Genomic DNA, 121,284 nt, shown 5'->3' with positions numbered 1-121,284 from the left:
AGCAGCACTGGGGATGGCAGTGGAATTCTTCCCAGGAGCTGAGTGTAAATGGAGAAAGGGTAACTATGGTGGAAGGCAACTGAAGAGGAAGATGACAATGGATGTGTGTGAAATCTGGGAGGTGGGGGAGCAATTAGCATGGTGGTTGTAATACTGTGCTTTTGTGGTTTTTGGTTAGTTCAGCAGTACACCCCTGGGAACAGGGTAAGAAAAACTAAGATGCAGAGTTGTTGAGTAACAGTGGAATTTGGAAACCCTTCCAGTCTTTTCCTTTCCCACTGGAACCAGAATAGCCCACTGACAACAGCACTTCCTTCAGGCACTGGGTGATCCCAGATCTAATTCTTTTTGAGGACAAAATGCAAGACCACAAGGTTTTGGGCTTCCTATCCTTCTTCCCTGATATATGAAGATACAAAACCCAAGCAGATCTGCCAGAAGAGAGTAGTAGCACAGTCCAGCCAGCTTCCTACCAAAGGGTGAGGGTGCAGCTGAGCATGACCTCCCCCCTTCCTCAGACAGCCCCAGACAATGTGTTTTACCCTCCATGTCTGTGACTTACACTATCTGGTCGATTTTACTGACTAATTTTATGAACTTGGGAATCTGGGCTTTGCATGTAAAGATGTTTTTAATGTTAGCCTTTGATTGAGACAGAGAAGAGGAAACAGTTTTTCTCAGGGGAGATGCTGCTGCAGATTTATGTGCTTCCTATGAAAGTCCTCCCTGGGTGTTCCCTGGCATCCAGATTTTTCAAGTATGAGTTGGCAGTACTCATATTTCTCTGGTCATTTCTTAGTTTGTCTGCTTCATTGGCTGCCTATGAGAAATGACATTAGGGCCTGAGAACCTCTGTAAATTAAACATTTGTTCTGATACAGTATTTTATTACTAGTGCAGCAAGAACATAGAGCTTCATCTTTGTTTCCCAGTGCAGTTACGCAATTCTAATTTTAAAAATTTTCAGCTTGATTTTTTCACTTGAAAGAAGAATCACCAACAGGATGAACATAAATATATAGAAAAACTCCTTAAATGTTGCATTAATGAGCAGCAAATGTACAATAGTAAAGGAACACACAATAAGAGATTGTTCATAGATTTTTATCAAGAATACTGTTTTCTCCTAACGTTTCAGCTCTTAATACACATGACCTCAAATAACTTTTCCTCCAAAAGGCAAATAAAAAACCATTATACTATTTTTCCACTAATTTGTTAAATACATACATGCCTTCTTAGAAAATTTTTACAGAAATTCAGTTGGAAGGAACCTCTGGAGTGTGTCAAGTTCAATGGTCTGCTCAAAGCTGGGGTAACTTCCACTTAAGAGCAAACTACTCAGGACCTTGCCCAGTCAGCTTATGAACTCTCCAAAGAGAGATGCTGGACAACATGTCAGTACTGAACCGCTTTGGTGTTGAAGTCCTGAAGTCCAATGGGAATTTCCTTTGGTGTGACTCATGACCTTTGTTTCTTGTCCTTTCCCTGTGCACCTGTACAAAGTGTTTGGTTCTAGGTACTTCCTCCAGCTAGCAGAAAACAGCAGTTGCTTCATGCTTTCCTCATGTAGCATGTACTGCAGCCCTCTGACCATCTGAGTGGTCTTCAGTGGAACTTCTTCTCTTTGTTAATATCTTTCATGCCCTGAGGGTCCCAGATACTATGGATGTAGTCCAGACATGTGAGTCCTGAGGAGATGAATGTAATTGTCTTGGTAGCTGACCAGGTCTTTTACTTCAAGTGCTTGGGGTGGGCAATAGTGAATGCAGGTTTGAAGAATTGTCTATCTAGACCTTTCCTAGCTTTAGGCTGGAGGGTAGTGAGGGTTGGTGTCATTCTGAAAGCAAGTTATTCTTCATGGCTCTTTGCATTTCTGTCTTGTAGGAGCTATGTGCCAGCACACAGAATAGTATTTATCCATTTGTTGGTCCTGTTTTAAATTCTTAGAGCTAATTGGCATGGGCTGCATCACTACCCTTTCTCCACTGAAGGCCCTGGCATAAGTCCTGGAAAACAGGAGAGCTGTATTCATTCTCCCTGTGTGAGGGGAATTAATCCACCACACTGCAACTTGAGAAGGACTCGTGAACACAGGAGGCTTCTTGCTGTCAAAATGCAACGGAAAGGCTTTTGAATACAGAGGGGCAGGAGGGCTTGGAGGGAGCTTCACTGGCAGGGGTCTTGTGGGACAGGCAAAGGAATGTCTCATCTGAAGCTCTGCTGGGGCCTGGGCATGGGGCAGAGTCAGGATACAGGGCTGGGAATGCATCAGCTCAAATTTGGACCTTGCAGTGAGTGAATGAGCAGAAGGGGATGTGGGGGTCTCAGTGCCACATCCCTAACAAGTGGGATCCCTTCTGAGTCTGTGCCTGGTTCCCTTCCTGTGATTTACTGATGGGTGATGGCTCAGGGTGTTGTTCAGTGTCATGGGGTGCTCTGAGCCAAATTGCATATAAATATTTGGTATAAAATGACAGCAACTTCAAACTCACTGGTGGAAGGTGAAAATTTCCAAGATAATTAGCATAGCAATCAGGTCAGTAGCTCTGCTACCTGTCTGCCTGGAGATTTAACCTGTGGCATTCAGGACCCTCAGACTTTTTTGCAAAGACATAAATGCTAAAAAGAGGGGTGGAGAGCTAAACAAATCCTAAAAAGATGAGTAGGGAAAGGATCTGCATCTAAGTGGTTCATATTATGCTAAAGTGAAACCAGGGTTGATGCTGTCACTGGAAAGGGAGTTTTGTGAAACACAATTAAAGATTATGAACTTCATTTACTAACAAGGCAGAATAAAAGCAAAATAATGATTCTGATATAGGAGTCTGTAGCATAAGAATGTGTCAAAGCAGGCTATGTTGAAGATGAGATATATTATTTTTTGTATCTGTCTGTATTTCAGATTCTGCATTTGTTCCACTCTGAGTTGCCCTTGTGCTCATGAGCTCGTGAGGTGTTTAAAAGCCAGTCAGTCCACTCACAAGATATTCAGCAGCAAAATACAGCTGAGTACAAAATACCTTCAGGCAAGTCGCAGAATTTAATCCTAGATGTCAAGGTATATCATCAAGTTGCATAACACAAAACTGTTTTAAACTCTACTGTCTTAGTATCATTAGTTAAATAGAAACCTAACTACACAGTTTGTCATCCTCTAGTTTGAGCTATAGTGCTGTATCTGGTTTAGGTATCATTTTCTTAATGCAAAATTGCCCATTTACATTAGACTAATTTCTAGTTCAGTGTTTCAGGTGGCTGGGTAAATTATTAATTCCAAAGAGAGAGGCTTCAAGTACAGTTTCCTTTAGACATTTGTCCATTTTCACAGCTTGAGAGACTCTCCAGGGTTGTGCAAGAGAACAATCTTTTGTTCTTTGTATCTTGGACGGGTGTGCTGACTGGAGCTCTGAGATGCATCCAGCTGCAGCTGCCTCAAATGGGAAATAAATTGGGCATCTGAGAAGGTTTTTTTAGGCTGCTTGTCTGAATCCCACAACTCTGTTATTTTGCTGTGCAGTTCCCTTACAGCAACTCAAATGGCTGCAATTCTAGTGTTTTTTAGAAAAAAAAAATTAAAAAGAGTAAAAATAAGGTAATTCTGCAGAAAACATGAGTTACTTTGAATTATTCTGATTGTCAGGCAGCTGGTAAATGGTTTAGAGTACATTAGCAGTTACAAGGCCTAGGTCTGCTGGAGACAGACTACACAAAACCTGACAGACATCAGTGAAGTTGAAATTGCAGAATGAAATTGCTAAATGAAGACTTTGAAGTGTATGAATTCAGCAAGTAAAGAGTTAATGTGCCCTGGTTTTTGTTTTGGTTTGGTTTTTTGCTAGTGAATGGCTGAGGCCCCCTGGTGCCTTATTTATTAGCAGAGCTTGGAACAGTGAAGCTTTGCAGTAACTGAGGTTTCCCTTTGTCCTTGTGTTTAATTATAGGGGTTCAAGAGGAGTTAAGGCGAAGGAAAAAATGTTTTCTTCCAGTATATAGATCCTGCATTTCTTCAGTGCTCTCATGCCCTTTCTTTTTCTTGCATGTAGAGAATAGCTCTACAGTAGCTCTCAAATGAGAGGTAAAAGACCACATACCAAGCTCTACAACACACAGGAAGAGTTTAATTTTTTTTTCAGGCTTGATTTTATAATCTTTGTTGCTTGCTCGGTGGGACAATGGTGGTGGTATTTACTCTCTAAACTCCACTTTGCATCTCTCTGTTTCCCCCTTACTTCTAGAAAGGACATTGTGCATAACTTCAACCCTGGCTCACACTTCCTTGTTTGCAGTTAGGTGCTCTGTACTTCATTGCTTCTGTTTATGCAAGAATCCACATCAAAGACTTCATCTTTCCCCAGTTAAAAGATCTTACAGAGATCAAAAGTAAGACTTGAAAAGCCAAATCCCCCTGGAAAATAACTTACCAAAAATGTCAGCAAAAACTGTAAGAGCAAATGTTCAGGCAATTTTGAATGTTTTTGATTAAAGCAGGTATGGTTTACAGCTCGTGTAACTTTACACCATCTAGTGGCAGAAGGTCAAAAATAATCTGATTACAATCATGTGTTGATCCATTCTCTGAAGTTTATTCAAATATTTACGGTGTGCAATACATTTCATCTTCTTACTGGAGATCTTCCTCTGATCACAGATTAAAATTGAATTTGTAGTGTTTCATAAACTCAAGAAATTCAAAGTCAGCATCTTGTGAAATCATCTATAAATAGTTTGCAACCATCAGAAGGGTATTTATCACTTGAAATAATTTTCCAATGAAAATGATGACTCAGTACCTTGTTTAGGAGTAGTCTGATGCATAGAATTCAGTAATGCCTTTGAAACCAATTTGGTTTTAGGTGTGCATGTGTTTTTTGTTTGGGTTGTGAGTAAGGGTTTTTTGTCTGCTCTGATTTAAAAGCATAAACTATTTGAATGCAGTTCTTAAGAGCAACTTTGCAAGGAAATTACTGCTTAGTATTTGCAACACGTGTTTTGGCTAATATTTACTTAAAACTTCACACATTCAGCTGTTCTGAGGTTATTGGAGAGTGCAATGTCTACAAATGCAAGAGACAATTCAATGTTTGGTTTGGATGTTTTTCATATAAACAAACATTTGTTCAGGCTTAATGCCTTTCAGTCATTTTTTTGTAAATAAGGTATTTTGTTTTGTTTTTAATTCTTCTTGCTTGTATACTGCAAACAGGATGTTGAGTAACTACTTTTGTGATGGCTATCAGCAAGAGGAATGAATTGTGGAGGCTCTTGGCTGGTAGTATGGATTCCTTGTGTTGCTCTCTTCTCAGCCAAATAAAGCCAAATTTAAAAATAAAGAATAAATCTAAATCTCTACCTTAATTATACAATTATTATATATTTTTACTAGGTACTTAAACTGAAAAGACTACTATGTACTAATTTTTTTCTCCTGAAGTCTGTAAAGCCTACCAGTCAGGAATGAATATTTGTCAAAAGAAGGTAAAATTGAAGAATATTAAATTTGAAGCTAATCGACTTCTCTAAAATGTCTGTTTCTCTCAGACACAGAAAGCTGACTGAGTTTTCATCTTGCTCCCTAGAACTGTCTCCCAACACAAATAGATGTCACCTGTTAGCAATCTATTTCAATTCCTTTAGTTAAAATTCAGACAATCATTCGCTTGTCAATAACTAAGTGAAAAACAAAGTGTTTTGAAACCCAAAGGTCTTAAATTGGCATCTAATACAAGAGCTGCTGAGAAGAAAAAACCAACCAAACAAACCAAACCAAAACACAAAAAAACCAAAAAAAAACCACCAAAACCCCACAACTTTCTCGAAGAAAAGACCAACTGTAAAATTACAGCATCCAAATAGGAAAGTGGAGTTTAGGCACTGTAAACTCCAGTACAAAGTCCAAGCTTGGAGAGGGGCTGAAATCTGAAACTTCACAGCTGGGTCTCATTCTCTTTTATGAAGAAACCCCTTATACTTTACTGGAGCTTTAGGCTATGCACAGAAAATTTGAGATATGTACCTCTGTCTTGAAGTACATCTGTTAAAACAGGCAGGCTGTACACATAAAAGCATAAGAAATGAGAGATCTTGCATCAAAAGTCACTTATGAAAAAAACCTGTAGGTGTAGTGCTGCTTTATCCAGTGTCTCTAATGAACCACATGGAAAGATGAGATCCATGTAACTAATGAATTAAATTTAAAACCTTTCTTTGGTATAGCTTGAGCAAATCTTCAGTAAAAAGCCCTTAAGATACAGCTGCATTCCTTGATATGGGAAACACAATGCATTATCTTAAATCCTGCTATTAATCAGCCTCATTACTACAAAGAAAAAACAACTGTAGCATCAAGTAGCAAAGAGCCCAATGCTGATGCCATGCTCCCTTACTTTTTCCTCAGAGGCAGCCATGAAAGCCCACTCCCAGGCAGTCCTGGTGGCATCAGCCAGCAGCCACTTCAACACTGCACCCAGAATTGCTGCCAGCACTTTCATTTAGCCTTAGTGCCTTCTTAGGAAATAAGCATCAGCATTTACACAGCCCAAAGAGCTGCAGGTTCTCATCCACCCAGCAACCATCAGCTCTCTCTAGCCCAACATCAGCAAGCTATTTCCCCAGACCCTTCCTCCCTCCACAATCTCATTGTCAGCTGCCTGGTTTTGCACAGCTCCAGCAAATTGTCTTTGATGCTAGTTTGATTGAGGAAAATTGGTGAAGGGCTGATCTGAGACATAAAGGAAATTGCAGACATCCCTATTGTTTGGATAAGTCTTGTTACTGGGAAGCTGGGATTGATTAGAGCAAACTGCTGGAGGGAAACTGTAAGGCATAGGTGTGAAATAGAAGTAAGGTATTTCAACTGTGAATTAGAAGCAGCTGCTCTGAATTTAAAAGAGTATTTAGCACCTACTGAATGGGGGTTGTCACTGGGAAGGTGGGGGGTTTAATGCCTCTTGGTGTGAGAGGTCAGGAGTCACCAAGTTGGTTCAAGTTTTGTGGCATTTGCTGAGGGCTGGCATAGGAGCCTGTCTGCTTTCTCTGCTTTGCTTTGTGGGTGTATGTTCTGCTTGAATAGTGTGCAGACTGCAAGCTGTGCATGGCAGAGCTTTTACAGGCCTGAGAAGAAATAACTGGTATTTTCAGAAATAATTAATGTTTTAGTTTTTGAGTAAGTCAAATGTGGAAGGGAGTGCTGAGCATCCCACGTTCAAAGCATGAACCCGAAGCTTTGTGTTCAAACCTTTTTCTGTTGTCAGGTTTTTGATGGAAAGATAATACAATGCTTGCTTGGTTATTTTGCTTTAAAACTGGGCAGATAATAGTTTCTCACCTCGTGTTTTTGCTGCCATGATCAACTATAGACCATGAGTATACAAAGGTTTACAGAACCAGGGCAGATGCAGCCTTGGTCTAAGATGGGGACATCAGTGAGGACAAAAGCTCCATAGGTCTGGCCACGTTTGCTGTTCCAGGCAGTGTAGGTAGCCACAGCTCTGCTGCTTACTCAGTAAATCTGTCTGTTCTTCACATGACACTGCAAGATCGTTACCCCTGGGTGTGAGGATACCTTAGGTGGAAGTGTGAGGCTAGATTCATGGAGATGAAGGAGGAGCAGATGATGGAAATTTTGAGCCTTTCTGCATTTTGAAGCAAGCAGAACTCTTCACAACACTTCTCCAAAGCGAAGATTAAAAACCTCTCTTTGTTAGCACATCTTTGAGGAGCTCTTTCTGATTTACATGAAAGCTGCTAAACAATAATTGTCCCTTATTTCACAATCCCCAAGCAGGCTGTGATCCTTAAATGAAGGATGAAGAAAAATTGCTAAGCTGCAAAATCAGATGAAACAAAATGTCAAGAGCTTTTTTGCAAAGAAATCCCTGCTTTCCTTCCAAGGAATGTTGAGGTTAGAGCTCTGTCCTACTGAATACTTTCATCACATTTTTTAGCTGGTAGAAGAGTTAAACTTCTTTTGCACTTTCAGTTTCAAGGTCTGCTAACTAGCAAACAAAAAGCAGAGAGAGTGAATTTTAGTCAGAGAAGAAATATTTAAGGCCAGTACTTGCATGCCTCATCCCAGTAGCAAATGTGAGAGCTCTGCAGCTCTGTATTCACACTGACACATCAGGGGACAAGAACCTGATCTACTGTTTTATCCTACTGTGGCACTTGGTTTTTATGTGGTTTTCTTAATCTCTTTATTTTGGGGAGGGACACTTTCAAGCACCCCCTATTCTCTGGTTTCTCAGGGCACGCCTGGCATCAGGGTTAGGCAGGGGATTCTTAACTCTCCAAAAATATGTAATGGTTAAAACTTCACAGTGTCTATAGCTTTATGTTTCTTATACGAAGACTGGGAAGTAGAGGTAGGACTGCTTTTGAGAGTAGTGTGTTAGGCAAGGAACCCTTCTTCTTTAACTGAAGGTTCACCAGTGGTTCACTAGTGGTTCACTAGTGTCTGCTTTGGCTTTCTGAAGCTGGGTGATGCTGGTTTTGCAGCCAGTACTGAAGCTCCCTGTTCATGAGGGCAGACTGTGCTTGCCTGGGAAGCTGGTGGCTGCAGCTGGACTTGTTCTAAAAGAACCAGAGTCACTTTGAAAAGCTGGATCCATGTTGCAGATCAACAGCTGCTGAGGCAGTACTTAACCCCCTCTGCTCAAACACAGATTTAGCCCCATGTGGAGTGGAAGGAGCACTGATGGTTTGGCCAGAGCATGGCAGGGCAGGCAGCCAAGTTGCAAAAAAAACCAAAGGTGACAGTGAGGATGGATGCTGTGGTGACCCTGTGAAACAGCCCTATCAGCAAGAAAGCAATAACAAGAAGATGCTGCCTGAGCAATGCCTGGACACAGCATGAGCAATGACATTTCTGAAACCCTAAGATAAAGGTCAGGAGGCTGAGAACCTACCAGGTTGTAGGAATGTGTCCCCCGAAGTCTGGGTGGGAGCAGTAAGTACCACTAGGTGGTAGTGTAACACAGCATGACTGTATTTTTGAGTCTTTGGCTTTTTGTTGTTGTTTTTTTGTTTTTCCCCTCAGCTGTGAGCTTGTCAAACCTGCAGCAGGGGCAGTCAGGGTGGGCTTGGGGCAGGGAGTGGCTGGGCAGGGTTCGGGCCTGCAGAATTTCTCCTGTGTCACCTATAAAATAATGTAACTCAAAATTCCCTGCAAAACCTGCGGTGGATGGGGATGTGAACAGTCACACCAGGAAGCACAAAAGGTTTAGAAAGTAAATGTTTGTAGAAAAGGGAAGAAAAAAGGTGAGAGGGCAGCTCTGGGTTGGGAAACCTTTTCTTTCCATTTAAAATAAAAGAGCAGAAGAGAAACAGGCTGTAATCTGGCCACAAACATGGTGAGGTGCACCCTTTGGGGTACACCTTTGGGGTGGCACCAAGGCAAAGAGACTTTCTGGGTTACTAGAAAACACCTATTCCAGGGAAGCTGCTATCATTTTATTATGTTATCTTAGAGCTCTTTGCTGCTGTATTACTATTGAGATGACTGCATTAAGGAATCTCAGCCCTGTGCAATCTTTAGTTTATGGATCCCTGGGCAGTACTGTGCTTCACAGCAAATCTCCCAAAAATCTGCACTGAAACAGAGTTAATTTCTATTAGGAACATATATTGCAGTAGTTGCTCTCATTTTTCTCTAACAAAGGCATTTTCAATGCCAATGTTAAGGTTCAGTTTCAGAGGCTTACACAGTGCAGGCAGAGAACCCCAGTTCTGCTCTGAACTGGCAACAGCCAGCAGTAATGTTTGGTCTAGTCAGCTCATTAAATACTTCCCCTTGGCAACAAAGTAGCCCCTTGTGAAAATACTAATTCCAGTAAAACACACAACAAACCCCAACAGGTTGATTTTTGTCCTAACACAATCTCAAATCTGTCAGTCAGATCATGTGCCTGCCATGACCCATTTGGACCAGCTCCTGTGCCAGGCAGTCAGGTTGTAGGTTACCAACATGTTTTGGTCAAGCAGAGTACCAGGTTACTGACCACACCACAGACAGTGGAGCCATTGGGATGGGCTGTAGAAGAAGGTCCAGATCTGTGGCTCAACAGACTCTGAATCTTTGCAAAAAATTTTTGCAAAGATTAAATATTTGCCATATGCAAAACCTCCTATCTCTTAATTGTTCCAGTTTTGAAAAAATAAATTAAAATCCAAGATCTTTCTTAGGAGAGGAATTGTGGCACCTATTCCAGACTCAATGCCATGCTTATCAGGAAGCTGCCATGGGCTTGTCATTAGATTCCCAGGGCTTGTCAACTTGCCCAAGATTTTTAGCCACTTTCCACCACCAGGCAGGGATCATAAGGCTATTGAAGTAGGGAGGCCAACTGCATGGGAATGTGGTTCCAAAAAAAAAAAAAAATTTAAAACATCTTCTGGAGGATCATCACTGGTTCTTGAGCCAAAGGCTGAACAACACAGAGAGCTGGCCTGGTGTTTTTCCACTCCAGAGTTTCAGGGAGAAGTTCTAATTTCTGAATGTAACACTCTATCCCTGATTTAAGGGATCTTTTACATTGAGTACTTCTGGGCATTATAGCATGATTTATTAATTAATAAACTGACCCCTTTGTAGAGAGAATTTTTAAATGGTTTATATTAAAGCTAAAAAATAATTAGAATAGTTAGTAGCACCTTACAAAATTATTATGGAAGGGTAAACTACAATAACAGGGCCAATTAAATATCTGAAAATAAGGGATGGTAAAAAAAAAGAAAATCTGAGCTAATTCTGTCCCAACATTTATGGGATATTCAATTCTATTCTTCATGAAAAAGGGCCTTTATATATGGCACTTTGAAACAGCAATATTATGAATAAGTCTGCATTTCTAGGCCAAATACTGCACAGAGTTCAGGGGGCTCAACAGACTGTTTAGCAGGTATTCCTAGCATGAGAAATTACTGCCACATTAGTCTGGGAGCTTAGCACTTAGGGAGATCTTCTAAACCAGGGAGTCAAGTGTCTGGTGGTGCAGGCAGCCTTGTCCTATATCCCTTTATCAGATCAATCAAGCTGCTTCTAAAAAGTGATCAGGCTGCTTGCAGCCACTGTGTCTGCCTGAAGTCTGTTCCAGAGCATTACTTTATTGTTGGGTAGAAATAATCATCTAACTCCAGTCTAATTTTTTGTTTGGTTGGCTCACAGCCCTGGGCTCCTGTGCTAACACTATCCCATTGCTTAAGCTGCTCTTTCCCTTTCTTTGTGTTTCTTTGCAGTGTTTTTACAAAAAGCAATCATATGTCCTCACAAACTTGTTAGATGAAACAAGACTGGCTGTTTTAGTCTCCTCTTCTCTTCATGCCTTCCAAGGTGAATTCAAGAAAGAATTTCTTCACGGAGAGGGTGATTAGGCTATGGAATGGACTGCCCGGTGAGGTGGTAGATTCTCCGTCCCTGGAGACATTTAAAAAAAGACTGGATGTGGCACTCTGTGCCATGGTCTAGCAACTGCTCCGGTGGGTGAAGGGTTGGACTAGATGATCTCTGAGGTCCCTTCCAACCCGGCTAATTCTATGATTCTATGATTCTATGATTTCTCCTGAAGGTGGGGGGCCGTGATGCTCTGCTTTGTTCTGGAGGAGCCTCATCCAGGCAGTGCCTCATACTGTGTCATTCATGCACAGGGCTTTCCTGGGAGATTGCTGCAGTGCTGGCAAGCTTATGGCATCCAGTCCTGTCATCCATCAACCCAGGCATGCCTAGCCCAGCTCAGCTTATTGTCCTATGTTATTGCATCCTTTCCCCTGAGGGTGCAAGCTAGAGGCAAAAATAAACAAATTAAAATTAAAAGAGTTAATTTTAATTTTAGGGACTAAGGGGGAAATTCAACTCCAGACATCTTCTCCTAGACAGGCCACGTCAGACAATGCTTTGAGCAGCATGGCTGTAGACTCTGTAATTTCTGAATTGGTCAAACCATAATAAGAGGGTGTTTTTTCCTTTATTAAATGTCTCCATAATCCCTGTTCTATAAATACAGTCACAAAATACTAGGTGTAGCCAGTGCTATATGTTTGATAGAACTTGGAGTTCTTCCAGTTTGGGTAGATAATGTCTGATGCCAATGCTTTCCCAGGTAATTCTGAGGTATGTGGATTGGGTAAGCAGTAACAAACATAACAAAGGGTCTGAGATTCATACCCAGTGCAGAATGAAACTTGCATTATGGAATCTTTCTAAATTAGGACACTTTAGACTTACTTATATTATTTAAAGGAGAAGGTCAGGTCTGAATTGTTTCCAAACCTTCTCTAAACAGTGGCTTTCCTGGAACTGGGAAAATGCTTTTCTGCATTTGCTGGATTTCAAATTAGTGATAAAAGGGAAGCAGAGTGAAACTCTCACCTGGAAACAGTGATTGGAAGGACACCATAGGTCCCTCTGTTGGGGGTGTTCTAAGGTTATACACAGTTTCTGCTTCTCTGAACTTAATTCTTGTTTTGCCTGTTCCATTTAGTATTTATTGATTTCTTTTAAGTAATTGCTCACTTAACAGTATTACATGATGAGAATATAGGAAAGACTTCCAAGGCACATTTGGACAAAACAAAAAGCAAATAGTCTAATATTTAAAATACACATTTTACCTTCAAATAACTTTGAAACAGAAAGTGTTGTCAGGACTTGCTCTTCGCTTTTTTTCAGAATTTGTGGAAAATACCAAACTATATCATTTAGGCTGACAATTCTGTTTCCTGAACTGGAAATAATGAAGCTGTGGCAGATGTTTGTAAAATATCTTCTGCAAGCTCGTTATGATAAGTGCAATAATTAGCTCTCCTGGGGATGTACTTCCCAGCAGCCTTCACAAGTGACTTGTGCTGACTGCAGTGGGAGCTCCATGCAGGGAACTAGGTCCCTTTATATAATAGTGAGAAAGAAAAGTGCTGCCACCTTTACTTAAAGAAGGGAACTTGAATCTGTAGATATAACTGGCTATTTTTATGTTATCCATTTCACTCACTGCCATTGAATTCTACCTACTCCTAATGTTTCCCTTGGTGTTTGATTTCCTTCAGGCATCATAGCCCATGTTTTTCCTTTTAGGCACATCATCCCCACTGATGGCTGTTTCACCCCAGAGGTATGAAAACAGAACTGGTTCCTCCAGCTCTGAGAGAGTCCTCTTGTTTCCTGAAGTCATCCCAGTAAAAGGCATCAGTTCAGAGTTTTCTCCCCCTTTTGCCTGCTCCTGCTATGCTGCAGCTGCAATAGTTTCTGCAGATCTAATCCTGGCATATGTTGGTGTGAGAGAGCTGGCTGCTGCTTTGTTTTTTGTTTAAGCCTTAGCTGTTAAGCTTGCACAGTGCAGTTTGTGAGCCTGAAATTTTGTGCATTGTAAAAGCTACAGATGAGTCACAGAGTCAAAGATTCATGGGAATATTTCCAGTAACTTCAATGGGCTTTGGCTCAATCCTCCAGCACCCTTGACTGAAACAGATGGTGTGTCTGCAGGAAATCAGGCAGCCTGATGGACATCATTTGTGGCTGTATGATGTCAGTAACACTGATTTACACCAGTTGTTAGTGAAACAATGCTTGACATGCCTGCAAAGCCTCTCCTGAGAGCTGCCATACCAAGTCCAGTCCTGTCTCCCCTTTATTCCATCATTTCCTCCCTGATGGCAGGGGCTGTAAGTGGAAAAGCACCAACAGGTAGATGTGAGGTAACCCATTTCTAGTACTATCTGAGAACTGGGATTGATTTAGTTCCTAAATCATGGGCCTTTTTGACCTTTTCACATTTTAGCATTTATTGTTCACACAGTCAACTTGGAAGGGGTGAAATACTGTACAGAAACTGGCTACCTGTCATTCCTACAGGCACAAATGGAAATAATAACATTGATCTCAGAGGCAGTACAGTAAAAGTCTGTTTGCCAACAACACTGCATTTCTGAAGTCATCCTGCAGAAGCAGGCAGCAGCCTAAAGTGTATACTTTGGGCTTTAACAGTTGTGGAAACATTACCAGCTATTTCCTGTCTGTGTAGAAATAAGATTTCTGTGATTCAGGTCTCATCCTAAGAGATGGCAGAAGGTAAATAAGAGCAATCTCTTTTGTACCTCTGAAGCATGAAGGAAAGGCAGATCCTATACAGACTTGTATCTCTAGGCAGCCAACAGGTAATGATTGCCAGCTGATTGGTTGATTACCTTTGAAGACGCTTGCCATGATCACTTCCATTTTTCTGTCTTAATCTAGTAGTTTCTTTTACAGTCAAGGAAAGGGTGGTAAATTTCAGCTCCTCTCAGCCTGAATAGTTGAGAGCTCCCCTTGTTCTGGCTTTGTCTGCTGGTTGGTTGTTTGGAGCTACTGCCTGACATGATAGCAAATTCTCAGGAAGAAAAACTCAGAACTTCTTTATTGCTGCCACCTGGCAAGGACTAGAAAGCTTTTTCTATTCTGTGTTCTAAACTGCCATATCTCAGATAATTTATTGAGCCTGTAATTTTCAGTAAGAATGAAACTGGAGAATTTTCAGTCCAAAAAGTACAACCAGCTCTTTGTCAAGATATGGAAGATGAGTGAAAATGTCAGTCTTGATATCTAAGTTTTTAAGAATAAATTTAAGCATCAAACTAAAATGGTCATGGTACTGAGAACTGAAAAGCAAGTTCTAGTTCAACAGAATGTTCATTGTAATCAATAGCTTTCACATGCTTTCTTCTTTTCTTCTAGCAACCACTTGCATGAGGAACTTTCAGTGCTCACATTCCGTTAGATTCATGTTTTAATTTCCCTCCTGGGGCAAAGAATGGGGAAGAAGCCTTCTTGTCTAGAGTATAAACTTAATCTTCAAATCAACAAAGACTTTATGACTCATGAATTTTCTCTGATGATCTGGTCAGCCACTGCCAAGAGCTTCCTCCCCTCTGTTTACAGCTTGCTCCACTGCAGCTCAGAGTGTGGGATTGTTAATGTTGCAGCCCTCTGTCATGCTGATGATAAAGAAAGAGGGAAGAGTATTTGTACATCTCTAATAAACTGTGAGATGTGACCAAGAAATTCAGGATTTAAGTCATTCAATCTTCAGGAAGAGAAGCTTTCAGAGATTCTGATGTACCTGTAAAACTTGTGAGAAATCAGGTAACTTCTACCTTGTACTCTCCTGATTATTAATAGATTGCTTATTGGTTTTAGGGAGGAAAAAAATGGGTTTTATTAGCTTTGGATGATTTTTTCTAATTTGAACTACTTATGATTGAGGTTTGTAACAAATATCACATAATCATTTAATTAGTTTTCTTAGGGAAAACAAAGAAATTGAACAGAACAGATTGGTTTTGAACAATACAAACAACATGTCTGCCTGCGTGTATACTATTCATATATATATATACTATACAATTCATATTCATATAATGAATAGTATAGATATATTCAGATATATCCATAGAAACATGGAACACCAGGCTGGAAGTGACCTTAAGGATCATCTGGTCCAACCTTGCTTGACAAAAGCACAGTCTAGACAAGGTGACCCAGCACCTTGCTACCAAATGAGAAAACTTCCTTCTTGGGTAGTGTTGTGTTTTGCCAACTATTGAAGCTTTAGGATTTCTCATACATTGCTTCAAACCTGGTTTATTGCTGCTGATCTAAAAAAAAAAATTACATTTCCTATGATAATAATCTGAAACCTCAACTTTAAAAGTGCTCTGTGTGCGAATCTACATGCAGATAGTCACGAAATGTCAGTGGTGATATACACAGCTACAGGGCAAACAGAGAAAGAAGAGAGTTATATTTTGTGAACTCACACTGTTTCATTTCAGAAATGGTTTAGGGGGGGTTTCTTCAGAAACATGCTCTTATCTCAAGCCACAGTTTGCTTAGAGTGAGTGGTAGCAGTTGGCTATACATATATCCCCTGTTCCTACATTAGAATGTAAAACCATTTCTTCTCCTTCCTCTTGGGGCTGAGAACAAGCTGGCTCGTGGATAATCCAACTCTGCAGTCCCATTAGTAGAGATAAAGAATGACAAAAAATAGGGCTGTTATCCACTTCTTGCTGTTCAGTGTCACAGAGTGACACAGCAGTTAATGCCCTGATGTGCACTCCACAGAAACATTATGGCCAGAAGAAAATTCCCCAGTAAACTCTGCTGAGCTGCTGGGGGCTTGATGAATGCCAGCAGAGCAGAACCTTGGCAGCCCTTGAGGGGAGCTCTGCTGCAGCATCCCTCTCTGCTGAGACACTACACTGCTCATCCTTTCTGTTGCTGTCTTTTCACTGCATTTGTCAAAGGACATCAGTATCCAACTTGTCCCAGCTATCCAACAGCAAGGAGAGTTGAGCCAAGTTCTGTATGAAAAGTCACCAAAAAATTACTTTTTGTCCTAGCTGAGCAGTAATTCACCCAACATCTCAGCTGTAATGAAGACACGTGGAAGCTCCACCTGCCACATCATTAAGGTGGATAAAATCTTGTGCTCACTCTTTCCTCCTTGTTTACTTTTTTCTTCATACAGTATAACAGTGATCTCCAGGACAGACTGCACCATTACAAGCTTGCACCTCTGGAGCAGGTGTATGTTTACTGTGTTTACTGATTCATTCAAATGGAGTCTATAATTGTCTTTTTTTTTTTTTTTTTTTTTTTTTTTTTTTTTTTTAACTCCTATACTACGTATTTTATTCCTCCTTGTTAGGGGATGTATTAAAATGTTTGCTGCAGTGAAGGTGTAATCACAGAAATCTGCACTTCAAAGTAGCTTTCCTTCTGCCCAGATTTCCTCTCAGTATCTTAGCAGTGTCTCTATCCTCAGCTCTGCTTTCTTCCTCCTATGGACCTCAGTTAGGAGTTCAGTCCATGATGTTGTTCTTAGCCAGCTCTGAATTCCAACCTTTGGGGGTTTTGGCTTAGCTGCCAAGATTAACTGAGCAATTTCTGTGGTCTCGTTGGCCATGGTGGTCTAGGATGACCCAGGCAGGTCAACCCAGGGTTGACCTGATAAGCAGGGAAAGTTCAGTCCAACAGATTAAAGTACTTCTTGATTTATGGTACTTCTTGACTTTAAGGTTTACTTTGAACACTCCTAAGGCATTCCACTGGCTGGGCACAGTCAGGAGCCAGCCTTCTTGACAAAATAACACATCTGGTTTCTTCTCATCTGCATCTCAAAGAATTTTAACTCCTGTTAAAATAGATGTTACTCTTTTTTACTTTGAACAACTAATTGATTTTTAAATGACAAAATTTCTCACAAGAGTTGATGCATACTGTTTGATTGGTTGGACTCCAAAATACTATCTTTTTTTGGTGGTTTTCTACTTTTTTTTTTTTTTTTCTTAAGTTGCACTTGCAGAATCCTATTTCATGGCCAATGCTCCCAATTGAAAACAAATATGGTTGTAAAGCAGGTGCTTAAAATCTGCTGAGTTTTAAAGAGATGCCTGGTACCAATATAAGCAGTTCTGTCAGAGCACATGAAACACCTGTAATAACCATAAGTTCTTCAGGACGGAAAGTGGCAACAGTTTATGAAGCGTTTTATATTAGTTTATTTCCCTTTTGAATACAATGTAGTGCTCCTTCCTCTCCACTAATAACAAAAAGTAATAAGACTGAAATGAGGCACTTGTTCTAGAAAGTGTCAGGATGGCCATCTACAGAAAGTCAGGCTGTGGCCTTTCCTTGTACAGCCCAGGGGTATCACAGGGTGTTTGGGTTCAAATAAATTGAAAATTCAGAATTGAAAAGCCCAAGCAAACATGGAAGACAGCAAAATATTAATTAGCTGCATTCTGTTTTGCAAAACCAAAGTTGCAGATTCCATACAGGATCAGTGAAGACACCCAATATCATTACCTATTGAGAAGCAAAAGGGAAAAGAGATCAAAGCCAGGTACTTATTTGCATTATTAGGTAGGGATACTAACTCTGTCAGGGACAGAATGTGGAATAGTGCTCATGGGTATTTCTGTTATCTGTTTGAAAAGAAACCAAATAGTATCCTCAGCTCTTATATTTTAATTCCAGAAATAACTAAGAAAAACTTTACATAAAAGCTGCTATTTAAATATTTTTCATCCTGTAAAATAGGCAACTTACAACTGAGAATTTAAGAAATCCCCACAGACTGGCAAGCTCTTTGAGCCTCTGATGTTACTAAATAACAAATTAGATATTATCAGTAAATGTCAAACTCTTTCACAAGCTTGCTTTTAAAAGCTGGAGAACCTAACTTGGAGGACAAATCATTGCTCTTCTGAATACCAAAACATAGTTCTTTCTGTCTTCTCTGTGATGAATGAGGAATGAGTGAACACATCCTCCCTGTGGAAGCTGTCACAAAAGTTAGGGTTGAAATTCCAGAACTTTTTTCCTTTCTAATGTGTTTATTGGATTCCAACCCTGCTTGATAATTAGAGTTGCTTGGAGTAAATATGACTCATCAGCTGTATGGTCTTGCCTGAAGAGCTGGGATTTCAGAATTTTTCAGTGGTTGATCTCCAGTTACTACCTAGGGATGACATGAAAAATATTTCCTGGAAACTGTGATCATCTGAAGGACAGATTTGGATCTCATTATAGTGACTCACATTCCCTCTGGAACAGATGTGAAACAATCTATGGGCAACTACCTCCTACACCAGCTAAGATACGAATGTTAATATAGCACAGACAGACCACTTAAAAAATAACATTAAAAGCAGCATATGACATCAACATCGTGTGACTTACACTGGCTGGTTATTGGGGTTTTGTTATTACTTTATTTTATTATTGCTTTATTATTATTACTTTAAGTTATTACTTTTCCTCAGCCTTGGTGTACAAAAGAATCAAATCAGTCACGCTCTGGTTAAGGGAAAAAATGGATGAAGTTCATTGTCCTTCAAAGACCCCTCAGGTCTGAAACTCCCTTGGTTGGGAAATCCTCTCAATCTGAGGAGTATCAGAGATCTCCAACAGTACCTGGTTTCTGCAGAGATAGTAGTGAGTGCCACGAGGGGACTTGCAGCCAGTGTTACTGGTAGCTGTCTTTTCATTTGGAGCAGGAAATAAGCTAAAAATCTGATATTTTCCTGTACTTTTAACTTTCAACTAAGTAACTGGAGCCTAAGATGGCATGTGTGTCTTACATGTGTGTATTTACTAGGCATGAAAAAGCTGCTGAAATTTGCATCTCCTTGAAATCAATAGCCTGGCTCCTGTTGGCTTCAGAGGGAACAGAGGCCAAAGCTGCAAATCCTATTGGATCATTAGAAATGAAACAAAGGGTTGCAGTATGCAGTAAAACCCCACATGGCTGGGATTCAGAAAAAGGACTCAGTGTTCTTTGTCAGGGAACTAAATCATGTAGCAGCAGGAGACATTTTCAGTGTTTTAAATTCTGCTCAGGAAAACTAAACACAATTTTGACTGTGCAGGTTTATGTACTCCATACCCTCATAGAAGTCTTCTACACTTCAGGGTGCATTTTTTTAAGCACAAAAAAGCCTTTTCCTTCTTTTAGTATGTTCCAGTGTATATTTGTTTCCACAGCTGATCACTGAAGCCCCAAGAAGGCGACAGCTGTTGTGAATGCATAATTAGATTGCCCTGCTAATCAGTGGTTTAAATGGAGTTGGGTTTTTCCTCCCCCCCCCTCCTTCTTGTGATTTCAGTGTAGATGACACTGCTGATAAATTTTTAATGGAGACAAATGCTATATAAATATTGGGCAAACTCAGTCTTCTTTTATATTGAGAGCATAGCACACAATTAAAATGTACCATGGATAGGATCATAACTTCATTTAACTCATCTCAACCTACCCGCTCTATGCTGAAATGAATATATCTGGCTTTTCCCATGATGTGTCTGTTCTGTTGTGTTAAATGTGCTGATCTAAAAGTGGCAAATTCTGTGGGTGCCTGGAGTTGTTATCAGAGACAGCCACTGCATGCTTGCAAGACATATCTCCACACAGCTCCTCTGGTTTGAAGAAAAAGAAATGTATAAAATTATCTCATGCATCCTTTCAAAGCAGGTTTCTAATCCATTTCCTTTCAAAGAAAACACCAAGGATACAATTTCTCCATTAAAATTAACAGCCTATTATTTTTTCTGTTAGATTTCCTTGTTTATCCAGGGTGTTGTCACAGTTAATCAGTGAATAACTCCAATCTGTAAGGAATTTTTGTGATTAATTTGATATCATTACTTTAAAAACTGTTTTTCAGGGTTGCTTCTCAACATTAGTCTTGCAAGCATACAAATTTTTTCAAGAATTTTCCCCACAGATTCCCCACAGATTGTGGGGTTTTTAGGACTGTGATTCTTCAAAACAGAGTGCTTCATTTGATAAGCACTAACCCAAGGCTGAAAACTTCTGAAAGCCTTCCTCTGATCACCTCAGCCAAGCAGTGCTGGCAAGTAGAGGAGAAAAAATCCAAACGAAATTGTAGATGTTTGTAGAAGTGTAGATGAACCTAATTTATTCAGTAATGTAGAAGTTTTAAGGAAATATATATTTATGGTAAATTCTTGGTTTTTAGAAAATGGAAAAGTTCTTCTGTGTGTGATGTTACCTGGCCCCAGAACGCAGAGAAGGATTTAGCTCCTCTTTACTGCTGGGGGAGGAAGGCTGTATAAGTTTCTGCATATTATCCCAGGGCTCCACAAGCCATGAATCAATCTCCTTATAGAAAATAATGACATTTACATCAGGATTCATAATGTTTCCGAAAATACTAACTATTAATTTATTTTTAGCCTGCAGTTTTGAGACTATCACTTTCATTTTGCATGCTTTCATCACTGAACATATGAGTAATTTTTAAAGGGGAAGTGGAGTTTCTTCACTGGCCACATAAGTGCAAGAGCTGGGCTTTTATGAAAGACAATTTGATGTTATGAAACCAGTGATGAACTCATTAGAATTGGCATGTCTGAGAGTGCATCTTTAGAACATGAGAAGTACCAGGAGCTAAGGAACAGAGTGAAGGGAAGATAAATAATTCTGAGCTCTGGTTTTGCTTCCTGACAGCTAAGTACCTGCATCCATCATGGCTTGGCTACATGCACCCTTTTAAACATGACTGATTTGTCTATGTTGCTGGGCAGAGATTTAGATTATTTACCTAAGGTGAGTCTAACAGTTTCTATCCAGTTACCACCTGTACCCTCCTCAAAACTCTTCTTTTTGTGCTCTTTTAGCTAAAGATTTGATATTGAAGTGTCTCTAAGGTTATATTTCTTATAAATATGCTGTTGGTGTGACAATGTGCTGAGTATACGCAGCAACAAAGGTACACATGCTTCTGACCTACGTGTATATAGGGCTCAGAGTGATGGATCAGAAGGGGAGATGTTCCTTTCTTTTGGAAGTGATATCCCAGCTGTTGTCACTGTAAATGTGGGAGTCTTGCCTCTGCAACTCAGCAGGTAAGCCTTGCCAATCCACTAGACAAGTTGTTTAGCACAGCTTTGGTTAACTTTTGTTCAAACCTCACTTTCTCTTGGAAAAGCTAGCTGTTTGTTTTCTGTTGCTGCTACAGTTTTGGCTAGTGTCTTGAGAGGTATTTTATAAAAGGAATAAATAAATTATTGTATTGATAGGGATCTTTGCTTGGCTGTCTCACCAAGCTGCCTTCATGACTGCCACCAGCTGAAGCAGCCAGATGTGTGTGGACGTGCATGGTTTTTCAACCACGTGGGCTTCTGCACAATAAATCCATTAGTGCTGATTGCTTCCCCTTCCCTAAAAGGCCCTGCTTTTTCACTGCATTTTGCTATCTCTACCTCTAATTCAGCAAATAGCTTTTAGTAAAATCCTAAAGAGTAGGACATTCGTGAATTATATAATTTGGTGTATTAGTCACAAAATAGCAGATGAACTTGTTAAGGGTGACTCATGACTTTATTGCCTGCATCTTGTACTTGTAAAAATGATCTTTGTGGTTGCTTTGTTGTATGGTTGGGGATTTATTTTTTTTTTTAGTCGGGGTGGTTTGGCTTGTTCTATTGCCTTCAACCTTCTTTATTTTATTCTGAATGACAGATGCTTTGTCTGTTTTATGGCTAGGAAGACATAGGGTATGAAAAAGGCACCTGTTTTCTCTCTTGGTTTAGTCTGTGTTTTTTATTGTATTTGCTCTCTTTTACCCATGAAACCTTGCCCCCCCACACCCCTTTCTTTTTTCCTGGGCAAGTTGTAAATATGACTTCCATATCCATTGTGTTTAATGCAAGGATAGTCTTGCTTGGCATTTTTCACCATGTCTCAAAATATCTTGATCTTGGAAAGCAGGAAGAGTACTACTGATGTTGTGGGAGCCCAGCTGCCCCCAGCAGTGTGTCACAGCAGAGCTGGGGCCAGGGAGCATGTATGGTACAGTCTTTGGTGGCAGAAGATCCTTCTCTCTCAAAGGCATAACTTTGGTTTCCAAATGATAAGTCATATTATGGAGGTTTCTCACCTTGGGCTTGAAATGGAGCCTACAGCTCAAAGCCAACCTTCTCATGTGCTACTTTGAAGTGTGGCAACTGAAGCCAGCTAGAGGAAAAAGTGATTTCCCCATGACCCTGACTATTTCATACATTTACCCATGTGCTTGTATGTTTCTTAGCTGCACCCAAAGCTATGCTGACTAAGCTGTTACAACACCTCACAGAGGGAGAGGTCTTCCTTCCTCTCTACACCCTTTTTACTGCTCAGTCCCTAGCTCTCCCTCTTCCTGCCTGCTGCTGCTTCTAGGACCCAGCAGGAAGCCCTGTGGCTTGATAGTAATAGAGCCAAAAGAGGAGGAATGGAAAGATGGGGCAGGAGAGAAGATGCTGTCCTCTTTTGATGCCTCAGGGCTCAGCTCTTGCCAAAGCCATAAGTCATGTAGCTTCACCTAAAGTTTCACTTTTCCCATCCCATGGTTTGTTAATTTATAAGCCTTTCACATTGCTACATAATACAGAAAAAAATTTTTTGAACACTGAGGAAACGTAGCTGGATGATGATGGGATTTGAAGGCATGTGATAGATTCCTCCTCAAGTTGCCAGTTTCTTCTCAAGATCCCAGCCTTTTTTACTGTCCTTCAAAACATAAAGCAAGAGACCATATAACTCCTTCATGGGGTGAGACTAACAGATCCTTTAAGACAAAGTCTGTGAGTCAAGCTCTTACTCATTTCTAGGGACATGCCAAGGCATCTGGTTTTAAGGCACATACCTTCTAGGCAAGAAATGCTATCAGAAGTAATAGTAGTGATGCAGGTCTCTCCAAAACAAGCCAGCATTTGTTAGTTTACTGGAAGTGGTTGGCAGTGTCCTTGATTAGAGGGCTGAGTCAAAATTCAGATTATGTCTACAGCTGCAGGAGTAGCCATGCAACAGGCTGAGCTCTTCCCAGGAAACATTTTTGCTGTTTTCTCTCCCTCTATGTATCTTTCCTTATGCATCTTTACCTCTTACGGTATATGCCCTTTAAAAATTTTAATTACTGAAATGACTCTTCAGTTACTGGATCTTCTATTATGTCTAACATGGTGCTTTTCCCTTTAGGAAAATAGCCCGTTCACCTTTTGACAGGTCATTTCAGATCAGTCTGCCCTAGGTAGTGTTTTCCTACATATCCCTTTCTATACTCAAGGCTAGTGATGAACTATTTTCCCACCTCTCCCTCATCCAGCATCGCACAGGAAGCTGGAGAAGCACAAATTTGGTTCATTAAATAATACCTAAAGTTCCTCATTCCTCACTGAGAGTTTATGTAGGGGTACAGAAGAGTTGTCCAAGGGCTCCTGAAGTTTTGCATAATGCAATGAGTTAAATATTCTTTGTTCACATGCAGAAATGCAACAACATTTGCACAGTCTAAAAGTGATCACCTGCATCCTTGAAGACCAAGAGCCTGGTGTGCTGAGGGAAAGACCACTGCCCCTTGTGCTGTCACACACTTTATGGCCTCTGTGATGACTTTATAAAAAGGGTGATTCTATTACTGGTTAATCAAGTCAGTAACAAGACTGGGCAGCCTGTTAATGATGTATCTCCTGAGAGTGCAGCTAGAGCAATTTGTAAGATGATGTGTGATAGCCCCATGTACCCACAGACATGTCTCAAGGAGAAGTAGGCAGAGTATCACAGACTGCAAGGCTTCCACACTCACTGCACAAGTAACACAATCAGGTGGGTATTGCCTGGAATTGTTCCTTCCAACAAAAAGTGTCATATAAGGATGAAATTCACTCCAGTTGTTGTAGCTTTGATTTCATCTTTGCCTGCCCGTGCTTGGGGTAAGAGCAATAACTTGTGCCAGAGTCCTTGGCTCAGGGATATCCAAGCCTTTGCATGTTGTTGTGTTGACTGAACACTGGTTATGCAAACACTGACTCCAATGGAGTGCAGGCAGAGAAAACTGGTTTGCACTGGGATGTGGCCCTAGGGCGTTCAGTCCTTATCTCCACTTCAGCCCCACCTCTGAAGAAGCTGCTTTCCTTATGGCCACTGCATACTAATGCCTACTTTGCTCCATGCCTTTCCATCAGTCAGGTACCTTCTCAGAGGCAATCTCACTACACATATGTGCTACCCTACTAGAATCTCTACGTGGCAGAAGTATTTATGCTTGTTTAGGTCCATCTTAGCAAGGCACAGTTTGGAGAGACCTCTGAACCCCCGTGGGCACCCTCTTTGCTGGCTGGGGAAGGGCTGCTGCTGTCTCCCATCTTTTGTGGCCTCTCTGTGGGCCTTGCTCAGCATCAGCAGCTGATGGGCTGTTCAAAGGGAGCTTTCACATGCTTCTGTAACCATAGAGACCACTCCATTCCCCTATGTTGGGTTTCCAACAGCTAAAAATGCAAGTGCATGAGCAGTGTTTGCTTTCTGTAGCATCTGCTCCCTTCCTGAAACGACCTGCATGTTCTCCTCATACAATTATGGAGTACAGCAGGCTTATGATAGTGGTTCCCACTGTCATTTTTAAAGTACTATTAGAGTGTAATTTGTATTTCCAAAGGAGAATAATTTGACTTTGAAAGTATGGTTTTAAACAGCATAGCTTCTGTGATCATCCTTCATCCACTGCATTATATAAATAACTGAAATAAAAAATTATGCAAAAGTATTACCAATACAATGAAAAATCATAATGTTAAAAGGTATCTATCTTTTCCTCCCTCTTGTATTAAAAACTGAGAATTTGTTGAGTAGTTTCCCTTTGTATTAAAAAGACTCAATATAGCAACTTGGCTTCCTGCCACTTCTCATTGCTTAACTCCTTCTGATAATTAGCAGCTCTTCTGTTTATTTGGCTTGTATCAGTTTAATGAGGCATCTCCACTGGGCACTGTTAAATCTGTCTCTCTTGAGTAGCACTCCTCATGTTAGTGACCAGTGTCTCCTGGCTTTGCAGTTCCACTTAGAGACATCACAAGCACCTCAGCTTGATGCAGTGATGCAGGGGAGAGAAATATCCTACTCAGAGGTTACCACCACAGCCTACTACATGACCCCAGATCCCGCCTATGCCTTTCTTGTCACTGGAGGCTCTGCACACTCCTGGGGATCTGCAAGCATGGTAGCTCCCAGCCTGAGAGAGACAGACTGACATCAACCCATAAGTGATGCAAAAGCACTGACCTCTTTGAAAATTATTTGCAATTAAAATTTAGAAAGTTGCTGAATATCAGAATGGCTGAAGGAAGTGATGCAGGTTCTGCTGAGGCAAGGCAGTGCAGCCTGGAGAATTATTTTTCCTGCTTTTGTGCTCTGTTTGGGCTATTTGACTCATTATACTTGGTCTGATATGTACACAGCTTCTTGGGGAGTACACATCTAAATAGTCACTAAAATAAATATACTGGCTTTGATAAATGCACTTCTTCTCAGTGAACCTGACCAGCTAGCATAATTTAATACAGATTTTTAAAGCAGAGATAACAAGTAGAAATTTCTCCTTTTGTGTGTACAGTAGATACCCATAAACTTGTCACCTTTGCCTTGATAGTGATATCTATGCCATAAATGACCTATAGGCTAACACACTGCCTGCACTGTGAAAATGGAGGAAAGGAGGTTTTTCCTCAGGACAGTTTGACTTAAGAAAGAGAACCTAATCCTTGTATTTATTCAGTAATGCTTCAGAGGCCAGAGTGCCTGACGTCTCCATTTATCTGCCATAGACACATAATGGGCTGTGAAGGTCACTGCCAGAGTCAAGTTTACCTTGCATGTGGCTATCACACAGACAAAGCTCCCACAGCTCCTCACTCCTCTCCTTCTCCAAGGCTCAGTGTTACAAAGTGAAGGAGAAACTCTGGCCATGCTGAAATCTCTCTGCTTCCATGGAAATTATCTGCTAAACACTTTCCAAGAGTTACTTGACACTCTGCAAGCTGAAGCTGTACCAATTTGTCATTTATTTATCTTGCATTTGTATGTTGGCCATCTTGCTGAGTGGAGCCTGGTGCTTATTTACTCTAAGGCCTCTCTGAATCACCCCAGCAGGAAGATGTGGTGCTGGCACCTCAGTCCAAATGAAGGTGAACCTGGGTAGTGGGCATATGGTCTGCAAAGCCCAATCAACATTTTATCATCCTGAATGGCTGGGGCAAACCCATCACATGCTGTTTCTTTGCTGGAGGCTATCAAATAAAGGTGCTTGTGGAGTGACAAGCTAGAGTTTACCATAAAATCTGATAAATGGAGGAAGGAGGCAAAAAAGAACAAGCAAACCTCATTACCTGCATGCTGTTGCTGCTCACTGGTGTTCTTATGTTCCTTTCAGACAGCTGAGTCCTTTTAAAAGAATAGATGTGAGGCTTATGATACCTGATGCTTGCCACAAACTGGAAAGTTTGGAAACTGAATCTCAGGCCCTGTGCCTACTGAAGTCTGACTAATGCTTTGTGTCTTTGTTACATTTACTTGATCCACAGTTCAAATTACAGCTCAGAAACTGACCACATAATGTGATAAAAGAGAGGTTTATCTGTACCAGACATAACCTTTGCCTCTCCTGTGCCTGTTCTCTCTCTGTGTGAATTGGCATAGCTTGACAAGATGTGAATTAAATAAGAAAGGAACTATTTCCAAATCTTTTATCCACCCAGGAGTCACCTTTGTGCACTTACCTCACTTCTGTCTTCCCTTTATTTTTTAGCAATGGTTTTAAAAGGTATTTCTTTTTACTCACATTTCAGGGTTTTTTTTTTTCATAGACCATTTTTACATAAGCTCACTAGCAGGCAAGTGCATAGCAGAAATAATGCATATGATTTAACCAAGGAGTCACATGCAACAAGTAATGAATTATGGATAGTAGAAGTCAAAAGAGAAGTCACAAGGCCAAAGCAGCATTTAAATCCTGTTTACAACTTCAAATGAGGGTGCTTAGATCTAGTTCTTTGCATATTTGCCGACAAATTGGCAAGCTTTGGGGTTTCCATGAGCCAGAAAGGAATGTCACTGGTTTCCCTTTGCTAGCTCTTGCTCTCCAGACACTGCTTTCCAGCCTATTTAAATAATAATAATAATAATAATAATAATAATAATAATAATAATAATAATAATAATTTTAAAAAAGGAAGACACAAGAGATAAAAAAAAATCAATAAATGTTCTTTAGCTAAAACTTTAAAAGGGTGGCCATTGGCCGATGCCTGCTCAAGTGGTGCCACCAGAGCTGCAAGGAATTGCCACATTTGCTGCAAGGTTTAGCACAGAGAAGCAGCACCACGTGTCTGAGAGGCAAACCCCTTGCAGTACCTCTGCCCCCATCCTCTGTGGCCCCCGTAGCCAAATGTGGCACACTGAGAGCCCTGCTTGTGTCTTGTGGTTCAATGCCAGGCTTCCCTTTCCAAAAGCTGTGATGTTGTGTTTCTCACAAGTGTTACAATCACCAATATTAAATTCATATGTGGGCACAGGGTAGAAGAACCACAGAGCACATTTTAATTAGTTGCAGAAGAGTCTGAGGCTTGGAATAAAAATATAACCACAAAATGGATTATTACCCCCACTTTGGGAACCAAGGTTGTACCTGTCATCTCTAGCAATCAGCTAAAATACATAGTTGTTTGCTTTGCACTTTCTGGCACAGAAATCAGTGTGATATTGATCTAGCACAATCTTCCTCTTCAGGGTCATGCTGCTCAACATCTGCTCTGCACATATCAGCCTCTGGCACCAGAGGCAGAGCTCACTGATGCAGGGAATTCATTTAAGCAGAATCAGGGAGGCAAAATTGGATGACATTGTGCTCTTACTGGGTCGTGTTCCTGGTTACCTCCTCTGCAGAATGGTTGTCAAGCCAAACTCTTCACCATCCAGTTCCTCCAAACTCTTCCTCCCAGTTCCTTCACTTCCACCCAGCTTCATTGCCTGTTCTTCCACTTGTCCTTTATCCATAATTTACCACAATCAGCCTTTGTATCCTACTGCATTTCTTTTCCTCCCCTGGATAAAACTGTGCTGGATTGTTGTGGTCTGTTTTCTCCTCATGCCTACCTTTGACCAATGAACCTATCTGCAGTGCAGCCCCCTTGGAGCAAAGACTGCCTTACTGTGAGCTTTTGTGGTGCCCACCACAAACACCCCAAAGCAATCTCAGCCCCCTTGGTGTTGCTTAACCAGCCCATCCCCTGGGACAGCACTGCCCTCCCTCCCACCTGGATGTCATGGGGTCAGTTTTATCCCTGCTGAAGATGCTGTCTCTGAAGGTGAAATCATGGCACAGACAGGAGGTTCTGATGGTGAGCATCTTCAAGGAGTTCTTGCTCAAGACTTTACAGTGGCAGTGCCAGGTGTAATTTCCTCACATTCCTAGGACTGGTGATGCAGAAGGGGCATAGGAGGAGCAGAGAAGAGCCACTCTGTTTCTCACAAGCAAGCAGAGCCATCCCAGGCTGGTGTCCTCTTTCCACTTCAGTTTGTCAGGCTGTTGCCTGCTGCCTCCTCCCCTGCCTGAGGTGAGGGAGCTGCCTCCTTCAACAGCCCTGGCTGGCCCATCCTGCTGGAGCAACACTGGGAGACAGGGACCAGCAGTGCCTTTTCCAGCAAGCTGCGGGTCCAGCTCTGCCTCTCACCACCCAGTGCTGTGTGTCAGTCCTGGCTTCAGCTTCATCACCCATCTGTGGGCTTCTGGAGCAAGGTGTGGGCTCAGGCAAAACATTTTAGACTTGCCTTGGGAGCCTACTGTCAGATTTGAGGAGATTTGGAGACTCTGCCAAGTGTGAAGTGGCACTGAGTGTGAAGGTCCCATTCACCCAGAGAGACTGTTATTTGGCATCAGTTAAAATGAACCAAGATTCTGTTTTCCTGATTATTAAATGAACCAAGATTCCTGTATTCCTGAAATCCTGCTAATATGCTGGGGGGATGGAGGTCTTAGAGCAAAGGAAAATGCTGGGGATGGGTCTGTAAGAAATGGCTCCAGAGGACTGATGCTCACACAGAAAAGGCAAAAGGAAACTCTTCCCTTGAGACCCTTTCCAAAGCACCTTCCAGTCCTTTGCAGGGACTTCGCACCATCCTGCCACCCTGAGCAGCTGCCTGGTTCTTGCTGTTGTCCTGGGCTCACCATCACTTCACCCCTCAGTGTGGGGAGATGAGGGATTTCTGAGGGACTGTGTTTGCAACAGCAGCTCCTCCCACCCTCTGCTGCAGACTAGACAGCAGCTCAGAGCAGTCACCCATCCAGGTGCTTAGAGTCACCCATTTCTGCTTACAGAAATGCCATGGGAAAGTGAGGCTGGGTGCTGCTCAGAAAGGCAGAAATTGCTGCAAGTGAGACAAGCTTTATTTGCAGCATTTGCTTTTACTCACGAAGAAGTATCACTCAGTCTGTGGCCTTCTCGAGTAGTTTAGGAAAACAAGTATTTTGGTCAGTACCAGTCACTTGATCCATTCTTATTTAGAGGGAAATTTCATGCTGGAAATTTTGTGTATAGGTAACTGACAGAAAGGAAAAAAAGGCCAAGCTTTTTCCCATTCCACAGAATGATTTTGTTGTTTAAAATGATGCAATTATAATGAGCCCGATTCATTAGCTCCTTTAAAATACCACACACCTTCAGAGATAATGATCTTTAAATTTTAATTCCATTTCTCAGTGACTTGGTTTGACCTGTTTTACTAGAAATAGTAATCCTGCTCGTGAATACCATCTGCCCATTCAGACTGCTTGTGTACCAAATAATATCTTCAAGGCTGGAGCTTTGGGCTTTAACTATCACATGATACACAGTCCCATGCTTCTTAATCAGAGCATCAAGTGATTTATTCAATGTGCTTTTTTATTTCCTGCCACGGCCTGCCCTGTCAGAAGTTTCCAACAGCTTGAGGCAGCCAGAATTCATTCTCAGGGCTCTCTCCTTTCTGACTGGCAGTGTTTTTATAAGCAGCAGCCATTTCTACTTCAGCTTACTTTGTGTGTTTCTATCCTTGCAAACCTCCCTCTAAGTGGTGAATGTCATAGGACAGGGCATGTAATTCCCCAAGGAATGCAGCAAGATCTCCCCTTCCTCCCAACACTGCAACCTGATTTAAGGAAGGGCATTTATTCATACCACACATGTGGTATTCTACTGTGGTATTCTACAGTGTATTCTACTGTAAATGTTGGTAGATTGACAAGGTTGCAGGAGTAAAACTATGTGGTGTTCCTATATCACATTGCTGTGGAAGAGCTCAGCCTGTAATATATTTGGGAACTGGCATTTTTGTATTTACATGGCCATGACCTAAAAACCGCATCTCTTAAGTGAGCAGTGTGTCAATCAATATGCCACTGAATGCTTCCTGCAAGCTCACTTGCAAGACAAGCAGCTACATTGATTTAGATGCATCCCGAGTATTAATTTCACCAAATTTTCTGCTGGAAATGTAACTGGATCTAGTTACTCAATAATTGATCCAATCATCAGACTTTAAATCCAGCAGTTTTTGTATCAAAATTGCTCCTGAAGTTTTGCAGCTCTGTTGAAATTCAAAGATCTAATCAAAGAACCATTTGGCCAACAATGGAGCGATATTAGAGACAGCAGGAAAAAAACCCCAGGATGTTGGGCTCCTAATTTTAAATGTTTTTTGTGTGCAGAACAGTGTGCAGTGACTTCTTATTTCCTTTCAGCTGTAGTTAAGCTTTAAGCACCAGAGCCACCTTTTTAGTGAAGTTGCTGTTTGATAACAGTGCAGATTGACTGAGCCTCCAGCAGGGGACCAGGCAGGGGTGGACAAGCAGGGATCCTGCATTGCAGTGGATGTGCCTGTGATGGCAGGAAAACCTTGGATGGCAAGGGCACGTAGTGAAGCTAGAGCACTAACCCCAACTCAGCCTTCTTCAAGATAGATAATGTCCAGGGAAAAGGACAGCAAGCCATGGTCCCATGGGAAAGGTGTTTGGAAACACATAGCAGGTGTTGGCTTGACTGATCAGATTAATAACAGGCAATAACATTACACCATGCTGACTCCAAAAGGCTTCTGGATAGGTACTGCATATGCAGTCCTCTTCCTTACCATTGATCATAACGCGGCCTCATCACCTCTGACATCAATTTTGGAATCACTGATGACATTTCCACCAAGTAAATCTCCTGGAACACTTGTGGCCCAGCCAAAGAGCAACAGGCTTTCCCTTTCCCTTGAGTCCCTTACACCTCTGCCTTTCATTTCTGTGCCATAGGCCTGACTTTTTAGACCCAATTTGTTGCTCTGTGAAAACTTTGCTCATGAAATCAAGGGGCTTGCCACAGTAAAGACTTGACATTGAGGAGAGAAACCTTGAAAGCATTTTTTAGCATCTTAGAAGTTCTTACAATCCTGTATGGTAAGCAAACACGTCACTGACTCTTTCCTAGGGCAATCAGAGACCAAAGCAACTGAGGAAAGTTTTGAAAAGCTTGAACATTGATCTCCTGACTTGTAGCCTGCGACTGTAATCACAAGACCATCCTTCCTCCCATTTTTTTCAAGAAAATGCAGCCCTCCCATTTTTTTACGAAAATGCAGCAAACAAAACAGAATTAAATGAACAAAAAATGTCTGTCTTTCATTTGAAAGTGCTTAAATATTTAAATTAAGCATATGGTTTGCTGTTTTCTTTTAATTTAGGTCAGGATAAAGTCAAGGGAGAGCACTTTTTTAGCATTTGCTTTCAAAAGGGATATCTCCCTGAATATGCATGCTTCATTTCTGGCCATTTCATTGAAATGACAGCCTCCATCTGTGAGTTGCACTCTGTTTCTCTTACAGTCAGTAGTTTCTCTGATGAGCAGAATATAGGAGCTGTTGCCCTGTACACAGGGTTGGGAGGGAGGCTGCTGTGCGAGCAGTGGAGCATAAAGCCAAGGATACCACCCCCAGTCTTTCTTGACCCTTAAATGACATTCTGCATTTATGTGTTTTAGGTGGAGCATCACTCTGGTGCTGTAGAAGCAGAGCCCTCCAGGATGAGTCATTTGTGTATCCTGTGATTGTGGTTTTGTTTACCAAGATAAAGATTAGCATCCTTTGAAAGGTGACTAAAAACTGTCGTGTGTTGCAGCTAAACCAGAATCAGCTGCCTACATTAGTATTGTCTTCTAATTTTTGCCATCTTCCTCACCCATCTCTCAGAGATTTAATGTTAATAGAAACAGACATCTAGTTTTCTTAAAGGGCCTAACTTTGCTATCACTGGCAGGGACAGCATCAGTGATATTGGGGTGACACTTGTAACAGCCATAATGTTAGAGTGTGATTTTCTGAGGGTGCTCAGTATGAGCAGAATGTGTTAAAGCAGATGAATGCTCTGGCATACATAAAGGAGTGCAAAGTCTCTGAAAATACTTTTTCAGGAACTGACCTGGCATGTCAGCACCAGAACAAGCAAAACTGACCTTGTTTATGCACATTATTCCAGATGCAAGAGTCTTCCTTCTGTCTCCAGGGTGTTCATAGCAATTCTGTCTGTAGTCATGGTGACTTGGACACCAGACCCAGCTACTTAAAGCAGGAGCTTCTTCCAAGTTTTTGAACAGGGTCCCTGTCACAAAGTGGGAGAGGATGGAGTACTTAGGCTATGCCATTCAGTCCCCCAGTGCCACCATCAGTTTAAAGTCTTAGAACAGAGATTAGGTGAATGTTCAGCTTTTATTTCCTGATGGCTAAGAATCCTTGAGAGATGGGGAAAAAAAAAAAAAAAGTTGATTTCAGGATATGCCAGAACTGTGTATAGAGCCAGAGGCTCAAAGATGTCTCCTGAAGGTCATGATGCTGTCATCAGGCACCCTCAAGCAGCAGTTTAAGGGGACAGCTCCATGCTGCAAATGAAACAGATCTTTGCAACCTCCTGTAGATCCAGACTCTGACCATCAACTGATACTCTTGAGCCCCAAAATTAAGAATAGCAACCACAGAACTGCTGGATGGGGAAATGAGTGTATCCGTGTCCTCATCAGGAGCTTGACAGTACTTCACCACAGCTCTGCCAGTTTGAAAAGGAGCAGAGGAGCACCTGGAAGCTTCTCTTTTCCCCTTGGCAGGATCACTTAGACAGTGGCTTGTGGCCAGGAGACCTGCAGAGGCCACTGCTGCAGCATTTGGAGGCAAAGGAGCACACCTGGGGTATGCAGGTAGGTGAGCTCCCCAGGAAACCTCAGCAGGAACTTAAACCATCTGTTTGGTCCTTTTCCCCTACAAATTCTGGAGGACCATGTCTTGCACTGAGCTGCAGCAATGCAGACTTTAAAGAGCTATTGTGGAAAGGGCCAGGACATGAAAAACACATGACTGGGCACACTGCACACAATAACAGTCCATATATTCTCTTTCCACTGAACTACACTGGAGCTGTTGTTACCATCAAGCTGAACATCTGACTGAACATATACAGCAAACATTGATGGGAATTATTTTTAACTGCTTGTGTAACCATGTGTGATTCTACTTGTGTTTTCAACTAAATCTCTTACCAGGGTGAAAAGGAAGAAGGTGAGGAAGAAAATGGATGAATAAATTTCTGTAACCAATAACTGACATCTGATACCAAGTTTTCCTCTGAAAAGAAGCTGGAGTGCTTGAGCTAGATAAAAATTATTTAGATATAACCACTAAAAAAGTGTAATTCCATTGTCAGGAAAGCAGAACAGGAACAATCCAGCAATCTGTCAAATCATAGTAATTGTATAAAGTGATATTTACCATGAATGCACTTAAAGACAATATTTAATGGGCTCCTCTGATAAAAGATCAACTTTAGTCAAAGCATAGGCTTGCATGCAGTGTAAAACAAACTGTAAGCATAATTAACATACTTGGGGGAAAGCCAAGCATTTTCTGTCCTAAAGATAGCCAACAAAATACCTTGTGAAATACAAACTGGTGACCTACGTGATACTTTGTACCTCATTAGTGTTTTGGTAGATAGTTATAGCTTCATTCAAAATGACTAATATGCTCATATTTTTTTCCTGTTTGTTGATAGTGTAAAAGACCCAAAAAGAAAGTACCAAATACCCTTGGGCTGTGAAGTATACAAAGTGCTAAGCTGAGCTAACAACATCCTGCAACTAAAAAAAGAAAGAACAGTCTCCTGCTCATCAGGAACAACAAAAAGAGTGAGCTATGATCATTATATTAAGCCATGCAACCACTTACTAAGTGCCAATCAATAGAAATAGATTTAGAAACAAATGTAAGTCACTTCCAGTAACAGAAGTAAGCAGAGGGCTTGGAAATGGCATAACAACAAACTTTCTTTGCCTGCAGAAAGCCATTTCCATCCCCCAGGCTCCATTGCTGTCAGCCCTGACACATGCAGGCCATGGAAATGGTGCTGTTTCAGTGCTGAGTGCATGCAGCATTGAAGCTTTTCTGTTCCCAAATTACACATACTGGAGATCTGGTCTGAGCAGAAGTGTCTGTTTAAAATTGTACTTGTGGTAACATTTGTGTCCTCCATGGATTTAAATCAGCAAGTGACAAACTGACTTTGTACAGCATGCAGAGATGAGAAAGCCTGATGCTCTTACTCTTTCTGGGTGCTGCAGACTGTTGGACCTGCACTAGGTGGTTGCACTAAGTGGGTCCTCCACTCACAATAGTCACCTACCTGAGAGAGGAGACGCCTCTTTCCCACACAGGGACAACTGAACAAGTCCTTGGGCTTTCTGGTGGCCTAAGGACACCCATCCCAGACCTCCAACCCTGTGGTTGGGCCCCATTCCATAGGCAAACAATAGCTCAAGAAGTCAGAAGAAAATTGACTTGGGCAAGTTTCTAACAGACCTGTGCATAGCTGAGAAAGCACCTGATGCACACAGCTCTAGGTAATCCTCACTGCCCATTTCATCCTCATGAATCTGCTTCACATCAGTCCTTCAGAGAGCCCAGGGGAGTCCCTTTTCTTCTTCAGTTTAAGGCAGTTGCATTGGCTTCTTCTATCATCCATGGAAAGAGAGGGAGAGAGGCATTTTCAGGAGACAGTTCACCCCACATATACAGCAGAGCTGTGATGGCATGGATTGTTTTGTCTTCTGGAGTTTCCTCTCTCTCCCTACTGACCATATAAGAATTCTGTTTTAGATTTTGTGTCTTATTACTGGGGGGTAAAAGTTAGATGAGACAAATGTCATGCCTCATCTGCCTACTGCAGATGTCTAGCTTCCAAGCAAAACACTAAAGAGCCATCAAAATTTTTATAAATACCCAGGCAGATGTACAAACAGATTTTTCTGGTCATTTTATGAAATGGAGATACTACAGCACCAACACAGAAATTATTTTAGGTTTCCGTGACAGACAGAAAATTTCACTGTAGTATTTCACAGCCTTCTGTGCCAGGTTTTCTCTCCTGGAAACTGAGAACCAGCTTCCCCTTGGTATAAGATCAGGAACAACTTTTACATTTGGAGACTTTCCAAGAGTTTGCCAAAGTTGAGAATTCAAATTAAATAGTGATTACATGTTTTCAGCAGCATTGCACTGGTGGTGATCTTTATCTTCTTCCTTCAGACAAGCTGCTTCTTGCACAGAGATGGTGTGAGTTACCTGACAGACCAATAAGAATTTGAGGTTAAGGTGGTACAGGTCTGCTAACTATTAATGCAGACTCACTACAGCTGTGCTTAGCCAGCACCTGCCTTGCTCAGGTGGTGTTCAGGAGGGTAAACTTTGCCTCATGGTGAGGCTTTGGAACTGATATGCAGCCTGAAATGCAAATGGATGGTGCTGCCCTTCATCTTGCAGATTTGCATCCTCCTCCTCCCTTGTGTTGGCACAGTACTTGTGACTATGCCATCAAACAGGTCAGCAAGATGATCTGGTTGAAAACTTGCCCTAGAAAAATAGCAGATTGATTTTCAGTTGGGTCAGTTGGCTGATCCAGCAGACTGCAAGGTCAGAGAAGCACAAGCACTCCCTTTCCATCACCTGTGCTTAGTGAAACTGTGCCTTAAGGTGTAGCTGTGACTACACAGACAGCAAATAACAAACTTGCCCAGCAAATATTTGAGGCAAATCTCAAGACCCTATTGTACAGGCTGGAGAAGCTATGAAGGTAATTCAGTATATTAAGACTAATAAGTAAGCTGGCATGGTGATATGTGGCAGGGAAGCTCAGAGGAGCAGTCTAAAACATCAGTTCTTCATGAGAAACACAAATAGTACATTGACAGCTCAGCTCAGTGCTCAGAGAACCGTTCTGAGAATTAAGGGCTGCTCAGTTCTAGCTGTGCTTTTGGCACCTGGCTGCTGCTGCTACATTCACTGAGCAAAGGCAGATCACTGTCTTAAAGAGTTTGTGGCTCCAGAAACCAGCACACCAGTGTTAGCTGTAAGAGACAGTAGGGATCACTCATATTTATAGCAACTAATTTGGTATTTTAGAACAAATTTAATTTCTTTCTTGTGACTAGAATAGGAGGATCCTGGCCTTGCTGTCCTTGCAGATGAAGTCAGAAAGAGACATCTAAAATTGCAGACTCAGAGTTGTATGAACAGATCTTGAATAGAATGGTTTGATCATCCTTCTCTTTTTTAAATGTTGTGCCTAGAGATATAACACCAACAGGAGAGCAGAAACTTAAGTTTGAAAATCAGCTCAGATTTGCTCATTGGGAGTTCTGTTGGCAGAACAGGACAGAGGTTTGAGTTCTTCACACAGTAGTCTCAGTTCATGAACATGGCCTTCAGGCTGAACTGTTCCCATTTTTATATGCATATATACAGCACTCAAACAAACACAATAGGGTGGCATATTGGAAAGCTTTTAGCTTCTTGCACCACTTAGCACAATCATTTTAGCTGTCTGCATTTTTACTTGTCCTCCTGCACCACTGAAAAGAAAAGCTTGCACTAGTTTTGAATTTATTTTTGTTTCTTTCTCTTTTTTTCCTTTTTTTTTTTTTTTCCCCCCTTTGGCAGCTCTGCAGACAAAGTAGCACAACAAGAAAAAACAAACAAACAAACAAAACCCAAAGCAACCTCTAAATTCCAAACCTCTGCAGGACAGGCTGCTTGTGTGAAGCTGAAAAGGAGCCAGAGCATATCAGTAAAGAAGCTGTGATTTCATCCAGCAGCCTGACAGAAACTCCACTGCAGCAATTTGTGCAGATGCAGAAGCATCCCTCTGATTGGGTCTGTGTCAAACGCTAGCAGAGGAGTCCCCAGAAGGAGAATGCCCACGTAATTCTGGGTCACTAACCCCTTGCTTTTTAGTTTCAACTCTCTGAGGAAAGCAGGTATGCTCTACAGGGTGGTTTTTTCTAGCAGTTTTTATTCTAAGGATAATGCTTAATTTCATAAGCTGCATGGAAATGGGGAAGATAGATGAGAGAAAGGAAGGTGCCCAAAGAGGGTCATTCCCTCACTGTGGAGTGGTGGTAATCAGGTTCCTTGTGGGAGGAGGTGGAAGAGAATTAGCTTGAGGGAAGGTGAATGGGGCATTTGCCTGGGATGCAGATTTTCAGGGAGGTTTCAGGTGAAGTCTGCAGATCAGTGGTGGGGATTCTAAGGGGCTCCACGTTTGGCATCAGGGTGTTTTGACACTTGTGTGGGGACTGATCAGAACTGGGGACTGACATTTGTGGTTTGGTATTTGTGCATCAGCTTCCATGTCAGGCCAGCAGGCAGGGAAGCACTGCTGGCCAGGTGGGGGTGAAGGTCTAGGCTGGCATGTGCTGGGCTGGGGAAACACTGAACATTTAAGAAAACCCATCTGCACGAGTGTGACTCCAGGGTGATGCTGCTGAAAGCAGCAGAGTAACGCTGACAAACCTGTGAACAGGGTCTGGCCTTATAGTATGAAAATGAGAAGGGCTGGCAGTGTGCCCAGTTGGGCTTCTGGGAGCTTGTGTCTGGATGTATAAATGCTTGTGTTTGTAAGAAAGTCTGTTCTGGTTGCTGGATAGATGTCTGAAGTTCTCTGAGCATGCATCACCTTTCACAGAGAACAAAGAGGCTGTTTGGTTTCAGGAAGCCTCCCCACTGAATTATTCAATGCAACTAAATAACTACAGAGTTCTACCAAGTTACATAAAACTTCAAAACTGGGTCCCTCCCTTGCCTTGTGTCCCTGATATTTTATCTTTCTGAATACTACATTAGGGCATTAAATAGGTGGCTTGGAGCAATGCTCAAGATATGTGGAGAAAGAACAGATAACATAGTAGGATGAACATATAGGGGAGCTGATGTAACAGCATCAGGAAGGTACAGACTTCTGATGGTTGTGTGGAAATGACAGCATCTGAAACAGAGAGTGCTTTGTTGTGTCTTCAGAGCTAGTGCCTGTCCAGGAATGCTAATCTGGAGACAGGACCACCTAAAAGAAGCAGAAAAGCAAAAAAGCTGAGTGTTGTTACAGTGACTACTTCATGTGCTGAGTTTATTCCAAAGCAGGCATCCTGCTTAGCATCCATGCTGGCTCTCTTGCACCCTTTCACTTGATCAGCAACATCATTCTTGTCAGATCCCCCCACTGTGCCAGAGCTGAAGCTGGTATAGGTACCAACAGGGAGACAAATACCTCTAAATACCCATTCTCCAGAGCTTCTGGGTCAGGGGGAGCAGTTTTTCCCCATCAGAGCAGCTCTAAGGAAACATCCTATTTGCCATGCTGACATCAGCTCCCAGGAACACTGTGACAGGTTCTGAACCAGACCCTCACCTGTCCCTGACCCCAGGCCAGTACCTCCTGCTTCGAGGCATCAGCAGCTACAAGCCCCCCAGGACCAGAGGAATATTTGAGCAGCTCCATGATTGCTCCATGTCTGCTGAGGAGCACTCCAAAAAATGCTCCTTGGCATTCCGTGCATGGAGGTGGGTTACTGCTTCTGAGGATGGAGCCATTCAATGCTCTGAAGAGAAGAAAAAATGATTACCAACACAGGACATTTACCTTTGCTGAATTACCTTCCCTTTTCCAGCAAAGATGTTTTGCTAAGAAATTCATGGCTGGACTGGAAACAAAACTGATTCCCAATCAGAAATCACATAGAGAAATGCAATGAAAGTCCCAGGCAGGAGCAGAAATGTTTCAAACAGGTTGGTTTGCTTGCTGTTATGTGGAGTTAATATATTTCTTAAAAAATCATGGTCAGTTTGCCAGAAAATTATTGTTTACTTCATACTTTATTCACAGGGTGGTGATAAACACCTTTGTATTTTTAGTCTAGTTTATTTTCCTTTAAAAAACAAACAAGCAAAACCCCCCAATCTATATAGAGTGGTATACTTTTTTTTTGGGTGAAAGACCTAGTTTTGCTGGTGAATCTTTCTAGTGCTTTAATGAAACTCATGAAATTTAGAAAGCTCAGACTTCAGAGAAACACCAAAACCAAACCAGACAGATTATCACAACAAATTCTTTACATTTGTATTCTGTTACCTGACTGGGACTGATCATAAAGTACTGCAGAAATATTGAAAAAAAAATGGTAGAAAGCATAGTATGTAATGTAAGTAACATGAACAAATGTAGGTAACATAATGAAGAAAAATCAATATAGCTTTTGTGAAAAAAGGTATCTCTCTGCCCTACTTGAGTCTTGTGAGAGGAGGGAGGAAGGAGAAGAGAGGATAACCAGTAAATTCTCAGAAACCCCCCCTGGGCTTGTGTTGTCTGACATAGAAGTTATCTTGAAAAAGAAATGTAGTTTGAGGTAGGAGTTTCCTGATGGTAAATTACTCTAGGCAGCAAAAAGGAAAGTCAGGATTTCAAGGTATTGGGTTAAAATGGCAGACGAAAATCAGGGTTAACAGAGCAAAGCAATGCAGCCCAGTCAAATAAATCCTAACTGTATGCAGAGAGCTCAGTGCTGAATTTTCTCCTCATCCTCTCTCTTAGAAAAGGTTCCTGATTTACAACACAGAGTTTTACCAAGTTGTCAGCCCAGTGGTGGAGGAGGAAAGTGAGCATAACACCAGGGATTATTAAGAAAAGAACAGAGAGGAAAACAGAAGCAAAGTGTCAGGAAATCCATGGTGAGTCACATCTTGGATATTGTCTGCAGCTCAAATTCTCTCCTGCTAAAAAGGAACAACAAAAGGTTCAACAAAGGGTAAGAATGCTGAAGCAACTGGAGCAATACAGAAAATTATTAAATAATTTGGGACTTCAGATGGGAAAAAAAGAGCAGAGGGGAGATTTGACAATGAGTCCAGAAACTGAGTGGCATAGAGAGAGGGGCTAGGGAGTAATTATACCTTGTTTCACAGAGCAGAAGAACTAGAGGAAACCAAGAGAAATGGACAGGTAAAAGGTCCAAAACAAACAAAAAGAGGTACTTTCTAGCTAGCTGGGTAACTGAACTTTGGAATTTGGTGGCTGCCAAAGGCTTATGTAGGCTCAGACAGCTACTGGCCACGTCAATGGAAAAAAAATTAATGCAAGTCCATAAACCAGGAGGATAGCACATCTGTCCCAGAATGTTACTGAGCTGCTGCGAGCTGGGACAGGTACTAAATGTCACCATGCCCTTGTCCTGCTCATATATCTTCCTGCAGGCAGCTCAGGAGATGCTGGGCTGAATGGCTTTTTGGTCTGACCCAGTCTGGCCATTTTAAAGACATGAACTGAATCCAGCAGGAAAATAAAATGGTTAAAGTGGAAATAAAACCAAAAAGTGTCCCCCTGTCAAAGAAAACATCAATGAGGAAAGGTTGGCTGTCCTAAGAATAATGAGTGGCAGCAGACTCTTTCACTGTGTCCAGGCAAAAGAGTAAAATGAGTTTGTTGTCTTGGCAATGAGGAAAGGAGTGGGAGGAACAGGGTGAAAGAATTCAACGTGGAAGCTTTTTATCCACACAATTAGAAGCTCCTGTCTATCCACCACACAGTAATGCTGTTTGGACCTGCAGTCCTCAGGTCTACCACCCAGATGATTTGCTCTTTTAAAAAAGAGATTATTATCCTGACAAATTATTGAGGTATGAATGGCTCAGCAAGTTATGACAAAAACATGCATAGGGCAACAAGGTCATTTTGCAGCAGCCCCCTCATGCTTTTGTGAAATACCTAATTGTGGGTTTGCTTTCTCTTTTTTAAATACAACCCATCCTAATGCCACCCACTGGACTTTTTAGTCCCATCTTAATTTAATATTTTAAGGAGAGCAGGGCAAAAATTCCCAAAGGGTGTAGAAGGGGTAAAAATGAAAATCTAATAGGAGTCTTCCTATGAAAGAGCAATAATAAGAAATTAAAAAAATATTTCTGTGAGTTAGCAAATTTCATAGTATTTACTGGGAAAAGATAAAGTATTTGTTACTGTGAACTGCAGATATGCTTTTTTCAGTAGGTTAGGAAGATAAAGAGGTTAAGTATTTTGCATGGGTAGCAGATCCAGCTAGAGACAAAAATGGACCTAACAAGGACATATGAAAATTGAGATGCCTTTCTTGAGATTTCATATCAGTTTCACCTCTCAAGCTGACTCAAATCAAGAACACATCCTTTGCAAGATTATTTACTGTGGAAAAGGGATGAGATTTTTCAGATTTTTTCCAGTAGCATAAGAAAAGACTGGAGTAATGTGCTCCTTGGGAAAACAGACCATTATTCATTCCCTGCTGAAATACTTCTCTCAGCTGACAAAAGTTGTCCTTTCCACAAACCTCTCTGATTTAAGATTGTGGATCTAAGAGAGCTCACATATTATATGTATTACTCCATGGCTTTTATTACTGACTTTATTATACCATTAAAACATAGATAAATTTTCCTAAAATTTCCAGGTAAATAATCATTTGAAAGCAGAGAGAGGGAATGAGACTGAAGAAATGGCTCACAAAATCTGGGCTTTATGTTATCTTTGTAATGCCTTCATCTGAAAATGTGCTGCTGGAAGTAGGATGGTGCCTTATGAAAAATACATGGTGGGTACTTAAGAAGTTCTGGGAATGGACAGTGGCCCGTTGACCCCTAAAACTTTTGAACCACTGATCTAAATCTACTATCTGTGACCTTTAGTACCACATATTGCAGAATTTTAGTACTGATGTGACTTACGCAGGTCTCAGTGTTGTGGACTTGTAGAACACCAGGGAAATACTACTCATATCCTTGTTATTTGCTTGGTTTCCATCTTACTACCTATTGCATGCATGCAGAAGAGAAAGAATGATAGTAGAAATTCAGGAAGGGCTATACTGAAAAGCTTTATAGATTCAAGTTAGATTCAGGCACTGTTTGTAGCATTAGAGGGAGTTTTCCATGAGCCAATATTAACACAAAGAACCAGACTTGATTTAAAATTATTCTGCCATGGGCTGGTGTCATTCTACTCACTTTGAGCTGCTGCAAATTTATATTGATGTACATGAATGAAGGATATAAAGTACTTTACTGAAAAACTCAGATAAAATTTGAATAACAGATACACTTTTATATCTGTAGCAGGAGCTTTAATTACTAGAATTAAAGAAAATCTGTGTCAGCTAGGAGGTTATACTTTGAATCATTCAAGAGAGAGGAACAATACTGTTCTGATAAAATTTTTAATTGCACCCACTCACCTTTCTCAACATTTTTTTTAAGCCCAAACAGTCTGTAACCTTTTCTTTAGGACACACATAACAACTGCTTTAGTGCATTTCAATTTAAGCTACAGCTAACTTCTCTTCCAAAGATTTTAACAGATGCTTTGCAAAAATTCACTCAGATGTTCATATGTGGTGAACAATTCCCATCCAAAAACTCTTAATTTCAGCAAAATTTAGGCTGACAAAACCATAGACAATATGCAAATGCCAAGCACTGTGTTGGCTCTGCTCTACATCTGCTGCTGAAGAAAACTAGGAAGCAGCAGAGGCATCAGCAAAGAGCCTTGGAGTTATTGGCAGGCAGGAATTTAATGGGAGATGCCAGTAGAAACCTCTGTCTTCCTGCTTTGGTCATCACCAAGGAGGGATGCATACATACAGTCATCTTACAGCAGCTGGAAGATCTGAAAGGAAGATAAAATTCTGTTATCTCTTCTTTTTTTGGTAAACAGGAAGCTCTGGTTCAGAAGTAAGAGATTTCTCTTTCTTCTCAGCTGCAGAAAGTGTAGCAGCTTCACACGAACATTGCTGCAGAGCAAAATCTTCCTGAGCCCAGGGGTAGGGTGGGAATCTTGGCTCACTTTCCACTCCAGTAAGTGCAGACCAGGACAGGCCAGACAAAACCCTACCACATTCTCCAGGAGTTTAAAATAAACTGGCTTAAAAGTAGGGTTTAGTCTGCTGGAATTAGCAACCAACTTCCATCTAAAGTGCAGGACATCAAGGCTTCCCAAAATCCCTAACTTTTCCCTGTGTCCACTGAAGGGAGCTCTGTGCCCTTGGGGGCCACTTGTCTGTCTGAGCTATGATCTTCCCAGGGGTGGGCACCCAACTGGGGGCATGGGGTGAGTATCTCCAGCCCCATGGAGGTATTAAAAATATGCATGGAGGTAACAGTTGAGGCTGCTGGTGTTGAAGGCTGGACTTGATGATCTTAGAGGTCTTCTCCAACCTTAATGATGCTCTGATTCTGTGCCTGCAGCTCTGTGGCTGTGCTGTGGTACTTCACTGAGCAGCAGAGCAGCATGTTGAGCTCCTTGACCTTTCTGGTTTTAGTGGAATACCAGTGTCACTTGTCCAGGACATTTTTTTCAGGGATTTAAGACATTTTTATGTGTAGAGGTGTTATCTAGGTGCCTAACTTCCTGGGAAAGGCACTATCCTGGGGTCTAACCCTTGCTGTGAAGTTGCTCTCCTGGCTGGGACCAGAGGTCCATTTAGCTCTGTGCCCTTCTGAGAGAGACAGATTCCTTGTTGCAGGTAAAGGGAGATCCAGCATGAACAGCAGCCAAAGCAGGTGCCAAGGGGAAAAATAAAAAACACAGCCATAAATAGAGTACAAGAAGCAGGGTGTACACAGGGAATATCCAGGCAGGTTGAAGTTGACTCTTGCAAGACTTAACTGCTGTTACCTCGTGTGTATCTAAACTGACTTTGGCAGTTGGGTCCTGGGATCTCGCTGTCTGAAGGATTCCCAAGATCTGGCTCCATCCATCCATGTAATCCTTGCAGGCAGCCTGGCTTAAGTTTTACAAGCCCAGTATGCCACTGAGGTAGCCAGCAGGCCCTGGGGTGATGGTTGGGACACTGAAGCAAAGCCCCTCCACAGAATGTGGCAGAGGCCAAGGACCAAGGGGAGGTGTGAGAAGGATACACTGAGGTCAGGGCACTTGCACACCCCCTGTGCCTTTCCCTGGTTTCAAGAATCAGGAAGGTTATGCCAAACCTAACAACTGATGAAAACACAAAGCATGATGATGTGCTTGTTCACATGGCCTGGGACGTAGTGCTGCCACTTCCCAAAAATCAGCAAGCGCCCTGACTGCGCAAGGTGAATTCCCAGAGAGGGTGAGAGCAGCGACAGAGCATCAGGATACATCCTGGATTTATCTGGACCTGTGAACCAGCTCTGACAGGGAGCTGAGGGGCAGCGTTCGGCGCCATCCTTCCTTCCTTCCTTCCAGCCACCTCAGCCCAGCGCCGAGACCGTGGATCCGCTCCGAGAATGAGCTCAGGGCAGGTGCCACGACAAACCCCCTCGAACCCGGGGCCTTTTCCCCCCAAGTGGGTAACGCATCCCGGTTCGGTTCGGTTCGGCAGACGGACTCCGCCTGTGCTGGCACTGACGCCAACCTGCCTGCCGGGTACCGCTACGTGACACCCTCTGCAGAACCTTTTACATCTTGACGTCAAAGCTGAGGGGGCGGCGGTGGCCTCAAGCGGCTCAGCCTTTCCTTGGGAAGCACCGGCGGGATCGGCAGCGGGAGGAGCAGGCAGGGAGCCACGGCACGAACCGACCCGACTCGACCCAAGCGGCAAGCGGAGCCGCCGAACCCAGGCACAGCGCGGGGATTGCAGCAGGGGATTCCACCAGCGCCTTCCCGCCGCCGCCATCCCACTGAGGAATCCCCAGGCCCGGTGCACACCCCCCATCCCGCTGAGGCACCCCCAGGCCCGGCCCACACGCCCGCCCCGAGGCCTCTCAGCCTCCGTCCGAGCCACTGTCGGCAGCAGCGGAGGAGTCAGGTGGGGCGGGAGGCGGGGCGGGCCCCGGTTGCCAGGCCGACGGGGGCGGGCGGCGCGGCGGGGCCGGGCCGAGCCAGGCCGGGCCCTCCCGCCATGGGCTGCCGGGACGCTGTCAGCGGGATAAGAGCGGAGAGGGCGGTGAGGAGCGGCGGCTCCGGCGGAGCGAGAAGCGGGTAAGGGAGGGGCGGACACCGCCGCCTTCGGATTAGTGGGAGGCCAGGCTGGCGGTGCCGGGCAGGCCAGGGAGGGAAGGCGGGCAGGCAGGAGCTGGGCGAGCACAGGCCCCGCTCTGGTCTCCGCAGAGGGACGCTCAGCCGCGGGCCGAGGCCGTCGCCGGGAGCCTGGGTGCGTGGGGCGGGCAGGGCTGTCAGCCGGCGCCTGCCGCCTCGGCGCGGGAAGATGCGCGGCGATCGCTGCCGGTGACCCAGGGCAGGCGGGCGGCCGCGGCGGAGGCTGCGGGAGGCGGAAGAAGCGGCTGCCGGAGGCACAGGCGGGGCTCTGCACGCCCCGAGGCCGCCCGGGGGGAGAGGCCCGGCCGCGGCGGGAGGGTGGGTGGGTGTGTGTGGGTGCTGCGGGTCCTCTTGGTCCTCAGGAGCGGAGTCGGAGCTGTCTCCGTGCTTGGTGTGAGGCGGTGTGTGGGTTTCTTACGAACCCGTGGGCTCTGCCTTTATCCCAAAGGCGATGTAGAGCCCCGCGTGTGCGGGGTTGGGCTCCGTGCCTTCCGCTGTGACCGGGATGCTGCCGGCACCGCGTCGGGGCGGGTTGGGCTCTGCCCTGTGCTTGGGCACAACCGGAGCACAAAACCCCGCTGTCAACATCCAAGAGTTTGTTGGAGACGGGAGATAACAACGGGAGAAAAGCAAATGTGGGCAGTTCACGGGAAGGCGGTAACGTGGGGGGCCGTGGAATGCAGCGGCCGCGGCACTTCAGCACCTGGGTGGTGTTTGGGTTGTTTTTTTTAAAGTCTGTTAAACGGAGCGCACAGAGAAGCACTGAGGTATTCTCTGGGCATGTGGAGAGTGTGTGAGGTTACTCTTCTGATGAAAAAAAAAATTGGACATTATCTGATATCCCCAAAGTCAAAAACAGAAGAGGAGCCTTTTGCTTACCCATGCAGTGAGAGGGGAAGCAGGTGCATTGCTGGCAACGGGAATCCAACATATTTTGTAAGAGACAGGAGAGCAATTGAAGAAATTTATAAAGTGGCTCTGATGGCTGCATGTTAGAAGTTGGAATAGCATCTAAATGTGGTAACAAATGGAAACTGTCTAGAAAAAAATTTGGAATGGGAGATTACTTTTTCCATTTTACTTACAGTGCCACATTAATCAGTAAAACTCAGATATAAGGATCTAGAAAGACTCGGATATAAAGATCTAAAGAAACATGGAGTTAGTGGTACAAGCTTGTCACTAGCAGAATTACACTGTTGCTTATGAGGAGCTGGGATAGCCTTTGGGAGGAAAACCAGCAAGGAGATCTGTTTTAGTCATGTATATTGTAATCTTATGCAAAGTAGTAGGAAAGAGATGTCTGAAACAACTGAGTCCTGGAGGAATGATCTAAATTTGCTTGGACAAGATACCATGCCTGCATGGAGCTTCTATTGTAACAGGGTTAGAGCTTGGTAAGGAGGTAGGAAAATACTTTTGAGTTTTCTTTTTGCCTTTTACTGTAGGCCTTCAGACCAACAGGGCAAAGAAGAAAATATCCTCTTGGATATCTTAGAAAATCTGTAATTTGGTGGCTCTGAGGGTTTCTGGTAGATGTTTAATATAGAGTGAAACAAGAATGTAATAATGCATGAAAGCATTCTCAGATAAGGAAAAATCAACTTTTCCTAGGGTATTTTAATCTTCCTTCTTCCTCAGTGTACTTTGGACAGAGAATCTTGCAAGAGATCTTCTGAGAATCTTTTAAAACCAAAAGTAATAGTAAATGAGACCTCAAAGTCAGTCATGCCTTGAATTTGTAAGACTGTAGATTTCTCAAGGGGAGCTTTTTAAATGTCACTCCCTTCCTGCTTTCCCTCTCCTTCCCCGTTATTTTTTTTTACCTTACTTAAAGACACTTTCCACTGAATATGTTTCATTCATTTTGTGAAGTTTTCCTGCTAAATTAGTAACCATCTAACTAAGATTCTTCTTAAATACTCCTTTTGCTTCCCCCTTTTTCTTAGTCCTTAGTAGGCTTTTCATGTGCCTCTGCATCAGTTTTCAGTGCAATTTAAGGCATTAAGAAGAGAGACTGTAAGCACCTTGAAAAAATAGCATAGGATCTGTTGGAAAGTAAGACACCTGATATGTAAACATTAGAAAAGAGAAACTGCATTCTTAACACTTAGAAGTTGCTCCTTTTCTATAGTTCTCCTTACAGTTAAACTCAAAGAGCATAAGCAAATAGTGTGTAATATGAACCAACACTTCAGAAAGCTCTCAGTTCTGAATTGTTGATTTCTTTAATAGACCATGGTGCATCCTGTATTAATATACACGTGTACAGCCTTGCAGTTTGTGCAGGGATCTAATTTCATTCCTATTTGAAGATTTTTGCTGTTGTGATGGTGGTCTCTCTTTAAGATAACATCACATGGGGAGGAATTCTGAAGCAAAATTGGTTTTGATGCTTGCCTTTTGTGGGCAGAAGGGCACAGAGGGAACATCGGGTGAAATGATTATTTTGTAAGAGGATTCTGTCACACCAGGAAGCACTTGCTTCCAGAACATGCTTGCTTGTCCTCTGTGGGGGAATTTAAGTTCTTTGGAGTGAGCAACTGTGGTTAACAAGACCTCACTAATACCTATTTTTATTCCTTTTTAAGGAGTTGTCAGGCTTCCTTAGTGAATTCTCATAGCCCTTGCCTGAAATGTCATTACTTCATGTTGTTGATTCAACTTGAAGGTTGTATTTTTTGTTATGTTTGTTGGAAAATTGGATTATAATGTTGGAGAAGAATTTCAGTGTGCAGTGGAGGGATGGTTCTGTATATATATCTGTGTGGGATTATTTTAGGTCTTTCTTTCTCTTCTAGTTCAGAGGTGAGAATGTCTGTTCTGGCAAATTATTGCTTGATGAAGGTTCATAGGCCTTTAGATAGCATAAAGTAATTGAAGTGGTGTTTTCAGAGCTGTCAGCTGTTGTGATAGCACTGAACTGGAGATGATACACCTGGTTTTAAACTGGGACCATATCAGGTAGAAGATCCATTGCTATTTCTCTTCTGTCACCTGGACTGATTTCTCTGAGCTGGCTTAGCTGATTGAGCAGCTGGTTACTGTGGAGGGGAGGAAAATCTCCCTCCTTCCCTCTTCCCTTTGCTGTCAGTAACAACTGCATCATCTCTCAACATGGCAATGCCACAACAAACTCCACCTGGAAAAAACTACTTTTCTGCAGACCTGTGGGGGTGAGTTGCATTGCCAAGGAATTGGATGAGTGCAGTGCTGGAGGAAGAGGAAGGCAAGAGTTGCTGGGAAGGAACAGGAATCCCTTCTTGCTAGCTAGGAGCTGTCAGGTGGGCTGAGCTGTCTGATTTAACTATACCAGAGCTGCTTCTCAAGAGTGTCTGCTGCAGCTCTCAGGATCACTTGAGAAGAGCTGATAAAGCAGCATGGGATATACTGGGTCCAGATTTTCTTTTCCTCTATTTAGATTCAGGTCTTGCATTTCAACATATCTTTCAGGACTTTTTGAAATTAGTGCAGATAAAAACACTGCAGAGAAGTGATACTGGAATGTGTGAAGGGGAAGGTGAAAAAGATGCTGTGTGCAGTCTTGATTTTTCTTGCTGTGAGCTACTGGCTTTTTATGGTTCATGTTTACAGCCTGGGGTCTGATTAAAATCCCAGTTTTCTGGAAATGCAGGGTTTTGGTAGTATTAGAGGAGAAGTGTAAGTCTTGCTAGTGTGTTGTTTTTTCTTAAATTATTTTATTTTTTTTTTAGGTAACCACACTGTGCTCTGTGTGAAGATACATCTCAAATCTGATGCTGGGTGTGAGAGCAAGATGGAACAAAATTAAACACAAAATCCATTAGCATATGTATATTGAAGAAGGAACAGGTATGTAATACAATGATCAGTGTAGCAAAGTCTTGGTATGCTGTATCTTGGCACCCTTAAGTGCTGAAACACTGAAACAGGGTTTTCTTCTACACTTCTGAGCTTGTGTTGCTCACTGCAATCATCTGAGGCTTGCCCTGTGACTCTTGTTTGTCTTTTTGAGCTTGTTGAAGTACCGTGGGAATTACTCTTGCTTACATGTGAAATCTGTCTTCCTCTTCTGGATAATTTGAGAGGTGGGAAGTGGAGGGCAGAAGTAATGAATGGTGGTTTGCAAAAGGTTGTGGCAGATTAGTGCCTGCTAGGCTGTGTCTGAGTGGTTGAGCAAGCACTGAACAATCTCTGCTAATCCTCACGTTTATGCCTTCTTTGCCCACAGGAAAAACTATGTAAAATGAGATGTTACTGGAGTCCTTTTGCTTGTAGTTCTCTCAGCTGTTGACTGGGTGTTCTGAGGCCAGTTAAGTGCAAGAAAGGTCAGCACAGCTGGAGCAAAAAGCTCTTTGCCATAAAAGTTGGCAGAAATATAGTCTGCTTCCCTGTAACAAACAAATGTTTGCACTTTGTTAAGATGCTGGCAGACTGAGCTTAAAAGGAGTAACTGTATGTGAAACTCTTGGATGTTTAGGTAAATTATATTATTTTTTTAATACCACCTTCAGAATTGCTACCTGCTGTCTTACCAGCATCTGCTTACTAATAGAAATTCCTAGCTTTGCTGACTAGTTTTAGAGGTCTCAGAAGCAAAATCGGTCTTTTGCCCACTAATGACCTTTTTAAACTCTGATCATTGACCTTCTCCTCTTATTTAACTGCTCTTAGTGGGTATTCAGACACAATGCCAACATTTATCCTAAGCACTTTCTAGTTTTAATCCTCTAACAGTAGTCAGAGAAGCTTTCAGTTTCAGGAATAACCTTTACTCATTCATATCCCTTCAGTAAAAGCACTTAATGAAAATGTTTGACTTTTTTTGCCTCTTCTATCCCTCTGAGTGTTGGTGCAATCAAAATTTACAATATTATAAATTACAAAAATATTTTAATGGTTCTCCAGATCACAGTTTGAGTGGTACACCTGTTTAAAATGATATTCAGGTAGTGGCAATGTGGTCTGCATACTGGTGTGGTTGTGAGTGCTGAGTTTTTTGTCAGTTCTGTTCTCTAGTACCATGTGTTTCTTGCAGTCATTGTCCTCAGCCCTTCAGATAGGGTCTGGAACAGATCCTCATGTTCCTGTTTCCTAAAAAACCTTGTCTCTAACGTTGTGGTGGTATTGTAGAAACTTGATATCCTCTTCTTCAGTGTGTTTTGGCTGGTTCCCATGATAGCAAGCATATTTGTTTTTAGTACAGTTAATGATGAAATTATCTTCAAAGGTCCCCAGCTTTCCCCATGTCTATTCTTAGGAATGTTTGTTCTCTGCACCTGCATGCACTGTCTGAAATATGCAAATTTTAAATGAACTGGATTTGATTTCATGTGGCTAGAAACTTGAGCCTAGAGTATGTTCAGAGTTAATGTGTTACTGGAGTGTGTAGGTGGTTATTTGAAAGCCTGTCTTTCAGTAGTGCTGTACTTTTTATCTTGTAGATGAATCATCTCTAATCTTGACTTCAGGCTTAACAAGAACACATTCACAGATGTTTAATGTTGTTTAAATAAAATTCCAGGCTGTGTAGAGAAGCTGTCCCAAAGCACTTCTGTAATGCACAGCCAGCTTGTGGGATTCTTTGCCATTGATTCTGTCTCAGTGATATTTCATCCAGACTCGGAGGAAATTGTTGATAACCTGTAAATGGGAGACAGATCTTCATAGCTCAAGGCAGAACATGATCACAGCCTGCTGAATTTTAGGAAAAGGTTTCCTAGCACTGATCACTTTATCTCTGCTGCTGTCTTCTTGGCACACAGTTGATACTGAATTGTTCTGTTGCACTATGCTCACTGATCATTACAGTGAACACTTCTTAAAACTTTGCACTGAGGACTCTTAAAAATCTTAACCTCACCTAATATTTTTCTAAATAAGAGTCAGGTATGTCAAGTAGGTATTTATGTATGGAAAGCCTAGGATAAGACAACATGAAAACATTCTGGTTTTCTGCCAACAGATTTTTCCCTTCCCTTTTCTTACACATCTACCTTTAGTCTTATCATAAAATCTCTATGTGAGGATGTTGCTGTTCATATGCAACCCAATGGCTGGAGCAGCACTACTCCTATTTTAATAGGAGTTTTAATAGGTTGTCTGCTTCTGTAAGCCCAAAGAGTTAATAAAAGCAAAGCACAGAGCAGGAAGTGGTTGGAAATGAAGAGTAAGTAGGAGGAGTGGAGCTGGAGTGTTGTCTGGCATGTCTGAGAATGAACCAAATTTGAAGTGTCTTGGTTTTGCTCTTGTTTACTTGTGTTTTTGAATAGCAGGGAGTTGTTGAATGGTTAACAAATGGTCACTGCCTCTTGCAAGCTAGGCTTTTGGCTTGTGGCCTTGCATTGGTAAAACCAGGCATGAAAGCATCTCAGGCTTTTTGCTGATGCTCTGCTTTAATTGCAGGTACCTGTTTTATTACAGGCTTCTGTGTTGCTCCTCCTGCATAACCCATTTTGGCCAGGTCAGCTGGGTCTTTTTGCACCCTTTTTAAAATTTTGAATGACAGTAAATGTACAGGGAGGGAAGAACTCTCATCTCAGCAGTGCACCAGTTTGAGGCTTTACTTGCATCAAGTACAGGCCTGAAGGCATCAGTACAGGGTATGTTCCAGTTTTATTCCCAGCTGTGCTAGATAAGGATTTCTCTCTCTCATGCTCTATTTTCTTTTCATTCTCCATTTTGCACAGTGGAACAAATTGAAGCATCCCTTGGTTATGTTGTTAGCAAATTTCCTTGAACAGAAGGCATTTAGATTTAGTGTCTGCTACTAACAAGATACTCTTAGTTGCTGTAATCTGTGCTGCAGCTGCAAAAGCCTCTGTGGTGTGAGTAACCCTGGAGTGCAGTGCTTTGGTGTGAGTAACCTGCTGGTGCTCTTCATTATGCCTCTTGCTCTCTGCCAATGGAAGCCTGATCTGAAATTGGAAGTTTAACCCCAAAGTCAGTGGGATTTAATTAATTGTAATATTAATGTTAAAATGATTTAAGGGGTTACAAATCAGGGAAGCTAAATAAAGGAACAACTCATGTAGCTGGATGTTCTCTGCTCATCCTTGCATGCTCTGTAAAATAGCTTCTCATAAATTCATTCTTCTTATGAGATTGGATATTGGTGCTTTATTGCAGTTTGATACTCATACAACCTGGTAGGCAAGGCTGCTTTTATTGAAGATCTCATGGTGAGCTACAGGAAATTAAGGCTTGAAAGTGGCTCATATGCCATGAGAAGCACCTTGGGTACATCATCACTTTGTGTTGCTCAGGCCCTCAGCCCTGACTGTGCAGCTGGATGAACTCAGCAGCATGGTCACTGTAGATTGCTCTATTTACTAGTAACCAATTTGGAGAAATTTATTGACATCTACTTCACAACAGAGGTGGATTAAGTAGTTCCTTTTTTGCCAGTACAAGAAAATTCACATATAAAACCAACTTTTTTTTTTTAAAAAAAAAAAGTGTGGGGAGGCAGCTTTATTAGAGCACTAATTTAGGCTGGTTTTAGGCTGTTGTGTAAACTGGTGGCCACCACCAGACTTTCTGCTTTTCCTTTTCTCTTGCTGTAGCTGTTGGCCAACAGTTACTGAAAGTATTTGTTAGTATTATGGGATTTTGACTTCTTGTGGCTTAGTGCTGTATTACAATGCTGCTGTACTAGTTCAGTAATTACCACTTTTTATTATATTGCTGGACATTCCAGGCCTTTCTGGGCAAGGCATTGGTGAAAGCATAACCAAGTAAAAGGCTCAGTTCACCCTTGTACAGAGGGCTAACTCTGACCCTTTTGTTGCATTTCCTTCATATCCTAAAGTGCACTGATGTTAGTGATAATACCATCTAATTATTAGCTCTGCATAAAGTTAGTATAATCATGATTCAGTATGCAGAACTGCTGTGTTGGTCTTATTTTTATATTCCATCTTTTAAATTATTTACATTTTGGTATTTTCTTTTAAATGCTTAAAGTCCAATAAAGTAAGTACAAGACATTTTTATATTTTAAGATACTCAGCTGATGAGGAAGACCATAAAAATGGAAATAAGTCTATAGAAAATACAAGTTTTAAGTGCAGGAAATGTATTTATACCACAGCAGCAAATAGAAAAAAAAAAAGTCCCTTGAGAGCTGGTGCAGAAAAAGGGGACAGAGGGCAGATATGATACAGATGGAATTAGGAGGATGATAGAAAGATGGGCATGAAGAGGGCAGATTCGATGTGAATGTCATGGTTAAATGTTTTTGTTTGTGGATGTTTTCCTTTTAGAAATAAATAATATCTAGTGGGTTTTATGAAATATCAGTTTTCTAGAGACTGAAATGGAATATAAGAATGTGAATATTTTTTTTTTCAGGAATAGCTACTCTGAAGCCCTGATAGATTTATGCATTCTGAAAGTGTAAGGGTCATATTTAGACTGCACACAGCAGTGGTGAACTGTGATTCTGGGAGATCTCTTTCTGCTCTTTCCTGGATTAGTCTGTGTGATATTTGAGGTTTTGGGGTTTTTCCTGGTTAAGGTGACATCTCTGAGGTCTTGAGAGCTGAAGGCCCTTTGCCTGAGCACAGGTGTTTCCATAGCATCTGCTGCTGTATTGCCAGGCACCACAGCAGTTAAAGGTGTCACTTCAAACAAAAGGAAAACTCTGCAGTGGAGCATTTCCTATTTACAGCAAATTGGCTGCCAAACTTCCTGGTAGTAAAATGAAAAGCTGTGCTGTGTAGGGTGTAGTATCAGCGTGCTGCAATCTGCAGTAGAAATAGAAGTTGGTAAGCAAGCCAGAACCTTAGAGTGGGGGTGGATTTGTTCCTAAAACAAACCCTAAGACAACCCCACCTCTGCAGAGTGTTGGCTGGGGTACAGCATCAGCAGGGAGAGTGGTGCAGAGTCCTCCTGTGTAAAGCAGTGTTCTTCAAGGGCTCAAATCACTTGTCAGGAGACAAACACAGAAGGGAAGAGGGTTCTCTGTGCATATGCAGCTTGGTTGGAAGCTTCTTAATTATTTCTCAGTTCTCCTTGTATTGCTCTGTCTCTTGTTTCAAAATGTGGAGAATAATGAGGTGATATCTGAAACTGTTTCCAAAGGCATGGGTGTGCTGTCAGTTCATTTCAGACCTAATTGCAGAAAAGGAAGTGCTGTCTACTTCTCAGTTTTATCTGCTTGTTGGAATGAGTCCTAAAAAGTGCTTCTTTATCCAGCATGGTATCTCTTTACAATTTTTTCTGCACTGTAGATTGAGGGCATCTTAATTCCTCACAATTTATATATTAAATTCTTGCATTAGGAAGATGTACTTGATGTCTTTTTTGCATTAGCACCAACAAAATAGTAATTTATCTTGCCAATGATGTTGAAGTTGCCCTTTTGCTATAACATGGCAATAGATGTTAAAAACATTTAACAGTGCAAGCAGTTCAGGAAATCTGGAGACTGAAGTTTAAGGTGGAAGGGCACCAAAACATGGACCAGCATGTGTTTTTACATCTTCTAATGAAGTCTGGTACAACTGCAAAACCTGCAAGCTGCTGAAGCTCTTCAGGTGTAATGAACTGTGAATGTTAGCTGTATGGATAAATCTGTGGTTTTCTGTGAGGCTGTGGATGCAGCTTTGTTCCCAAGCTCCCAAAGAGGGGCAGTTATTAGGGACAATTGCCTGGGGAGCCTTCAGTGTCTCCTTCCTTGAGGAGCCCCTTAATATAATGTTCATACTTGTCATAATTTTAAATTTTAAGTTTTTATTTGTCACCTGAGAATACTAAAATAATTAATTTAGGCTTTTTCTTCTTTCTCTTCCCCATCTTTTTCATCTTCTCTATTCCCATCTATTCCCTGCCCCTATTTCCTCCCCAGTTAATTATGGATGAGCACTCACCTATAAAACTTTGTAGCTGAATGTTTTGAGACTTTGGTTACTGCCCTGTACAGCCCCAGTGATAACAAATGTGGTTTTGGCTTTTTACCATATTTACTGCATGAGGTTTTGACATCCAGACCAGTCTGCAACTGGAGCATCTCCATTTCTGGGCACTTCAGTAGCCATGGTTTTGGCCATACAAATGTGCTACAATGTACTCAACAGCACCTAACACAAATATTCTAGTATTAGTTGAAAAAATTGGAGTTAACTTGGAGGAAGACTGATAAGGAGTCCTATTAGCATTGAATGGCTAAATAATTAGCACTTGCTGAAAATTGTAGCCAAAAATTACTAAGAGGTTGCAGCAGTAAACCTCGTTTCTGTAATTATTGGTGTCTCTGTTCTATGAAACAGCAGAGAAAGTATTCAAACAGTCAGACAAAAGCATATGTGTATTTAGAGCATAGTTAAGGAGGTCCTTAATCTTATGTAAGTAAATAAGAGTATTTCAAGAGGATTATTTTTTTTTCCTTAGATTAAATAGACTCTGACAAAGTGAGGGGAACTGTGATAAGTAGAAACTTGAAGTTGTAGAGTGAAACGTTAATAAATCCTTTGACAGTTTAGGTTACAGCAGGGAATTTGGGTTGGTGAGGATTTCTAGATGCATGCTCTATAGCAATTGTTTCCCTTGGGTTGTTGCAGAATATTTTTGCCCTTTGTGCAGAGCTTACCAAGACTGACCTTGGGGTTTGGGCTTTTTTGACTTTTTTGCCAAAACACCTACTAAGGAAACTGCCATGCTATTTCTGGCCATTCTGGAGTGATTTTGGTCATTGCTTCTAAATACAGTTCAAAACAGGGGTAGTTTCAAGTACTACTTGTAGGGTAAAAAAAGCCCAAACAACACTCATTGCCTGTTCTGATTCTTTGTTAGGACTGGAGGAGGTTAAAGGGGTAAGAAATGAAGTAAACCTTAAACTGCCTTTCCCAGTGCTTAAAGTAATAAAGATGGACTGTCTGTCAGGACAAAACAGGACAGGTTTAAAAAACATTTGCATCAGCACCTGCCTCCACAGCTCAGTTTCTCATGCTACCCATCATTCAGCTGCAAGTGCTTTTCAAGTATTGGGTAAGCAGATAGTGACCACTAAAAATTCATACTGTTTCTTTAAACTCACATACCAAGCTCATTTGACATGTTATAAACAGATTAATGTTATTACTTACCTTTTATTTACAGCAATTATTTCTGTCTAATAGGATTTTGGTTGTACGCATTCACAAGCTAAAAGTGAAAAGTAGAGCTTTACCATGCTAGAAACTCCCCAAGGATTCTTCATAAACTTAAATAGCCATCATAACATTAATTTTAAAAACAAAGAAATTGCATATTAACCATGGTGTATTTTTCCTTTTTTAAATAAAAGGTGAAGCAAGGGTATATTTGTTTTTAATTCTGCATAGAAGATAAATGTGTTAAGCTGGAAAAGTAATTCTGGTAAGAGTTTTCCCATTACTTTTACAGTGAATGTGTGCAAGTGTCAGCAGTCTTGCTGTTAAAAGGAGCTTTTTTTTTTTTCTTTGCCATTAGTGCTAACAAACTTGCTCCCTTTTACAAGGTCTTCTTTTTTACCTAATAATTGCACATAGATGAGCTTTGATCAGGCAGTATTAATCCACCTGTTCTGTTTAAATGTTGAAAGTTGTTTTGCTCTCTTTTTGCATGTTCTGTGCCTGGACATGATGAAAATAAGAGTTCTGAACATTTTACTTAAGCCTTTTATACAGAATTAAATATGTCATAGCATTCATTAAGTAGGTTTTAGGTGGATTAGATGTTCTTGTCTCTGTAGCTGCCATCACTGGTTCTTGGTTTTGTTCTGCCTTCCTCAGGGATCCTTTTGAGTTTTTTAATTGCATTTTTCTCACTATTTCTTTTAAACTTTTCAGTGTGTACCAGAGCTGACCAATCAAAGAATAGTGTGGCATAAAAGTATTTTTAAGATAGTGAAGAGACCAAGTGCATGAGTGCCTTGTGTGCATCATCTAAGGCAAAATTAATCAGTTTGGGAATCAGTACCAATAGTTTAAGTATTTTCTCCTGAACATGAGCATCCAATCTTGGATTAAATACATTGTAGTAGTGATTGCTTCCCATTTGGTCTTCCCCTCCCCATCCCCTCCTTGAAGTACTCTGCATGCTGTTGGAATTCATAACCTGGTAGAAGAGAATGTGTTAAAATAAACTATTAAAGAAGATGATTTCTGTGCAATGCTGTGTAAGAGTTACCTGTTTTCCCCTTATCCTTCAGGTCAAGTAACTTTAAAAGGAGATGAAGGTTGAAGCTCGCATTTAGTTTACAAAGAAAAGCTGAAACAAAGTCATCACCTTTCATTTATGCAGTGAGAGAATGCTGTGTGTTACAGGCTTTGACTTAATGAGCTTACAAAATGAGTGTTTGGGGTTTTGGGCTGTTTGCTAAAATTTCACAGGAATAAATCAAGTCCTCTAAGTTCATCCTCTTGTTCCCTTCTATCCTACACTGGTATATTGATTCCTTAGTCCTACAGACACTCCATCCTTTGCTGGGAGCAGGGAACAAATGCTCCTCTCTTCCCCTGTTGTTTTTTCCAGCATGGAATGTATTTTCTGATGGATTTAATATCTTTACTTTCCCCTGCTTGCAGCTCAGACATGAGCAGTGCCAGTAACTCACTGGCACGGGAATTCCTGACGGATGTCAACAGACTCTGCAATGCTGTGGTCCAGAGGGCAGAAGCCAAGGAAGATGAAGAGGAAGAAACTCACATGGCAGCACTGGGACAATATTTGGTTCAAGGACGTGGATTTATTTTGCTTACCACACTGAACTCTACTATTGATCAGGTGATGATTTTTCTTAGCTGGTTATAATCTTTGCATTGAGCTTGGGCTGTGTTTGAAGAGGTTTGGCTCATGCTCTTCTTGGTGCTGATTTCCTTGCCTTCTTATGGCAGAGTGTATGAGTTAATTGTGAAGGATATGTTGCAGCTGCACTTTATTCTTCAGTTTGAGAAGGTTCTCCTGGTTTAAAGAAATAAAATTAAAAATAGATCTTTTTACTTTGTTTGTGGCCCATGAGATGTATTTTTGCTGTGTTAAGGAACTTGCTCTTGAACGTAATGGAAAGCAAATATTTTGTAGCTTTATCCCAAAACAGAGACTTGTAGAAGAGTTGATCAGTTTATGCTGGTTTTGATATAATAAAAAAATGTAGCGCACATCCCTGTAGCTTCAGTTGTCCATTTTTTTCTCTCTCTCTCTCTCTCTCTTATCCTTCCTCTTCAGTGCTATCAGATATGTAGAAAGCAGTGAGTAGGATGTTACAGGCATTAAATCTTTGTGCTTTGAAACAGCATATCCCAGTGTTTTAAAATAATGAACCAAGTGAATCCTGGTTGAGTTTACTCAGCCTTTGTCTTAAATCATGTCAGTTGTTAATGCTGGTCAAATTCTCTGAGGCTTGCATTTCCTTCATGAAGTGACTTGTGTTAAGACTCCAGTCAGGTCTGCTGAGTTGGTTTGGGATTCCAGTAGGTGCTCTGCCTGAACAGTAAACCCACAAGGCTGCAATTTTATATAATTACTAAGAAGAATCCTTACTAATTTTAAAGCCAGGGGTTTCTAGGTGTCACCTGAGTTCTGCACAGGCTGCTGCAAAAACAGCTGACTTTGGTGTAAAAATAAAAAGATGGATTCCAAGTGCCTCGGCCCATAAAAACCCATTTCTGAAGTAGAAGGGGAAAAAAGCTTCTGCTGTTCATGAAACATCAGCAATTCAGCAATTACTTCCTGAGGAAATAAATCTAAGAGGGGAGGAGTAGAAACATTTCTAATGAAGAAATAACATTCTGAAAGTGTACCACTGCAATTTGAAACACAGTTATATATAGTATATATCATTATAGTTAAATACATATCTACTGCTTATCTCCCATACATTTAATTTCATTGCTACCTTGGATTTTTGGAGGAAGATGTTGTTTCAGCTGCATATCCCTGAATGATAACTGCCAAAACACTGAAGTCAGGTTTTGGGTGTTTTTCTTTTTTTGAAAAAAGAATGGTTTCAGTCCTAGAGATAAAAAATTCCTTTCTCTTGGTGCTGCATAACAGCCAATAAAAGAATTGCAATTAAATTCAGTGCCTTCTACTGCTTCTTTTTGCATTGACATTCTTAGTGTTGAAGTCCAGACTCCCAGTAGGATATTTTTAGTCATTATGCTATTTTTTGAATTAGGAGTCATGTCTTTGCTCCCACAGAACTTCATCTCTTTATTGTGAGTCAGTAACATTTATTGATAAATGTAATTGTTTGCTTAAAGGTCCTATTTTGGAGAAAGTATAGTGTTTCCCATTGAATTCTTCAAAGTTGTATTTGTTAGCTACAGAAGTTTCAAACATGTCTTTGCCTTCGTGTGGGTGTTGTTTAAATCAACAAATCAGTTGCTTTTGACTTCTTTGGTTTTGTTCTCTGGGTGAGGAATTTGTTCAAAAAGAATGATTAGGAGAGCTTTGTATAGAAACAGCTGCAGAGGGGTAATAAATATCTTGGATGCTTTCTGATTGGCTCTAGTTAATAATTATAGCACTCTTTGCAGTTAGGTGATGACTTCAGTGCATAAACCAGCAGAGAGACATAGGGAATCAGATGCTTAATAGCTAATAGTTAATTTGTTCTCAAAAAGTACAAACCCTTTTGTTTCTATTTTTGTTTCCAACATAGGAGCTGACATGTCGGGAAGAACTTCTGACTCTCCTCCTGTCACTGCTGCCCTTAGTGTGGAAAATCCCTGTCCAAGAAGAAAAAGCAATAGGTATGTTTTATAATGTAAAATAGTTCATTGTAGGTGATCTGGGGGGAAAAGAGACTTGAAGGAGTATTGATATTTTTGCTAATGTGAAGTTTTTAATGAGGAGTAGAAGGGGAAAAACATACTGATTTTTTTTTTTTCCTAAAAACCAAGTGCTGCATGCTGACACTGTCAGAGGCAGAACAAGACAGGCTTTTAAAATTGAAAAAGTGGGAAGTAAAGAATAAGCACTGGATGGCAGAGTATGAAAGAAGTGCAATGTTATCAGAGAGGCATGCCCTGAAAATAGAATAATTCTGGATGATTATGAACAGAACTGAGCTGCATTCCTTACAAAATATGATGTTCTGTGTCAGACTGATAGGCTGATTGAGAAACCTCCTCACAAGGGTCATCTGCCAAAGAATGTGTTTAAAATGAATTTAAGAAAAAAAAGGGGTGATGTAAAATAAACACTGCAAAAACTGAACCAGATAATTAGTGTTTGTTTGTTTGTTTGTTTCTTCTTTTGGCTCATATTTGTCTGATGCATTCTTTTCCCCATTAGATGATAAAACAGAGGATGAAACAAATTAAGTTAACTATATATTTGAGAGCTTGTAAGGACTCATCTGAAGTTTTCCCAATGTTTTTTTTTCTTTAAACTCCTGCAAATTGAAGGCTTTTGTTCATGTTTGTAGAACTGAAGTGTTTGGTGTGCTGGTTTTATATAATTGATTTTTGCTTGCTCACTTGCATCTTTCTTTCATGTTCCTGTGAGCATGATCAAATTAAAAAAAATAATTTTGGTTCTCTTATGAGAGCTTAATGACTTTTCCAGGGTTAGCTTGTAATGCTGTTGTATAAATAGGTTTTAAGATGTTCTGGTTTTGCATTATGCATAATGTACAGTTGCTACCTCTACAGCTGTCTCCTTTGTAGTACTGAATAAATAAACATGGATGGATCCGTTGTGCACTAAAATTTTCCTTTTTCTCTTGGTCTTTATCCACCTATATCAGGCAGCCTTTTTCTTTCTGTGCAGGAAGATTAAAGTACTCCTGGTTAATTTCCTGCTTCATGTTTTCCTTCATGTTTCTTAAGCAGCTCAACTCTGACTTCATGAAGCAGCAAGACACAGTCATGCTTGCACATGGAAACATTTTTTCTTTTAGTTTAATTAATGATTGTAGCTATGGTGTGGGGTTTGGGGAGCTGTTATTGTTCACTGTCACATTTTTCTCAATACTAAACTTAAGTTTAGATATTAGTTATTTTACAGTTGGTATTTGGCTGCCCAAAACATCCAGCTACAGTTCTCCCCCTACTTAAAAATAATTAATTTTATCCAAGAACATAGGGACTTTTTCCCCCTACTTTTCCAACAGTTTGTTCAACACAAATGACATGGAAATACTTGTGCTTTATACCTCAAAATCTTCTTGCCTACTGAATTGGATTTAAATTTTATGTTCATAATTTTATGCTGCTTACTTGTAAGCTTTTCTTTTGGCTTGGCTTTTGTGGAAATATTCAGCATCTTAAAGATTATCCCTTCCTATCTCCCTCTTGTGGATTTTAAGATAGTCAGGGACAACTTTTTCTGGATTTTCTGTTTGGAACTCTTAATGCTGAATTAAGGGCTGAGGTCTATATGCTTGAAGACCCACACAGTTTTGAAGTACAATAATTTTTTTTCTATTGCCATAATTCTGTCTTCATGTATTTTAAGAGGGCTTTGAGGTAAGGCACCCAGTTCCTATAGCAGCTGAGATGTGAAAAGTGACTCTTTTTCCTTGCCCTTAGTTTTTCCTTGAGCTAGGACCATGTGGCAATGCTTACAGTGAGATGTATACACATAATACACATTTTTTTGAGTAATACCTAAAACTATTTCCATAGCTAAATAATGGGGGAGATGTCAGGGTTAATATCCTGCTGATTCATATTTTACCTCTATGGTATTAGCATGTCTAACTTATCCAAATTTAAACTGGATTTAAGTAGGGACTTATGGCTATATTGTTTCTTCATATCAGATCTACAACAGGCCAAAAGATTTTCAGACCAAGTGTTCTTTCCTTTGCTTTCTAAAAGGCCTTAGTCCACCTTTAACCTCTTTTCTTAAGAGAATGGGGTAGCTCTGCCTACCAAAATCTTCTGGGAAACCCTCTAGCACATTTTTGTTGAACCTTAATTAGAAAATCAGCTAATTTCTCTAGGTGTTGAAAATAGCCAGGGTGGTTCCTAAAGACAAACTGTTGCTGACTTTGGTAGTACTGAAAATTTCAGACATAAGTATAGGCAAAACCATGAGTTGTTAAGGTATGGATTTGTTTCTTATGTTGTTTAAAGCTGGAGGTATCAAACTATAAAACTGTGGAAAACACTTCAAATATTATAACATCCCTGAATGTTCCTTTAATTTTACTTTGTTGTCTTTCTGTTTCAACAGGTTTTGATATCCCCTATACACTAGACATGTTCCTGACCAAAGAGAATAATTCCAGTTCCATGAAATCAACTCAGGAAAAGCTGGGCTTGGATAGAAGTGCCCGTTCATCCCTTCAGACCTGTGGAAAACCAAAGCCTCGGTCTCGGAAGAGCGGGCGGCTGCGCAAACCCACCCAGAGGTACTCTGTGAGGGATGCAAGGAGGTCCCAACTGTCCACTTCAGATTCAGAAGCCAACTCTGATGACAAGAGCACTGGAACAACCAGACACAGACGTTCCCAGTTACTGCAGCCTTTTTTAACATACCCAGTTAGGGACAGCCACCTTGTAGGTGGAACTGACAGCCTCCCTGCGGAAACGATGCCCAATTCTAATCCTGATGCCCCTAATCTAGGAATTTCCAGCCAGGTCACTCCAGCACCCCAGCTAAACCCAGAGATTCTGAATGAGTCAGCTGCAGGAATTGCTGAGAACAAGATGGATAACTCTCCTTTTGACTTATGCCGTGTCTTGTTGTCACTCCTGGAGAAGGTGTGCAAATTTGATGTGACTTTGAATCACAGTTCTGCTCTTTCAGCTAGCGTGGTGCCCACATTGACTGAATTCTTATCAGGATTTGGAGACTGTTCCACAGAAAATGAAGTAGTTTCTACAGGGTGGACAGAAGAACCCGTGGCTCTGATCCAAAGGATGCTTTTTCAAACAGTCCTGCATCTTATGTCTTTAGATATTGGCATTACAGAAACAATGCCTGACAATTTACGAAGAAATTTAACGGACTTACTTAAAGCAGCATTAAAAATCAGACTTTGCTTGGAAAAGCAACCTGATCCTTTTGCTTCAGGATACAAGAAGACACCACAGCATCCAGTTCAGGATGACTTCACTTTGTCTAGATATCGTCACAGAGCTTTACTTCTACCTGAGGTTATAGAAGGGGTCTTGCAGATTTTGATCTGCTGCCTCCAAAGTGCAGCATCCAACCCATTCTACTTCAGCCAGGCTATAGATCTGGTTCATGAGTTCATACAGCATCAGGGGTTTAAGCTGTTTGAAGTAACCGTGCTTCAGATGGAATGGCTATGTATGAAGAGTGAGGGAGCAGCTGGGGAAGCCTCACAGCATCTGAAAGGCCTCATCAACAGCATCCTGAAGATAATCAGCACTGTTAAAAAAGTGAAATCAGAGCAGCTCCATCAGTCAGTGTGTACAAGAAAGAGGCACAGACGATGCGAGTACTCTCACTTCATGCACCACCACAGAGATCTCTCTGGGCTCTCTGTATCTGCTTTTAAAAACCAAGTTTCCAAAAACCCTTTTGAAACTTCTGATGGAGAAGTTCATTATCCTGACAGATGCTGTTGCATCGCTGTGTGTGCACACCAATGTCTGCACTTGTTACAACAGGTTTCTCTGAGCAGTACTTGTGTTCAGATTCTTTCAGGTGTACATAACGTAGGAATATGCTGTTGTATGGACCCAAAGTCTGTGATCATCCCATTGCTTCATGCTTCCAAGTTGCCAACATTAAAAAACCTTCAGCAGCACATATTGAACATCCTTAACAAGTTTATATTGGATCAACTGGGTGGAGCAGAAGTTTCTCCAAAAATAATGCAGGCATCATGCAATATATGTACTATTGACTGTGATCAGCTTGCTCAGCTGGAAGATGCTTTGCAGGGCAACTCGAGTGATGCTGGTCTTGCATCTAGTTCATCGTGCAGAGTTCAGGGGATTCTGCCTAGCAGTGGATCTGAAGATATGTTGTTGAGATGGGATGCACTGGAGGCTTATCAGGACGTTGTTTTTGAAGAAGACAAACCACGGGGCATGCAGATTGCAAGCCATGTTTGCCACTTGATTCAAAAGGGAAATGCAGTGGTCCAATGGAAACTCTACAACTGCATTTATAATCCCGTGCTTCAGAAAGGGGTTGAGCTGGCTTGTCATGCTCAGCAGCTTGGACTGACTACAGCTGATAAAACCACCTGCAGTTCCCTTAGCAAGTGTTTGCCTTCTGAAGTACTTCAGATTTATTTGCAGACACTCCCCATGTTGCTTAAATCCAGGTTGGTTGCTTTTCTGTTTATTAATGGAAAATATGCTAATTATATACAGAGCATTGGATACTTGTTACTGAGCAGAACAGAAGTTTATTTGGACTGTAGGATTCTGGATATTGCAGGGGAAGCAGCAAGATAAATGTTTGAATAATGTAAGATTTAAGTATAGAGTCAAAGCACAGAAGGTGAGGGATCTCTACAGAAGAACTACAGTCTTGATAAAGACATAAAATCTGTGGCTGATGTGACATCCTCGTTGCCTCCTCATTCCTCATGTTAAAATGAGTCAGGAATGTTGAAAAGATTGATATGTCATTATTCTGTGGGAATTAGACTACTTTTTCTGATACCTTTGAGAATGGTATTCATAGAAACCACCTTTCAAAAGCAAGGCTTGAGAGTTTTACTCTCAAAGGGAACTGTTTTGAAATAACTGTTCCCTAATTTATAAATTCCTGTTTATTTAAACATGTTTTTGTTTAAGTTTCTTTAAAAAACCAAACTCCTCAAACACTCTTCCAAGGCATGAAATAGAAACTTTCCTATTTATTGTTGAATTGATGAAATAGTTGTTTAATACCATATATGGAAGTTTATTTAGAATACGAATGTGTCTGTTTGTCCAGGAGAGATTCTGATCTCTTTTGTTGGAGTTCTGATACAATGAAGTTGAACTTCAGTAGGGTTATATGAGACAATTACAAAGAATAGACCAGTATTCCAGTTCATGTAAAGGATTGTCTGATATTTTTGGCTTTTATTCTAATCTAAGCTGTGCCAGAAGCTATTAATTTTTGAAAGTGCACTTAGAGGCAAGGAGGCAAGAGAAGTAAAGTTTGTATTTAAAAAGTTTAAGATTCCCTATTACCTACTGACTTCAAGATGGAAAGAAACAAATAAGTACATGATTCATTTGATTCTAATGTGTGTAACTGTTAAAGTAAAAGCTGACCCTGTGGGAAGGAGATGGGAGGGCAGGAAAGGTGAAGTTTTACAAACAAATGTAGTATATAATCAATATTTCCTACACTGTATTTAAAAAACAAAATAAAAACAAACACACAAACCACCAAAAAAGTGAGTTTTTAATACCATATGGGTGATTCTACCAGATTTACTTAGCATTCTACATTACTGCAAACAAGTTGCTCCTCTCTTTATTTACAGTTTACAGCAATTTATAGCAACTAGTTTAAACATGATCAGTCCCTGGTGTTAGTCAGGTGTGTAGAGCAGTTATGTTTGGATAAGGTGTCATCTGAACTACACGAATTTGTGGCTGATTTACTGGATAACTCTCATGCTTTCTCTTGCAGGGTAATCAGAGACTTGTTTCTGAGTTGTAATGGAGTGAATCAAATGACTGAGTTAAATTACTTGGACACTTTAAGAAACTATTCTTTGAAAGTCTTAGAAACTTTGATACTCAGCCTTGGTGATCAGCAGAAAGACCAAGCAATGCCAGAACTGGAAGACCTGACCAGTGAACAAAAGGAGTCTGTGTCTGACTTGCCTGCTTCTCTTTGTAGCCAGCATCCTGTTTCAGAAGTTCCTCAAAGCCTGAGCAAGTTTTATGCTGGTTTGAAAGAGGCTTACCCAAAAAAGAAAAAGTTTGTGAGCCAAGACATTCACATCAACACAATAAACCTGTTCCTCTGTGTTGCTTTTTTATGTGTAAGTAAAGAAGCAGATGGTGATCTGGATTCAGCTAATGACTCTGAAGATACATCAGGGTATGACAGTACAGCAAGTGAGCCACTAGGCCACAAGTTACCATATCTGTCTCTGGAAAGCCTTGCTTTGCCCTCCCTGGAGCATATTCACAGGGCTGCAGATATTTGGTCCATGTGTCGTTGCATCTATTTGTGTAGTTCAGTTTTTCAGAGACAGTTCCATAGACTTGGTGGCTTTGAAGCATGCCATAGATTACTGATCCTGATAATTCAGAAGCTTCCAAAAAATAAAGAAAAGGAGCAAGAGAAGAGGGAAAGAGTACTGAGTGAAAGCAGCAGAAGTTCACATGGGAGCCCTGGTGGTGATCTTCTCAGTAAGGATGACTCTGTTCAGTTGGCTAAAAGCAGAGGGGTGACACAATATGAGCTTGATAGTTCAGACCATCTTGGTGGTGCAGAGCTGCTGGTGCCTGAATCTGTCTCCTGTGACAGCCCTTTGAGCAGGGAACACACTTCAGTTGCCAGACTTGAAGGGGTGAAGATTTCACCAAGAGAAGAGACTGAGTGGGCACTTCAAGGTATCAGACTTCTAGAAGCTCTGCTGACCATCTGTCTACACAGTGCAAGTATCATGCAGCAGAAGATGGAAGTAGATATATTTCACCAGGTACTCTGCAACTTCCCTTAGCTTACTTTGCTCATATTTGTGACATACAATATTGCTGAATGTATTATTATGGTACCACACACTTTGGGGCATACTGAGAGCATTCAGGTAAACGATGTGCTTGGTACTCACAGGGTGGTGGTAAGTGGGCATGAGAGAGTGGGAGTGGGTGGCTGAACAAACTGGAAGTTGCTGTTGCTGAGGAGGAATCTTCCCCTTTTCTGTTGAGCAAAATGCTGGTAAGGGCCCTGCAGCCCCCTGCTTGTTCTCCAACATGATCTTTGTCTTCCATGCTTTTGGGTTGGTTGATGCCAATAGCCTGATTCTTGGGGGCTGGCAGAGAGCCTTCCAGAATGGCAGAGTGACCCAGGCTTTTACCTGGGTTACTTTTTTGACCTGTATTTTTGGTTTATTTTTTGGTTTTTTTAATGTATCTGTTAGTTTGGGACAGGGTTCTAACCATATACCTAAGGGCCAAACTCAACATCAAATGCTTTTTGCTGGTCTAATGCATCTTGAGTCCCAGGAAAGACTGATCTTGGCAGATGAAGATTTTGTTTTTCTGAATAAAATGGTCCTGACTAGAGCAAAGGGATAATTTCCCCTGACCACAAAAGCAGGAGTGGATGTTGGCAGCTCTCAATTACTTGCTGACTACACCTATATTTTTTTTTTCTTGTTGGCTATGGCCTGGTTTTGAGGGGGAGTTTTGCTCCATCTAGGCCTTTTTTGCAGTTCCACATTCCCCAGGGGCTGTCTGAGCTGCTGGGATTTGAATGGTGACTTTTTGAAAGGGCATTCAGTAGAGAACGTGTGTGACAGAGGTGGGATTGAAGCAGAGCTGGAAGTGTTGCACACAGTGACTCACACGTGGTGCTTTGGATGCTCTGAGCATTCATGGCACTTCAGAAAGAAGAATATTGGAGAGTATAGGTACTGAAAGGACACCTAAAAAGCCCTACTGCATAATCAGCCTTAGAGGTGAACTAATTCAGTGTTCCACAGAGTTGTTAATTCACAGAAGGCACCTTCTTTAATATTTTAATTAATATTTGAATTTTGAAAGCAGGAGGCATTAGGTACAGGAGGGAACTGAACTGGAGGTCTGTCTGTTCACCGATTTTTGTGAACTTGGGCTTGTCAGCTGCTGTGTGGTTTGTCTCCCCAGTAATATTGTGGTGTTGTCCGAAAGTGCTGTGTACTTGGAACTGTTTCAGAGACGTTAATTTTTGAAACAGTGTTTTTCACTTGCAGTGTTTGGGAAACAGTGGGTTGCCAGTTTTGAGTTTTTTTATCATTATGCGAATTGCTTAACCAACCGAATATCTAATGACAGAGAGGATGAATCTATTTATTGCAAGAGACTGAAGTCTGAGGATTTTAGCTGAGAAGTCAGAGTAGTGTAGGTGGAATCAGAAGTTCTTAAATGAAAGTACCAGACCATTTCTGTTAAACATCATGCTATTGTTTTGGCTGTCTCCCTCCCAAAACACAGAGTACTGGTGCTGATGATCTCTTGCTTCAAATCAGAGAGCAGCTTGCTCAGTCCAAAGTGATAGAAACTGACCTGGCAAAGCCACTGTTTGACTCCCTACTCCGTGTTGCTTTGGGCACTTTTCCTGCTGATCTGGATCATTCCGAAGAAAAAATCGAAAAGGTATGAAGCAGAGATGAAGTAACCTCATTCCAAGTGCTGGAAGGCTTAGTGGGTCAGGTTCATTTTGTTGAGTCTGTTTTAAAACTGAATGGACGTGTTTAAATGTGCCTGGTTATTGTGGCTGTTGGAGATGGGTTCTCTGGTTCTCCTCTAAGTGTTTCAGGTGAATGCTGGTTCTTTCTCCTCACACTCACTGCTGAGGAATGAGCCAGGCCCCAGGAAGGAGCAAACTGTGCTCAGCTTTATGGACATACCTGAAACTTGACTCTCTCTTCACTCTCTCATCTCACAACAAACTGTGACAAACTCCTAGAGTGATTCAGACAGAGCTGATGACTGCTCTGAGTGGCTGCAGAGAGGTTTTCACTTTAGGGTGAATATCAGGGCACATGTTTCTGGTGGCAGTGATTTTGGAAATAGTTACTCTTGATGAACTGCCCACCTGCTTACCAAAGCTTGGGTCAGGTAGCTGGTAGGAAGCATCTGTCTTTGCAGAACCCAATTTCTGTGTGAGTGAAGTATCCATAAAAGAGAATCTTGTTTCTCTAAAGGGTATGATTAATCTGTTTATTTTTCCAGTAGGCTTTGAGAAAATAGGCATTTGGGTGGTTCTAAATGACTTGTTTTTCTGACCAAAGGTGGTAAGTTTGTTTGTGTTATGCAGACACATTATACTGAAGAAGAGCCTGTATCACAACCTGGAGATATTTCTGAAGAAACTGAAGAATCACAGTGCTGTAGTCTTAAACTTTTTGCTGAAGAGGAAGGATATGAAGCAGATAGTGAAAGTAACCCTGATGATACTGAAACCAAGAATGAAGGTAAGTGGGAGCTTTCTGAATATACATAACAGTCCTCATGACATGGCAAAGTTTTCTTGGCTTTTGAGATGTACAAAAGTAGGGTGAGCATCTGAGACCTTTAACAGATAGAAAAAGTTTAACTTTTGTACTTCCAGTAGAATGTAGTTACAGGTATGATGATGAATATTATAAGTGTTACAGGAACTGTTTTGTCATGGTTTTTCTTGCTTTATAAGACTCTTTCCCTGAAGTCAAATGTCTTGGGGTCTAGAAGCAGTTTTTTCTAGATATGCTTATCAGTAGTTTGTCTGAAAATCAGTGATCAATTTTTATATTTTTTTAAACATGCATATAAAATTATACTTTAGTATAAATTTTATTATATAATATAATGTATAATTAGCTAAATTATTGTATTGCTATTTATTATAGCAGTCTGGTAAAAATATTAGTCTAGTTATATATCTTCATGCAATGACTGAGAGACACATCCCTTGCTGTGTTCTCTTTGTGTAGCAAACTTTGAACATGGATTTGCTTTAATGTTTTCCTTTGTGCTGAACATCTGGATGCTTGGATGAGGCCAACACAATCAGTACCATACTTCAATAGAATTGCATTCAAGTGTTTACATGTGACTAGGCTGTATCTAGAGATACACATTTCAAAAGCATTTCTGAATGAAAAATTTAACCTGAAGTATTGCCATGAAACATTTACATGAAATGTATGCACCAAACAGGCTTGGGTTTTTTTACATGATGTGTTTTAAAGTCTCTAAAATGTAACAAGAGAGGCTTAAATGTTGGGCTTTTCTCTTTTTTGATTGTCATGGAGATAATCTGTTATGTGGATTTTCTCAGTTGAATGTTTCCCCAACCTTTTACTATGAAATACTTTATCTCCTTTCTTGGTAGGCTCAGAGTTCTGTATAGAAGCTTGAGGCCCCACTACAGTGATTTTATAGTCATGTTTCATGAATTGCATGTTTCATCATTACTCTGTGTCCACTTCCCAGGAAATGAAGGCACACGGTTTAAGAGCATGTTATGGGAGGAACTGCATCCTTACCCTTTTGTGTTGGCAGCAAAATATGGAAGTCTGAAGCAGAATAGACAACTATATTAACTTAAAAACTGCTTATAACTTGGTTATTTTTTGCTTATACCTATGAGAACTTTTCAGAAAGTAGTCCTTGGATGTTCTGCTTAAATCATGCAAACTTTATTCAGCTGAGTAAGTTTAAGACAAGTGTTTTCTTTCAGGAGCAGACACAAAGGCAGAGCCAGGGGGCACTGGTCCTTCAGGTTATTTTAATGACCTAGCTGAACACATCAGTCAAGGAGAATTAATCTATCCTGAAATCTGCATGCTAGAATTAAACTTGCTCTCAGCTGGTAATGCAAGTTTAGATGTGCTTGCTCATGTATTCCAAAGCTGCCTGAAAATCATCACCCAGAAGGAGACAAATGCCACTCTACTTATAGAACAGGTAAAAATGTTATTAAACAAAGGCAACAGCTTAGCAGTTATGCACATGCTGATGTAATTGTGATTCTTTACAATTCCTAGTGGCTTTTATGCTTTTAATAACCAAATACCTTTTTTACAAATGGAAAATATGGTCAAGGAATCTAAACTTAGTGTGTGTTTATTTGACTAAGAAGCAGAGTTAGTGCTTTACAGTTTAAACCAAAAGGAGGAAAACACTGATTATTTTAGTACTTGGATTGTTTGTGTCAGTTTTTAGCTTTAAATCACTAGCACATGTGTATTTTTTTTCTAAACTTCAACAAATGAAATTACTTATTCAAAATATCTTTTCATTAATCAGCTCTTTATAAATTGAAACCTATCAAAGTAATCAATTTAGAGAATCTGAATATCTTTAGCTAGATTTTTCAACTTATCTTTATCTAAGATTTATTTGTAAAGGATGCTTGTGAGTAAATGGTTGTGATTTTTGGGGGGGAAAGGTTGAATTTGCTTCCAGCATGATATCACTGTATACAACCTGCTTGGTTTGTCACAGCCTGTCATATTCTGTAATTCTGTTATGAGGAAGAAAAAAGCAGCTCTCAGCTGCTGAACTGATAATGGCTCAAAGATTTCTTTCTAAATGTATTTGGCTTTTATAGTCTCTTCTGCAACTGAAATGTACAGAACGTGAAAGAATGCTCAGTAGCAAAAGTAAAAAATAATTCCAGGTACCTTCTGTTATGGTTATGTCTTTAAAATTAATACAGACATTAATTGTTTGGAAGAAGTCATTTCTTAGCTCTTTGAGCTGGTGTATGTTCTTCAGATACCAATTTTTCCTGTATTTTTTTTTAAAGGGAGCTGTTAAACATCTTTTAGGAGGATTTCTGAACATATTGACAGAAACAGAGTCTACTTTTCATGGTGAGTTCAAAGCTCAAGTAACTTCAATACTTTTAAAAATAATTTAATGTATAGACATTCAGATTTTTATGTCAGAATTCAAGTACAAAATTGGCAATGCACGTTATGGGCATGTGTGAATTTATGCAGCTGCTTTTTTTTAACTGGTGACAAGTATCTAAGTTATGTGTAAATACAGAGTTATTTCTGAGCTAGTGGAAATCTTATTTAACCACATGCTGTCAGATCTAAAAATGATAGTTGAAATAATAAACCTTGTTTAGCAAACAGTGCTTGGAAAACCACCAATTATCTTCCTGATTTAATGTGATTCCATCACAACATAAATTCTTATTTCATATTCCTTTTCCCAGCAGAAAGCAGGTAGACAACCCAAGACTGTGGAAGCAAATTAAATGCTTGCCCTTGTGGCTTCACATGAGTGCTCCACAGCAGGAGATGATGTAAACCCATCTCAGGACTTTGATCCCTGGCTTTGTGGGGTGGCCTTTGCCATGTAGGTACCAGGTTTCCAGGCTTTCTGTCTCCACTTTGCAAACTTAGGAGCCAGACTTGCTCTGTAGCCACCCAATCTTGTTCAATGAAATTTTGAATTAGTGTCAGGAAGTACTGTGTGTTCTGTCTAGGATTCATCTTGTCAGCATTACAGCTTCCTGCATTTGAAATATTTTTGCAAGAAACACTCTGATTTCCAAGTTAATTTTTCCTCATAACTGTGCAGAATATGAGTTTTTTAAAGCTTAAAGTATTTTCAAGAATATTTTTTTCTCTCTTTACTTTTAGCATGTCAAATGGTGCTGGTAGATCTGTTAGTTTCCTTGATGAGTTCACAAACGTGTTCAGAAGAGCTGACTCTTCTTCTGAGGGTATTTTTGGAGAAGACACCTTGTATGGTATGTATGGAGGAGCACGCAGAAAATTCAGAGACTTGGTGAGGAAAAATGAAGTAAAAAAATCCTTCTGTGACCAAGTATTTTGGTAAATTAGGAGACTGCAGTACCAACATTCTAACTGACCAGAGCAAATCAAATGTGGTGGAAATAATTCTCAGAGCATGAAAAGGAAATAGAGAGAAGGGTTTGAGTTCTGGGAACTCTCTTCAGCAGAAAAAAACACAGCATCCCTCTTGAGGAGGCTGACATTGTGATTCTTGATGACATAACACTATAATACTGTAAAATATGAAGTTACTCCTTTAAACTTATAAAACATCTCACTGTTTGAGGAATGCTTTAGCAGCAGGAATTACTTTCAAAGCTGTTAAGCTAGTTTGTGTAAACTTGGAATCTACTGCTTGTGTGGGATATACTGCTGAAATAGCTCTGGTGGTTTGTGTGGGAGTCTGCAAAAAATCAAGTGGAAGGAAATTTTAAGAAGTACTGGGGAGTCTGAGATGGGAGTCTGGGATTCTACAAAACCAAACAGAACCAAGTTGATTTTTTTCAAAGGTAGCTTGCAAAAATAATTGCTAAGTATCTAAAGAATTTTTTTGGCTTAAGCACCCAGCTAGTTTATTAGTAGTTTTGTTAGCAATAAAAAAGGATGGCCTGAGCGTGCATTCTTCACCAGCCTCAGACATGGGGTAAAAGGTGTGCTCTTTTGGGTTGTGAGTTAAACTGTTGGCACATAACAAATTTCAGAGAGAGAACATGGCACAGTGACAACCTGCTGTGGTTCAGCTGATTCCTAGATGGTAACTTCAAGATTGATTTGCCCTAACTAAATCTCCAAAACTGTTTGGCCATAGTCCCTTGAGGTTGCTACTTGGTACTTTATAAATTTGTATCATTTTGCAGGTGGAGGTTGATCTCTGTTGGGAAAACATTAATCCAAATTTAAATGAGTGAGGTTCTGTTGAGCTAGGTGGTACTTTATTTGATATAAACCCCTTTGTTTTTTTTTTCTCATTTGCTTGGTTTATTTCTTCTAGGAGATACTACTCAAGGGTGTACTGAGGATTATAGAAAGTAATATTTCTATGAACCCATTGCAGTACCTTGCCTTCCCTTTGCTACATGGTGCAAGTTTGAGCAGTGGTTCTTCACAAAAATCTGCCAGCACTTCCAACAGCAAAGCTGCAGGACTACTAAAAAGAGCAAAAATTTCACACAGTAAGAAAGAGGCAGATGGTGAAAATTTGAGTCACCAGCTGCTTTCTTCTTGGCATGTAGCCCCAATTCACTTGCCTTTAGTTGGACAAAACTGTTGGCCACACATGTCTGAAGGCTTCAGTGTCTCACTGTGGTTTCACCTGGAGTGTGCTCATGAAACAGAAAATGCAGCAGAAAAGGGGAAGAAAGTCAAGAGAAGAAGCAGACTGGTAGATGTAAGAGAGAACAGCTTTGACAGCACAGGTGAGGATGAAATACTTTCTGATTGTGCTTGGGTAGCACTGAAGGATTCTGGTTGTAAGTATTATTAATTGATACACCATATAGAAAAGGTTTAATTTATTTTTTGATGGATATTAAACAGGAGCGGTAGTCTTTTTGATTGAGTACTGAATTATGTACTTAGAGATAAAATATTTCCAGCCTTAAGCCTTTGTTTAGATTAATGCCTGCTTCCTTAGAAGTTCAGTATTCTGGCTGAATTTGTAATTTAATATTACAAATTAAGTAAAATTAAGTAAATAGTAAGTAAATTAAGTAAAATATCTTTGTGCTGCTTCAGGTTGTGCTGCAGAAAACATTAAATGCTGTAGCTGAAAGGTCATGGGAAAAGATCACTAAGTTTGGTCTCATGTATTGTTGAAGCAAGTGGCTTTTGTGTTATTTCTCTTTAATAGAGAGCAACTAAATCTTCTGTGATTTAAAATTTAAATATTGGAACTCTTAACTAAAAGATGTTCTGAAGCTGTGAACTAGAGCCTGAAATTGAATGAGTAAAAATCCTCTGACTTTCCTCATGTCTGCCCCATTGTAAATGTTGATAGCTGAGCAATATTTCCCTTTGTACTTTCATAGAGACTCATCTGCTCCCAGGCTCTTCTGATCAGAATCTTCTGGATTATAATTTGCAGGAGGAAAAATTCCTTAATTTACTTAAAATGCCTCTCAATTGCAACACTGTACTTTTTTTTTTCACTGTATTTGAATGAAAGGGGGTGGAGAAGGGAAACACAACCCTTAGAAATCATTAGACTGTTTGAAGTTCTGTACTTTTGCTTGATAATGTAAATATACTTAATGCAATGTCACGCTTGAAGTGTAGTATGATTTGTGATGAAAAAAAATTAAATTTTCCTGGTGCACACTAAGACTGCCAGTTTAACACAGGAATGTAATGTGATATGGTATGTTGAAAGCACCATTGAATTAGAGAATATTCACACTCAGTGGGTTGACATTACTTTAAACAACAAATATGAGAAGTGCTGAGTTCTTGTCAAGATCCTCTGTTTCTGTATGAGACCCAGGTCTCTGAATAGAATTGCACATATTAGTCAGGTCACTGGGGGGGGGGGGAAGAAAAAACCAACAAAAAAACCAACCCTACCCAAACAAGAAACAATTATCTGCAGTACCTGAACTATTTCTTTTCTCTCTCAGTAGCTGATAGGACAATCATTGTGGCTGTGTTGTAATTGTGTATGAAATGTTTATATTTGCAGAAGAAACCAAGTCTATAGGAACGGAATACCTGAGCCTGGGAGATAAACTTGTTGAAGATGGCTGCATTCATATCATTTCCCTGGGTTCCAAAGCACTGATGATACAAGTCTGGGCAGACTTGAACACTGGAGCTTTCATATTTCGGTATGGTTTATTAGTCCAAAAACAGTCTTGTGAACATGTGTGTCATCCCTGCCAGGAGTGGCTTGCAGATAGTGGAGGACAGATCTAATTTCTACAGTAGAGGCATCTTGCACAGTGGTGGCCCTCACTCAGCCCTGGTGAGGCCACACCTTGAGCCCTGTGTCCAGTTCTGGGCCCCTCAGCTCAGGGAGGAGATCGAGGTGCTGGAGCAGGTCCAAAGGAGGGCAACAAAGCTCGTGAAGGGACTTAAGCAAATATCCTATGAGGAGAGGCTGAGGGAGCTGGGGGTGTTGAGGCTGGAGAAGAGGAGGCTCAGGGGAGACCTCATCACTCTCTACAACTCCCTGAAAGGAGGTTGGAGCCAGGGGGGGGTTGGGCTCTTTTCCCAGGCAACTCTCAGTAAGACAAGAGGGCACAAAAGGTCTCAAGTTGTGCCAGAGGAGGCTTAGGTTGGATATTAGAAAGAATTTCTTTACGGAGAGGGTGATCAGGCATTGGAATGGGCTGCCCAGGGAAGTAGTGGATTCTCCATGTCTGGAGATATTTCAAAAGAGACTGGATGTGGCACTGAGTGCCATGGGCTGGGAACTGCAGCGGGAGTGGATCAAGGGTTGGACTTGATGATCTCTGAGATCCCTTCCAACCCAGCCAATTCTATGATTCTATGAACATCAAGTGAATGTATTGCATACAGATCTCCAGGATTACTTGCTTAAATTTTGTGTAGTCACATATAAATAATTGTCCAAACTCAGATGCAACAGCAGTCACAAACATCATGCAAGGCAGCAATCCAAGTATTAATGCAATCACACAACAGATGTGTGAAGATAAACAAAAGCTTTTGTAAATGTAGGTTTTCACATCTCCAGGGTGGAAGTTGCTGGTTTTTAATACCTAATATGATAATCTTGGTTTTAAATCTTCTGAGCACATTTTAGTGCTAATTTAGATCTCATAAGTATCCTTAAAGTGTATCTAAAGCCACAGCTTTAGAACACTTTGTTTTGTATTGTCCAAAGTACCTTCCTGTTTTCAATAAACTGAACTTATCTGTAAAATAGAGAGAAAATCTTTATCTTAAATGTAAGCAGAGTCATGCAAACAAGTTAAGTAACTAAGCTGAAACTGTAATGAGAGGATTTCTCTAGCTTATGTTGAGCACTCTAAATATAGCACTGTGATGAAAAATATTGTTTGTGAACATTAAGGAATGCAACCTCGAAGTAAGTCAGGCCAAAAAATGCAGATTTGGAGCTTAAAATCTGCATTTGAAAACAAACACATGCACTTGTTTTTCCTTTTCTCTTACTTTCATAGTATGTGCATGGATCCAAACGATGAGATGAAAGCTGGTCTGCTGGCACAGGCTGAATCTTCAGAGAATGTTTTCCATGTGGGCCAGTGGCAGCATTTGGCAATAACATACCAGCAGCAGCCAGAAAGCAAGAAAAATATTCATGGAAAGCTGTTGCTGTGGATTTCTGGTCAGAGGTAAAGTATAAGTTAGTTGCACTTAGATATTTGTTGTCTTAAAAATGATGTTATCTGGTAGGAAAACATCTGCACTATTTTGGTGCAAGCTTAAGTTAGAGTTGGAATAGCCTTCTGGAGGTAAAAGAGAAATACCCAGAATGGTCTCCATTGCTTAAAGAATCTTCAGTTCATACTGTGGATTAATGCAGATGTCAATGGTTTTCTTCATCATGAATAAATGAAGGGGATAAATAGTAAAAGATTTTAAGATTTAAAAAACAAATCTGTGGACTGAAATCAGCAGTAGTCATGTCTGGTTATGTTAAGAATCTGAATTAAGGAGGTATCATTCAACTACGGGCAATATTGTTGGAAGTAGGAATGGAGAGGGAGAGAAGGCAGTCATGTTGCTCCACTGAGAGAAAAGAGGTTAAAAAGAATATTTCAAACAAGATCTCAACTTATAGTGGGAAGTACTACTTCTTCTTAAGGTCTGTGCTTCTTACAGAGGTGCCTACTGTAAGATTGGATGGACCTTGCCTGCATGAAATATTCTTTGGCTGGAGGAAAAGGAACTTCCTTCCTGAAGTCCAGACTATGGACACTTCCTTTCTCTCCTAAATATGAAGCTGGTGGACAACATGCTATGTTGTAAAGCAATTAGATTTATCACAATTTTTTTGCTATTCCTCTAGAATTTGGTCAGTAAGAAGCAACTTTATTAAAGACATTCCTTAAACTATGTCTAGCATAAAAGCTGTTTTATGGGCTTTCTTTCTGCAATGAAACCTGCAATTGTAAAGTGTAATAGCTGCTTTTCTTTGTTCTTGAAACTACACAGAGTTAATTCTTCAATCAATTTTATTTCTTACCCTCCTGTTGTTCAATCTGTGCATGTTGATATGCACTAAAATCCCAACATGGGTCTATAGGGGAAACTAAAAATACTACAGTGTTCTGCACATGTGCAGTTAGAGGCTTCTCTGTAGTTAGTTGCCAATTTGCCAGGAGTTGGACTCTTTCAGCTTGCTTCAGGTGACTTTTACAGCCCAATTGGTCTGCTTAAGTAGATGCCCATAAGGTTAATTGGATGCTTTCTGAAAGCATCAGGCTTGCTGCCCATGGCTGCACAGCTCAGTAGCTTTGACAACATTCCCTGGTAAAGTAAATCCTCAACAGATTTTCCACCAAATGTGAACCACAGATTTCATGATGTGTATTAGCATAGTCAAAGACCTTTGACTTTTTAGGAATAGTAAAAATTTGTGAACTGTGATACTCTAGGGGTATATATTGCATTTTGTACAGTTTCTTCTTTGAGCTGGGAGTAAAGGAAGAAGGAATTTCAGATTTAGGAGATCTTAACTGTATGGCAACCACAGCTGGAACTCTTCCTCTGCTCTGTGCAGTATTTGAATACCTACATCATCATGTAACAGTTTTAAGGTGCCTAGGAGTTGATGATAGCTTCAGTATTTTAATGTTGGAAATAGCATGGCTTCTCATCTACTAAATGGTAGAATACATTTTAAGTGAAAGCAAAATACCTTGATTAGTAATTTTGATCACTTCTTAATATTTAAACTTGTTTCTTTATATTTTAGGAAATGCGAGATTAATTTAGATTATGCACTGCCAAGGAAATCAAGCTTGTCATCTGACAGTAATAAAACATTTTGTATGATTGGTCATTCTGCATCATCTCCAGAAGATTTGCTTCGATTGTCGGGTAGATGGGATCTTGGAAATCTGCTGCTGTTTAATGGTACTTTTATATGCTTTTTTTTTCTTTATAAATCTTCATTTCCTTTTCCCACTTGAAGATCAAAGGCTTCATTTGATATTATTTTAATATGCCAAGCTTTTACAGTAAAAGCTGTATGTTCTTTAACAGCATAATACATCAGGAAGAAAATAGGCAAATACTTCTGTATTGAGTACTTCCTAATGCATCCTTTTGACACTATCCTCTTGCTTTCTTCCTCGTGCTGTAATAGACAGTTCCAGTTACGGCAGTGCTTCTTTACATTTATTTAAATAATACCTTGGGGCAGGAGATGGAGAGATGATGGTGCTTTGCTTAGTTTTTTTTTAAAGCTCATAGTCTCTCCCAGATAGCAAATAAGTGAAATCAATTTTCTTCAAAACTACTGGTTTTAAATTATGTAAAGCATATTAAAAAGTAAAAAAAATTCGGAACTGCAAAATACTTTGAGTTGAGCATTCTTATTTCTCAAGCTGCTGAAGTTACTTTGGGAATTTCATAGATGTGTAGTTCTCTTCACCCTTAGAAAGCTTTGTCCAGGATTTCTGGTTGTTTGCTTAGTGTTGAAAGCTGGAATTTTGCTCATCATCATAATTTCATGTGCACCATCCTGGTCAGGACTGCTACACAAATTAAATCAGTTCTCCAGGGTGTGTGGTGCATGCAGGTGCTCTGTGTAGAGATAGTTTGTTTATGCAGGCCATAGGTGAGATGCTTGTCATAAATATAAGCTCCCTCTGGTGAATCTACATGGTGTGGTTGCTGAATGTCTACTGCTAGCATGACTGATGTATCCAGAGAGACATCACTGGGTTTCTGCTACACAGCTGCCATGCACTCATACCTGGCAGACTTGGGTCCTTCTGAATGTTCCTTTTGAATTTGCATTCTCACAAAGAGATATCCCAAGATATGGAAAGGGGAGGGAGGTTCATGTGACCTTCTACTTCTCACATTTTTATTTCTTTTCCCTCCCTGTCAGATGTAGTGAACTTGAACTGTTATGTCCTTCCCTGTCCCTCTGTCCAACACTCCATGATGTTGCTATCTGTAATGCTGCTGTTGTTGAAAACAAAATGTGAGAAGGCTTGGATAGATGATTTTTCAATTTTACAAAATGCAATTCAGAGCCTTTGGTCTTCAGTTTATGGAGATCATTTTCCTGACTTGGTTTCAGTTGCCTTTGCTGCTGAATTGGCCTGGCCTGTGATGTGTCAGAAGTCAGAGATCAGCAGAGGCTGACAGCAAGCATTGGGCTGTACCCAGCTCAGGGTACCATCAGCAGGGACTGTGAAAACCAGGGTGTGATTTTCCTTGGAAAGTCTCTGATACTATCTGCAAGCCAATGTAGGAATTTTGCTTTGTTGAATGCTGAAGAGTTAACAGCTTTTCTGGATTTTAGGTGCAAAGATTGGACCTGAGGAAGCATTTTACTTATACACCTGTGGGCCAGACTTCACATCTGTAATGCCCTGTAAATATGGCAAAACATTGACTAATTTCTCTAAATACATAACCAAAGAGATTCTGCAATGTGAACAAATTAAGGAGCTCTTCATGGCAAAAAAGGAAGTGGATGTTGGGCCTTTAATTGTAAGTTGTTACTTAAAAAATGGTTCTTAATCTGTTATAACTGAATAAGAAACTGGGAACACATTTCCTGCTCTCTCTCTAAGTGCTTCACTTTCAGGAAGCAGGCAGAAGCAAATCCATTTCTCATTAAAGTCACTGCAGGGTTCTCCCCCTCGTTTCAGTGAGAGTTCAACTCCACACTAGGTGGCCACTTCATCTTGCTTTAGGTTGGATTGTGACAACCTTTAGATACTCCATCACCTATAATCCTGAGTATTTAAACTATCAGATAAGCAGGCACCTCCAAATGTTCCAGGATGAATATATAATTCTTCTTTCCATTAGTGTAAAGTTAGCCAGAGACAGCTTAGTTAATCTTTTAACATTAAAACTGATGGGGTGGGGGAGTTAGGGTGATTTACCTGGCTGAAGCAAAAATCTTCACCCCAGTTCTTTGAGGACTTTGAGAGGGGTAAATTTGCATGAAATTTGGCTGAAAGTCTTTTTCCAGATGTCAGATCTTTGCTTTTTTAATCTTTCCTGACTGTAACAGCTGTGCCTGATACAGGTGTAAATATAGTTAATCTAGAAAAAGAATAAAATAAAACTTTATCAGTGAAGCCTGCTATACTTGGGGAATTATCTTCATGCACTGGTAATTCTTGCTGTATGAATGGTTTCCACTAGAGTGATTTTTCTAATCTTGCTCTACAGTAGTTTTGTAGCTGTAGATGAAGGGTCATTCTGTCTGGATGTGACCCTTGTAAACAGAGGTACTAAATTTTGAATAGCTTAAGAAGGAATGAATGGAATAAGTAAAAAGCCTATCAAATCAGTCATGCAACTTTTAGTCTTTTGGCATACAAACCAGCAAGTAACCAGAGAAGAACTGTGTGCTCAAGTAGTGTGTTAATCTGTGCTTTTGCATAGAATGCAAGAGTCTTAAATGTAGTTATTTCTGTTTTAAATAACCTTATAAGTTACCATGATTTAAAATTTTTCTGGGGAAATGAGTAAGTTACTTTCCATAGGTGCTTTGTTTTGTTCTGAGGCTCTTCATTAGTAACAAAACTTCTACTGAGATTCTCTTAAGGCAAAGCTAATTAAAGGATAGATTTAAAACACAGTTGAAGGAACTTTTTAAAAAATAGCAAATAACTTTGTTTTGCATTTGTCACTTTAGAAGGGGAAACAATTTGCTCAGTACCTCTGTATGCCCATTTTCTTTTAAATCTGTCAGTATCTTTTTATGCAAAAGAATTGTAACTCTTCTTCAGGTGATAAGAAGGTGATCCTTTTTTTTTTTTTTTTTTTAGTGCTTTCTTAACTTCCTGTGCTGTGGCTATTGCATACATCTGCTAAAATTTAGAATCCTTGTTCATCCACATAAAACTTCAGAGCATGCTAATTGTAAATTAGAAATTAACTGCTGCTACTTGTTCTTAGGTGTCTGTTGTGTGGCTTTTTGTGTTTTGGAGCTCATTTACTTTTTAAAATTATTTTTATTTTTATTTTTTATTAAACTTTCTTGAAAACACTGCAATCTCTCTCGCTTCAGGAGAGTCTTGCTGTTGTGTATACCACATGCTACCCTGGTCAGTACACCATATATGAACCTGTTATTCGACTGAAGGGTCAAGTGAAAACTGTACCTTCTCAGAGGCCTTTCAGTTCAAAAGAAGTGCAGAGCAATGTGTTGGACTCTCATCACCTGAAAACACTTCAGCCTGTTGAATACAAAACTCTGCAGGGTATTCTACATGAAATTGGAGGAACTGGTGCATTCGTTTTCCTCTTTGCCAGGGTAAGGGTGCTGGAAGGGGGGAGATGCATATATGTTATTCCATATTTCCTTGAATCTTGAGTCATATATTCTAGCTGCCTTACTCATACTACTTAGAAGTATGGATGTGATTCCTTTTTTCTAGACCTTCAGGAAACTTAATTTAAAGCTTTCCTTAAACATTTAGGAAGCATACTTTTTCAAGACAAACAGTTTATTCTAATTAGTGGCTTACTTATTTCATGACCTTGTGACTTTGTAGTACAGCAAGAATAAATTTATGCCTTCTGCTAAAGTTTTCTTTAGAGCAGTTTTTTTTTACTCAAAAAAGGGATTTCTGTAATGAGACTTTTATTTTATTAGTACATCATTTACCACAGTAGGAATTATCACTTCAGATATAAGATGTGAGTTTACACAAATAGGCAAAAATTAACGTGCAAAATTAATCCAGAAGTCATGATTTAAGATTGAAACAAAGCATTTTTAAGGCTTCTTTGCTAAATGTTTCTCATTTTAAGTTTTTTATTACATTTGCATTTTCTTCAGGTTGTAGAAATTAGCAGCTGTGAAGAAACTCAAGCTTTAGCACTGCAACTTATACTGTCTTTAACAAAATACAATCAGCAGAGAATACAGGAGATGGACAATTGTAATGGATATTCCATGATCCATCGAGTGCTGATCAAACCAAAATGCATTGTTGGATTTTGCATGCTGAAGGTAGAGTGCTCTTTAAACCTGATTTTATTCAATGCTAACACAAATTTAGAAACTTCTCAGATTTTAAGTCTACATTTGAAGCTGTTTTCCCAAGGGCAGAACAGTATTTGCATGGAGCAAGTTCAGCCTGGGAGTATTTTGCCTTGAACTAGAAACTCCTTATAGGTGAGGGCAGAAAAAGGAAGTGTTGGAAGACCCTAATTTGAGAGACAAGGGAGGAAAAGCAACTTTGTTTCTCTGACAGATAGGATTGCTAAATAAACTTTTAAGTCATTAGTAAAAATATGAGTGCTTTTGAAAATATTTTCAAAGAAATTTTTGTATTGGTGTTAAAAGAGTGAAGTTAAAAGACTCTGAAATGCCTCCAGTAGGGGTTACTAAACTCAGCAACTGTTTTTAAAGTTGGCAAGGTAAATACATTCCTTCCCTGTCAAGAGTTTGATATCCCAAAGTTGTTTTTTTTTTTGTAAATTGGGTAGGACAACTGTACTGCTTTGTGCTTATGACATTCAAAAGATTTTCTGAATTTTTAAGACTCTCCTTGAAGGATGCTGCAGTGATGAGATTCTCTACATAAATGAAAATGGGCAATTCATGCTTGACACAGATTCTACTGCAGTTATCCAGGATGTTCAATTGTTAGAAAAGCTGCTGCTTGACTGGAAGATATGGTCCAAAGCAAAGGTAATTCCTTTAATTTTGGAAAGATGGACAGTCTAAAAGTCAGTATTTTAAAAGTGATGGAGTATTATGAGGTCTGAAATTAATTTTTACTGTTAGGTGTTATTAAATATTTCTAACATTTTTTAAAATTAATGGTCCTTTTAGTGGTAGTAACATCAATCTCCTGTTATCAATTATGCAGGTAGCCTTAGTGTATTAAATTCTGTAAATGTAATGTATGCAAATGATTTATTAGTTGAACAGACCTTCTGCTTCCCTCTGGAGTTAAGCTGTTGGAAAAAACCATCCATTGTTAATACAGCAAAGTATACAAAACTAGTTTCAGACAAGTACATTTTTTGTAGCTTAGTCATTAAAATATGCTTAACTTTGAGCATAACTTCTCTAGTATTTTCTCTTTCTGACCCTCCACAATGATTAAATCTTTTCCTTAGGTGCAAAATTAACTCTATTTGAAACCCTGTTCCTGTTTTTGTTTTATTTTTCAGCAAGGTGTCTGGGAAACTCTATTAGCAGCTCTTGAAATCCTTATCAGAGCCAACCATCACCAACAGATGTTTAACATCAAACAGCTGTTGAAAGCTCAAGTGGTACATCACTTCCTGCTGACTTGTCAGGTTCTCCAGGTACTTTCACTCTGAAATCCTACTTTGTGCTTGACAAATACTTTAAGGGGGAGAAGATCCTAAAATCATAGAATCATAGAATTGGCTGGGTTGGAAGGGACCTCAGAGATCATCAAGTCCAACCCTTGATCCACTCCTGCTGCAGTTCCCAGCCCATGGCACTCAGTGCCACATCCAGTCTCTTTTGAAATATCTCCAGACACGGAGAATCCACTACTTCCCTGGGCAGCCCATTCCAATGCCTGATCACCCTCTCCAGAAAGAAATTCTTTCTAATGTCCAACCTAGACCTCCCCTGGCACAACTTGAGACCTTTTGTGCCTTCTTGTCTTGCTGAGAGTTGCCTGGGAAAAGAGCCCACCCCCCCCTGGCTCTAACCTCCTTTCAGGGAGTTGTAGAGAGTGATGAGGTCTCCCCTGAGCCTTCTCTTCTCCAGCCTCAACACCCCCAGCTCCCTCAGCCCTTCCTCACAGGACTTGTGCTGGATCCCTTCACAGCCTCCTTGCTCTTCTCTGGACCTGCTTCAGGACCTCGATTTCCTTCCTGAACTATAGGATGCTATAGAAAAAACTACTTCAGTAGACTGTCCTCTATCATTGTTGTGCTATTGCTGTAAATTGTCAGTGTCCTACTGGGAACTCTGTTTTAAAGAGATTTTAACCCTCTGGTGTTACTTAAAAACCTAGGCACTTGTTGCTCTCACAATCCATAAACATGAATAGGAGCTGAAATGAACTGTGACCCTGTCATAAAGAGCAGAGATGTCTCTTACTAGTTCATGTCTTGGTTACTGCAAAGCACTGATACTGTGCAAGCAGCACAAGGAGTTTTATCCTGTGTCTCGGGTACTTAGAGTTGCACTGCTTTTCCTTTCTAGGAGCATAAAGAAGGGCACCTTGCAACCCTGCCTCGGGAGGTTTGTAGGTCATTTGTGAAAATAATTGAAGAAGTACTTGGATCTCCCCCAGACCTGGAATTGCTGACACTGGTCTTCAATTTCCTGTTATCAGTTCACCCTCCCACTAATACATATGTTTGTCACAATCCTACCAACTTCTACTTTTCCCTGCACATAGGTAGGTATATCATACTTAACTAGAAATAAACAATAGGTTAAAAATCTAGACAGATATTAAACCTCTTTCAGTCTTATTACTATTCTATTATTTTCTTTGCTATCTTGTAATAACTGCATAAGAAATTGAACTATTGGAACTTCACGAATAAAAATAGTTTACAGTATTTAAAGACATTTTAGTTAAGCTTTGCTTGGCTTACATGGAGTGCTTTCTTGTGTCTGCAGACATAAAGATATAGCTACCAGCTGCATTATTTAAAGAAGGTTGAAGTTTGGTGCTGTTAAATAGAATGTATCATCTTAGCTGCCTGTATGGATGCATTTGCCTATGGGCAAATCGTAGAGAAAAGCATTGAGCTTGCCTGTAAATGAAGCTTCTTCAGAAATATGAGTATATGGTCCTGTCTCCATCTCTACTTTTTCTTCTACTACTGAATTCCTAGAATAAAAACATGAGGAGCATTTTGAGCATGTGAGCAATTGCACTGTCAGACATCATTGGCAGGCACCATCAGTCCATTGCAGAAAGCCACACACTGCTATGTGGTTTGAGGGGTGCAGATTTTTGTCCTAAATCTGTCTTTACTATCTCTCTACTAGATTACCACTTTGGCAAAATGAGTGCTTTGAGCTTTAAAAGTTTTTCATTTTAAAAATGAGAAATTGATACGTGTATAGTTCATGCTTTAATGTGAGCATTATACAACCTTAGACATAACCTAGGTAAACATGGAAAGCATCATCCAAGCTTGAAAGGTTCTCTCCTTTTGCAGATGGCTGTGTACCTCCAGTGTTCTTAATCACTTTCAAAGGCAGTACAATTGTGTTGATCTGTATCAGTCATGTAATACTAAAAAATATAAATTTTTGAGTCTAAATATACAAAAAATGCAAACTTTAGAAAGCTTTTATGTAACCTTGTCCCTTTTCTTTCAAGATGGCAAAATTTTTCAGGAGAAAGTTGAATCACTGATGTACCTGAGAAACTCCAGCAGTGGTGGGAAGTCAGTGGACAGTTCTGCATTTGTGGTCACAACTCCAACTGGATTTATGGCTTCACCATTAGGAGGTAAAACAATGCTGGGAAAACATAAGGACATTAGGACCCATTGAAGCCTTTGGCCTCTAAGTCTTACTTTCCCATAGATATTTCTTGAAAAGCTCCTTCTGCCCCTTGGGTCTTGATTCCTGAACAGCAGAGTAAGAAGGATGGAACTGACCATGCTACCCAAATTGCTCTTCATTCTCAAGCTGAGGCAAATTGCCACAGGCAGTTAAGTGTGACCAGACAGCAGAACAATTTCATTCGTTAAACAGACCTGCTAGACCTGTACAAGAATATTATAGCCAGGCAATAACTGAAACAGTGGCCCCTTGGCAGCTATCTTAGCTGCAAAAAGCATTAAGCTGATACATTTCTTTATTTGTGCATGATTATTAACACTCATCTAAACATAGTATTAAAATATTGGCATTTTGTTTCACTGCAGGTTTATTCACTGTTCTTATATGATAGAGGATGGGAAAGTATCTTAAAAAGAACAATATAAGATACCTCAGTTATAAATTAAAACTGAGTTGTTTCTTAGAAACAGTTTAATTATAAAGTATGCTGAACAAGTTCAGGTCTATAAAGATAACTACTTCAATCAGTTTTGAATTCCTCTGCTATAAATGCTGAAATAGTGTGACGACAGCAACTTTTTCTCATTTGGTTTTTGTGATGGTTTTTGGCATTATTAAAATAGGTTTGTACTTTTACTTTTAGATTTGCATAGGCAGCCAACAAATATCATCTGTAAGCCAAAAGCTAAACCACAACTTATGTCCAACCCTTTATTTAAGCTCATTGACAATGAGAATATAAAATATTTCTGATGCATCATCATTGCAGTGCTACTGAACAGGTCATGATTTTCAATGTACTTCTGAATGAGGTCTCCTCTTCACAGACTAACAGAAAGAAAGCTTCCTCTGCCAGTCTGGTGTACAGACTGCTTAAAAATACATGTCATGAGACATCCGTAACATGTTCTGAAAGTCTGACTGTTTCAGGTCAAAACGTGCTCTTAAAAGGAAGCCATGTTAAATAAAAAATGCACTGATTTGTTATAAATATGAAGTACATGTAAAGCCTTAGTGCAGAAGGGTCAGTAAATAGCATTTCAATGTCCACTGAAATATGCTGGTAGATTGGACCTCTTCTAGAAGAGCTCTGAATGGAGCAACCTGCTCTGTTTGACCCTGCCTTGAGCAAGAAGGTTGGGCTAGGAAATCTCCAGAGGTGCCTTCCACCCTCTGATTCTGTTCAAATTCCTGATGAGGCTTAGTTGAGAGGATCATAATGGAAATCCACAATCACAGTATATATACAAAAGCTATTTTTCATTTTATTTATCTTCTTGTTTGTGATTTGCTAAATAAATGGTTGCATAGTACTTTATTATCTCTACTTGATCAGCCAAATCTGAGCTATCCAGGTGTTGAATCAGTTTTGCCACATGAAATTAAGTTGGGCCATCACGGTGTTGAATATATGTGGAGTGTAGCATTGAGGGAAAAGCTTTTTTCTAGTGCAAAAGGAATGCTAAAGGTGTATCCTTGTTTCTCTAGGAAGTACTTCCAGTGCTAGTGTACAGCAGAAGATAAGCTCTCAGGAACCTAAAAGGCTGTGTAAAAGTTTACCAGCATCTCCTACTTCCTCACCTCAAGTCCATCGAAAAAGACAAACTGACAGAGTGGGAAGGAGCATTGATGACCTGCAGATGATTGGCAAGCATGGCTCCCTTGACCTCCAGGGTAAAATTGGTTTTGTAGGGAGTTCAGAAACCATAAAGAAAGTACAAGAAGAACTCTTTCTCAGCAGTTGTGAGTCTGCAAAAACAGTTTGTGACTCGGAGTTAACATCTGCTGAAACGTTTGAAGATATTGCAAAAGAAGAAGAGCTCTCTGAAAGGGCATTTGAGAGTAAAGAAGCAGGTGCAGACCTGAAAAGTAATGAAGGTGGAGGTGCTGCAGCTGAGCCATCACCACGGCGTCCAGACAACCTGAAAGGACTCCCTTCGTTTCAGAAGACTCAGAGTAATTTTGCAGGGTTGGGTTTAGCATTTTCTGTTCATGGTGGATCCTCAGTCATTGCTCGCTGGCCAAGCTTTGCTGACAAGAATGTAGTTCCTGAAGACTGGGAGAGTCTGGCTTTTTCTTCAGCTGATGAGAATACCCAAAATCCCTCTGGAAGCCCTGATGATAAGTAAGCAAATACAAAGTAATAAATTAGCAGTAGTTCAATATATGAGCTTTCATTTCAGAGCTCTTGGTCTTGATTACTGTTTTACAAAATTTGGGAGCTTTACAATTATGGATATGTTTTCAGTGGATGTCATAAATTAAGGCTGTAGTCCATAGAAGTTTGTTATTTATGTAGCAAACTTGAAAAATGAGGAAATTTGCATGTAGGATAGGAGTGGGAACTTCAGATTTCTTGTGAGCTAGCATAACGTGCAAATAGTTCTGCTTAAATTAATCTGTCATGCAAAAAATAGGTGTTGATGAAGTGGTAATAGGAGTACTGGAGAAGCATTTGCCTGGCTTCCTCTTCCTGCCCAAGAGGAGCTAACAATTCCATACTTTTTTTAATGTTTCCTGTTGTAGATAATGAACTAGTAAAACATGTTCCTCTGGTTTCAGATGTACAGAAGACTGTCTTGTACTTATCTGCTGTGGATTATATGACCTCTTGCGTGGAGTTCTCCTAATCCTACCAGATATCATGCTAGAAGATGTGATGGACAAACTTATCCAACCTGATTATCTTATAGTTCTTGTGAATCACCCATCTCCTCTCATACAACAAGGAGTCATTAAAGTAGGCCTACACAATTTGTTTGGCTAAAAAAGCAGTGAACTAGCTAACATGTTGTAAACTTTTTAAATTTTTGTTTGTTTGCTTGGGGGTTGTTTTTTTTTTGCCTGCTTTCTTTTACTTTTCTAGGTTTACTTTGAACTTTAAAATTTTCCCACCCTTAAAAATACTAAAAACCAAACAAAACCCCAAAACAAATCAACACAGACATTGAATCTTTCAATAGATGAATATAGTCTATGATCTAAGTCAGAGGGCTTAGGAGCATGTGACAGCATTACTGATTTAAAAGGAAGCAACAGTGCAGAAAGAGTTGGTGACCTTCTTGTCAACGTGAGACACTGATGCACTGTGTTAAACTATGGTGTGAGCAAAGTTTTAACTTCTGACACAGTTGACTTTGAGTTGTTCTGGGGAGCTTCTCACACATTTTTGACCTGGACATAGGCTTGAGGCTTCAAAATGTTTTCAGAGGTTTTGTTTCTGGATGATAATGCTATGTAAATGAAAACTTCAAATAGATTTGTATTTTAATTTGAATAATAATAATAATGGCTTTATTAACTAAATGATAAAAAAATGTGTGTGTGCCCTTGCATACACACTAAAGTGCAGGATTTAACAAGTATAAAAAGTTTGAATGTATTTATGTATCTATTCTGGAACTGTTACAAGGGTGACTTCATCTCGCCCAAATTTGACTAAAAGCCTAAGAGTCTTCAGATTAAAAGTTGTCCATGTAACAAGAACAGTGTAGACTGCAGTTGCAATAGTGCAATTTATGGACTGGAATTTAAAAAGCTTATTTCAAACTGTTCAAATCAGACAGGAACTTAACTTTCAAGAGAGTTCTGGTAAATGTTGAAATCTTACATCATAATTATGCATTCTTTTTAGTTGTTGGATGCATATTTCAAGAGAGCAAAGAGGGAGCAGAAGGAGAAATTCTTAAAGAATCGTGGCTTCTCCTTGCTTGCCAACCAGCTGTACCTTCACCAGGGGACTCAGGAGGTTGTGGAGTGCTTTTTGGAAATGCTCTTTGGCCGCTCTGTTGGCTTGGATGAAGAGTAAGTAATGCTTCGGTTTGTGTCCTGTAACTTCCTAGCTGAGTGACAAGCAGAGCACTTGCTGGAAGCAAGAATGCAATTGCTTTCTTATCACTGCTCTCTTCCTAGTAGTCAACCATCAACCATTAAAAAATTCCTTCAAAACTCTTTTGAAATGGTTCGCTTGTAGTTTCAACATTTAAAGGCATGAAATCTTATGGTTATTGTTTGTCTCTGTATGGCAGCTTTACCTGATGGGTCAGCTGGGATCTTCCAAACCCTCAGCCCTCCTGAGGGTCTCAGAGGCCTTTGCACTTGGCATGTCCTGTAATCAGTTCAGCTGTTCCTGTTCTTTCTGATCCTATGTGAAATTGGTTTATAGTCTTAGAAGTTTTAAGTGGTAGTCACTAGTCTTCTGCTCCTGGATTTTGGTAGGTGCTTAAGGAAAAAGCTTGATGCTACAGCTTCTTCCTTGACTTGGCCCTGAGTTTAAATACACATTTCCTTCATGGAAAATTCCACAGATATATTATGTCCTTGAACCAAAGGGCTACTTCATATTGACAGGAAAGGAGATTACCTTCAAGCAGACAATTAATCTAAGTAAATTAATGTTTTTTTAGAATTAGTATGAGTATTTAATAATTGCACAGGAGAATATACATCTAAGTATAGTCAGCAGTGCAAAAATATTGGAAAAAGCTCCTTCTCAGTTGCTGCCCTTGCAGGATTTGTAGCCAAATTACTTCTTCTTGTTGGCCTGATCTTTAGGGCCACCCAGAATATTCCTGCTTAATTGCAAAATTTAAACCTGGCTGCTGAACTAGCACAAAAACAGAACTTTTACTTCCTTGGGACTGATCATGAGGCAGGAAAAGTAATTCTTAAGGCTCAGATTCCTTTAGGGTTGTGTATTATAGTCAGGCGTATAATATTAAAATAGTAATGCATTTTATTAATGCACAAGTAATACCAAGTGTGAATTACTCTATAGTTGCAATAAGCCAGAAGTTGCTAAACCAAAGTAAACTTCAGCAGTAATGTATATAGGATATCAAACCTGCTGTCAGTCAGTGTATCATTGTATTGGTGTCAAGCTGTATCTGATTCTTGATAGTGTCTTTGCCAGCTGTAATACTTATTACTGGAAAAATGATGAGTCATATTTTTTTATATCAACTTAAACCCAAACCTGTCTTAATGAAATATGTATTGCAGATAGTTGGCAGTTCATTGGTGGGTATTTTGAACACTTCATTTCCTTGTGTGTCTTCCAAGTGTTTATCATTTCCTTTGGTAGATGGGCATTGTTACTGCTGTGAGGAGAAGGAAATTGCCATCTACATCTTTATTTAAACACACACAGACTGGCATTCCAGTTGCACATATCAGGTTATTATTTTAAGGACATTGCTCACTTATATTTCTTTTAATAGGTTTGATCTGGAAGATGTCAAGAATGTTGGACTCTTTCAAAAATGGTGTGTTATCCCTGTCCTGGGACTTATAGAGAACTCTCTGTATGATAATGTTCTGCTACATAACTGCTTCTGCCTCCTGCTGCAAATCATAAATTCCTGCTCCAAAGTTGCAGACCTGCTGCTTGATAATGGTTTGCTCTACGTGTTGTGTAATACTCTGGCTGCTCTCAACGGGCTGGAAACAAAGTGAGTACAGTATCAGTTGCTGTAAAATAGCCCAGGCACAACCTTAGAGCTAGCTGATGTAATGTATTCTTACTGCTTTCTAAAATGACCACAGAACATGTACAAAATAGCATTGATTTTGAGGCTTTCAGCTTTTGATTTTACCTATAGGTGAAAGTTAATGTTTCAAGATGCAGTTTGAGCAATGGAATACACTGGGTAGAAAATGGGTTTTCCACACTTTAAATTCCAACTGTAACAACATTTTAAAATGCAGATTTGTCACACGAAGTACCCTTGGGATGCTTTTCCAAGTAAAACTCACCTGTACAGGAAGATAAAGGCCCAGGGGACAAGAGCATTCTACTGTATCTATAGTCAATGTCAAAACCACAGGAAAAGTCTCTCTTGTGCTGCCTGTGATTTAATATTTGTGATTGAGTAACTTAAATGACTTCATTAATTACAAACGTTCTCTACTTCAAGAAAGGTCATACAGAGAAGGTGGGGTTTTTTTAAAGTTTTTTTCATTAGTTTGTATCCTGAAGAAATAGTTTTTCTTTTTACTCCAGTGTAGTTTTAATACAGCATGGTTACAAAATTAGATATTATCCTGATTTTTTTTAAAATTGTTTGATATTAGTTTAGAAATACCTTAATGTATCATTGCTTTTCCAAATAACTTGATTACAATCTTAATGTGAGACCATCTCAAAGATTTACAGGCTTGCAGTCTGCAAAAGTGAATGCTAGAGAGGTCTTTGATTATAATATTCTAGTAAATGGCAGTATAATATTAGGTACAGTTGGCAGAAGTACCAAGGGGAATAGTTATGGGTCTTATCATGGGTTAAGATCTATGAGAATTTTCATGTTTCTGGTAACTACAACTTTGTTTGCAGCATTCCCTTGAATGACTACAAGTTACTTGCATGTGATATACAACAGCTGCTGGTAGCAGTTGCAATTCATGCCTGCAGCTCCTCAGGTTCTCAATATTTTCGTGTTATTGAAGATCTCATTGTGCTGCTGGGTCATCTGCAAAACAGTAAAAACACAAGGATGCAAAGTAAGTTATCTGATTATTTTGGGGGTCATGGGAGTGGAGAAGGAAATCTCTTCCCTACTGATTATTTTTTGTTTATTTAAATTTTATATTCTTGCCAAGGGAGTAAGGGGAGCTACTTGGTGATGGATCTTCTTTCTCTAAGTGGCTCTCAAAGTAGTAGTTTTTCTCAGGAGCCTGTTTTTTGTGTTAAAGAGTTCTGTACTGCTACTCTGAACAGGGAGTGTAAAATTTCATTGAGACTATTTCAACAGAAATGTTCTATACAGTTTCATTTAGCTAATCTCAGAATAATCAAATTCAGTGGCTTTTCCATGAGAACTCACTTGTGTACTGCCTGTGTCAGTATAATAGCAAAGTGACTTTTTATGTGACTTCCATGCAATTCCATGACTTCCAGAGTTTTACAACTCTGACTCTTTTGATGTATTTCTTTACAAATACCCAGTAAAAAAATCTTGGGGCAGATTTGTAAAGAATGGATGTGATGTGGCCTTTGTATGCCTCTCTTTAGATATGGCAGCTGTTCTGCAGCTGAGAGTTCTTCAAGCAGCTGTTGAATTAATAAAAACTACAGCAAACCAAGATGTTCAGGAGCAGGCAGGTTCAGCCCCATCACCACCTGCCCCACACCGTGCCATGTTTCAGAAGCGCAAAGGCATTGCTGGTGAGTAGCAAGGTGCAAATTCTTCTTCTTTCCCCTATAAATTACTTTAAACCTGCAATTTCATTGATAAAACAAAAGAGTCCTGTTGCTTTGCTTTTTCTGTGCATCTGCTGTATATAAACCAATGTATTTACATTAGGATAATAGAGCCTGTGCCCTATGTGATGTTGGGGGTTTTATAATAGGAGGAGGCAGTGGAATATGAAAGAGGAGCCTCAGTCACCCTATTTTCTCTGCAGTGTCTACAGCCAGGTATAACCTTCTTCTGAGACAACCTTTAATTCATGAGTTCCTTAGTAAATATATTTTTAAAGGAATTCCTAATGATTTTAATAGCCAACTTCACCACATGAAGGAATTATCAAAGTGTAGTTAGTGCTTGTAACTTGAGCACTGCTGTGATGTTGGGATTTCATTGTTGCACAACTTTTAATTAATGACCAATCTGAAGTAAATATCTGGCACTCCAAATTAATAGTTGGGAGTGTGAGGTTGGTAGCACTGTGGCTGTGCTTGTAAAACACTGCAATTCTAGCTTTAGCTGTAATACTTCCAAGTGTCTTTGATAAATTGTAAATAATTTTCTAAAGGTTTTAGAGGTTTCTGAAGAGAAATCTAAAAAATATAAGTTTCTCATATAAATGAAGCTGTATTTAAAACTTGGTAGAACATAAATACATGTCAGGTTTTTAAATATTTAGTTGTTTAAATAAAACAAACAACCCATGTTATTCCCCATTTATTATGTTTCACTTGATACTTGATTTCTCAGTTTTCAAGGCCCCTCCCTCTCCATCAGCCTAGTTAATATAGCAAAAATTATTTATTAGTCAATCTGGTAAGACACAAAATTTAAGTTTAAAAATATACTTATTTCAAAACAAGGAAATACATTCAAGGCCCACTTCATCTCAGTAGAATTTTAAAGAACATTTTAAATTTGAAACAGTACTTCTGTTGAACCTAGTGGCAATGGGTATGGTTCAAATGTGTGTGCTTATAAGATGTTAATATGACTGACTCCTCATTTGTGTGATAAAGCTAATTTCCAGTCTGCAGGGTTTGGGGTTTTTTTTGCTGTTTCATTATTTTTTAATCCTTTAAAAACAGGGATAAAAGTAACCTTTTTAAGAATATACATTGCACAAAAATATGCAAGGTATGCATAAAATCTCATCATGAGACCAATTTATTTCACCAGACCACTTCTTTATTTTCATATTAAAAAGCTCATTAAAAGAGACCAACACCCAAATGCCTTCAATACTACTGCATTTCAAAAATCTTTGTTTTCTTAAATAATTTGAATACTGTGGATGAAAGCAGTTGCTGAGTGTTTGATTATTTTGTGTGTGAATTTTACTAGGGTGCTGCTAATGCTTCTCTCTATTTAAAGGCTCCAGAAAGTTTTCCCTTGCTCAGTCTGATGCTCTGCTGATGAAAATGCGCTCACTAGCAAGTGAGGAATTCAACATGATGATGCAGAGGAGAATGAGCCAAGAAAATCCTGTCCAAGCCACTGAGACTGAGTTTGCCCAAAGGTTACAGAGGCTGACTGTCCTAGCTGTTAACAGGCTCATTTATTTAGGTAGGATTTCTTTTAGTTTGTTTCTGTTTTGACAGAATCTGTGTAGTGCTATATGAAAAAAGGATTCTTGCTTTTAAAATGCTGAAGGTTTTAGGATGGGAGTAATACCATTGATGGTAGTTAAATGGATTTAACCATAAAACATCATTCTCTCACAGTATTATATAACTGACAATCTGGATACAGTTTTTATCTGAATGAACTGAACAAGTTATTTTAGTTCTACGTTAGTTCATTCATGTGTCAGCTGCCAGAACTATTACCTGAGGATTTAACTCTGCCAAAGGGAGCATCTGCTCTCTTAAACTGTATCATTTAGCATGTTTCTATGAAAAAAGCAAGACTCCAGGACTTTGGGGGCTAGTTTGAATTCCAGAAGTAAGAGAAAGTTCATCATGGGGGACAAAGGGCTCTGTCATTCACCCTAAATGCTGAATAAATTGGTTCATAAAGGACTTGAAATAAGGAATACTTTGATTATTTAATTTTAATAAGTATGGTAAGTATAGTAGCAAAGACAATATTTAATTTAATGCCAACTAAAAGATCATAGGATTATCTTGCTTGAGATGATACTGATTAATCTGTGCCTCTTAAATTTTAAGCACCTACTGAAGAGTGCCTTGATGTATTGGGTATAACAGAAACCACAAGTCAAAGCAGACTTTCAGCATCCCAGCTGGAAGTTCCTGAAGAGGAAAGCCAGCAAGAACTGCCTAACAGAACAAATCCCTTTCTTAAAGAAACGTTCAAAATGTTGGTGGAGGGAGTCAAAGTATCCATTGTAAGTAATTTGATGTTTCCCATATTAAAATATATTTCATAAGGTTCTTTCATTAGGAACTTTGCATGAAGTCTTCTGTCCCGTCTCAAGTCAGCTGTGGCATTAAAAACTCTGTTCAGCTCCTCAATTATTCTGCAGTTGCAAAATGATAAACACATCTGTTCTGACTTATGCCCTAACATTTAGCAGAATTTTGCTTCTTAAATAAGCATACAAAGGTTAAACAGTTTTCTTTGTAGTCCATAATTTTGCTTTGTCTCAGCCTCAACATTAGGCTTGCTGGAGTTTATAAAACAAGATCTGATGTTCACCCAGAGGATGAGTTACTGAGCAATTTGTACCTGTAATACATTGAGGCACTGGAGATGTATCTGGGGGGAGGGGAATTTCCTGGATGTGTTTTAGGAGAGGTTTGATGGGGCCTGGAGCAAACTGTTCTATTGTGTCCCTCCCTGTGCAGGGGAGGTTGGAACGAATGATCTTTAACGTTCCTTCTAACACAAACCATCCTAGGATTCTATGACAAAACTCCTTTTTTTTTTTAATGTGTGTTTTTTAAACCCTCTACATCACTATTTTCACTTTCGGAGTTCTTGTACAGCCCCTCTGAGCATCCAGTTTAACTAGGAGTTGCATTCCTAATATTAGCAGATTGAGAGAAAAATACTTATTTTAGTAGAATGAGTAAACCCTTTCATTTTTAGTAGAATGCCTTTTATCTTCTAATAGCAATCAGTAAACTGAAAAATAAACACTATTTTGGTAGAGAAATTTTTATTATCTTACATTTTATCATATTTACTCTGTTTTGGAATGTGAACAGCTTGGAAAAAGGAAACCCTAACTCTCTAATATTTAAAAAATCCCTTTTACTTAGGGCACCAGCAGAATGACCACTCCGAAGCAGCAGTGGAAGAGGATCCTCCTGTCCTGTAAGGACACATTCCGCACACAACTTGGGAGGCTTCTTGTGCACAACTTGGCTCCTGCAAGGCCAATGCAAGCCAGAAAGCAGATTTTGGAGATGATACATGAAGTAAACCATCAAGAGATTATGCGGGACTGTCTTAGCCCAACTTTGCAAGTAAGCTCTAGAGTATTTCAGAGAAGTTCATAAAACTTGAATACAAGTTTTTGGTTTATATTTTACAATTATTCAGAACTGTTTGTGGCTAAACTTGTTCACTGCTGTTCTAGCAATGTTTAGTGTAATGGCAAATGCCTCTTTGAACCTCAGTAACTGCTGTATTATCTTGAGGGTAGATATTTTTGTTAGAGGCAAAATAAGATTGTCTAGACACATTGACTCTGTGGCACATCAGGCGTTGCATCTCCTGTGTAATGCAGAAACAGGAGGTGGTTCTAGTTTTAACATGAAGAATTTTACTGGGAAGTTAAGGTACTCTTCTTAACTGGAAGTTAAAGTACTCTAAAAAGGCAGATTAATGAAGGAATTACCCTTGCCTTGGAACTAACTGCAGACCTCCTGAAACTAAGAACTGGCTGCCTCTGTAACACTGCCACTAGAGGCTGTCTGTCCTCAGTTAAAGCAGTTCTGTATCTTATTTAGCCTTTATTAATTCTTACAGTGGGATTGGGTATATCCTTAACTCAAATAGCAGAACAGTTTCTTCCTGCTTTTCTGAGTTTTTCAGAGAAGTTTTTTTAATTATACTCTCAGTGCAAGCTTGAGAGAAAGCATTTCTTACAGCTGTGACTAGGAATCAGGGAGGAATATTGCTGTTTGAGATCATTCGGGAGGTGCAGGAATGAAATAAGATGTAAGGCATGACACAGTTTGAGTCCCTGTATACTAAGCAGAGAAAGTACTTATTGGATTAACCTATGACACATGCATTTCTGATGACATGTGCATTATTCAATTAAACTAGCACTTGAACCTGTAAGAAAAGAGCTGGTACGTTTTGGCTTCCTTGAAGGACTGTCTTGTTGACTGCTGGCCTGTGTCTGCTTAACTTCATTATCTGTCAGCTCTAATTTGATTAATCAAGCAAATCTGTAGCATTCTTGGCAGGCAAAATTAGGATTCTCTGGCACATATTTCCTGAAGTATAAACAAGGCTGCAGGAATTGAGTACTTGGAAAAGCAACTGAGCTTTCCTGTAAGCCATTTGAAGTTATAGGATGCTGGGGAAATTTTGCCATTAGGAGAATTAATTTCAGCATGGTCTTTGCAGTGCTATAAACATCTGCCATCAAACTTAAAGCAGCCATTTTCTTTGAATCACAGAAAAATTCGTAGAAATCTGTCTAGGCTGACTAGAGAAAGGGAACAAAGTTGGAGGAAAAAACTGCTTAGTGCTGTGTTGTGGAAATGAGAACAACCATATTTTTCTTTTATTCTCTTTCCTTCTTTTCATCTTCTAGCATGGGCCTAAATTAGTGCTCTATTTATATGAGTTACTGCAAAATCACACCGACGAGATGACCAAAGAAGAACAAAGAGCAGCAGGAGACTTTGTGAATACATTAAAGAGTTGTGGCTATAAATGCATTCCTCTCAGCCCTCAACCAAAACCAGATGTAATAAAAGCTATGAAAGAGGTTTGTGAATAAAAACTTTACTTCAAAACTGGGTACATTTGAGACAATTCTCTATTATATTGGGTCAGAATTTTACTTCAGATTGCAATTGTATTTGCTTGGTGCATGGCTTATGCTTTGGGGAGACTGAATATTTCTGTCACACATTCAATGCTTCACAGCAAGCTTACTGCTTCTTATTGCATAGCCCAGGCAAAGGTTAGAGTTCATAATAAGCCATTAGTATCTCTAATTGTCAAGAAAAAATAATTTTTGATTTTTTTTTTTTAAATCTATAAAGCCTAGCAGTAACAGAAATGAAGTCTTGGTGGTTTTAAATACCATGAAGATACCAGTTGACCAGTTTTGTCAGTTTTTCTTTTTTACATTGGCATATCCTTTACTCTCTGCTTCCTTATTTCATCTGTCTGGAGCCAAAAGTAATGTATAAAACTTCCATTCAGGATCAGAAGAAATATGAGGAAGAAGAATGTGTAAACAAAGCTGCTTGGGAGAAGACAATGGCCAATAATCGGCAAAAGTAAGTGCCTTGAAAGGGGCTCCCAGAAGTCTGTAAGGACTTGTTCTACAACTGTTCCATCTGCCTAGTCCCCTCTCCTCTTGCTGTGGTCTGTGCAATTAAATGTAAGGCAAATGTCCCTGCAGCTAAGCCTAGTCTTCAGTGAATAAAAGTTCATTATGTTCAGCATAGTATTCAAACACTTCTGTGAGCTACACAGACTGCTGCTTCTTGGTGTAATATCAGTTTCAGGAGCTTGTGGTAGATTCTTCCCATTCTTTCCATTAATTTACAATTCAGGTTTTGCAATTAAATTCAGATCTGAGATGGACACACATGTGCTTTAGAGTAGGCAACCATAGCAGCTGTAAAAGTCACCTTAGTCAAGTGTGTCCAGATAGCAGTAAGCTTTTTTATTATGTTGGAGAACTTGGAACAGTAATCTATCACTGCTCATACTTCAGATTTTTATTGCAGTGTCTTTACATAAATTAGTAAAGCATGCTAATGTATAGCCATTCATCTTCTGATTGGTTTGTCTTGTCTTTGGCTACAAGTACCAGTGATTTTGAAGGCTAAGAAGTAAAAGGTATTAATGAGTCTTAGGAAAATTACATAGGCTGAGCTGTTCTGCATCTGCTGTAACAAGAACTATGGATTTCTGCTGCCAAATTGTGTTTCATGACAGTTTTTGTTGTCTTGCCTTCACTCTTCACTGTGTTTATTTGACATTTAAAAATGCAACTCTTTTTCCTCAGTCTCTTTCAACGTCTGGATACAAAATCTAAAGACATTTCTAAAATAGCTGGAGACATCACACAAGCTGTGTCTCTGTCGCAAGGAATGGAAAGGAAGAAAGTAATCCAGCACATCAGGGGGATGTATAAAGCAGAGCTCAGTGCCAGCAGACATTGGCAAGAACTTGTTCAGCAGCTTACCCATGATAGGTAAGTTGCTACCTCATGAACCATCAGGAGAGAGCAATGCAATGCCTGACATCTGCCTCTCATTCTACTTAAAGGCATATGAAATGTAGATGATACTGAAGTGGAATTATTTACTAATAATCTGGTGGTTAAAGACTGGTAAAATATTTGATTTATTCTCCTATTTTTTCCATGTCAGTAGCCATGTAGCTTTTCTATGGTTCTTAGACAGGTTCTTAAGTACAGCAAAATACATCTTAAAGTTAAGAATGTCAAAGTTTTCGTATCTTGTGTTACACTGATGGAGTAAAAAAAACCAAACCCTATTTTTTGGGTGATGCTAGTCACATTAGCATCTGGATAGTGTTTGTTAATCTTCATGGAGCAAAAGATCTTAAGTCTTGACAAGAAACTAAACAGTTTTTTTTACCTCATTTAGTCAGATTTGCAGCATCTGAAGTTTCAAAATGTAGTACTGGATGCCTAGTACTGCTGTTTGCATCAGAACTAGTAAGTTAAAGAGCACTCATGGTCACAGCTCATAAGTAGTCAGTGGGATAACTCATTAAACTAAACTACAGAATTTAGTCTTCAGGTATTTTTTCTGAAATAATTGCCCAGTTTATTACTGTGGAACTTTTGCCTTTCTATTATTTAAATAAAACAGAATGAATAAAGAAATACACTGCCTCTGCTGCCAAACTCAAATATATTTTGGTTTTTTTCAGAGCACTCTGGTATGACCCAGTCTATTACCCAACTTCTTGGCAACTGGATCCAACAGAGGGCCCAAACAGAGAGAGGCGCCGCTTGCAGAGGTGCTACCTGACAATTCCAAACAAGTACCTTCTCCCTGACAGGCAGAAACAGGAAGGTAATCATAACATACTCTGAAAGTGTATCTGAACTGCAATGACTACTAGTGCTTTATTATTTGTTGCATCTTTTGTAGGTGTAATAAAAAGTCCGTTGTCTTACCTGTTTGAAGACAAAACACACTCTTCTCACTCTTCTACTGTAAAGGACAAAGCTGCAAGTGAACATATCAGGTAAGGGTTGGATAACCCTTGCCTCCTTTTTTCACGTTTTCCCATTCCAAAGAAACAGTTCTCACCTTTTCTCTAAATAAACACACACAAAAAGAGATGAAACAAATGTCAGAAATATGGTGGGTTTTTTCAATACTCATAAGCAAAAGATTAGTGCTCCTAACATGCACATTTTCTTGAATCTTAAAGCAGCCCATCTCTTAAGAGCTCCAAAATCAGTAAAAGCAAATACTATTGCTTGTGATATGGGGATGGGGTGGAATAACATGATGGCATTTCTTTATTTTTTGTTATGTAGATGTTTAAGAAAGTTCTACTATATCTGGTAGGTTTTTCCATCAGTGTTCAAAAGCAAATTGTGTTTTCATTCTCTGCTTTTTACCATTATGTTACTCAACTCTTCAGTTGTGTCAGTTTAGCATATTTTTATTTATTTATTTGTGTTCTCTGCAGTTATCTTACACAGTATTAGCATCTCTATGATGTGGTAATGTGCAAATCTAGAAGGCTGAGATTTCATTTTCTTTACTTGTTGGGATCTGAACCCTTAGAATTATGGTATAGAAACTTTTTCCTTCAGCTGTGGCCTTTGAAGCCATTAGTTTTGGGTAAATCCATAAGCAATAATACATTTTGAAATATTTCAGAGTTAATAGAAGATGTATAAGTGTTGCACCTTCTAGAGAGACTGCTGGTGAACTCTTGCTAGGTAAGAACAATTTTCAGTCCTCATCAATATTTTATTTTGTACAATATTCTGCTATATATATGAAACATCAGCTGATTTATTTTTGAAGCAGTTGAGCTGTTGCCTGAATTCTTATAGATTATAATCTCTATAGAGATTTAGATTTGCATGAGTGCTATTTGGACTCTTAAGTTTTTTAAAGTTGCAGACCACTTGCTAAAAGATGTGGAAGGATGTATTCTATTTCTGTCAAGTATTGTCTTGCTCAGGTACTATTAGTTGTCTGAATTCCTGGAGACTGTTTGTGTAACACTAAGATGTCTTATACAAATAGTATCTCATACTTCTTTGCAACTGTTTTGGTTTTGGTTTTTTTTCTGCAGGAAAATGTGGCATGTATTTTGTTGAAGACAATGCTTCAGACTCAGTGGAAAATTCAGTAAGTAGTAGTGCAGACTGCCCTGCTTTAAATTTGCCAACTATGACCATGAAAGCTTTTGTCTACTGCCACTGAGGATGGCTGGAGTACTCGAGTTTAGAGAACAAGAGCAACCAATGATGTTTGGGCCACTGCTTGAGGAGAGAGCAGGGTGGGAAACATGTATGAAAAAAATCATAAAAATGTCCTGAAGCATTACAAAAAGATAAAAAATAGCCACACAGGCTAATCAAATGGCAATCAACTGGATGCATTGAAGGATTTTTTGTCTGGAAAATCTACTATTTAAATAACTTCTTTTCAATTTCAAATTCTGCAGAGTTTCCATGGAGAAACAGAACCAGCATCATTTTCTTGGACCTATGAGGAAATTAAGGAAGTTCATAAGCGCTGGTGGCAGTTAAGAGACAATGCTGTGGAAATATTTCTAACAAATGGCAGGACTTTACTCTTGGCTTTTGATAACACAAAGGTAATGTGGTGCTAGTGCATGGTAATATATCAGTGTTTTGCTGTGTCTTCATAATACATACATTCATGCACCAGTTTTTAAGGAGACTGATTGCATGGACTAATTAAATTCTGCCTAATACCTCTGAACACACTTTGTTCAGAGAGACTTCTAACCACAGTCATGTTGTAAAACACATCTCCAGTGTATGAAGACATGAAAAATATCTTAGTAATATTATACATTATTCCATTACAGCAGATATCTAGGAACTTGAAAAATGAGATAAATTAGCTTTGGTAGTTTGAATCTTCTAAAATTATATGATTAAATCTATGGTGTTTTCTTCTAGGTCCGTGATGATGTGTACCACAACATCTTAACTAACAATCTGCCTAACCTTTTGGAATATGGAAACATCACTGCTTTGACCCACCTGTGGTGCACAGGACAGATTACTAACTTTGAATATCTGACTCATTTAAACAAACATGCAGGCCGTTCCTTCAATGATCTCATGCAGTATCCAGTATTTCCTTTTATACTTTCTGACTACACCAATGAAACACTGGACCTAAATGATCCATCAGTATATAGGTAATATGAAATGTTTGGAACAGTTTATTTCCAGATACTTAAACTGATTATCCAGTATAACTCTAACTTCATTTTACTAAACTGCACACATACATGAATTGAACCATGCAGGGACAAGCCTCATCCATAACGAATTGGGCTTTTTTACAATAAGTGGCTACTTCACCTCAGATATTTAAATAAAATGCCTATTGTTATGAGGGTGTATATTTAAAGGATGCTATGAACTGGGCTTACATACTGTCGTAATAGGATATGGATAGTCCACAGGTTAAAAAAAAAGCTGCATGCTTAAATTCATGTCATAAAAGACTTCCAGGTAAATTAAAAAAATATTGTCAATTATTTGGCCATGTACAAAATCCTACTGTCTTCATTGTCATAGATCCAAGTGAATCACCCCACCCCAATCAATTTTTGTGAAGCTGATTTAACATTTGTGTGCACAAAGTCTTTGCCTTTAAATGATTCCACTGAAAGAGGTACTTTGCATTTGCTTGCCTATTAGTCTGCTGTGGAGTAACCCATGGATTGGAGTTTGCCTTTAGCACCAACTAAAAGTGGCTTTTTTATTTTCTGAGCTGTCTTGTACAGTGCTATTTTTCTCTTTCATGATTAATTAAAGATGTTAATAGTCATTGTTAAGTGGTGTGAACCAACATCATTATAAAAATGACAAGATATCAGTACTGTTTCTTTTACAGAAATCTGGTCAAACCAATTGCTGTGCAGTCTAAAGAAAAAGAAGATCGTTATGTGGATACTTATAAGGTAATAACTTTTGCTTCTTGCCTTTTTCCCTGTATATAAATGATAATGAGGCTTTATTTTTTTTCTCTATCAATATATATAAATATAAATATATATACACATAAAAAAAAATCACAAATCAGTATTTTATGTCATTGGAATTCCCATTTCTGGTAGGCTTCATTGCCTGGAAAATTGTTTTATAACCTGCTTGGAACCTGTGTTTGTTCTTGTAGCCAAAATAATAAATCAGATTAGTCTTTCCATGTGATAGTGCTGCAGAGGTTAAATTAATATCTTTTTACATATGAACATACATATAAGGATCCCTGAAGACTGGGAATGTAACATATTCCTGTTTATTTGAAAGTACTTCAGTGGAACTTGTGGCTGTATTTTCTGTTTGATAACAGAAAAGTTATTTTCCCTGAAGTATTCTGATATTTTAATATGGCCTACTATGATTGCTCTTTGCTCTTTAGGATGTTTTAAAGGCTCTAGGAAATAACAACATGCTAGGGAATGAAAGTATCTGCACCTTTAAACTCATGTCTGTATCATGATGGTCTAGTGTATAGTTTGTAAATACTGATTTTCTCCATTTAGTATTAAAAGCACTGTACAATGACTCCTCATCAGAAAACACAAGGGCAAGAAAAAAGCAGAAGTAATATATAATGAAAAACAGGTCATTTAAATTGGCTTAAAACTTTGATACCTACTGGACTGTAAAAGTGATCATATGTCCTTACACTCTTGAAGTGTATTTGATTCCAAATCACTTCTAAATGTATGTTCCTTTAAAACCTTCAAGTTTTATTCCTAAAAAACTTTAGCAAGCTCTGATTGTCTGTTACTGGAATGCAACCCAAGTAGGAGTTTTTTGCTGTTGTTTTTTAATTTATTTTTTTAATTTTTTTTTCTCTACAACTTTTCCAGTATTTGGAAGAAGAGTACCGTAAAGGAGCACGAGAGGATGATCCCATGCCCCCTGTACAGCCTTATCACTATGGATCTCATTATTCCAATAGTGGGACTGTGCTTCATTTCCTGGTTAGGCTGCCACCTTTTACTAAAATGTTTTTAGCCTACCAAGGTAAGATTACTTTTGCTTCCACTTGCCTTTCACATATGGGCCTTGCCCCAGTGACCCAGGAATTCTGTATGTTATTTAGTATAGCATGTTGTATTAATTCTAGATAGTTGATTTCTGTCAAATTAAACCTGGTCTGCATTCATAGCATACCTATTTTGAAATTATCAAGCTAGACCATAAAGCTGTACTTCTTAGATCTGTACTTTAGTGTGTGTAGAATAAAGAGCTGGGCTGTGTTTGACTTGCAGTCCTCATGTAACAGGTACTAATTGGAATAGAAGAATTCTAAATATTCTCAGCTAACTAGAGGGCAGTTAGCTGCTTGAAGCTGCAGATGTACAATGCAATTGTTCCATTATCAATGTAACAAATCGTTTGGGTTCTTTACAGATCAAAGTTTTGACATCCCAGACAGAACTTTTCACTCTACCCATACAACCTGGAGACTCTCTTCATATGAATCAATGACTGACGTAAAGGAGCTTATCCCTGAATTTTTCTACCTTCCTGACTTTCTGGTCAACAGAGAAGGTATTACTGAGGGGATAACAAAACTGTATACCCAAAACAGTTGTATGGTTGACCCTTTGAAACTGAGAAATAAGCAGAGATGTGTGGGAGAAGTTTAGCATGAATTTGTGGGATATGCTAAAGAAGCTGCTATGTAGGACTGAAGGGAATTTTTCTTTTCCATAATTAAGTCAGAGATGCAAAGGAGTTTCCTCTTGGATTTTTTCCATTTGAATGAGTATGTACAGTTTGAATGTGTTTGAGTGGAGACTTTTTAATAGTGCTGTGCTGTTGATCAGCAATCACAGTGCTTAATGATTAGCTTTCATGGAACCTTATAAAGACCTTTTTGAAGTTACTCTCTACTAAAATGTTGGAACATTTATTTCCATTTCTAGGATTTGATTTTGGGGTACGACAAAATGGTGACAGAGTTAACCATGTCAATCTTCCACCCTGGGCTCGTAACGATCCTCGTCTCTTCATCCTGATTCATCGTCAGGCTCTGGAATCTGACCATGTTTCCCAGACAATCTGTCACTGGATTGACTTGGTGTTTGGTTATAAGCAAAAAGGCAAGGCCTCTGTTCAGGCTATTAATGTCTTTCATCCTGCAGTAAGTATTTTTTAAGCAACGTGTTTGTTCATTCTACTTAGGAACTTAATGGGGGAGAATTTCATCCGACTTGCTTGGAAAACATCCAGCATGGATGGAAGGTGTCTTGCTCGTGTGGTGTTGAAGAGTAAGAAAAGGCTTTAACCATTTCACTGCAGAACTGACAAGATCAAAGGGATTGTTGAGAGCTTTTGTGAATTTGTGTTTGTCTTGCTTGAGATAGGTGTGGGGGAATGATCATGCCTGAGGTGTCTGGATAGCTGTTTGCAGTGGTGTACAGGTACTGTGTTTGTACCTATGTGCTTCTATCTCATAAAAAAGAAACCTTTCATTTAGGTATATTGTGCTGCAGCTTTTGATACAATTAAAATAGTTCAGTTTGTCCTGGTCTCATTATTTGTGTTCTTCCCTTCCTTTGCCTCATGTCCCTCCAACAAGCACTTTCCCCTCCAGTATATTTAATTTCAAATCAGTCTTTGCTTAGTGTAAAGACTTTCAGTCTCACTACTTAATTACAACACAGATATCTCTGTATTCTTTAGCTTCAGTTCTTACTATCACTGCTCAGACAGGCAGTCCTGATTTCAATCCATTGGAACATCTTACATATGTTTAATGTTCATTCTATAGCTGGAAGAGCTCATAAAACAGTAGTGGCTTTTTCTTTTCAAGCAGCCATCCAAATGCTTTCCTTGCCGGTTGGTTTTGGGGTTTTTTTGTGCTTTAGTGTTGATTTAGTTTGTAACTTAAATTTCAGATATTAAGTTTGTGTGAGTTTGCTGGTTTTTTTAAATTGGAAAAGCCTTCATCAACCTGACTGAGGATAAGTATAGTACACAATATAGTACACAATTAAACTTTAGAATTGTAAGTAGAGAAAGGAAAATTTCTACTCTCCACCCCAAACAGGAGATTTAATGTGTTAATTAAAAAGAGGTACAGGAAACAAACTTCTTCAATTTTTTCATTTATCATTAGTGACCTTTCTGTTCTGCACAGATTATTAAAGGTGTAGTAGGAAAAACTCTTAGACAGAAATTTGTCATGGAATATGTGTAGGAATAGCTCACATGATGATAAATTCTTAGAGTGGTAGTTATCACTAATAAAGAAGTGGTGACAAGGTTACTGTTCTCAGTGGCCTTTCAGTCAGCACAACCATTGTGTGACAGCTTCTGGTCCAAGTCTTAACCAAACAACTGAAGAGTCTGCCTCTTAGATTTGTATGAATGTGTTGAGGAATCTTTGCCAAAGACAAACTAGACAAGCTTATTCTGGCTCCCCCCCTCTCTTTTTCCTCTCTAGACCTATTTTGGAATGGATGTTTCTGCTGTTGAGGATCCTGTTCAGAGAAGAGCCCTGGAAACAATGATTAAAACATATGGGCAAACACCTCGCCAGCTGTTCCATGCAGCACACGTTAGCAGACCTGGATCCAGGCTTATCATGGAAGGAGAACTTCCTGCTGCCATGGGATTACTGGTGCAGTTTGCTTTCAGAGAGACCAGAGAACACACTAAAGAAATAGTATATCCAGTAGGTCATTCTGATTTGCAAGATGGTTTGATTAACATTCATTTGCTGTAATTATTGCACCATTATGGTTTCCATCCTGAAATTGCAACTTACTACCCATATTGTACTACAAAAATTAGTAAAATGGTTGTGAAAATTCTTTTCATGCATGTATGACATATTTTGTGTCAATCTAAGATCTGAATTGCTCTTTACCTATACTTTCATTGATGGATTCTGGAATCTGTGTGCAAATCTATAGAAGACAAACACACACTGTGCTTTCTTCTGTCATCAACGTTTTCATTATTTGACAGCTTCATTGACATTATTTCATTATTTGACAGTTCCACTTTCTTCATTTCAAGCACTTGTTTTTCCTGAAGTCCAGTGAGAAACTGGCCTTGTACTTAAATATGTATTTTTCTACCTGAACTAGAAACTTGCTGTCTCAGCCCTGAAAGAAGCAGAACTCTGCTTAAAGTTAATAGTTTAGCTGATGATACTACAGTGCTTCATATTTGTCTTTTTAATATTTTGAGAATACTTGAGCAATCCTTACCACATGATTGCTTACAGGAATGTGATATGAATGATTATCCTTTGTTAGTAAATTCATATTTTTTTAAAGGTTTTTAACACCTTTTAATATGAACCTTATTTTTGCTTGTTTTAGAGTCCATTACCATGGATAAAAGGCCTGAAGTGGGGAGAATACGTTGGCTCCCCTAGTGCTCCAGATCCTGTTGTCTGCTTTAGTCAGCCTCATGGAGAAAGGTTTGGTTCTCTCCAGGCTTTACCAACTAAAGCTGTCTGTGGTTTGTCCTGCAAGTTTTGCCTTTTGATGATATACAGCAAGGAGCAAGGTATGAATTTGTGCTTATTCTCTGTGTACAATGCATGTGAAAATGAGCCATTAAAAAAAATACTAGATTTAGTTTACTATTACTCTCCAACAAACTTCCCAACATAAGTAACTTTTTCCAAGGATTGTTTTATAAATGCAGTAACAGCTTCCACATGTTTCCTGGAGGGTGGATATTACTATAAGTTTTCAAAACTCCACAGTGGCATCCTGTAATTAAATTTTCATTTAAGTGTCTGAAGCATGGAGATTTAACTTGAGAACTTTTCAGGATTCAGTCCAGGAAGAACTGTGAAGAGCAGAGGAAAAGAAAATGTGGAAACAGAAAACATTCCTTGAATTCTCTCTAGAGGCAAAGAATGAGGAAAGCTTTATCTGTAAAAAGCAGAGGTGAAGGATCTTCTGCTTTGAAATAAACTCTTAATAAGGTTTCTTAATGATAACATATAGATTCTCATGCTCTTCTTTTGTTTTCTTTGTAACTTGTGCTAGTAAAGGATTTTAAAAGCAAATGTCAACCTCTTCCCTTCTTTTCCACTTCCAGTAGGTGTAACATTTCTTCAAAAAAAAGCTTTGTCCTGCTTCTGAAGTGTCTTTGGAGGACACAAAATGTTAACATAGTCCCTGACAACTGCTTGTTTTAATACATTGCAGATTAAGCTATAGCATGACAAAAAGTATTTTATTATGATACTTTGGGATTTTTATATTCTAGCTTGTGATAAACCATGGACCTGGGATTTTTATTGTTGATTATCAAAGTGATCAAATCTTTGGTTGCACATGTGACACAATATTATATACCTTCCTTCAGGTGTGAGAAGCATGCACAGCACTGACATTCAGTGGTCAGCTATCCTGAGCTGGGGATATGCTGATAACATTTTACGACTGAAAAGCAAGCAGAGTGAACCTCCAGTAAATTTTATACAGAGTTCACAGTTCCATCAGGTAAAAAAAAAAAAAATCAGTCTCTTGGTCTACATTTTAATTTTCCTAGTTTAAATGGTGGCATAAGTTGGTAGCAGGTGCTCTTGCTTTCATATTTCTTGGGAATGAGCATTCAAACATAACTGTTTTAATCTGGTTTATTCTCCTTTGGAATGTGTCCCTCATTGTTTCAGTGTGTCTTGTTCCTGGGTGTGTTCATGTGCTTGGTAAAGATCCCTTTTGTGAATGCATTTGATTTTTATAGCTTTTCCCTCCTATGGAATATTGATGCAGACTTACAAAGCTTATGTTTGGAAAGAAAAGAAAAAAATGAATACAGTAAAAAATTATTGATGCTTCATTTTAGAAACAAAACTCCTCTACAATTTAGCATCCCTCTAAAAGAAATTGTCTAAAGGATTGTTAGGGAGTACTGCAGAGTTTGTTATGCTCCAGTAGTTAGTGAGATTCTCCTGAAAAGATTTTGGCTGATGTGGCTATAGATTTAGAAGTCTGCTGTAGTTCACTGCTCTTTTGCTGTGAATTCTGGGCTACATAGAATTTCCCTGCTTACCTCTTGAGAAACAGCAAATATGACAAAACATAGTTATAATTTAGCTCTAGGATTTCTTTAGCTTATGTATTCTACATGGCTTTTCTTAAGATAACCAGTAAAGAATGTTTGATCAAATGCTATGGCATACTGAAAATAGCAATTAGAATAAGCTGTTCTCATTTTTTTCTGATTGTGTTTTGTCTTTCCAAGGTAACAAGTTGTGCTTGGGTGCCAGACAGTTGTCAGCTGTTCACAGGTAGTAAATCTGGTGTCATCACAGCATATATGAACAGATTCACCAGCAATACAGTAAGTTTCATTGGACAGGATTTATATTTAAGGATTTATCTGTGATTAGTACTAGTCTCTTTTAAAACAGGAAAAAGGAGAAAAGGGGAATACGTTGTATTCATGCCAATTGCTAAAAAGATCTAGTGCTTGTTTAGTATTTATTTTTGTAGAATCCTCTTTGATATTGTTACATAGATTTAACTTGGCATGTTTATTTGTGGGCTTTTCTTGAACTGCTGTTCATTTACTGCTAGCCTATAGTCAGCCCTCATCATCTGGGTCACTGATTGCACCTACAGCTCTGACTGTATTCAATCTAGGTCTTGAAATTGAAGCTCTCTGGCACAATGACTCTGTGCATTAAGGAGGAACTCTTTCTGTGAAGGAGATGGAGCCTTTCAAAGCCATAACTGAAACTGTAGAATGCATTTCCCCAAAGCAAGTATTTCAAATGCATAAGGCACTTACACTACTTAAAGTCAAGATGAAATCTCAGTATAAATATTAACCACTAAGCCTTTTCACTTTGTCATATTCCCCAAGGGAAAAAGCTGTGAGGAACAAAGGGAGAAACACAACTTGCATTACTTAATCCATTAGAGGAAGATACTGAGAGACACTAGTAGAAATCACCTGGATACTATGTGGTAACAAGCATGGTATGGAAACATAAGAACTCAAAATTCATCTTCTGGTTCAGACTGAGTTTTCTGAGCCTCTGACTTTTCAGAAGTAACTTCTACTCTTCATAATTTTAACAGAGGGCTTGTAATTTGTTTGACAGGTCATTTGAGGTGTGTCCATAGTAACAACTGAACTAAGCTGATTTCTCAGATTTAGCTTGATACAGGTGTTGGCAAACACCTTTGTAGTATGGTGCTCCTTGATGCTCTTGAATCAGCATGGGCTAGAGGGAACTGTGGTATGGTCTGCTGTGCTGACCCAGTTTCTTGTTTTCAGCAGTGGGAAACAGCAGATGCTTAGACTGGGAAGAGCACAAACAAAGTGATGTGTTCCTTGGCTTTCTTCCAGTTTCTGGTGATCTGCCACAGACTTCCTGAGTTCAGCAGCTCTAGGAGTTTAAATAATGAACCAGAGCTTAAAGCCTGCAGGCTTCCATCAATTGGATCTTAGGTCAGGCACTTCAACTCACCAGAACAGTCAACTTGTAAATAACCTGTACTTAGAGTTGGATTCCAGTTAAATTGTTTGACGTATTAAAATAAAAATTCAATATACTTGCCTTCTGCAATACTAAAAAGAAACTCCAGTTTCTTTGTTCTTAAGTTCCCTACATTTCCTAGTAACAAGTGATTTTTGTCCAGTTGCACAGATGTTGTCTTCAAGACCATCTTTGAATTTCTCAACCCTGACAGTTCTACATGCCCCAGGTAGACTGACCTTGTGCCAATTCTGTAGCTCCTGTTGTTTAGTCAGTTCCCCTGCAGGGAATGCAAATTTGCTTCCTAGCATCTGTTCTGTATGCATTTTGTCAGCTGTTCGGTGACAAAGAGAACAGTCTGTCACGATGCAGTACTTGAAACATAAATATTTTGCCCTGTTTCACATGAATATAAATTAATAAAATTTATATTAGGCATAAAACATGAGTATTGTGATGTTAATTGGATATGGGAATTGAAAGGCATGCAGAGTTGAAACATAACTGCATGCCATACTTCTGATTCTGTCTTTCCAAGCCTTTGTTTAAGATGGTTAAAAAAGTAACAAACTACTGCTTTGAAACTATGATCTATCTCAACATTAAGTCATGCCTTCATGAAAACCTCAGCTAAGGGTTTCTGGCTATAGAAATTACCCCATCCTTCTCTTGTGGGCTATTTGAGTTGTGTGGCAAACTGAAGGAGAGCACTTTAATTACCTTTTTGAGCAAAACTGGGCAGTGATCATTTAAATTCTCCATTCAAGTGCCAAAGGCAATCATTTGGGGTAACTAACAAAGAACTGCTGTTTAAAATAGAGGAATACCTGCATGTTGTTTCACATCTACATACTGTTTTAGGGGTTGTAATCTAAAAGCAAGTGAGGATTAAAAAGGGATGGTATTTCAGGCTTAAGGTAGTTATTTCATAACTTATTAAACCTTAATACAGATCCAGCGTTTCTTATTACAATATTATGTCAATAAATCATGGCTGTTAGTGGAATTCTATAGAGAAGCTTCTAAAGTTTAATCCTACTTTCAGTTCAAGTGTTGAAATGCAGAACAATAGCAACCACCTAAAGGAGAAGGAAGGAACACTATAAAAGGGTATTTGAAATAAGTTCTTCAGAAAAATGAAAGTCTTGATTGTTGCTGGTATGGAAAAATTCAGAGTAATTTTTTTTGTCGAAACTGAGCAAGTATTAAAGAAGGATTTGCATATGCAAGATACCACACTGTTCTGTGGATGTCAACTGGAGACTTTCATAACTGTGTCTTACTTGGATGGGATGCTCAGTAGCAAGAGCAAAACAGCAGGTCTTGCCATCAATGTCTATTGACTTTTGCAGCATTACATAGATTTTATTTTTTTTATCCCTGCCAGTCCAAAAAGATGTGTGCATTTTCTACAAACTAGGAGTTAAGTATATGAATGTTTTTATCTTGTCTGTTTCTACTTTAAAGCTTTTCGTAGACCTGCTACCCTCATACAAAATCCTTTACTGTACAAAAATGCAGATGATTTCCTCTGACATGTGACAAAACAAGCAGAAAAATGTTCCTTTCTTTTACAAATATTTTCCCAGTCTCTGTACACCAGGTTGTCTTAACTGAAGCATTAGTATTCTGATCAAGCAGCTCCTTTAACATAGACAGTTTTCAGGAAGCCTGAATCATTTCAAATTATGTAACTTGAATAAGAAGTGTTATTTGGTACTAAATTTCCTGCTTTAGTTTTTACGTAGCACTTTCTATATTTAAACTTCCTGCGTGTCCAGCTTGGTATCACCAAAGGACTTGGCACCAACTTGAGGAATTCCCTGTAATTTACTGTTCACGCAATGGTAACTGCTGAGTTGGGTTTTCCTTCCGTGCTTCCAAGTGCTTCCTCTAGATGCTAAAATATTGAGGAGTGGAAATAGCAGCCTTGCAGAAAACAAATCAGTTAATTTCAAGGCATGTAATTGAGATAGAAGTAGTACAATAGGTCTTAGTTTTGATTCATGGGACCACATAAGAATGTTTGCTTAGACTAAAGCACTGGAAGCAAAAAGTTGAGCAATAATCACATATATGGCTTATTACCTTATAAAGCATTGAACATAATAAAGTATTAACATTGCTACATTGATATTAAAAGCAATGGGAACCCTTTTTTGAAATCTAAGACTTGCACCGAGGCTTATCCTGTTCAGAAAATGACTTTTTTTTTTTTTTAAGTTCATGTTTTATCTTGATGTTTTTCAGCCTTCAGAGATAGAAATGGAGTCACAAGTCCATCTGTATGGCCACACAGCAGAAATAACAAGCTTGTTTGTGTGCAAACCATACAGTATAATGATAAGTGTCAGCAAAGATGGAACCTGCATCATATGGGATTTGAACAGGTACAAGTATATATGTACACAGGTAAAAGTCTATGTACAACTTTTTCCAGTGGTTTTCTTTTAAATACCTGTTTTCTATCTTTTGGGTATCTTTGCCTTTTCAAAATTATTTGAATTTGTTTTGTGTATATCTTAATGTGAAGTCAAACACTGTTTTTCCCCATGAAGGATGCTGAAATATAGAATAATATGAAAATAGAAAATCATGGGAAATGTTGATTGAAATTAATGTAAATCTTAAATATTTTCCTCAGTTTTTTCTGTGTTTGAGTCTGAATTCTGTTTATTCTCTTCAGGCTGTGCTATGTCCAAAGTCTGGCTGGACACAAGAGTCCTGTGACTGCAGTTTCAGCTAGTGAAACAACTGGTGATATTGCAACAGTTTGTGATTCAGGTATATTTGGCAGCCAATAAAGCTATTTTGATTACAGACCAAATCATAAGACTTGCTATCTATTAAGAGTGTGTGTGTTAATCATCTGAGGATGCATTTGGTCAGATAGTTCTTTCTTTTTTTTTTTTTTTTTTTCTTTTACATAGTAATATATAAAGTTCTCCAGAAACGATTAAGCAGGTGTCTCAGTAAAATATAGAGATGTAAAAGTGAGCAGCTTGGTCTCTTTATAAAGGTCTTGAAGTTTCAACAGATCCCAGGGAGACCTAAATTCTGAGAAGCTGGCTGCTTTCATTTGAGCTGTACCTTTGTTGTCAAAGGTACAGTTCTTCAGGGAAATACAGTCTATTACAGAGCAGCAGAATTTGTTATTCACTCTATAACTTTAAATGCTTCCATATCCCCAGAAGCAATTACAGATTCAATCCCATTTTATTTTAAAGCAGGTTTTTGTACTATCTTGTTTTCCACATAGTACTGTTTCTGGATGAGCATTTTAAGACCTATTGAAGCAGTGGGGTTTTGAGTATTTCATAAATCAGAATGCTTACAGACATGAAGATTGGTTGTGAGCTATAAGACTGTGTATCCATAAATTAGGGCTGAGTCAGAGTCCTCACACCATTTGGCTGTCTATAAGGATATCTGTGTGTATTGTATTCACTTAAGACTGGAAAGGAATAGGCTCCATCTAAATGACAGAAATTGTTCCATTGATCCAAGGAGATAAGAATGAAGAGTTTATTAATTTTGCTAGAAGCCAGTTATTGACCCAGTTCTTGGTTTGGGCCAACTTTCTTTCTCCTTTGTTTTGAGTAATCCACCTTTCGTTACTGTAGTCCTACACAGACTGAACTGAAAGTAACACTTGCAAATTTGCAGGGAGGAAGATAGTGTGTAGTACTAAGTGACAGGGGGAAATAATTCTGACAGTTCAAGAAAGCTGATCTTTAGGTTTTAAACTGACGTGGAGACTCCGTTTCTGCAGCTCACAAACTGGTTTTGGGTTTTTTTTTGGGAAAAGATTGTTTTATTCTTTAATTGATAAGGAGTGTTGATTTCAATCTCTTTAAAGACAAGACAGTAGTTGGGTTATTAGTTCTTGCTAGAATCAAATAATTCCAGATAATTGGATGAGATAATTGTGCTTCCTACTTTTATGTATTTTGCTTAAAGTGCAAGCCAGGATGCAAGAACCAGCTGTTTAAAGTAGACAGTATGAATTACCTCAGTGCCTCCTAGTTAGTACATGAAAATCAGTCATTAAAAGTAAATCTGTATAGCATTTTGCAAGTATGATGTTCCATATATACAAAGTGATGTCTTCTAATTTACTGCAGCAGCTTGGTGTTATGCAGTCTCTGTCACAAAAGGAGGAAAGACTTAATTGTTTAGTGCAGAACACATCACTGAGTAATTGAAACCTGATTTTTCAAGGAGTTGAATTCTTTAACCCTTAGAGATAGACCTTGCATAGACCTAGCTGTGGTACAGATTTATTTTTTTTTTAACTCCTATGCTGTGTTCTCTTGCAGTTGGAGGGGGTAGTGATTTGAGGCTTTGGACAGTTAATGGTGATCTCGTGGGGCATGTACACTGCAGGGAAAGTATTTGTTCTGTTGCTTTCTCTAATCAGCCTGAAGGAGTGTCTGTCAACGTGATTGCAGGCGGGCTGGAAAATGGAGTTGTAAGGTAAGCATTTGAGACATCTGTTTCTTAAAATGCTCTTAAAACTGAGGTTCACAGTTTGAGAGCATGTAGTCAAACCACAGGTGGATATTTGGCTTTAAAGAAGGTGGACAAAGGGTTGTTCAGTTTCCAGTCTTAGTTGCTAAGTAAGTGTTGTTTATCACTGAAATATTTATAAAATGAAATGCAAAGAAAGAATTACTCTTTCTTCCAGATTGTGGAGTACATGGGACTTGAAGCCAGTACGAGAAATAACATTTTCGAAGTCAGCCAAACCTATTGTAAGGTAAAAAGCTCTTAAGTGTACAATAAATGGATACTTCTCTTTGCATGAGGGGAGAAAAAAAAAACCAAGCCAAAAACTGCTTGCCCTCGGCACACACACACACACACACACAAAAACCAAACTGGAAAAACACACAAGAAAAAACCCTTGAGTGTTGAACATGGAATTGACATGAAAACAGGAGGTAAACACCCATGTCTAAGAGCAATGCAATCCTACTAATTATTCATGGAAGCAAAATGAGCACAAGTGTACTGTATTTGTAATGACAGTAATAACTAGGTTCTACTGCTGGTAGATAAAAATTAGCAGGATTCCCTGGAGAACTAAACAATAGCTACTTTTCTTATGAATAAATTTAATATTATTTTTCACCCAGAATCTGTGTAAAAATCATGAGATAATCCTAACTTTGTGCCAGACTCAAATACACTGAGGGTTTTTTTCTTCATCAGAAATAAATTAAAACACTGCATTATCCCTGACCACTTTTTTTCTGATGCTGGAGGGAAATGGTGGAGAAGGTAGTAAAAGAAAATCAGAGCAGCCTGGAAGCTTCCATTTTGGAATGCATGTGTAATCTTCTCTGTGTCCCCTGGATATATATATATGTAAGCAGAATTATTGTAATGGCAAAGTGTTTTCAGAACACAAAAGAATAACTGTACCACTTTATCTCCAGTGGTACAATACTCTGCAGAGGTCTCAGAGTTATGCCAAAATGTTAGCATACTAACAAATCACTCCAAAACAATTTTGGTTGGACCATTGCTGAAATCTAATTTAAAACCCCAAACCATGAATCACCATTTTTTAGGCATGAAAAACATTGGTAGCAGTTACTGTCTTCGTTACCTCCTTTAAGGAGCATATTTCACAAAGCTTGTTGATAATGATTTAGTTGCTAGTGAATAATTTAGTGTTTCCTGCTTAAATGAGACAGAAAATGGATGCTGACCTTCAGGCTCTCTAACATTACCCATGTCATGACTGCAAGACTTTACTACTGTTATAGCTTAAGAAATGCCTGGCTGAACAAAACTATGCCATGAAATCTGATGGATTTAGTTTCTGCCTGTGTCAGAAAGCAAGTTCAGAGGGCATGGAGTTGTGTTGCTGAAAAGCATGTTCTTGCCTTATGACACTGTGAAGAAATGAGTGCTAAATTGCATGGCATGTTGAAGTGCTGGACAAAGCTGTAGCTCAGCCTGTTTGGTTACAAAAAAATGAATAAGCAGATACATGCAACACATTACTATGCCAATGTACTCCCTGGGTCTCCCCTGGGAGCTGACCTTTGTGGGCTATATACTCTTATGGGTTTTTAATGATTTTGAGCATTTTCAATAGCTAAATCTGTTAGGAAAACAGATTGTCTTCTTGTTTTTCAGCCTTACCTTTTCCTGTGATGGGCATCACTTGTTCACAGCTAATAGTGATGGAAATGTTATAGCCTGGTGTCGGAAGGACCAACAGCGCTTGAAATTGCCCATGTTCTATTCATTCCTTAGCAGCTATGCGGCTGGGTGATGACTATTTTTGCTGCTAGCTCATGTCTCTGATGCACTTTAAATCAAAAAAAAAAAAAAAAAAAAAGACCATAGCATATTCCCATTAACTGGATTTTGAAGTACTTTGAATGTCTATAGAATGACTGAATAGATTTTTTTAAAAGAGCAGTCTAAGGTGGTTGTGAAGTTGTGAATGTGCATGCACAAACCTGAAGCATATCCAGGTCACCAGGAAGCTCTGGTCATATACTCCAATACCAGCAAAGTGACTCATAAATGCTCTAACATACCAGTCAAAATGCTGCAATATAAAACATAACAGTATTTTTTAAAATCACTTCTTGGACAGAAGTATTTTAAAAAAATTGATTGATAGTGCTTATTCCCCCTCTTATGTTGTAAAATAAGGGCAGCGTAAAGGTCTGTAAATATCTCTTAATGTCAGCATATGTATATCTGATTAGTTGAGTGTGATATAGTTAGCTCTGGGATAAGCAACTCAAAACTTAAAAATCCAAGACAAGTTAAAATTGCTTTTTTTGAGAAGCAAAGAACTTAGTAGGTGCTTTTTGCACCATCTTATCATATTGTAATGCTAAAATCAAATTTGTTACTTGTAATTTTTGCCATCTCTCTTACAATAGTCTTTACAACAGACAAAAATAAAACATTTGTCCGTGGCATCATGAAGCAATAGTTAAATCATGTTTTGGTTTTTAATGCAGTGTTAACTCCCTAACTTTGTAACACCTAGCTATTGCACTTCTGTGGCAGAATATATATTGTATACACACACAGCTTATCTTCCAGAGCTCAAAAAAAAAAAGGTGTTAAAGAAAGCACAGATGTGCTCCTGTTGTAGTGTCATTGAAGTTCAATACACTGTAAAATGTATGAATTTAACTGCTTGAATAATCAATGTTTATAAGCATCAGATGATTTGGAAGAGTTTACACAGATACACTGTGCAAATATATTATTTATTCCTAGGTGCTATTTTTTGAGGGGGAAAAAAGTAAGCCTCCTCTGTGAAAGGCTTAACAAATTTTAATTCTTAGGCCAGATCAAAAAATTAACATTTCAGTTGATGGATTGGAAGACCTCTAAACCTGACACCTTGAATGAGTGCCTACTAGTCATGCTAATGGTAAAACAAGAATGCTACACAAGTCTGATGTAGTTACATTTTTCTTCTGAATTTCTTTGCTTTTTAATCATTGACATAATCTGCAATTGCCATACAAAGTGCTGTATCTTCTCATGTTTATGGTTCATCTGCCTTCAGAACACTGTATATGAAGTAGTCGAGTTGTGATAAAAACTACATACAAGAAATCTTTACACTTTTGAAGATACCAGTCTTCAGAAATTCTTGCAATTTCCTGATTGAAGAACTTTTCAGACTAGAAAAACTTAAAATACTCATAATCCATGATCTTTGTTTCAGTTAAATAAGTGGCTACATACCATATGAATTGAATTTTAAGTGTGTATATTGTAGCAGCATTGTATGGGACAGCCTTAGTCATGTTTTCCACTGTCTAAATGTTAATGTAAGGTCAAAATATAGACTGAAAACCTTCCTGGCTACGTTAAAGTAATGTGCTTTATTCAAGAGGAAAAAATAAATATTGTGGGTCTGGGTTGCTTTTGTGTTCCCTGGTTTGAGGTGTTCCTCACAAAGGCTTATTTTTATAAAGTAGAATTCCACTTGTTACAAGTTAATATGCAAGACTGATGGCCTTGTATAGAGTGCAATATTATATATTTTTATGTAAAATTAAAATGATTTTTTTGAAGCAAGGAATATTTATTCAGCTTAACATTCTGGAACTATTACAATAATATTGCAATAGTATCTGTGCATGATGTACTGAATTTTCCTGTAAATGTCACATTCCACACTGTCTTTGTGTATATACTGTCACGTTGTTGGGTAATAAACAGATCTTTGTACCAAATTATTTAAGATTATTAGAAATGTGGTTTTGGCTTAGTTTTGCCTCTCTGCTGTTAGGGATATTGCACACCTGACTTAAGATTTCTGGTTCTTGTGTCTTTCATATCAGTCATGAAGTGAGGAAGTGCTGTTTGTGGACTACATCATGTGGCTGTCAAATGGAATTGGGGGTTGTAAGACTGAAAATGGAAAAACCCAAGATACATAACTTTGCACATATGGGCATTTCCCTTGGAAGGGTGACTACAGTTTGGATAAAGTGTTGAAGCAGAGGTATTCCCAGCTGCCTCTTCCCTGTAACCTGATAGAGCTAAGGAAAGGCAGGGAAGCAACTCTGCTTTGGGTTCAGGGAAGGAAGGTGGTGCTGGGTAGAAGTTGGAAGACTGGAATCTCGAGGAGGCATCTGAGAGGAGTCAAGGCTCAGGCTCTTAGGCTCTTCAAAACCAGGGTTCAGGAGGTTTTGAGAGGCCTGTGTTTCTGATTCCAGTTACAGTAATCTGTGGTAAAGGGTTGTAGTTGTGGAGATCCATAGTGAGGAAGGGGAGGGAAGGCAGTAGCCAGATATTCACTGGTGGTGGGGAAAGGAGAGGGAGTCTCCAAACCAGGACTGAAAAAAGGAAACCCTGGTCTCTTATTTGAGATCCACTGCTTAGGCAAACCCATGACAATGGATAGGAGAAACAAAAGAAAATCATTAGAAAACTGTCTGTGAACTGAATTAGACATGATAAAATTTTCTACAGAGAACATGCTGTGATGAGATAAAAACATCTTTGAACTTTGAAACACCAACTTTAAGAAACTTTGCATATGCAAGGATAAAATAAAAAAGCCAACACAGCCTTAAACATGAAGAAAAGGTAAACTAGAAGTTTGTTAGAAGCAAACAAGGTGTTATTTTTACCCCAATGATCTCAAGTTCTATCCACAAAATGAACAGTAAATCCTGCAGTCATAATAAAGTCAAGAAACACAGGAAAGGAGGCTCTTGCTCAGCATGAAGAAACTTTTTCAACTCTTTCTCCAAAGATAGATGTATGTGGTTTAAATGCAAACAGAAGTCAGGCTTCCATAGGTGGTACTCAATCACAAAAAAAGATAAACCCAATACTATTTAAAAGCTTTGCTTCTGTTGAAAAATATTCACTGAAATATTAATTAAGCTTTTAGAGGTACAGACAGCACTATTTTCTTTGCTACTCTAGTAAATCACAAAATACTGATAAATGATCTTTATGTAGAGATTTGCCGTTTCTGTTCTGGAATGGGGTCAAAAAGCCACTGATACTGCATTTAAATTT

At 39.4% G+C, this 121,284-nt stretch overlaps 1 protein-coding gene across 1 annotated transcript; it reads left to right on the top strand.

The window, feature by feature from the left end:
• Positions 1-45,585: 45,585 nt before the first annotated feature.
• LYST (lysosomal trafficking regulator) lies at positions 45,586-119,999 on the top strand. The gene is made up of 53 exons (XM_030447801.1): positions 45,586-45,672; positions 49,443-49,560; positions 58,257-58,455; positions 60,335-60,425; positions 62,857-64,927; positions 66,238-67,261; positions 68,757-68,918; positions 69,583-69,739; positions 70,987-71,213; positions 72,058-72,124; positions 72,908-73,017; positions 74,055-74,478; positions 75,738-75,882; positions 77,203-77,376; positions 78,963-79,123; positions 80,526-80,716; positions 82,254-82,499; positions 83,028-83,201; positions 83,736-83,885; positions 84,374-84,511; positions 85,389-85,587; positions 86,527-86,658; positions 88,203-88,839; positions 89,277-89,454; positions 90,349-90,518; positions 91,934-92,164; positions 93,046-93,212; positions 93,724-93,876; positions 95,273-95,464; positions 96,070-96,248; positions 97,126-97,332; positions 98,637-98,813; positions 99,257-99,333; positions 100,071-100,259; positions 100,967-101,112; positions 101,191-101,287; positions 101,935-101,996; positions 102,359-102,414; positions 102,734-102,886; positions 103,218-103,462; positions 104,167-104,233; positions 105,152-105,308; positions 105,699-105,839; positions 106,217-106,434; positions 107,740-107,970; positions 108,626-108,815; positions 109,629-109,765; positions 110,511-110,609; positions 114,004-114,143; positions 114,440-114,537; positions 116,073-116,229; positions 116,441-116,512; positions 117,904-119,999. The coding sequence occupies exons 3-53, from the start codon at positions 58,264-58,266 to the stop codon at positions 118,040-118,042; spliced, it is 11,397 nt and encodes a 3,798-aa protein (XP_030303661.1). The 5' UTR covers positions 45,586-45,672; positions 49,443-49,560; positions 58,257-58,263; the 3' UTR covers positions 118,043-119,999.
• Positions 120,000-121,284: the final 1,285 nt, after the last annotated feature.

Source organism: Calypte anna, chromosome 3, assembly GCF_003957555.1.
Source record: "Calypte anna isolate BGI_N300 chromosome 3, bCalAnn1_v1.p, whole genome shotgun sequence".
Lineage (NCBI taxonomy): Eukaryota > Metazoa > Chordata > Aves > Apodiformes > Trochilidae > Calypte > Calypte anna.
Note: the sequence above shows the minus strand (reverse complement) of the source record. Positions and strands in the feature narration are given on the sequence as shown.

Excerpts from the sequence above, each read along its gene's own strand:
- LYST (XM_030447801.1), top strand. The coding sequence starts at position 58,264 with ATGAGCAGTGCCAGTAACTCACTGGCACGGGAATTCCTGACGGATGTC. Across the intron at positions 101,997-102,358 it reads TGCTGGTGAACTCTTGCTAG|GAAAATGTGGCATGTATTTT; the intron begins GTAAGAACAATT and ends TTTTTTCTGCAG. Across the intron at positions 104,234-105,151 it reads GTTATGTGGATACTTATAAG|TATTTGGAAGAAGAGTACCG; the intron begins GTAATAACTTTT and ends CAACTTTTCCAG.